This window comes from Eschrichtius robustus, chromosome 5, assembly GCF_028021215.1.
Source record: "Eschrichtius robustus isolate mEscRob2 chromosome 5, mEscRob2.pri, whole genome shotgun sequence".
NCBI classification, from domain to species: Eukaryota; Metazoa; Chordata; class Mammalia; order Artiodactyla; family Eschrichtiidae; genus Eschrichtius; species Eschrichtius robustus.
In genome coordinates, this window is record NC_090828.1 from 15406782 (window position 1) to 15528677 (window position 121896).

The 121896-nt window shown below is 39.4% G+C and overlaps 1 protein-coding gene across 2 annotated transcripts; it reads right to left on the minus strand.

The window, feature by feature from the left end:
• Nucleotides 1-40531: 40531 nt before the first annotated feature.
• ACSL3 (acyl-CoA synthetase long chain family member 3) lies at nt 40532-118458 on the minus strand. 2 transcript variants are annotated; one of them, XM_068544345.1, is made up of 16 exons: nt 118210-118458; nt 117513-117612; nt 69549-69965; nt 60611-60788; nt 59236-59345; nt 58240-58378; nt 55809-55959; nt 54440-54563; nt 54132-54203; nt 52699-52838; nt 50918-51090; nt 49171-49245; nt 47890-48081; nt 46488-46602; nt 44922-45079; nt 40532-40865 (listed from the first exon to the last, which is right to left on the minus strand). In XM_068544345.1, the coding sequence occupies exons 3-16, from the start codon at nt 69924-69926 to the stop codon at nt 40708-40710; spliced, it is 2163 nt and encodes a 720-aa protein (XP_068400446.1). In that variant the 5' UTR covers nt 69927-69965; nt 117513-117612; nt 118210-118458; the 3' UTR covers nt 40532-40707. The 2 variants fall into 2 exon arrangements, with proteins under 2 accessions (XP_068400446.1, XP_068400445.1); XM_068544344.1 differs by lacking the exon at nt 117513-117612.
• Nucleotides 118459-121896: the final 3438 nt, after the last annotated feature.

The window sequence follows — 121896 nt, forward strand, 5'->3', positions numbered from 1 at the left end:
ACCACGATAGGGATCCAGTTTGGGCCAAATGCTACAACCTAGATACAGGCTCTAAAATTTTTTTAATAACTATATGATACAACTAACAAAACCAAAGTACTTAGAGATACTTTCAAGACAGATCAATTCTAAGTGATAAAAGCAGAGATCCTCAGTTTACATTTAATTTGTAGTTATTAATCCATTCAAAAAACAAATATTATCGAATGTCTTTACTGTATAGGACACTTTACTAGGCAGAGCTGATATTCAGCAGCATACACTGGTACACTTGTATCAGTTGTCGAAATAGTGAAAACTCCCATGCTGGCTGGTGAATAGCCACTGTCCCGAGCCTTCAAGTGCCCCATCACCACCCCAGCCATCCCCATTCCTATGGCACCTCTCCAGGACCCCTACATTCCCACAATCCAGTGACTAAGAGTTAACCCCTGGCACATGACTCTGCTCCAGCCCTTAGGCCAGTGTCTGTTCTGATAAGCGACCTGTCATCCCTGTTGATAAATATTTTTAATATCACTTTGGTTCTAAGTACAGCAGTGGATACAAAAATGGGCAGGTCCTAAGGAGCTTATGTGTGGAGTACTACCAACAATAAAAAAGAACAAAGTGGATGAATCTCAAAAACATTGTGCTAAGTGAAAGAATCCAGACAAAAAAGAGTGCATACTGTATGATTCCATTTATATGAAGTTCTACATCAGAGAAAAACAAACTGTGATAATATAAATCATCCCTGGGATGAAATGGAGAAGAGGGTTATTGATTGGAAAGGGATCCAAAGAAACTTTCAGCAGTGATGGAAATGTTTTATAGAGGAGGGGTGTTTAAAGTCTGTTCACTTTATTGCATGTAAATTATATATTTTAAAAAAGCACTTACCGTCCAATAAGGAAGATAATACCTCCAAAAATTAGTTTAATACTGGTCAGAAAGCCTAAGTCCCACAAGAGAGGCATAGCTAGAGCCTGCATAGCCAAGTGTTATAACCACCCTCTCTTGGGTTGTACAGCACTGTCTGGACAGGAAGAGTTATTTTGCCTCCCTCAGTTTTCTCATCTGCAAAATGGTGACAATAATAGTAGATACCTAAGGGGTTGTTGTGAGGGTCAAATGAGTTATCCATCGAAAGCATTTAGAACATTTGGCACATAGTAGGTACATAATTAATGTTCACTATTAATAAAACAATTATTGGACTCCAGAGAAGGAGGGTCATGTTCAGCTGGGAGAGCACTGAGGAAGCAGCGTTTGAGCTGAGTTTTGAAGAACTGTTTCTACAACGTGGGCATGGGGAGATGGGAGGAAATTATATACATGTCACTCACCTGGCTACTCCATCCAAGAATTCTCTTCAGTGGCACTTCCTCATTATCCCTTTGGCTACGTTACCGCCCTCTCTACACGCTCTCAGAGCTCCCAATACTCTCTTGTACAGCACTTATTATACTTGCATTTAATCAATAAATTAATTGATTAATATTTAAGTATTTATTCCATATGTATCACACTTCTCCAGCAGACCAGAAGCTGCAGGTGGTCAAGATGCTTACTTTTATAGACCCAGGTCCTAGCACAGAAACTTGCAGAAATTATTATTATTCAATAAATTAATAAATACGTTATTTATCTTATATAAATCAAGTTATCATTTTACTCCATTCACCTCAATTCGGAGTATGTTTAGTTAACTGGTGGGCTGGGGTCCCTCCATGAGCTTAAGGGTTAGCTCTGCCACTTTCTCCAGGTGAACGCAGGGCAAGCTAGTTCTTTATATTCTAATCTCCTGATATGCAGACTAGGGTATAGTAAGAGTTCATCTGCATAAATTTCTTGTTACATATAAAGGAATGTTTGTAAAGCATTTTGCACATTTTGTGATGTGCCTATCACATAGTAAGTGCTTAAAAAATGGTAGCATCAAGATCATTCCCTTCACCCAACCTATAGAGTGGCATCACTCTACCCATGATGCTGTTATGCATCAAAATGTATCAAAACACTCCTGACTATACGACTCCTTCTTCTCAAACTCCTCCCCCCAATTCCCAACTGACAGACTGTGGGATAAGGCTCGGTATGATTTGTCTCCATTGTACGTATCTTGCCCAAGAAAGCATTGCAAAAAAATCTACTCCAATACCAACCATTTGGCTTCCCTTTCCTTTTCCAACCCCAAGATTGTATTTTCTTATTTTTCCAATAGTGAGTTAGTGAGTTTTGCAAAAGCGTTTTAGAATTTACAGAAATCTCACCCCTACTCTATCTCATTTTACATTTAAATCAACCTCATTATAACATTTTTCAATATGAGATTAGAAAATTAGAAATAGGTAATATAATCCATCCCAGGACACAAAGAGAGCAAGGAGTAGGGCCAGGATTTCAAATCCAAGTCTTCCAGCTCTGAACCTTACATTCTTTGGCTTCTGGCCTAGAAGTAAATTTCTAGAAATTTCTGCTGTAGGAGAAGAATGATATTTCTGAGTGTCTTTCAGTCTGGGTATGCTGAGGCCCAATACCTGATTCCTTCTGACCCCAGGTCTAAACTCCAGGGAAATCAGATGGTACTTGATAAGCACAGCCTGAGGCTTCAAGACTTTAGTCACTGTCCTCGTATGAATTTTCTGGAGCAAGAACTCAGCTGAGTCAAGTCCAAGCTCCAGCAAGTAAACATCATTGGAAAAATTCCCACCTTGAAGAGGTGGTGAAACAGACTGTCACATTAGTAGAGAAAAATAAAGAACTAGGTGTAACGGCCTCCAGAGTTGACCAGATAGGATCATCCAAACATTGCTGGACTCTGCTTCTATTTTTTTCTTCTGCATCAAATTTTATTCAGATCCAATGAGGTGGAGTTATTTCCTTTTTTTAACCCTTGTTAATTAACTCCTTGGGGATATATATATATATATATATATATATATACACACATACACCCACACACACACACACACATATATATATATATTCAAGGCTAATTGTAAGAGTTATTTTTACCTTAATAAGGATACTAAGTGAGGAGATAAATGTGAAAGTACCTAGGATTTTCAAGGCACATATGGGTACTGAATAAATGCTTATTAACCTGGAATCTGCTGAAGTTTCTTTCTGGGGCCTTTCAGCTTTTCACAGCAGACACCAAGGTCTGCTTTTGTCCTAACCCTACCATGGAACTAAATATACCCAGAATGCCGAGTTCTTTTGAAGCCTTAGTCCCTTGCCTAAGGATTTCTGACACATTAAAATACTATTAAGTAAAGTTTCAAAGTCAAAATAATCAGACTGCTTTTCACCACAAACCCTGCAGAAATAAAACTGCAAACAACTCATTAGAAAGGCTGAGAAAAAGCTATCTTGTGGGCTGGCCAAAATAGTGTATTGCTATTTAGAATTTTCTCTGGGATGCTTTCTCTCTAAATATTGCAAGAAAATAATTAGCTGTTTCACACATGGAGATGTCTAAAACCATTGGCTCAAATTTCACGCACAGAAACATTGACAAGCTCCTTCTCTCTGAAAAGAGAAAGGCAGACCAGACTGATGCTTCCCCATTTGCATTTCCCTCTCTGAGCTGCCTTTCTGAGTAAATGCCATGATTTTAAAATGAAGTCTGTTTTCTTCCCACATCCGAAATGTCTTTATTTGCACTCTGGAAATGCTGACGTCAATTGCCTTACTAATCCAGGGGGGAAAAAATACAAGTTAATTGTAGTTGAGAAGACTGTCGAATCTCTAATAATGGTAGGCACAGAGCTTGTCAGCACAGCATCCGTTGCCATAGTTACCTGTGAGGGATGACCACAACTGCATATCACTTAGCTAAATGATCCCACATGGCACCTTAGTGATTATTAGAGAGGAATCCGATATTCCTCCGGTGAATATGTGAACCAAGTGAAATGACCCCTGTGAGCAGGGTTTTCTCAGGGGTTTTTTTCCTTCCAGATACTAACAGAATGATCGATTGATAACTCTTAAAAGCAACTTTCAACCTTTGCTTTTGGAACAGTTTAGAAATGCAATGCCACAATAATTGACCCGTTGAATCACTTTGGACTATATAATACCAGCTGTGCCCACGGCTAAAGGGGGAAAAGCATGTTAACGTGCATTGTTCTATCTTACACGATAGCAGCAACCAACCAAATCGACCTTTTCCCTTAAATGGCTGGTTTCATTCCAAAACAGTGTGGAGAGAATGAATCCAAGTGTGTAATTTAGTAAGTGTATATTTTACTAACTTAAACGAATGAAACACACTGATGCATTTATTTAAACTGTTTATACATGTAGATGTGCCCACAATTTAAAGATCCTTGGCAGCATTTACTGAGCCCCATGCCCCTTCCATCGAAGGAGAGAGCTGAGAATCAGAAATAATCTGCTCAAGGTTGACCCCGCTTGTTCCAGAAGTTTCATGCAGAGTCATTCTCAGCTCCTTAGAGGCTCTTATAAGGGAAATAGGCACGAGAGTCCAATCTCTTTAAATAATGTTAAATTTATTATTTAGCAAGGAGAGAAGGATTTAAAGTCTTGATAAGAAAAATAATGCTCCCGGCATATAGGACTAGATTGTGTTGTTAAAGGAAATACACCCATACCTGCACACACTTTCTGTGGTGAAATATACTAGAAGGCAACAAAATACACTAGGAGCTTGAGGTATAGTGCCTCAACTAAAATGTTCAGCACTAGACACTCTACATTTTCCAAGAGGAAGGGTCCCCACAAGTAGCTAGAATATAGGAATAATTTTTTTAAAAGATGGAAAACCTAGATTCCCACAAAACCCTGCTCCAAAAATGTACAGAAGAGAAACTCTTTTTGGCCAAGAGCTGCATGGTGTTTTTTGCTTTTCAACCTGAAAAACAAAGATAGTGCAAAGGGGGTATTATTCTTTCCCATCTGATACAAATTTGGCGGGGGAGAAAAATGTGCATACACAAACATATCTGCAAATCTACAAAGGCATAATGTATTCATAAGCGTTAGTATACTACTGTGATTTGAGTCCTAGGATTTAGTGAGTCTAATAATTTTGTTCCTGTGACTATCTCTCAGCTGCCTGGGATAACCTGAAAGTTTCTAGCCTCCTTTCCTTAGTGGCTCCGTGTCAGAGAAAATAACGGAAAATGAAATCAAAAGCCCTTATTTCATCAGCTGACACAGGCGGGACAGCGGAGGGATCACAGGCTAAGGCTGGCAACCAGCCCTTTTTCTCTTAGAGGAAAATTACCAGAACTCTTCGCAGAGCGGACTCAGAGCAGCCAGCAGTGCTGCCTGGGGTCCTCCTCTCCTCGGAGACTGAGCAGGCGGAGCTTTACAAACAAGACAGCAGAGAGAAGCCAGGATTCCACGCCGAAGCAGAGCAGGCCACCTCCGACCAGGTGGTCCTCGCACCACGAATGTGGACATTGAACAGACAGCATGAAACACTAATGCAAAAGCACCGCCTAGGACAGCCAGCTGTTCCTAGCATAGCTGGGACACTGGAAGCCAGCAGAATGGCCCTTGTGGCAAGGGTGGGTACTGGATTTTTCATAATATGGTTGTGAAAATGGAAGCCCCCAAGAAACCCACTGGCTTATCCAGTCACCCAGCGGACATGAGTCAGTGTCGCGGTGCACTCCCCTGTCTCTGCCCTCCGTGCATCTGCTCTGGGATTGCAGAGGTGCTGGGGCCCACGGGACTCCCAGGACAGAGAACAGAGAGGAAGAAAGTCAACTGAATATTATATTGTATTGTAGAGATAATAGAGACATCAATCTACTGCCTGAGGTCATATTAGTTATGAGCCTTATAAGGGTGAAGACTTCTGACTATACCCTGCTATACTTCAGCTCCTAGTAGGAGAACTAGCTCAAAACAGTGCTCAGAGTATGACATGAATGAATGAATGAACAAATGAAAGAATGAAACATTACCTACTTTTCCTCCATAACCAACCCTAATCATAGAAAAAGCTACATGCATGTGTGTGGGGTGTGTGTGTGTGTGTGTGTGTGTGTGTATTTCCATTGATTTCCAGCTTCTGAAGCACAGTTGGCCTTCTGTATCCACAGTTCTGTATTTGCAGAGTCAACCAACTGGAGATCAAAAATATTCAGGAAAAAAAAATTCCAGAAAGTTCCAAAAAGCAAAACTTGAATTTGCTGCATGGCTGGCAACTATTTACATAGCACTTATAGTCACAACTATTTACATAGCATAACATTGTATTAAGTATTATAAGTAACCTAGAGATGATTTAAAGTATACAGGAAGATGGGCATAGGTTATATGCAAATACTATGCCATTTTATACAAAGGACTTGAGCATCATCGAATCTCGGTGCTCACAGGAATCCTGCAATCAATCCCCTATGGATACCGAAGCAACTGTACTAAAGCCCAGAGGAAAGATATTGTACTAAAGGAAGATACTATACTAAAGCCCAGAGGAAAATATGATCTTTGTCTATGCATATAGTTAGACTATGAAAGTAAAATATGGTTTGGTGAAAATGTCCTACTAGTTGGAGATTTTGAGTCTAGCAACCTCATGGATAAACCATATATCTGAATATTTCAGTATTCAATTCTTATCTTCCCTTTGTGTGTAGGAATCTGAGCCATCCCTAGTAAAGGGCATATGGGGAAAACTGTACCAAGATCAACACTCTGAGGAAAGGACTCTTAAGGCACCACTGGAAGGAGAAAAGCAGGCAGCTAGCTATCAGCTGGCAGCTGCAATAGAACTGCTATCTGTTGGTCCCTGAAATGCAACCACAGGTATCCTACCACTATCATCATCCACCGTCTCTTGGTAAACCCCTCAAGTTACTTGTAATCCCTCTCTGGTACCTCCTCTCAGAAACACTTCTTCCCACCAGCTACACTTCCTCATATGAATGCTCTCATTCCACAGGTCACATCTACTCTGGACATTCTCTTTAACTAGATTTTGCCCATATTCCAATTTCAGGTGAGGGATGCACCCCTTCCCCCACCTCTGGCACTTTGGAGCTACTACCCCAAAAGGAGAGCAATTGGACTGGAAGAAGAACCACTGTAATCCATTAGCCCATTTCCAAGCAGAATCTACTGAGTGAGGGAGGTTCTACTTTCAGAGCTACCATAACAGGACAATCTCCTGGGAAGATCATTGTCAATGACACTAGCAGCCAGGTTCCATGTGCTCTTGCCTCCACCATGAACTTCTCTTCTTTAGGCTAGAGCATACTTCAAGAGTACCTTTTCCAGGCTGTATTCACATAAAGGGTAAAAAGACACAGCACTAAAGATTCTTCACCTATACTTGCTTTCCCAGTTTAGGTAGGTCAACAGTGCTACTGCCCACTCACCCACAAGGAAAAGCCAGCATATTTCCATACGTCTACCAAGCACAGCCAAGTACTGTGCTTAGTTCTCAGGGAAAATCTAGCTTTTGGATTTTAATAATGGATGTCTGAATGGGTTCCAAAGGCCCTTTGGGGTTGCCAAGGTTATGTTTTCTTGCAATCTTCAGCTGAACAGGCTGAAAGGGAAGGTTCCTAGGAGCTGGGAGAGAGTATGAAAAGGAAAATAAACAGAATGGAGAGACAGCTGGACTGTGGATGCCCGAGTTCCCTCTGAACTTTGTACAGGGAGACCTCACATGTTCTCTTCTCTTCCTTCGGAAGCACGGACAGATGGACATGGCCCTACCTCATGGCCAGACGGGAACCCCAGCTTGCTTTTTGAAAATCCATAGGCATTTTTCTCTCTGGTCCTGAAACTGATACATTAATATCAAGAAGGATAGCCTTCTTTTCACTTCCTTTCTGTCTTGATTATCACTCTCTATGCTTTAATGTCTTCTAATTTCCTTCTTCTCTCTGTTTTTCATAGCTCTGTCCTTAGCCCTCCATCCCATTCTCACCAAAGTAAATGGGAAAAGAATTCTCAGGAGGGGAAAGAAAGTATAACTTTCTCATCACAAAAATAAACTTTTGGTGTTTATCCTTAGAGATTATGTTAAATAACATATGTGTTTTCACTCATTCAATAACTGTCAAACTCAGAGCAACAGTCAGCTCTACCCACCACCAGTCCCTCCTATCAGGAAGCTTACACAGCCCTCTTAGATAGCCTCATCCACCAGAGGGCAGACAACAGAAGCAAGAGGAACTACAATCCTGCAGCCTGTGGAACAAAAACCACATTCACAGAAAGATAGACAAGATGAAAAGGCAGAGGGCTATGTACCAGATGAAGGAACAATATAAAACCCCAGAAAAACAACTAAATGAAGTGGAGATAGGCAACCTTCCAGAAAAAGAATTCAGAGTAATGATAGTGAAGATGATCCAGGACCTCAGAAAAAGAATGGAGGCAAAGATCGAGAAGATGCAAGAAATGTTTAACAAAGACCTCAAAGAATTGAAGAACAAACAAACAGAGATGAACAATGCAATAACTGAAATGAAAACTACACTAGAAGGAACCAATAGCAGAATAACTGATGCAGAAGAACGGATAAGTGACCTGGAAGACAGAATGGTGGAATTCACTGCTGTGGAACAGAATAAAGAAAAAAGAATGAAAAGAAATGAAGACAGCCTAAGAGACCTCTGGGACAACATTAAACACAACAACATTTGCATTATGGGGTCCCAGAAGGAGAAGAGAGAGAGAAAGGACCAGAGAAAATATTTGAAGAGATTATAGTTGAACACTTCCCTAACATGGGAAAGGAAATAGCCACCCAAGTCCAGGAAGCACAGCAAGTCCCATACAGGATAAACCCAAGGAGAAACACGCCAAGACACATAGTAATCAAATTGGCAAAAATTAAAGACAGAGAAAAATTATTGAAAGCAGCAAGGGAAAAACAACAAATAACATACAAGGGAACTCCCACAAGGTTAACAGCTGATTTCTCAGCAGAAACTCTACAAGCCAGAAAGGAGTGGCATGATATATTTAAAGTGATGAAAGGGAAGAACCTACAACCAAGATTGCTCTACCCAGCAAGGATCTCATTTAGATTCGATGGAGAAATCAAAAGCTTTACAGACAAGCAAAAGCTAAGAGAATTCAGCACCACCAAACCAGCTCTACAACAAATGCTAAAGGAACTTCTCTAAGTGGGAAACACAGGACAAGAAAAGGACCTACAAAAACAAACTCAAACCAATTAAGAAAATGGTCATAGGAACATACATATTGATAATTACCTTAAACGTGAATGGATTAAATGCTCCAACCAAAAGACAAAGGCTTGCAGAATGGATACAAAAACAAGACCCATATATATGCTGTCTACAAGACACCCACTTCAGACCTAGGGACACATACAGACTGAAAGTGAGGGGATAGAAAAAGATATTCCATGCAAATGGAAATCAAAAGGAAGCTGGAGTAGCAATACTCATATCAGATAAACTAGACTTTAAAATAAAGAATGTTACAAGAGAAAAGGAAGGACACTACATAATGATCAAGGGATCAATCCAAGAAGAAGATATAACAATTATAAATATATATGCACCCAACATAGGAGCACCTCAATACATAAAGCAACTGCCAACAGCTATAAAAGAGAAAATCGACAGTAACACAGTAATAGTGGGGGACTTTAACACCTCACTTACACCAATGGACAGATCATCCAAAATGAAAATAAATAAGGAAACAGAAGCTTTAAATGACATAATAGACCAGATAGATTTAATTGATATTTATAGGACATTCCATCCAAAAACAGCAGATTACACTTTCTTCTCAAGTGCACATGGAACATTCTCCAGGATAGATCACATCTTGGGTCACAAATCAAGCCTCAGTAAATTTAAGAAAATTGAAATCATATCAAGCATCTTTTCTGACCACAATGCTATGAGATTAGAAATGAATTACAGGGGAAAGAATCGTAAAAAACACAAACACATGGAGGCTAAACAATACATTACTAAATAACCAAGAGATCACTGAAGAAATCAAAGAGGAAATCCAAAAATACCTAGAGACAAATGACAAGGAAAACATGATGATCCAAAACCTATGGGATGCAGCAAAAGCAGTTCTAAGAGGGAAGTTTATAGCTATACAAGCCTACCTCAAGAAACAAGAAAAATCTCAAATAAACAATCTAACCTTACACCTAAAGGAACTAGAGAAAGAAGAAGAAACAAAACCCAAAGTTAGCAGAAGGAAAGAAATCATAAAGATCAGAGCAGAAATAAATGAAATAGAAACAAAGAGAACAATAGCAAAGATCAATAAAACTAAAAGCTGGTTCTTTGAGAAGATAAACAAAATTGATAAACCATTAGCCAGACTCATCAAGAAAAAGAGGGAGAGGATTCAAATCAATAAAATTAGAAATGAAAAAGGAGAAGTTACAACAGACACCGCAGAAATACAAAGCATCCTAAGACACTACTACAGGCAACTCTATGCCAATAAAATGGACAACCTGGAAGAAATGGACAACTTCTTAGAAAGGTATAACCTTCCAAGACTGAACCAGGAAGAAATAGAAAATATGAACAGACCAATCACAAGTAATGAAATTGAAACTGTGATTAAAACTCTTCCAACAAACAAGTCCAGGACCAGATGGCTTCACAGGTGAATTCTATCAAACATTTAGAGAAGAGCTAACACCCATCCTTCTCAAACTCTTCCAAAAAATTGTGGAGGAAGGAACACTCCCAAACTCATTCTATGAGGCCACCATCACCCTGATACCAAAAGCAGACAAAGATACAACAAAAAAAGAAAATTACAGACCAATATCACTGATGAATATAGATGCAAAAATCCTCAACAAAATACTAGCAAACAGAATCCAACAACACATTAAAAGAATCATACACCATGATCAAGTGGGATTTATCCCAGGGATGCAAGGATTCTTCAATATACGCAAATCAGTCAATGTGGTAAACCATATTAACAAGTTGAAGAAGAAAAACCATATGATCATCTCAACAGATGCAGAAAAAGCTTTTGACAAAATTCAACACCCATTTATGATAAAAACTCTCCAGAAAGTGGGCATAGAGGGAACCTACCTCAACATAATAAAGGCCATATATGACAAACCCACAGCAAACATCATTCTCAATGGTGAAAAACGGAAAGCATTTCCTCTAAGATCAGGAACAAGACAAGGTTGTCCACTCTCACCACTATTATTCAACATAGTTTTGGAAGTCCTAGCCATGGCAATCAGAGAAGAAAAAGAAATAAAAGGAATACAAATTGAAAATGAAGAAGTAAAACTGTCACTGTTTGCAGATGACATGATACTATACATAGAGAATCCTAAAGATGCCACCAGAAAACTACTAGAGCTAATCAATGAATTTGGTAAAGTTGCAGGATACAAAATTAATGCACAGAAATCTCTAGCATTCCTATACACTAATGATGAAATATCTGAAAGAGAAATTAAGGAAACACTTCCATTTACCATTGCAACAAAAAGAATAAAATACCTAGGAATAAACCTACCTAGGGAGACAAAAGACCTGTATGCAGAAAACTATAAGACACTGATGAAAGAATTAAAGATGATACCAACAGATGGAGAGATACACCATGTTCTTGGATTGGAAGAATCAATGTTGTGAAAATGACTATGCTACCCAAAGCAATCTACAGATTCAATGCAATCCCTATCAAATTACCAATGGCATTTTTTACGGAACTAGAAGAAAAAATCTTAAAATTTGTATGGAGACACAAAAGACCCCGAATAGTCAAAGCAGTCTTGAGGGAAAAAAATGGAGCTGGAGGAATCAGACTCCCTGACTTCAGACTATACTACAAAGCTACAGTCATCAAGACAATATGGTACTGGCACAAAAACAGAAACATAGATCAATGGAACAAGATAGAAAACCCAGAGATAAATCCACGCACCTATGGTCAACTAATCTACAAAAAAGGAGGCAAGGATATACAATGGAGAAAAGACAGTCTCTTCAATAAGTGGTGCTGGGAAAACTGGACAGCTACATGTAAAAGAATGAAATTAGAACACTCTCTAACACCATACACAAAAATAAACTGAAAATGGATTTGAGACCTAAATGTAAGACCGGACACTAAAAAACTCTTAGAGGAAAACATAGGAAGAACACTCTTTGACATAAATCACAGCAAGATCTTTTTTGATCCACCTCCTAGAGTAATGGAAATAAAAACAAAAATAAACAAATGGGACCTAATGAAACTTAAAAGCTTTTGCACAGCAAAGGAAATCATAAACAAGATGAAAAGACAACCCTCAGAATAGGAGAAAATATTTGCAAACGAATCAACAGACAAAGGATTAATCTCCAAAATATATAAACAGCTCATGCACCTCAATATTAAAGAAACAAACAACCCAATCCAAAACTGGGCAGAAGACCTAAATAGACATTTCTCCAAAGAAGACATACAGATGGCCAAGAAGCACATGAAAAGCTGCTCAACATCACTAATTATTAGAGAAATGCAGATCAAAACTACAATGAGGTATCACCTCACACCACTTAGAATGGGCACCATCAGAAAATCTACAAGCAACAAATGCTGGAGAGGGTATGGAGATAAGGGAACCCTCTTGCACTGTTGGTGGGAATGTAAATTGATACAGCCACTATGGAGAACAGTATGGCGTTTCCTTTAAAAACTAAAAACAGAATTACCATATGATCCAGCAATCCCACTACTGGGCATATACCCAGAGAAAACCATAATTCAAAAAGACACATGCACCCCAATGTTCATTGCAGCACTATTTACAATAGCCAGGTTATGGAAGCAACCTAAATGCCCATTGACAGACAAATGGATAAAGAAGTTGTGGTACATATATACAATGGAATATTACTCAGCCATAAAAAGGAACTAAATTGAGTCATTTGTTGAGACGTGGATGGATCCAGAGACTGTCATACAGAGTGAAGTAAGTCAGAAAGAGAAAAACAAATATCTTATATTAACGCATGTATGTGGAACCTAGAAAAATGGTATGGATGAACCGGTTTTCAGGGCAGAAGTTGAGACACAGATGTAGAGAACAAACGTATGGACACATGTCGGGGGGCGGGGATGGTGGTGTGATGAATTGGGCGATTGGGATTGACATGTATACACTGATGTGTATAAAATTGATGACTAATAAGAACCTGCTGTATAAAAAATAAAATAAAATAAAATTCAAAAAAATAAAATAAAATAACTGTCAAACTCTCTACCAAGCCCTGTGCAGAGGACATCAAGGGTAACAGAATAAAAATCTTGCTATCCTAGGAATCCCAGTGTTAGAATAATTTTTTTGTGTGCCTTAAGGTTTTCATACCGATAGAAGCAAGGCATTGTGGGAATACAGTGCAGTAAACTCTTAATTGTCCCCAGAGATATAGAGGAAGCTTCTTAGAAGGTGTGACGTTTGAGTTTAAAGGATGAATAGTAATTCTCTATGCAGTCAGAAAAAGGAAATAGCTTATGAGACTAAAGGAAAATCATCTTAAAATATGAGAAGATGAAAAATAACTTGTGTTAAAGGAGCTGTTACAGTGGAGGATTACTGGACTGAATGTCAATATTATGACATAGTATGAGTGTGTTTCGTGTTTGGTAATTGCATCATTGTTGCTTGTGTTGTGGTCATCCATGTACAATGCTTGGTGTCAGTCTATTTATCTCTTGTAAAAATAAAATACAGTGTGTGTGTGTGAAAAAAAAATAATAACTTGTGTATTCAGGAGACTGCATTCAACAGCAATATTTAGAGATGAGACTATACAAGTAGGTAGTGGCCAGGGCAAGAGGGTCTTACGCTCTGCATTTAAAGGTTTAGACGTTGTCTCATGCAAGTAGGGAAAACTGAAGTGTTTAAGTCACAACGCATCATGATCAAGTTTGCATATTAAAAAAATCCCTCTGCTATGGTGCTGGAGATAATGTAGCCAGGACAAGACTGAAGGCAGGGAAACTAGTGAAGAGGTACTGAGAAGTCCAAGCCAGAGATGGTGAGGATCTGAAGTAAAGCAGTGGCATGGATTTTCACATTTTTTGTCATTCAGTTACCAAGGTAACAGTTTTTTCCTGCCTCGTATTGTGATGTGGAATCAGACAAGACAATATCTGCATTCTAAGGCAAGATCGTGTGTTTTTCTTTGCTTATATTTACTAAAAATTACCTTGGCCTAAGCTCTCCCAACATAAGTGAGTGGCAGTGGCGGTGGGCTGTCATTATTGGTGATGAAGATGTTGATAATGATGATGACAATCCACGTAGAATGTGAGATCAAGCTTCAAACTCCCCTGAATTAGAATTGAACACCAATTATTCCTTCAAAAGGTTTGAGGTTGGGGCTTCCCTGGTGGCGCAGTGGTTGAGAATCCGCCTGCTAATGCAGGGGACACGGGTTCAAGCCCTGGTCTGGGAAGATCCCACATGCCGCGCAGCAACTAGGCCCGTGAGCCACAACTACTGAGCCTGCGCGTCTGGAGCCTGTGCTCCGCAACAAGAGAGGCCGCGATAGTGAGAGGCCCACGCACCGCGATGAAGAGTGGCCCCCGCTTGCCGCACCTAAAGAAAGCCCTCGCACAGAAACGAAGACCCAACACAGCCAAAAAGAAATAAATTAATTAATTAATTTAAAAAAAAAACACAAAAAACTGATAGCTGTTGCATGTTGGAAAGATCTTTATTTTAAAAAAAAAAGGTTTGAGGTTGTTTCTTCAGAGACAAGAATACCATTATTGAAAGCCATTCTCGCCTTCAACTAGGTCACCCGCAGACACTGCTGAACATCCAAACCAAAGAACAGAAAGATCTGCTGATTTTATGATGCTGGAACTTAAATATAGAGCTAGAGGCTTCCTTATGTGCATTCTGGTTGATGTCTTCTCTTTACTGCTCCAACAACACCTCCAGGCTCATCTACTACCCTGCTCCTTCTTGTTGAACTTTCACCAAAATTTTCCACAGCTCTTGCCCTTGTACATGCTGTTCCATCTGACTAGGAGTCTTTCCCCCAATGCATTCTGCCTGGGAGACTTCAGTTCATCTCTCAGTCTTTAGTTCCAAGGACATCACTACCTCTTTGCAACCTTCTCTGATCCCAGAATGGAGTTGGTTGATCAATACTTAATGTGCCCATATCACTGTACTCAAAACTGTGTTATAGTACTTAGATATTGCACTGAAAGAAAGAAAACCTGATTGAATGAACAAATTAATGAGGAACTATAATCATAGGAAGACAACAATATAACAGTGAAGTACAGATTAGAAAGTTAATATAATCCAGTAGTGACCAGTGATTACGAACCAGGACAAAATGGCACGTGTACGTGTATTTTTCTGGAGAGAGAGTCAATAGTTTATCAGATTCTCAAGGGGGTTTACAAAACAAAGTATTTAGAAAAATATTTTTTCTAAAAAAGTGAGAAAAAGTTAACATAAAACATTCTACAAGAAAATGAAATATTCTAATGTATTTCTGTTGAGTCTTGTTATCCAATCACCTTTATGGAATTGATTCATTAAATGTATCAACCAGGAACAGAAATAGTAAATGTAAACACATCAATTAAAAACCAGGTTTTAACTCAAGCAGGAATAATAATAGAATGATCCAATGAGTTCTGCTCTCAATTCAGACAAAGCCACATAAACTATCCAAAATCCAATAGAATATAACTTTAGATATCTTTAGGTGTTGTATGGGCCTAAGAATATAAGAGGTTAAAAAGATTCTTGGGCTTCCCTGGTGACGCAGTGGTTGAGAATCTGCCTGCCAATGCAGGGGACACGGGTTCGAGTCCTGGTCTGGGAAGATCCCACATGCCGCGGAGCAACTAGGCCCATGAGCCACAATTACTGAGCCTGTGCGTCTGGAGCCTGTTCTTTGCAACAAGAGAGACCGTGATAGTGAGAGGCGCGCGCACCGCGATGAAGAGTGGCCCCCAATTGCCACAACTAGAGAAAGCCCTCGCACAGAAACGAAGACCCAACACAGCCATAAATAAATAAATAAAATGTAAAAAAAAAAGATTCTAAAGTATATAAACTTCCAGTTCTTAAAACCCCATCAAATTCAAAGATTTAGACAAAGAAGGGGGAAGATATGTACACATCATAAGAGCTTATCGGCTTAGTGGGAGCCGTGAGCTTCTCCCAGTACACAGAAAAATTAAAGTAAAATTATGTTAAAGTAAAATTAAAGTGCATAACTCGCATTCATGAAAGTGGGCTAAGTGATCATTCCCCTCATAAAGTCAAGGAATCTTTGACATTATAACATAAACAAACTTAGCACATACCCTTAAGATTACAAACAAGAATCCAGATATATTCCTGGCCTAAATCTCTGCTGGTAATAATATAAATTGCAACAAAAGGAGACTTTCAAAGTACCATGGACTCAAAGGGCCTTCTGGGCGGAAACAGCCCTGGACTATGTTTTAACCCCCAAGGATTCATTGTTACCAAAAGTGCGGGTCTGGCTGCTCTCCACTCAAAAGCCCTTAAAGAGGCAAGGTTGGTGGAAAGGAAAGTTTGCTTTATTTTGGATGCCAGCAACCCCAGAGTTGGGGTTGGAGGGCGGCCTCCTGTCCAAAGGCCAACTGCCCGCCCGCAGTGACAACCAGTGAGGAAGAGCTTTTACAGGCAGAGGGAGGGGGCTACATGCAGAAACAGCACGGTCAGCTCTGACCGTCATCTTGAAATTGGTCATCGGTGGTCTGACCAGCGTCATCTTGATTGTTTTAAGTACAATTCATCTTCACTTCCAGGGTTGGTTTGTTTCCATTTTCTTGAGGCCAATTCTTGGAATTGTGGCAGCTTATGTCATGGCTACAGTCTGGTCATCATGTAGTTAACTTCTTCCACCTGATGGGGGTTTCAGTATCTACAAGACAGCTCACAGGATACGGCTCAGAATATTATCTATAGCCCTTGAGAAGGAACTAAAGGTCCTTGACTATGCTTCATGACTAAACTATTATTATTTGGTCTCCTTTGACTGTTTTCCTTTGTCTCTGCATTTTCTCACTTCTCTGATTAAACTTATTCTTTGGTTAAAGTTTTTCCACAGACAAAAGGCAGGTGGAGGACAAGGTGGGGGGGCGGGGTTGGGGGAGAGGACCATAGGGTCCTGCTCCGTTTCATCATCACTGCCTCAGATAGTCTTAAAATCCCTCAAATACCGGAATTCCCAAGAACGCAGAAAAGGGGGAGGAAAACAATATAGGAAGGAGCATGGAAGCCAGCTGAGAGTAGATCTTAATGACTTAAAGAAGGACGGAGACAGGATGATGGGGGGAAAGACTCCCCAGCCTCATTACAGGACATAACCTACACAGAAGAGTCGTGTCTTCTTACCAGGTTTAGAAATCAGCTGGTGATTTAAAAACTTGCCGGAGAATCATCAAGCCTCCATTCAAGGTACGTGGGGGTCATATCCGGGCACCACCATCAGAATCCAGGGTGAGCTGGGGACCCATTCTTCTAGACCCTTCGGGAAAAGCCACTCAATAGCTTGTCCCCACCTGCTGAGGGCATGTTGCCACCCTGACTCAGACATGAGGGTGACCTTCAGGGGCACCAGGCCAAATGCAGAGAAGAAAGGAGCTGAATGAAGGGTAAGCAACACTGATAAACACCTATGGTCAAGTGAAACAGCTTTGGTTTTTCAACATATGATCACCGGTAGGAAAGAATTAGAATCAGGCTGAGTTGAGGGTAAGTAGTGTACTTAGCACCGTGCTAGAGAAAGCATGGATTCCTGCAATGCACCTGAAGAACCCAATGCGTGGGTCCTTCTATGAAAGGACCCTTTCCTCCTCTGGATTTCTATAGTACTTTGGTGAAAAGCCTTCTTAAGACATCCATTATATTCTTCCCTGTTTTGTGTTTATTTGTATACTTTTCTTTCCCTTTTCTTATTAGATTGTAAATTCCCTAAGTACAGAAACCAGCTCTCTTCATCTTGTTTGCACCCACTCTCCGGGGGGCTGCCTCCACCTGGACCTCTTTGACCGCGGATGCAGCCGGTGTGATGGCGGCCTGAGCACACCTCTGCTGTGAAAATAGACCCCTGGGGAGAGCCCACATTGCAGATGTCCCGTGACACTGAAATGCACCTTCTTGAGCCTGAGGCATTGCTGCTTCTCTGAGAGAAGTGAAAATACATTGTTTAAATTCAAGAAGACATTTCAGTGACACAGAGAGCAGGTGAAGACAGCCCTTGTGGCAACATAAATAGCAGACAACGAAGGATGGAGATGGCGTTTTGAAGGAGAAAGACAAGGTCACCGTGCCCTCAGGGCTCATTAGTGGAAATAACACTTCCAGGAAAATAACATCCTTTAAAGATGTTTAGAAGTTTCCTAGGTGATCATGAAATTTCTGGTAGCAGTATGAAGTTTCCAGAATATACAGAGCATGCCATCTGAGAGCAACTTGATTGGCAATTAGGACAACACAGAATCTTGGGGCTGGTCTCCCCTTCTTCAGCCGATAGTTTAAAAAATCAGTGACATGGTGGGGGCTTGATGTTACCTAATGGGCTAAAGCCCTTGATGGCGATAACTAATAATATTGGCGTATGCAGGATTTAATCTTTAACTTGATTTCCTGTGGTGACTAGATGATGAGCAGGGAGACTGATCATTTATTCTCTGATAGATCCTTTCTGCGGGTATATGAACAATGCAGTAAAGCAGGAGGAATCACAGATTCTACCCTCCTGTGTTCTCCCTCCACCACCACCCCAACAGCAGCCGTGGTGAGGCCAGCAGCCTTCACGTACAGGTGGTGCTCTTGGTAAGACATGCAGGGAACTGTGTTGGCCAACTGCCTCTTAACCTTTACTGTGCAGAGATTATGTCCAAAGCCCACAAAGCATGGCAAAGACATTCAAAAAACATGAAGTCAAGAGACAAGCAGACCTGGTTTGATGCCTAGCTCTTCCCCTTACCAGCCTCGTGCAAGTTTCTTAACCTTTCTGAGCCTCAGTCTTACTTCTCTGTAAAATGGCAACAATGCTAATAACTCCCTCATGATTGTTGTGAAAATTAAATGAGATTAGGCTTGGTGGAGTGTCTAGTCGCTGATGAGTACTGACAGAAACAATATTAACATTATGTTTATTAGTCTCTGAAAAGGCCTTGTAAGTGAACCATCTTTCTTCACAGAGAATGATTCACATTTTGCAGTCATCACTCCAGCCAGGGAAAAAAGAAGGGGCCCTTACTGATGGTGGAAAACCACAGATGAGCTGGGCACATGTACAGATTTCTACCTTTAAGCTTAGAAGACAGCTCTTTGATCAAGGCTAGTTAGCACTTTGCGGGGAGCCTTTAAGATCCTACAGAGGAGACACTCAAACATTTCACGTCATTGTATATTTATGGTTCCAGAGTAACCAAGATCTTTGAAGACTGGTCTTCCATCAGTCATGTTCTTTCCACTGCTCGTGGAGAAAGATCTCTTGGTCTGGTTCTGGGATGTGACCATAAAAATAGGGATGGCAGACACAAAGCAGTGAAGTAATACCCTGCAAGCTGAGTGGGATTTACAAACTTTGCATCATTATTAATGAAAAAGGGGTGGAGTGACAGTGGCCATTCATTAGGAAACTCTTGGCTTTTCCCATCCCTGATGAATGGAGTTATACAGCCAAGATTGCCAAGGATACTCTGAAGAGGACGACATGAGGGGTGGGCATTTTTTGAGGCTGATAGACCTCAAAAGAGAGAAGGCATGAAGTTAGTCACTTAGGTGATTGACAGATGCACATCAGCATGTATACACTAGCTTGGCCAGCAGAGTCTCAGTGCCTGGGCCTGAGGCACCAGCCTCATTTGACAGGGCGTCATGGACCAAAGTACAGTAGTGCTAGATGATAGGGTTCATGACCAAGAGGAAGGGGAAGAATTTTTTTTTAAAAGAGGAATGAAAAAGTTTGCCAGATGCTCAACAGGAATCTCCCTAAAACAAAAAGTCAAAAAATCATTTTTCTCAGCTATATATCTGCTATGATCTTACCATCTTCATTTAGATACCAATTGGTTGACTTTTTAAAAAATGGAGAAATCAGAGTCACAAAGTTATAGAACCCCTTCCTGTGTACGACCTGCCTTCATTTCTCTTAAAATTGGGCAAATAATTGCCAAATGCCAATGGGGAGTCCAGGGCTGGTCAGAATCACCTGGAGAACATTTATAAATTACAGATGCTGTGAGCTTACCCCACATAGACTGACCTAGGACTCCAGGGGTGGGCCCCCATTGTTTTACGCATCCCTGATGATTGTGATGGGTAACCAACTTTGGCAACCGCTGGAATAGGCCATTTCCTTGCCCAGCTTTACAGAGCCTGCACCGGAACGTCATGTCCTCATTATTGGTTGTCCTTGGAACTCGCCATCAGGAAGTTGTCCAGCAAGTTCCAAGAAGATAACGTGACGCCAGTAGCCCCTTCCTTCTACTTATCCAGGGGTTTTCCTGCTCCTCTGCTGCAAAAAGTCCCTCCTGCCAAAGCGCTAACGCTTTCCGCTTAAATTGGTCTTTACCTTGAGCTGTATCTGAACCTCCCTGCTCTCAAAGTGGAATCCAACTTACCCCTTCTCACGCTGAAGACTTTACCTGTTGAGAGTCTTGTAAATGCGACATGAGTTTGTCCTTGAAACATAGTGGCTAAAATATGACAGTCCAGCAAAAAAATCATGGAAAAATAATCACTCTGACAGGTGCCCAGTAAAAGTCCTAATGTACCCATGGATTTTTTGCTTAAAAAAATAAAAAAAGATTGTTTTATTTCAGTTCAGTGTGAGTGTGTGTGTGTTGCAGGGGCGGAGAGATTTTGAGTCAGATTTAAGCAAAGCAATAAATTAGTCATGTATTCCAAAGGGGAAAAACAATCTGACCCGGTACTTGGAAACTGGGGGAAAGACAAGTTTCTCTTTTATCACTTAGGAAAGATGCCAGGGGTGGGGAGGCAGCAGAGGTGAGGAGGGTGGGAGAGTAGTTTCTCTTTTTTAATCACGGTTTGTAAATGGTAAAACATGTATTGCCGTGATTAAACCTCCCTAAATCGTATTTTAGAGAAAAAAAATCCTTTAACCTCCAGTATTCCTTTGTGAGGAAGAAAGATGTCATGGAAACCATGCTTGTGCCGAAAGCAAGAGATGGTGAAAATGATAGGACTGTTTCCATGACTCCAAAAGGAGATGTTGATCTCCATACAGAGACGGTTATCAAGCCTCAGGAATGGTCCCTTGGCTGAGATGCCCTCGACCACTCTGTCCCAGTTACTGTCTGTCAATATTCTACCCAACCTTTAAAGTCAAATTCAAATTTGCCAGCTTTGGGACTTCCCTGGTGGCGCAGTGGATAAGACTCCACGCTCCCAAGGCAGGGGGCCCGGCTTCAATCCCTGCTCAGGGAACTAGATCCCACATGCATACCGCAACGAAGAGTTCGCATGCCGCAACTAAGGAGCCCGCCTGCCGCAACTAAGAGCCAGCACAACCAAATAAATAAAAATAAATATTTTTTAAAAATTAAAAAAAAAATTGCCAGCTTCCCCAGAAGCGTCCTCCTCCTTTGGTTAGAGGAGGTCTTCCTTCACCTAACGTTAGTTCTTCAGACCTTGAGTTGGAGCAATGGTTCTCAACGGGGGGGGCGGGGGGTGACTTTGTGTCTCAGGGGACTTGTGACAATGTCTGGATTCATTTTTTTAATTCAAGTATAGTTAATTTACAATGTTGTGTTAGTTTCTAGTGTACAGCCAAGTGATTCAGTTATACATATATGTAGTCTTTTTCATATTCTCTTCCATTATAGGTTATTACAAGATGGTGATAATAGTTCCCTGTGCTATACAGTAGGTCCTTGTTGGTTATCTAGTTTATATATAGTAGTGTGTATCTGTTAATCCCAAACTCCTAATTTATCCTTCCCCCCACCTTCCCCCTTTGGTAACCATAAGTTTGTTTTCTATGTCTGTGAGTCTGTTTCTGTTTTGTAAATAAGTTCATTTGTATCATGTTTTAGATTCCACATGTAAGTGATATCATACGATATTTGCCTTTCTCTGTCTGACTTACTTCATTTATTATGAAAATGTCTAGGTCCATCCATGTTGCTGCAAATGGCATTATTTCATTCTTCTTATGGCTGAGTAGTATTCCACTCTATATATGTACCACATCTTCTTTATCCATTCATCTGTCGATGGACACTTAGGTTGCTTTCATGTCATGGCTATTGTAAATAGTGCTTCTATGAGAAAACTCTGATTCAAAAAGACACATGCACCCCAACGGACATATTTTTGATGGTCACGGCCAGGAGGGAGGTGCTACTGGCAACCAGTGGGGAGAGGCCAGGGGGCTGCGAAACATCCTACAATGCACAGGACAGCCCCACAGCAAACGACTTTCAGCCCCAACCATCAGCAGTGCTGAGGCCGAGAAAGCCTCCCTGCTTGAGGGTGACTTGTGTGCTGGCCCAGCAGCGGCATCTGACACAGCTGAGCTCTCCTTCCTCTTGCCCTTTCTCCTACTTGGCTTCGAGGACATCACACTTTTTGGGTTTCCTCCAACCTCGCTGGTCTCTCCTTAACTCCCCAACTTCTAAACACTGGTGTGTGCAAGGCTCGGTCATTGGACTTCATCCCTCCACCATTCTCACTTCAGTCTATGCCTTTAAATATCTTCAGACCTACCGAGACCTGAACTTGCATCTCAGTCCAGACTCTGAATTCCAGGTTCGTGGATGTTAAACATCTCCACATGGACGTCTCCGGGGCATCTCAAACTCAGCACATCCAAAAGTGAGCTCCTGATCTTTCCCCCAAAACACCTGTTCCTCCAACTAACCTCAGTTCATGGAAATTTCGTCTGCTCAGTTGCTCAGGAAAATAACCTCACAGTCATCTCTGAGTCCTCTCTTTCTCTCAAACACTCCTTCAATCTACCATCAAATCCTACGGACTCAAAATATATCCAAAATCAATTATCACCCTGGCCCAAGCCACCATCATGTCTCGAACTAGAGCATCACACTCGTCTCCTAGCTGGTCTCCCTGCTCCTACGTCTGTCCCCTTCTCAATTCGGGAGCCAGGGTGATCCTTTTAAAATATGAATCAGATCGTGTCACTTCTATACTCAGAATCTTCAATGGCTCCTATCCATGCCAAGATAAAAGCCAAAGTTCATATAATTCTTACATGTTTTCACATGAACCATCTGCTACAAAATCCCCTCTCTACCCCCAGCAGCATCTCTCTGACTCATATCCTACTGCTCTTCCTCCTTCCCTCTGCAACCACACTGGCCAGCCAAACACATGTCCACTTCAGGACCTTTGCCTTTGCTGTGCCCTCTGCCTAGAATGCTCTTCCCCTAAAATCCCCACGGTTTGCCCCATCAATCTTTCAGGTCTTATCGAAATGTCACCGTCTCAGAGAGGTCACATGATTTAAAATTGTAGCCCTCCACCTCCCCTCGTCAGTTTTAATACTTTTCCCATAGTGCATATCATCATATTTTTCTTATCTAACTTGTCTAATCCTCCCAATAGGAAGTAAGCTCTCCACAGGCTGGGGATTTTTTTCATTGCTGTCTGCACAGCACCCAGAGTAGTGCTGTCTGCAGTAAATGCCCAGTGGGACAAAGGAATGAATCCCCAGTTAGACTTCAAGATTCTCTGGGAACGTGAGATGCTTTGCATCACCCCACCCAGCATCTTGCCCATGTCTCCTTTTGCTTCTCCCTGACATTGATCCTTCGTATAGGCAGGCACTGTACAAGGAGCTCTTGTACACATTCGTAATTTCATTTACTTTATTAGGAACTCGACCCATTTCTAATTGAATATTCAATCTGAATGCTTAAAACGTCGAAAGGTATCTTCGCCACAGTGAAGGCCTCATCGTGCCTTCTAACCATTTTATCAATCTACCAGGAGTCTGGCTGAGACTACAGATCATGCCTCAGAGGAGAGGCTGAGAGCGGAGTTCCTGCACCATCTTGTGGACAGACTCGGAACTGCACCTCCTGAACCGGTCCTCCTGTGTCCCAGCGTGTATGAAATGCTGCTTCTGTTTACTGCTCTCCTCTCCGCCCCCAAAGCAATAAAACTCCTCCTCTCCTCACCTTCCTGACGTCCCAAACTCCTCCATGACTGGGAGTGTTTTAGAATGGTGATCTCACTCTTTCAGGAAAAAAATCAATTTCCTCCTGGCCCAAAACGGAGAGAACTGAGGGTGCTTGAGGTTCTGACTTCTCCCAAACTGTTCTACTTAGCAGCTTCACCCAATTCTAGTCCTTAAGTCAGGAAACACTGCAGGTAATGTCAGTGTGTCATACCCAAAGCTGCTCTCCTACGAGGCATGCTTTCCTTGTCATCGTGGAAGGCCATCTCAGCCCCAGTTTCCAAAATTCAGCACCCACCAGCCTGTTGGGAGTTAATGTAATATGCTTTTATTTCACTATCAGAACTCAGGCTTTAGATGTAAATCACCCTGGGAGAAGTGCGGCTTGATTTCCAATCATACCAACTTAAATGTCTGATAGACAACCTACAGGCAGGTATTAAAGAGTGAGGACAGAGAAGGAAGGTCACTTGTCACCCAGAAGACAAAGTCTAAAGGTAGACACCAAGGGGCAGAGCCTGTGACAAAGAAAGGTCAACAGAGCCCCCAAATTCAACTTCACACACCCTACTCTTTGCTTCATGTTCAGTCTGCCTACACACAGAGTGATCTCACTACTTTCAACCTTTGTGTTTGCGACTAGGCAGGGGAAAAGGGGCAGATCAATCTTCATTTCTGAAAATCTGACATTAAAATAATTTATAAAGCAATTCTATTACTCTCAAGAGCCACAAACTACAAATTAACTACAGTCACCAAAGTCTGAGAAAAGGCTAGGGACACAGATGGGTGGTTTGTAATTAGCACATGAGTTGCTTGAAAGGAGCTGGCACTTCTGAAACATGAGAAGCTTCTCGAATCACTTTAGCCAAGCCGCAGGGGTTTGTTTCTGTGAGGTCTGTAAAGAAAACGAAAGAGTGTGGAGTCCTAAGTAAGTGTAAACTGTAAGGAGAAGGCAAGAGAATATACATTTATGGACAGCCTATTTATGGCAAGCTCTATACATATTACACACTTATTTATCTAAATTAATAACTCTCTTTAGAGGCCAGCTATGTGACCTTGGGCTAGTAAGGTAACCTCTCCAAGCCTCATTTTCCTCATCTGTAAAACGATGCTGATGCCGTGGAAAACTGTGATGATTCCTTAAAGCCTTAAGCATAGAATTACCCTATGGTCCCACAATGCTCCTTCTGGGGGTACACCCCAAAGAAATGAAAGCAGGAACTCAGATATTTCTACACCAATATTCAAAGCAGCATTAGTCACCATAAACAAAAGGTGGGAACAACCCAAATACCCATAAACAGATGAATGAATAAACAAAATGTGGTCTATACGGACAGTGGATCCAGCTTTTTAAAGGAATGAAATTCTGACACGTTACAACATGGATGAACCTTGAAAGCTGAACTACATTGAGTGAAAAAAGACAAACACAAAAGGACAAATATTGTACTATTACAATATTTGTAATTTCCTAATTTGTAAATTAGTCTATTTAAATGAGGTACCTAGACTAGGCAAATTCAATTCATAGAGACAAAAAGTTGAACAGTGTTTACTAGGAGGGGAGGAGGGAGAAATGGGGAATTAGTATTAACGGGCACAGTTTCAGTTTGGGATAATGAAAAACTTCTGTAAATGGAAGGTGGTAATAGTCGCACAACACTGTGAATGTGTGAATTGCACACTTAAAAATGGTTAAAATGGTAAATTTAATATATATTTTACCACAATAGTAAATAGATAGAAAGATAGAAAGCAAGAAGATGGTTCTGAGTTACTATTCAAAGTCATGTCTTTCTTAGTCCCCAAAAATCAATGTTCTTTCTTATATTGTCTAATTCCAAATGGGTTGGGTTATGGATTTGTTAAATTTTATTCTGTGCAAATAAAATTTTATTCTGTGTTGAATACATGCTGTGAATTAATTGGGGTGGTTTTATTAATTACTGAAGCACAAAAAGAAAAAACATCCCAATGAATTTTTCCAAGTACACAATACATGAATCTTCCAGCTTTCCTCCTGAGCTGGACCAGTCATCTCCCCTGGGAGGCCCCAGCAGGGCACCAATTTCTCTTCTATAGTTCGACGAGAAAAGTCTCCATGATGTATATATATATATATTTTTTTTTATTTGGCTGCCTTGGGTCTTCGTTGTAGTGCACGGGCTCCTCATTGCGATGGCTTCTCTTGCTGAAGAGCAGGGGCTCTAGGCGCGCGGGCTTCAGTAGTTGCAGCACACAGGCTCAGTAGTTGCGGTGCGTAGCTCAGTAGTTGTGGCTCGCGGGCTTAGTTGCTCCGCGGCATGTGGGATCTTCTCGGACCAGGGCTCGAACCTGTGTCCCCTGCATTGGCAGGTGGATTCTTAACCACTGCGCCACCAGGGAAGCCCCCATGATGTACTTTTTTTCATGTACAATGTAGAAGAATGACTTTTTTTCCTCCAATTTTAATTGAGATGGAGCATTCCAAGACCAAGAAAATGTCATGCATTCGATGATGAGTAAGCTGGACATTATGGGAATGACAGTTACGGGACACAGCTATTTACCAAAAATATGACCTATGGGATTTAAGGACCATGTCATGCTGCTCCGCTTGATGATTTTTACTTGGATAAGACGAAAGTACCAATTTGGTTTTCTTTTGAGGGGAAAAATGTCCAGTGTATACTAGGGTATGTTGGGGGGGGGGGCATGGAAGTGTGCATGCCCACGTGTTCAGAGCCATGGGGAAGGAGGGAAAGGCGCCCCCCAACTCAGAGAACTCTGGCACTTACAAGAGGAAATAACCTACTCTTCTTAGTGAGCCAAAACAAGCAAGAGATAAGGGATAAAATGCCCAGGTTATGCTTTCCCTGGAAGGAAAGTAAGCCAAGAGGACCATCACCTTGAAGACGAGTTATAGAATATGAATCTCTCCACCTAGGGTACTCACCATATTTTCTCGTCTCTTTCAAATCCTGCAGAAGTACATAGTCAAGACAAAAAATAGAAAAGGCCATAAAATGGAGATGCAAATGGCTCTCCAGATGTGAGTCCATCTTAGGAGAAATTGCAATTGTGAGGACAGATAAAAACGTGAAACAGGAAGTAAAGTGGTGGAGCTTAAATGTTAAAGCTCAGTTGAGAAACATCAACTGAGCACCCACATAGAAGAAACTGAGCTAGACTTCATGAAATAAAGAATAAACATGATCCCCAACAATCCAGTCTCATAAGCAGAAAATTATCTTGATTTGAATAGTTAATTAAATAAGTAGTATAGAAAGTTCTCGATGGAAAGTTGAATATGTTTAACTCCTTCCCACTCCCGAGTTCATATTAAAATGGTAGCCAGAAAATTTAAATGGACATAAACCCAACAACAGTAAAGAAAATTAAAGAGAGGAGGCAGTTAATGAAAATTCAACACATGTCTGGAAGATAGAGGATGGCTGAAGGCATGTTAAAATGAAAATAAGAGGAAATCACAGCCTGGAGTCTGTGTGGAAGGGAATACATTCCAGAAAAAAAGTTTGTCTATTCTGCCAAACCCTGGTGAGTTTCAGAACTCAGAAACAACAGGAATGATGAATACAGTGAAATGAAGTTGTGAACAAGAAGCAGCTGCATTGCCCCACTGCACTCACTTTAAACACCTGGAAGCCAGACAGCATCCACACCCACCCAATTCTCCAGTCTAACCATCAGAGAGTTCTCCTCAAAACAAATCAAATGGCCCCACTGGAAACATCTCTGCATTCTGGCATTCAGGATGCTCTCAAACTCCAAAGCCCTCCAGCTGACAGGTCCTGCCCACATACAGGACATTTTTATTGCCTCACACTTTAATTTGAATGAACGCAAATGACCAGCCATTCAGCATAGAGACCTTTATTTTTTTTAACGACTCCAACAAATTTAAAGAAAAATGAGTTATAGATGAGAACTCAAAAAAAGAAAACTCTAATCAGTAATTGCACCATAAAATAAAAATAGTATGCTAAGGAAAGTAAGGAAAATTGTGACAAAAATAAGAACTATTGAAAATTTTTAAATGACTACAAACAGAAAAATTCATCACAAGAACTGGAAAATAAAACCAAGATGACTTCCCAAAAATCAGGTCCAAAACACAAGCGATAAAAAAAGATGACAGAAAAGATAACAGACCTAGAAGACCAATCAATGGATCCAATATCAGACTAACAAGACTTCTAGAAAAAGAGAAACAGAGAACACAGGAGAAGAAGAAATTATCAAAGAAATGATACAAGACAGTGAGAAGTCAGAGGTGGGACTGATCACTAAGGGTTCAGCTAGTAAGGAAAGATGTCACAAAGGAGGGGAGTTGTCAGCTCAACCTGGAAGGATGTGAAGGCTTCTGACTAATGGGGAGAAGTAGAGATTGCCAGTTACAAAGCCCTGTAAGTTTAGACCAGGAAAGACCATGGTTTGTGCCCATGGAAAATGCACAGATTCAGATTCAACAACCATTTCTCTAGCATCAGCATCTCCAGGTACTGGTCTAAGCCCATTATACTGTAGCCAGTGGAATCATCACAACCAGTTCACAGCTTTCATTTATGGATCAGGACACTTAGCCTGGGAGAGAGAAGTGATGTACAGTCAGCCCTTCATATCCATGGGTCCCACATCCACAGATTCAACCAACTACCAACGGAAAATATTCGAAAAATAATTCCAGAAAGCTCCAAAGGTGAAAACTTGAATCTGCTATGTGCCAGCAACTGTATTAGGTATTATAAGTAATCGAGAGATGACGAAGTATACCGGAGGATATGTGTAGGTTATATGAAAATTCCATGCCATTTTATACAAGGGATTTGAACATCTGTGGATTTTGATATCTGAGGGGCTCTTGGAACCAATTCCCAAAGATACTGAGGGACAACTGTATCACACAGCTGGTTGGTGTTAGAGTAGAATTCACCCACGATATCCTCAGGCCCCAAGTCCATCATTCCTTCATTCAACTGGGGCTGACACATGCTACAACATGGATGAAACTTGAAAACATTATGCTAAGTAAAAGAAGCCAGTCCCAAAACACCACGTACTGTATGATTATATTTATAGAAAATGTCCAGAATAGGGAAATCCATACAGACAGAAAGTACAGTACTAGTGTTTGCCTAGGCCTGGGAATATACGGTAATGGAAGGTCACTGCTAATGGATATGTAGTTTCTTTTTGGGGTGATGGAAATATTCTTAAAATTAGATTGTGGCAATGTTTGCACTACTCTGTGAATATATTAAAAAGCATGAATTTTATACTTGAGATGGGTAAATTGTATGGTATGTGAACTATATCTCAATAAGACTTTCTTTTTAAGGCATGATTAGATTTATGTTTTGGAAAGATCAACCTGGTAGCAGCATGGGAAAAATCAGGAATATAGAAAATGAACACAGAAAGACCAGTGAGTAGGCTATTTTCACAATCAAGGCGGGTGTTGATGACAGACTGCACTACAGTGGTGGTGGTAGAGGTGGAGACACGGACCATTCAAGAGAGATTTAGAAGGCATGATACACAGGAGTTGGTGCCTGGTTGGCTACTGGAAATAAGTGCAAGGAAGGAGTCGCAAGATGGCACCCAGGTCGTAGCTAGATGGATAAGTGATTGCATTCACTAAGACAGAGCATGCTGAAAGGACCAAGCTTGCTTTTACGGACAGGATTATTATGCATTTAATTTAGAGGTGCTTTGGGACATCTAAGTAGAGATGTTTGGCAAACAGAGACACTGGATTGGCACTCAGAGAAGACAGAGCTGGAGACAGCAATGTGTGGGTTACCAGCGTGTTTTGGCTATGAAGCTTTGGGCTTGGACGAGATCACCTGGGGAGAGAAGAGGGCTTGGGGCTGAGCCTGATGAACCCTTTCTGTTTAAAGGGCTGGCTAGAGGAGGATACACCCACACAGGAGAAGCCAAAGAAAGACCTAGAAATGTAAGGGGAATGGTGCCAGAGGGGTGTTGTGCTTCACAGAGTCTGTATTTGTCAACAGTACTTTTTTTATTCATTCGTTTTATCCCCATTCTCCTTCTTGTTTGCTTGTGCTCTTATAATGTGCATCGCTTTGTGGAGTGAGCATGTTACACATCTCACGCTGGGCTTTTCACTCTGCATATTCACAAGCTCCATTTTGTCCATAGCTTCTATCTGCCTCCGTTGCTCAATTAAATATTTTTAAATAGAGGAATTTAAATAACTGCATAATAGTCCATCATAGGATTGTTCCTTCATTTTAATCTACGTCCCTGGTGTTGGGTACAAGATTTCTTCCTTGCGCCTTGTTACTCCTCAGTCTGCAGACAGACCTAGTTTGTGTGCATCTCTGCTGTGTGACCATGTCCAGTTTACTTAATGTCTCCGAGCCTCAATTTTTCTCAACCTAAGGATTGTATATTACATGGAACACTGGTGTGTCAAATACCCCAACAAAAGGTGAAGGGATTGCTGTGGACAAAGCTCCCAGTGGCAGCAAAGATTCTATATTCTACATAGCTCTGCACTTCCTGGTGTGAGGAGCTCAGTCCACAGTTCATATGAGGCACATCTCCTTGGCAACTTTTGCGAACAAACAAACACATAAAGTGGGACAGAGAGGAGAGGTCTAGGGTTGCATAGGAGCACAGCATACTGTCACTTGGTGAGGTGCGAGATGCACTTACATCTCACCAGCGCTCTGCTCAACAGCAGGACTGGCAAACCACTCCAGTGTTGCCGAAACCTGAGGAAGGGCCATGGGAAGATGACGTTGCAACCACATGAGTGTCAGGAGAAGCCACGGAAACAAACTCACCCACCACCACCACCATTTCCCCAAGCAGAGGTGGGTAGAGTGGGGAGGTCTGTGCTGACCATGGACCCAGAGAAGGCTGCCCTTAGTACCCAAGGACATGCCAGCTCTCTTTCGTCCCACAGAATCTCCCCATCAAGGTGAAAGAGCCCCACGGAAAGTCTGGGTGGAGGTGGGAGGGATCCTGCTGGGGCTACAGTAGGTGTCTGTGTCCCCATATCGAAAAGCTCTGGGTGAAGTCGCTAGGGGAGAGGCTGCAGATGTCTGAGGTCCCCCTGGGGGAGCCAGCATCTGAAGCCACCAGGGTTTAGAGGACCAACTAGACTTTCAGCACTGATGCCAGACACTACAGCTCGTGCTAACAGAGAATGAAATCCCAGAAGTCCACAGTGCAAGTCCTGACCCCCTCCTTGAGAAAGTATTTTAAAGTCCAGGATGGGGGCAGGAGGGAGCAAAAGAAGCCCCCAGAGTGGCTGTAAACAGGCATGAGGCATTTTTATGAGGTTAGGGAAATGCTCTATAACTGGATTGTGGTGATGGTTGCCCAACTCTATAAATTGACTAAATATCACTGAATTACACATTTAAAGTGGGTAAATTTTATAGTATATAAAGTATACCGCAATAAAGTTTTAAAAAAAGAAAAATGAAACCAATGGATGGAAAATTTAAATGGAAAATGTGGCTATAATTATCAAATTCAAACCAAAATAGAAATTACTAGAATGACTTGCGTGTCAGGAACAGGAATAACTAGGATGTCCGCTCTAAACCGAAGTTAACAAAACTCCATTTTAAGGATATAGCAGTCTTCCTGTTTTCATATAGTCAATGTGTTCATTTATACCTCGTCTACATAAAGCGTCTGGCGCAGTGCAGGGCACACAGTAAGCCATCAGCTGAGTGGTTGTCATTTCACTGACTGCTCAGGAAAGATGTCAGTGCCATTCCTGGACAGCGGGGCAGGCCTGGAGAAGCAAGGGTGGGAGACTACGTGGGCAGAATACGGTTAGCATCTTGGGTCAACAAGGCAGGGATGAGAGGTTTGGAGCTATTACAGCCAGTCAACGGGTCAGGACCAGCAGGATAGCTCGGAAAGGCCTGGCGGCATTAACCAAGAGAGTCTGGAGTCTAGGAGACTGGGGTCCACCAAACTAGTTTGCAATGTGTGTCAGACTGACCCAGTGCCTACCCAGCTCTGTCACTTACTCATTTAACTGCTGTTAAGTCTCAGCTTCCTCATCTGTAAAGCAAGATGAATAAGGACACCCATTTTTTGTGGCTCTGTCATGGGGATTAACACACATCAAATACCTGGCTAATTCTCAGTGTTAACTATAATAATAATAATTATCATTACATTATTATTATTATTCCAGAACCCACAAGCATGAGAATTGTTAGTGTCTCACAGAGCATGGCTGTTCAAGAGGTTTTTCCAATAAAACTGAAATTACTTTTCCTGTATCTTTAAAGCAAAAAAAAAAAAAAAAAAAAGACAGGACTTGGGGGGAAATAGAGAGACCGATCATAAAACTCAAAAAGCATTTCTTGTTACCAACACTGCAATCCCAGAACCATCCTTTTCTTCACGTATCCATAATCAGTTTCAACATCAAGGGCGTGGAGATGACCAGCGGTCGTGGGTGTCTTGCTATGGTGAGTCTGCATCCATCATCCTCTCTGCCTCTGGAAATAGCCTTTCCTGCTGCCCAGAGTGCCCTGAGTCTGAGAGAGAGAGGCTCTGTGTCTATGCCACTTTGGGAAGATGGGAAGTGGCAGCTGGCGAACATTCAGCATGCGTGTTGGACAGTGTCACGGGGCTGCTGATTCACGGGAGAACAGGTGGTAGACGGTGGCAGACAGCAACATCAGTTATCCCCACACAGCCCCTGCTGCTTCCCGTAAATGCTGCGGAGGAGGAAAGGCAAGATACACGACGGCAAGGCTGCCTAAGTTCTACAGAAAATACCTGCATGAGCCTCTGCTTCATTAATGGAACTGGATTGGGTTTTATGTTACTCATTACTAACGTGTTCCTGGGAAACGGCAGAACAAAACAATTCCACAAAGGACTCAAAAGGCATATGAAATTATGATTTGTAATCAGGGAAAAAAGAAGGGAGAGAGAGAGGGAGGGAGGAAATATATGACCAAAAACACCTAACCCGACACGGTGGCCATGGCGGCTCACAGGGATGGGCCTGCCAGGGTCACGTTGCTCATCATTTTTCCCCTTGTTCCCTGCATGTTAGCCTGAATTAAAGGCTAACTGATGAAAGCAAAACTGTAGCAAACACTTATCCAGAATCTTTTAGGAGAAAGTCATATTACACTAGACTAGGAGGATACAAAGAATCACTAAAGGACTCACATCCTCTGGAATTGAAATTTACCGGAGGAGTTAGGATATATATTCAAAACAAAATACCAATTGGATAGCTTGCAAAAATGATAAGGTTTGATCTAGCCAGTCCACTATCAGGGAGCTATCCTACAGATGAGCTTCCACTTAGGCACAAAAATGTTAGTAAGGGCTGTCTGTTGTCACACTGATCCTAGTAGTAAAACAACAACTTAGATTTGTTAGTTTTGCAACAACCTAAATGCCCAGCAATAAAAGAATGATTAAATACATTCTGCAATACATCCATGCTATGGAATACTATGAAGCCATTAAAAAGATCACATTATTAACTAATTAGGTAAACCTATGCATACTGACCTAGGAAGATGCCTAGTGTACCCTCAATGAAAAAAAGGCAAGTTCCAGAATATACACCACGGTCCATTTATGTTCTGTACTAGTTTGCTAGGGTTGCTAAAACAAACACCACAGACTGGGGGGGGGGGGGCTTAAACAACTAAAATCTACTTTCTTGCAATTCCAGAGGCTGGACATCTGAGGTCAAGGTGTTGGCAGGGTTGTTTCTTCTAAAGCCTCTCTCCTTGGCTTGTCTCAAGTTCTTCCCTCTGTGTCTGTGTCCTAATCTCTCCTTATAAGGACACCAACCATATTGGATTAAGGCCCACTCTAAAGGCCTCATTTTAATTTAATTACCTCATTAAAGGCCCAGTCTCCAGTCACATTCTGAGGTACTGGGCGTTAGGGCTTCAACACATGAACTGGGAGGAGGGATATAATTCAGCCTTTAATACGCTCTTTAAAAACTGTGTGTGTAGATGGAGAATTTTTATTTTCAGTTTATATTTCTGAATTGCTAGAAATTTTATAATGAGCATAAATTCATCTATTATGTTAAATCAGCAATTCTTTAAAAACTATTATGATATTTTTGCAATGTTTTATGTCTGGAATTACTTTCAAATGAAACTTTTTTTAAAAAGTGTACCACAGTAGGGATGGAGCCACAGGCATGGTCTTTAAAGGACTGGCAATAACCATCCCACAGGGGTGGCCACTGGCCTGGGGGCAGAGAGGAAACAAGCCAAGAATACACCAGTGCCATAAAACAGAATCAGAATATCAGGCAAAGACAAAACCAAAGAGCAGAGGAGAACTTTTGCCTTTCAGGAAAAACATAGGAGGAAAGTACCACCTCTCTGATCTTCCATTTCTTGTGGGAGCTGCTTTTAAAGATGAGCAAACTACCTACACTTATTTAAATGGATGATCTGAAAAACAATATACCACCTGAACTGATACTGCTAAAGTTCTACATTAGAGGGGAAGGAGAAGAATGTAACAAATCTATTGGATATACATGAAGGGTTTAGAAAAGGTCTGCTTGGAGGACAAAAGTTCCACAGTATTTGGTTATGGTAAAATTCAAAGTAATTAAACAGTAAATAAGAGGGAAAAAATCAAACTAAGTACATGAAAATAAAGATATTCAGAACAGGGAAGGAACTACCAAAGGAAAAAATGTTTAATGTAAGAGTAGAAGACTGGGGCAGGTACTCACATATCACATTATAAAGACAGAACAAACAGAACAAGACTGATAAGCAAGAGTAAAACTGAAGAAAGTTTTCAAAAAATCTACAAATTCAGCTATGGGCTGAATTGTGTCTCCACCACCCACCTCCCCCCAAAAAAAAGATACGTTGCAGTCCTAGCTCCTAAATCTCAGAATGGGACCTTATTTGGAGATACTCATTGATGATGGTCCGGTTAAAATGAGGTCATTAGGACGGGCCTTAACCCAATCATGACCAAGTCCTTATAAAAAGGGGAAATTTAGACACAGGGATATTTGCAAAGGGAAGATGAAGACATGGAGAGAATGCCATGTGAAGACAGAGAATTGGAGAGATGCATCTACCCACCAAGGAATACCAAAGATCATGCAAACCTCCAAAAAGCAAAGAGGAGGCAAGGAAGGATTCTCCTATAGGTCTCAGAGGGAGCCCGGCCCAGCCGATACCTCGGTTTCGGGTTTCTAGCCCCCAGAAACGTGAGAGAATAGATTCCTCTTGTTTAAATCACCCAATCTGTGGTACTATTTTATGACAGCCCTAGGAAACTAATATAAATAAGGTTAGAAAATATAAGGGTTTCTGGTTATTTCTTTACCAAAACATGAGACAACTTCAAGACTTTTTTTTTCTTAAAAATTATTAATTTTGCCAGAGTAAGAAAAATAAAAAAGCTTTAAACTAGTTGTTCTTAGAAGCTTGGATTTTTATGACAGCAGTAAGGAATGCCATTGTAAAAAGCTCTTAATAAAGTATGGAGAGAAAAAGAAGTCAGCCACACTTCCTAAACCAACACCATGTTAGCACATTTTCTTCCAGGTTCTTCTCTATGCTAAATACACAAACCACACACACACACACACACACACACATTTATACATGCATACAAACACACAGATTTATGACCGGAAGAGCCTGAATTTTTATTCCCACTTTCTTCCCCCCCAAATGATGCATAATACGAAATAATCTTCATGATAGTTGCAGCGACACTTTTCTTGCCTATATAACCAATCAAATGAATTAAATGAATGTTATATAATATCAGCTGTTTGGGTATTACTGTAAACAACGTCACAATGAAGGTCGTTGTGCAGGAACTCTCAATCCACACCTCGGGTATTTTCTTAGACTCCTAGAAGTGGAATTAATGGGCAAAAAACATAAGATTTTCAGCCTCTGCTGCATCTTGCTTTCCAAAGATGAGCTACTGATCAAGTGAACAGAGTTAAATCAGATTCCGGTGGAGACTTGTGACCGTGGCTGTAGAACAGCTGTCTTTCCTCCATTTGTGGGCACTTTTTTCTTTTTACTCCCTGAGGTTTTGCCACACTCCTCTTGAGGCAGAAATCTTTGGAACCCAGACAGGTAGGTAAGCGATACTGTTGTCAGCACTGCAGCTGAGCAGAGGGCTATTTTTTGCAGCGCAGGCCAAGCACGTAGCAGAGGAGGGGACCGTGCCCCGGGCTCGCCTGGGCGGGGGGGGACGGGGAGGGGTCGGGAGGCCCAAGCGGAGGCTGGGCGGCTTGGGACCAAGAGGCCCAGCTCTCAGCACCCACACAGGGGGCTTCCAGGGCACACACTGCTGGGCTGTTAGGGCTGGTATTCTGTACATCAGCACCTTCTCGCCCTTCTTCCTTTCCAGCCCAGCCTGAACCACCACCAAATGGGAGAAGTTGCCCCTGAATGAATCCCACCAAAGTGAACAGTATTCAAAGGCATCCGTAAAGAAGGGCACTGATGCGGAAGGGTTTGCTGAAGAGTGTTTTGAGAAGCCTGAACTGACTAGAAAGATGCACACATTAAATGTGGACACATATCCGTCGTTATAATTTTAACACTTTAATCCGCTCAGAAAAGTTAAGGAACACCGACTCGGTCCCATGTCAAGGCCCTGGGGTGAAAGGTGGTTTCTAAACAGACGTGCCCTTGTAGCCTGCGTGCCTGCACGTGGGCCGATGAGAAGGGAATCTGAGACAAGAGTGCTGGAGGGGAATCAGATTGAAGCTAACGTATTTTCATTACTTAACATCAGGCAATACAGGTACATAGCCTGCTGTTTTTACACGGCTATGTCCGAAGAATCTTTCCATGACAACAGAGACCTACCTACCTCATCCTAAAATTACAGGTGTATTTGATATGGCAGAAATATTAACCTACCTATGTTTAATAATCTGAGCAAAGTTAATGAGAGAAATTAGGCACAATCATCTTTTTAAACTGATTCAAACCAAACACTGAAGCTGCCATATGTTTTGTTACAGTTACAAGACTACCTACAAAGACCTACTTTTATAGAAGTTCACGTTAGCATAAAGGTACATACACCCGGTCTTGTCAGAAACCAACATGAACAGCAGCTGAAGGCAGGGAGGGGTCGGTTCCGGAGACAGGACGCTTCCCCCCATGACGCCAGGACTCCGTGCGGGCGTGAAACTTGGATGTTTCATTGCTGCCACCTTGCCTTTGCCCCAGATTTTAATGCCAAATTCCGATTTCATCTCTGTTCAAGACTTCAAGCTACGTGAATGTTCTACGCGCGGAAAACCTCTTAACACCGCTGACTTGGCAGACAGCACGGCTCTTGCCGTCAAAGCCCAAGGGAGCAGAGGGAGGGAGGGACGCAGGGCGCTCGGGGCAAGTGAGGACAGAATGCTAGCAAAGCAGGTACATCAAGAACAGAGCTTCTCCAGTCAAGTCTCCCTTCAAATGGACTGCTAGGCCGAGAAAGACAATTCTCCTAACTCCTTTTCCGATGAGTATTTCAGGAATGTCCAATTAAGTTTGACTTTTATGGAGAGAGCTTTTCTTTCTTTGGAAAAACAAATTATTGAGTTTTAATATCAGAAACTTTAGAGACCATGGATATCAAATCCATTACTTAAAAACAAAGTAGTGGGCTTCCCTAGTGGCGCACTGGTTGAGAATCTGCCTGCCAATGCAGGGTACACGGGTTCGAGCCCTGGTCTGGGAAGATCCCACATGCCGCGGAGCAACTGGGCCCGTGAGCCACAACTACTGAGCCTGAGCGACTGGAGCCTGCGCCCCGCAACAAGAGAGGCCGCGATAGTGAGAGGCCCGCGCACCGCGGTGAAGAGTGGCCCCCGCTTGCCACAACTGGAGAAGGCCCTCGCACAGAAACGAGGACCCAACGCAGCCAAAAATAAAGAAATAAATAATTCCTATTAAAACTGTGAGAAAATAATTAAAAAAAAAAAAACAAAGTAGTATTAAAAAGTAGCTAACGCTTACAGTTTTGTTCTGTTTTAAGAACTTTCTAATGAAGTTTAAGCTAAGAAATACCAGCAGGGGGAGTGGGGATTGGGGGAGGGTGGGGGGGGGGAGGGAGGGGAGGGAGGTGGCCACCAATCTACCTGATGTAAACTGCTAGACACTTAGAGATTCAAGAACTCTTCATGTAGCTTACTTCTGGAAAACAACAGTTCTCAGAAGACATCCTTTTAGAATCTATAGTCTCTTTTCAGATGTGTGTATTAATTAGATTTAGCCATTTACTGTGAAATTCCTTAAAGTTTCCCTCCAAGTATCTTCTGGTTAAACCAGTATTTTTCTTGTAATCAAATTACAGTTTTTCGGTGTTTTTTTTTTTTCCTCCAAATCAACCAACTTTTTCTTTTTTGAAAGGATAACGTTAAAACGTACTATTTTTCAAGTCACTGAAGATGGTTTGGATTAAAAAGTAATTGGAAAGGGGATTCTACTTATTTAATTTCATATTCTGCTGTGGCATCTGACACCTGGCATCTGGTATTTTAGGAATGAAAGGAACTATAAAAAAAAAAAAAGAAAAATGGGACTATGTACAGATTAAGCCAGTCTTATTAGATGTTTCTGAAAAGAAACAACTTTTATTCTGAATCAGTGATAAGCTACATATTCATCTGCCACTATTTCAAGTCACAGTTATACTGATAGCTCTCCTTTGAAGTGCTGAATGGCTTTTTCTAAATACTTTCTAAACGTCATTTGAAAGCAAGTAATTATTCTAAAGATAAAGCATCAGAAACAAATTCTGTCCACCCAAGCTGACTTTAATGTTTAGATCACAACATTTTAGAGAGGTTCCATTTAATTTTTCCCTATTTTTACTTCTTCTTGGCAGTTTTTCAAAACTCTGTGAAAATTTAAACTATGACAAGAAAAGCGTTCAAAACATAATACAAATATATACAAGAATACAAGAAAAGTTTAAAACAAAAACCACCATATTACAGTATCTCCAAACACGATGTGTTCATGATATGGCCAAAAACTACAGGGGTTCCAGGTCCTCAACACTCCCACTATCCTACGCAGATCTACATTCATACTTTTTCACATATGTGTATTTTTGCTTTGTTTTGCCTTTTTGGTGCCTAAAGTAACTGAGAATCAAGAAAATAACTAATATGACATGAAAAACATGGTACCTATGATTTTTTTACATCCTAGTCTAAACACATCTTAATTGGTGCAACATTACTCTTAATAATAGCCAAACAACAGACAAGCAATACATATGAAAAGACATACTATATATAATACAATATTTTTAGAATCACAAATAATTTCCACACTGACATTAAAAAACCTGAAAATTATATCTTAACTCATCTCATTATAAAGTTAAATTCTCATGTATCAATGCCATTACTAGAAGCATTCTAAATTATTTCATTTTCTAGTGTAGAAAGGTTATGGTAGAAAAGATAAGGTGCTTTCTTAATAAGCTGCCAACAGACACTGACAGTGGCTGACACACATACCCAGTGCAAACTATCCAAGAAAATAATCCTAATTTGGAAATGAGACGTATCATTAAACGGCTAGACTAAAAGTAGAGTGGGATAGAATAATTTTCCGTGACTAATAGGTCATAAACTCACAGACAACTCAATGTACACGCAGTCCATGAAATAAAGAATAACTTTCCATCCTTTTTTTTTTTTTTTTTTTAATTCTACCTTAACTTTTAAAATTGTTCCCAATTCTAAAAGTTTAGTCTCCTAGTTTCCACAGCTAACTAGAAGACTCTGGATATTCTGATGGTAAGCTACTAGACATTAATGATCCACTGGTGCTACCCTTGCTGTGTTTTCTTCTTTACTATGAAACCATAACCCTCTATTGCTATTTTGTTTCATGCAGGACCAACCAAACTTAATTTTTTTTCTAAGAAAAAATAAATATATAAAGAAGACACTGTCAGGCATATATTCACAAGGTCTCAATTTCTTAAAACATAAGTATGGGTATATTTATTTCTCTCAAATGCATACAAGACAATAATTACACAGCAACAAATCTTTTGTTCAACAATGATTTGATTCATAAGCATTTGAATGAAATTTACATAATTTCACATCCATACCCTTGCATGTTCAAATACTGTAAGTAAAAAAGCCCCCCAAATAACCAATTCTTGTATTTCCTATTTATCCCTCTATACATCCAAACTTTAAAAAGTTACAAACTGAACATTATACAGAACATACAAATCATGTTTAAAAACTTGAGGTTTTAAAATCACTGTTCCCCGAAGATGATTCAAAAACGTCCTCACGCTGACCAGTGCAGTCCTAGGTGGTAAAGTAACTTGGAGGAGGGGAAGAAAGAAGAGACAGACACAAGTTTGCTGTCTTAATATTTTACTAATCCTGTTAGTTAAAAATGGTGATGTCATGAGAAATAACAGTTTAGGTTTAATATGAGGAATGGAGTCTGCCTCACAGCTTGAGACATGCATTTCAAGTATTTTCCTATTTGATCTGAGCTCCCTGCAGCAAACTGATGCTGAAAGAGAATAATTATTTTCTTCCATACATTCGCTCAATGTCCGCCTGGTAATGTGTTTTAAGCTCTTTGCGTTTCAGCTTGAAGGCATCTGTCACCAGACCAGTTTCAGGGGTCCACGGTTCAGGGCTCAAACGAATTTTTACTGGAATTTCAAACTTTTCCAGACTTGCTGAGACGGTGGAAAAAAATGTAAATGCAAGGTCATGAAAAATATACAATTAAAATTCTTGGCAAATAATTTAACTTCCTCAGCCTTTGAGCACTCATCAAAATGCAAAGCCAACAGCTCATAAATCTCACTTCTAAACAATGTATCCCTCAGAAATACGAGAAGTAAGAAACAGATTAGGTATGAGAATTACAACAGCAAAAAACTGCTGAGAAAATCTACATGTCCATCAATAGAAGGAGTTGGATAAATTACGATACAGGCATAAAATGTACACAATTCAGTGACTAAAAATGAGTTAGACCTATCTGGTATGGGTATATAAAGATACCTGCAATATACTGTTAGGTTTAAAAGAAGTTTTGTTTTTTAACACTAGATAAACTTATATGCAACTAGATGTGTGCGACAAGGATACACACCAAAATAAACCGCATACCTCTAGGGGGCTAGGATCCAGGATTAAGGAAAAGGAAATGCCACTTTTTACCTTACACCTATTTGTTTTCTTTGAATTTATTTTAAAAAATCACTTTAGAAACTAAGAAATAACAAAGTTTCCACAGAATCTTGTCACTGAGCCACGATATTCGCCACGAGCTCTGAGGAAGGACGTCTGCTCACTACCGTGCTCCGCCAGCACTGCTTGATACCAAGCAGGTCCTCCACAGTGGAAAAATGAAGGGGGGCGGGGTGGGGGGAAGACAGGGAAAAGAGATGTAGTTTTGAAGAAACACCTTTCCTTAAAAAGACTGATTTACTTTTCCAGCATTCATTTAACAAATATTTACCAGGAAAAAAATACTGTATAAAGTGCTTTACTAAACATTCTTTTAAAATACAAAAATGAATAGTTTCTGCTCTCAACTGGTATACTATCGGGAAACAGGTAAACACCTAGCCATAATAATGTATATACCTTAAAAGAACTGAATTAAAAGGTATAAGTGCCTTGCGAACAAAAATGATGTATTAACTCTAACCTGTAAAAAGAAACAGAAATAACAAAGTTTTATTCTTCAAAGATGAAAAATATGTCAGGAGTGGTTTCTAAGAGGAAAAACCACTATGAGAAAAAGTAGTAAGGCGGGGACCACAGTTCTTAAGGGACAGGAGTCTGACACGACGGAGATGTGGGGAGACTCACAGGCAAGCACTGGAAGCCCACGTTCAGCTGTTAAGTGATCGGTCGGAACCGCACTCTACGACCTGACTCAACATGATGTTAGTTTAGGTACAGTGATATCATCTAGACCAGGTTTTAGAAAAATGAACACAGCTACAACCAAACGACCAGGTGAAGAAATGGGGACTCTAAGTATAATTATGAGTATTTCTTCCCTATTTTGTTGTGAATCTGCTTGTATATAAGTTAAGCAAATATTTTTGTTTTCTTCCCTCCTATTCTCTTATCATAATATATTAATAAGTTCACTTTATATCACAGTATTTAAGTTACACGATATCAAAGGAGAAGAGTAAAAAAAAATCAGTCAAGGGGTCTGCATCCACTTCTGGGGAAAAGGTTAAAGTATCTTCAGTTGCACGCAGAACAGGTGTATAATGTTAGGTGACAGTCTGACTTCGTTACTGTCTTTACTTGGAAATTAACTATGGTGTAAGGAAATGTATCTGGGTACCAAGCTGACACTGGGTGGGCTGTGATAGTTTTATGCATCATCTGGGCTAGGCTAGAGTTCCCAGTTATTCAATTAAACACTAATCTAGGTGTTGCTTTGCAAGTGGTTTTGTAGATATGACTAAGTCAGCTGAAAGGCCTTGAGAGCAGAGCCGAGGCACCCCCAAACAAGCAGCAGTTCTGCCTGTGGACAGGGACTTTGGCTCGTGCCCAGGAGTTCCACTCCACCTTTTTTTTTTTTTTTAAACAGTCTGCCCTACAGATTTCCAAGTTTGTCTAGCCAGCCCCCAATAATCATGTAAACCAATTCCCTACAATAAGTTTCTTAATATATTTAACTTACTGATTCTGTTTCTGGTGTAAACCTAATATAGATTTTGCTTAAAAATGAAGCTGGATCCCTTCTTCACATCATATATAAAAATTAACCCAAAATGGACTAAGGACCCAAATATAAGGGCTAAAGCTATAAAACTCTTAGAAGAAAACAAAGGGCTATTTCTTTGTAACCTGGATTAGGCAACGGTTTCTCAGATGTGACACCAAAAGCACAAGCAACAAAAGAAAAAAATAAACTGTATCTTATAAAAATTAAAACTGTTGTGCTTCAAAGGATACCATCAAGAAAAGTAAAAACACAGCCCACAGGATGGGAGAAAATATTTACAAACCACGTATCTGATAATGGATTTGCATCTAGAATATATAAAGACCCGTACAACTCAATAATAAAAAGACAACCTCACTTAAAAAACGGGCAAAGAATCTGAACAGCCATTTCTCCAGAGAAGACATACAATGGCCATAAGTACATGAAAATATGCTCAACATCATAAACCACCATCTGAAATACAAATCAGAGCCACAATGAGAGGCCACTTCACACCAACCAGGATGGCTAAAATTGAAAGGATGAACAATAATGAGTGCTGGGAAGGATGTGGGGAAACTGGAACCCTCATACAACATTCGTGGGAATGTAAAATGGTGCCACCATTTTTTAAAATAGTCTGGAAAATATTTAGAAAAATACGCTCTGGAAAATAGCCTGGTAGTTCCTCAAAAGGTTCAACATAAAGTTAGCAGAGGCCCAGCAATTCTCCTCCTAGTTATCTACACAACAGAAATAAATAAGTATATCCACACAAAAGCTTGCGTACAAATGTTCACAGCAACATTATTCATTAACAGCCAAATGTGGAAACAACCCAGGTGTCAACTGATGAATGGATAACCAAATATTATTTGGCAATAAAAGGGAATGAAGTGTTGATACACGCTACAAGAAAACTTGGATGAACACTACATGCTAAGTGAAAGAAACCAGTCACAAAACCCTATATATTATATGGTTCTACTTACACAAAATCTTCAGAACAGGCAAATCTATAGAGACAGGAAGATCAGTGGTTCCCAAGGACTAGGAGGTCTGAGGTATGGTGGGGAGTGACAGCTAATAGACATGCTCTTTCTTTCTGAGGTGATGACAATGTGCTAAAGCTGATTACGGTAATTGTACAACTCTGCGAATATACTAAAAAACTATGTAATTGTATATACTAAATGGGCAAGTTGTTTGGTATGTGAATTATAATATATCTCAGAGCTGTTAACATATACATAAAATTTAAAAATAAAGCAAGAAGGCATATAAATTTTAAATTATGCTTAATTATTGTTTCAGTAGTCTACCTTACTTAGAAATTATGTAGGTTTCTAATTTCATATCCATTAATTAACTCAATTTAGCATCAGACCAAGGATTTCAAGTTACCTAGAAAAGTTGGAAACTATTTTCAAGCTGACATACTACAAAACACAATTACTGTTGAAGGGTCAAAATGATTTTGTCTGATTAAATGCAATTTACATTTTTCATAATCTTGAATAACATATCTAAGGAGAATAAAAATGCATACTTGTATTACACATGACACTGATGACTCAGAAGGTACAGCTGTTTTTATGAAACCAACAACATTAAACGAAGTCTCTCTGCACTCACCCCTCAACACACACACACACGGGGTGGTAGTTCAACCAACCACCAGCACACTAACAGTGTAGCAAAGAGTCCTGGACAGTTCACTGTGGGCTGGGGTGTCCAGGAAGCTAAGCAGGGCCTTGGAAACAGCTGAGGAAGAGTGGAGAAAGGGCCAACCCAGAAAACAGAAGCTGCCGAGAAGAGGACATTCTGGGACATGCCCGTCAGTGGTGGGCGTGGATGATTTGTGTGTCCCTAAAGGGGCTTCAGTGGGGGACTGATAAGTGCGTTCTTCTCCCTACTAATGGTGGGAAAATATGACTGGTTTCTGAGCAGGAAATGTAACCTAAGCCCTTGTAGCAAAAACAGGATAAGCAAGCTTAAGTAGCCTCTTCCCACCTCAGCTCTCGGAATCAGCCCAACACTCTCTCACCTGAAACAGCAGCTTCTGAGAGCGCTTTGAGCACCTCATTCTCCATTTCGCAGCTGTTACACAGCTCCTCCCAGGTCCCTCGAAGTCCCCTCTTTCGTGCTAGTTCCGTTAGCTCCTTTTGATTCGGCACAACAAATCCAATGACATAAGAATGATAACTGAAATGAAGGGCAACTTGGTTAAGGCACCACACGGCGTACACCGCGTTAACTGCGGTTAACTGGCTACGCTGACATTCAGCGATCAGCTCTTCACCATCCCAAGCAACACGCACGAGGGCGTATCTGGTACCGCCACGCTTGCTGTCTGATTCATAACGCGCTGCGGTGCTCTGGCAGAATTCACTGCTAAATAAACCTGAACCTGACATTTCATGATAAATTTCAACTATGTATATGTATAACTGCTATGAATTATGCTTTTAAAAAAGAAAATTACAAAATCAGAAAATTCATCCTCAAAAAATCAGTAATTCACATCAACAGATTAAACAAAACTGAAAGCTAATGTAGATATGAAACTGTTTCTAAAAAAATTTGGCAACAAGTCAAAGTAATGTGATTATACATATCTTTTCCTTTGTTATCATGGGAATTTGTGTTCTAGAGGAACTCTGAGTGTATGCTCGCTGAAGGCAGCAACCTGAAGAAACGGCAGCAGCACCAGGAGAAGGTCAGTTCTGGTTAATATCACATATGAAAATCCAGAACTGTAGCGTCACTAAAGAAAACACTTCATGACTAACAAAGGGCAGAATCATTTATAAATCAATGTAGTAAATCTTTAAAGTGGGCTGTACCTCAAAGTCTATTTCTAAATTGGTTCTCTTAACACCAGATTTTATCTTTTCATAATAAGCATTATGTCAACTGCTGTAGTAAGGGTCCCAGGCTGGCCACAAAATATCCGATCATTAACCCTGGAGAATGATTGCCACATGCAATACTGGTATGAAAAAATGTAATCAGGGTGCCCATCTGAAATTCCAACACGTTTCCCAAGACTGCATTTCTGGGATTTTAACTTTAAACTCTCCTTCCCAGCTGCCTCTATATCATCATGGGCTCGAGATGCTATGTATTAAGCCACAGCTTAACATGGCTTAAGGGGGAACGGAAGCCCACACCTGGCTAGGGTCCCAAGCAGGCTCAAACTGACAGGGGGCAGTAAGAACTGAGCAGAGCACTGCTCTGACCCCACCCCCGACTTCCTTCTTCACTCGCCTCCCCTCTGGACTGGTTGTGGGACGCCTCCCTGTGCGGAGGGACAGGTGGCTAGGGGTACCAAGGCAGCAGGAAGGAGGGTTTTATTTCCTTCCCCTTCCTATCACACAGAACACTGCACTGAGATGGAAAACAGAAAACAGGGACAGAGGAAGAGAAGGAGAGCAGCAGCACAAGGAAAGAATCAGCTAGTGGCTGTAATGAGAACAGGCCGTTCCCAGAGACAGTGGATAAGAAGGAAGAGTTCTTGGTATAATTTTACACAGAAGGCCGGCATAGAAAGGAAATGCCAACAGCACACCAAACGTTTTAAGTAAAAGTAGCATAAATTCTACTTTCTTACCTGTTTGCATATGCACAAATGTTATCTATTAGTGAGAGATTCTTCAAAGCTGCCTCTACTTTCCCGAGAGAAACATATTCTCCTGCCTGTAGTTTTACAAGGTCCTTTTTACGATCTGCGCAAAAACAAGACCGGGAGGGGGGCACATTGGAGGACAATACTATTATACCTTTAATACATAGAAATATTGGCCATTCCCTAAGTAATCTGCTATCAATTAAGTTCACTATAGTAGTTATGCTAAAATTAAAAACACATATAAAATTAGGCCCTTATTTTTGTACTACTAAATATATTCTTTTAAAGAATTAGCTTCTGATTAAGGGACCCCATCATCAGGGCTTCAGGCATGTTCTGCTGAACAGATTATGTTCCTGGTATACATTAATACCAGAAAGGTCAAGAATATACTCAATGCCATCTGAAAGCTCACATTCTACCTGAAGAGAAGCAGGACGAAAAAACATCACTTTAATACGATACGGTAGTACTAGGTGTTAGGACTCTCCAACCTGCTGATTTTCAAAGAATTCCCGCAAGTGAGGCCTGAGCTGAGTCTTGAGGGAAGACTGAGCAGTAGCCAAGGGAAGAACACTGGCAAAGAAGAGAGACGTGCCAGCTTGAATTACTGCAGCATACAGGAGGAGGAAAGGTTTTCAGCAGGAAAGCAGCCAGTGACATGGGGGTTTAGTTATCACGTGGTGGCAGCGAGAGGGTGCATTCAGCAGGGGTGAGCATAGCAACAGAAAGGAACTTCTTGCAATAGGGTGACAGAAGGTGCAGGCCTGACCTACGATCACAGAAAGAGGGACAGACAGAAAAGAATGATCTTGAGGCATGTTTTTATAAGGTAAAGCAGTGGGATATGGATTAGATATGGGGAGCTGACTGAAGAGGTTCTCATCTCCTGCCAGTGTCTAGATGGCAAGACTGGGATAGAAGTGCCATTAACTGAGAGAAAGCACCTAAGAGGAGAAGCAAGGAAGGTATTTTCACCCACAGGTCCTAGTACTGAGCTGCCAGGCCTTTCTTAGCTCTCACAGGCAAGTGAAGGACATGGTTCTGACAGGAGAAGAGCCCTAATAACCTCTAGATAGCAAAGAATTCACAAAAATGAATATTCCCTATTAAGAACGGGACTCTTTAAGGATTATCTAGTAGTAATTAAAAATACCACTGCTGCTGAACAGACCTTGAGACCTCATAATATGTCAAGCCTTATAAATTCCACAGAGTCCCTATTGTACATTTTTATATTCCAGGGATAATGCAGAGACCATACCAACACTACATAAAGATGAATTCTTACACTATTAAACAGCTTCTCTAAATATATAGTCTCTCTTTTGAAAAGCTATTTTGGAAACATCCACTTAAAGAAAAAGAGCATTAGTTCGCTTACCAATAATCTTCAAACAACCATCAGGGTCAAACTCTCCAATATCTCCAGTACACAGCCACCTCTGTCCATTTTCATCTTCAAAAAAATCAGCTTTTGTTTTCGCTTCATTTTTGTAGTATCCCATTGTCACATTTTGGCCACCAATAATAATTTCACCCCTAGGATGTGGTTTATCAGTATTAAAGTATCCACCTAACAAACACAGAATAATTTAGAGTTAATTCAACATCGTTGAATGCATGCGTGCATGCCTGCGTGCATCGTGTGAATATTTGAAACTATTAGTTTCTAAATAGGGACATCTGATTTTGATCCAATCAGGGTTTCCCAAAGGAAACACGGCAGGCACTACGAACAAAATTCATCAACATAAAAATAGTTGCAAATTTTCAGCTGCTTAACCCTAAGCACTTCTGCTTTCAAACTACTATTCCAAGAAAAAAATTAAACTCGAAAATCCAACATCTATTGTATAAAATAATTACATATGGACAACACAGGTCAATTCCTTTAAGGATTCTGTAGAGATTCTTAAATATCATACTAATAACTGATAAAAGTGTTAAATCGTGCATTTTGAGAATAAATCTCTGTATAAAATCAAATTACTATATATTTAGAAGATTTATTCCTTACAGATAATTTCAGAATGGTTCCAAGTTTAAGCTTATTAAACATTTTCACTAGTTCTGCTAAAAGATAGCTGAAAAATGACACCCAAGCCTTAGAATCTCTTTGCATAAAAGGTGCACCCAAACAAATCATAGATAATATGTACATGTTAATAGGGTCACATAAAATTTTTTAAAAGTAACTAGTATTTAAATGGCATGAGCAATAGATTTTCATGTAATTACAGTAAAAAATTTCCTTCTGATAATTTTGGGTTGAAGCCCTCGGAGAAGAGAAAGAAAAAAGAAAAGACAGGTAAAAATCTTCAGTTTCACAGAATGAATGATATGATTTTGTTTCTACAAAATATGATCATTTGTAATTTATGGGCATTATTTATTTAGCACATTTCTCAAGTTTTTCCCATAATTCTTATTTGCATTTATGTAATAAAATAAGCAAATAAAAACAATTATAATTCTTCGAAATCATCTTTGAAATAAGCAAAATAAATGCATTCATATAGCTCTAGATAAAATATTTCTATTATAAAGGACAAAAGTGAGCACTTGTGGGTGATTTTACACTCTAAAGTAAGGAAGGAAATGAAGCACAATTCTAGTTTAATATTATACAAATTAATGCTCTGTGGTTAAAAGAGGTTATTACCTTCCTCCCAGTTCTTTAATTTGATTTCACAGCAAACTAACGGTGCTCCCACTCTGCCAGTATTGTAGTCCCACACTAAAATGCAAATAAAAAAAAGTATTTGATTACAGTAGTTAATAAATTGCTTCATTTTTTTAAACTACAAAAAACCAGTGATTTATCCCAAACCTTAGATATCCCCAGAGAACCCTTAAATGCAGAAGTAGCACGTTGGTGAAGCAAGCTGTGTAGCCCATACTCAAGTGTTTTGGTTTTTTTTTTTTTTTTATCCGAACTGGTTATAGACATTTAAAAATCAAGACATTTTACAAAAGAGTATGGAATCTCCAAGAACAATGGGCCCGCATTTCCAGCACAGCAACAACTGTAGCCCCTATCAGACGGTGCAGGCCTGCTCCAGTTTCCCCAGATCCCTTACCATCACATTTTCTTACACCAGGGCCCACTTCACTCATTTAAGTAGCTGCCTGGCTCATGAGTTTGTCTTCTCTATCTTAAAGGATAAAGGAACACAATGGTTTACACCTATTCCACTTTCTTACTAGACTTAACAGCTCTGCAGTACAAACAACCTCTCCCATCTTCTCCCATGTACCACTATTTCAAACTGAGATCTCTGAAGCTTCCCTCACATCAGCTTATACTATCACACCCTATTTTTTCATAAACTCATATAATAAGAGTTCAGAGATCACGCTGGAGATTAAGATTGTTAACTTTCAAGGATCTGGGAAAGAACCCACCACTATTACGAACTACTACTGCATTATGTTTCCTCTTCAAAGAGCATTCAAATATCAGAAATGAAACGTTGATATTTAATACTTCACAGACTTATTTACAACATGAACCGTAACTGATTAATCACACATCCAATGGAAACCTTAAAAATGGAAGAAATTAAGGCTCTTCAGGAACCGTATATGCATGTTTTTAAGATTGCTTGTCTATTTTGTGCAAAACAAGACTTAGAAGCAGCTTCCAAAAATACAGAAAATACAGAGAACGTTAACTGAAAACTGGAAAATACAGAAGTAATGCAGGATAAACCTGGCATAAGAATGGTGCACAAAAGAGCTCAAGGTAAATACGGGAAAATGAAAAGTGAAGAGGTTTAGTGTCTATCACTATCTAGAAAATACAAAGGAGAAGCATAGTTTTATCTAGGACTGGAGAACAAAGTAACTTTCTTCCACAAAAGGGCATATGAGGCACTAGGGGAGTCATCTGGGCACCACTCAGGTAATGGACTGCCCCCTCAACCTCGTCACCATGATAAACTCCGGAAATCAGATTCTCTAGACCGGAATCTAGTTCCTCGTTGCACTTAACACAGACCACCCACCCCAATAAATATTTCTCAATTTGAGCCTTAATAAACATACCTAAACAACCAGAAAATACACATTAATTTTTCTACATAAAAAGAAATTTAAAAACTGATATAAGATGATAAATGTACACAATACAGCCAATGCTTGTGACGAAAACTTCTTTTCTAGAAAGCTAAGGAGTTTTTAATACTACATATCATAGTTTTAACTCGAAAACTCCTCTAGATGAATTATTGACAATTAGATACACCTAATACATTCTAAAAACTGATATCAATAATCACACTACTTAGGATTTACACAAATATTTTAACTGCTCTTCTATATATCTGCAAAAAACAACCCATACTAAAAAGTGCCTGGAGTTGCACCCCAGCCTCTGTTGGACACACCACTTTGTAGATAACACTAACCTTCTGTAATTGTTCCAGCCCCACAAGATTCAGTGAGTCCATATCCCTGACCGACAGGACAGCAAAAACAGATGTTCATGAATCTCTGTGTGGTTGCAGAAAGTGGAGCACCTCCACACAAGAGAAGCCGAATATTTCCACCTAGCAAGCTTCGAACTTTCCGGAAAATAAAGCTTAAAAAAAAAAAAAAAAATCAATCAGGTAATCACAGAATTTTAAAGCTGAATGGGATTTTCCAAATCATTTAGACTAATCTTCCAATTCTGATACACAGGCACACCGTGAAGATATTTAGAGTTCAGTTCCAGAGCACCGCAATAGAGTGAATATTGCAATAAAGCAAGTCACATGACTTTTTTGGTCTCCAGGTGCATACAAAAATTATGTTTATACTATACTATAGTCTATTAAGTTTACAATAGCATTACGTCTAAAAAGCAATGTACGTACCTTAATTAAAAAATACTTTATGTTAACAAATGCTAACCATCTGACAATACAGGGTTGCCACAAACCTTCCACTTGTAAAAACACAGTAACTGTGAAACGCAATAAAGCAAAGTGCAATAAAACGAGGTACACCTATATGAGATGTTGAGATTAAGTATCCTATCCAAGGCCACAAAGTCAATTTAAGAGACTCTCTTGACCCACTACTTAAATCTAAATGTTTATTCAACCAAGTTTATTCAACCAAGAACATGTGATTTTCTCTTGAGAACTTCAAGTAATATTTGAATTCAAAATTGTCATGTTTAATTTTATATAGTAATGGAACACCCTTGCTTATGGCCAGAGCAATTAGTTTTATATCATTATATAATACATATTATATTAATACTGAATAATCCTATTGTATCTTCATAAAATTTGGTATGAAAAGTAAATTATTTTTTTGCTTTCCCTTACTTCATTAGAAATGTATACGTATTTGTATACAGCAATTTAAGTCTTTAAAATTTCACTAATTCAAGTTGAAGTATCTGGTAAACTGAAAACGGAAACAATTCAAACATCTAATTGAAATGTTTCTGAAAATACACTAACTAAAAAGATTGCCTACCACCTAGATGAAAAAGGGGGAAGGGTTTTGTTTTGTATTTTAATAACTTTGAAAAAAGACCAAGAGGCAATCATTAAAAAAAAAATAGATATATATATATATATATATATATATATATATATATATATATGTAAATAGGCTTTACAAAGCAATTCTGTATCTCACTGGAGATATAAGTAAAAGGCAGGAAAAAAAATTATAAAGTTTTAAATAATGTGAAATACATCTGAAAACTATATTAACATTCCCATAAAAAATAATTTGAATGTCATACTTTTATTTTCTAATTTCTAAACTATTTTATAGTTAAATCTACTTATTCTATTAGTGCCATGGCGGGGAGGGGGGGACAGGTGTGTGGTAAAACTCATTTAACACTTTAAACACAAAACATTTAATCATATTTGGTTGCCATTTTATATTCATACTGAAATAAATATAAAAGCAAAGAGAAACTACTTCTCAAAATAATTAAAATCATATAAGTGTCCACAGAAGACATAAGCACACATTTAACACAGTAAAATTTTTAGTGAAAATTTTTTTCAAATAACATTGCAATCTTTTTTAATTGCTCATATTCTTATGCAAGATGGATTTTTTTTAGAGTCCCTTTGACTTTTTAAGATAATTTTTTCTTATAACTATCTCAATTAATTGGGCTATTAATGTGAATAAAATGATCAAATTATCAAGGAGAGGGAGAGCCTTTACTTACCTATCACACAGCGGAGTACCATGCCCTTTTGAAATCTGTTCCATTTTGTAATTATAGGCGAGAATAAACAGAGTGCGTTGAAAATTACTCATTTCATTCACTTTATTCATGACATTTTTGTAGATCCGATCCATGATTTCCTAGATGTATAAAAATGAGTTAATACAGTCAATAATGCTATCAGCTACCTTATTTAAAATCTTAACATCAGATTACTATTTCCATCAATAGAGGCATTTTAAAAGATACATTCTGTCAAGAGTAAACTTTTAAAATAGAGCCACAATTTGTTTAAAAATGAGATTTCTGTAATTTTTAATAGATGCTCATGAGTAGTAAAAAAAAAAAAAAAGAAAAGGGGGGGCAGGGAGATATTAAAAACCTTAGGGCAGTAATATGCCATTATTGATTCTTTATACTGCTTTGCTCTTATTTATTCTGAACTAAAAACTAAACTCACTACATAAATGAACAACTATATAAAATTAAGAGAATTTTAAAAACCATTCTATCTTATAAAGATATAAAGTACTACATTCTTTGCTCACAAAAAGACCATGGGGTTATTTTGGTTGTTTGTTTGATTTTTAATGCTGCACCCATGAAAAATTTCCTTGTCTGCACTGTGTTTTGCTTGCTATGCCTATTCCTATGACATATACTTTAATGACTTGAAATAGTTTCTCTCTACAATTTTAAATTATATTTAATATTTATGTGAACCAAAAACTTAAAGAAATATAGTACTAAGGAAACTACATACCTAATGAAACTCCAAAATTACTGGTCATTTATATTTGACTTCGGAATAACTACGTAATTATGCTTGAATGTGAACACTCAGTATCCAATTATAATTCCCAACACTTTCAAACAAAATCAGAAAGCCTCGTAAAATTTACATTACGGGAGCAGAAAATCATTGCTATCCCATTTCTACTGCTCTTATTCCCAGGCCCCTCCCTATGCCTGGTATTAAATTAAGATGCACAGTGCTGCTAGGGTAATTCAAAGTTGCACCAACTTCTCTGTCCCTTTTTTTTTGGTGTCTAGGCCAGACTTTCCCCAAGGACTCGGGAGATATGATTTGCTTAGAAGGAGGTGCTATCAAACTTTTTCTCCTATCTCCTGCTGGGCTTCAGGTTTCTACCAATAGCAAACAGATATCACAAAAATGATTTGAGCAAGAAGCTATTTAGGGAAAGGCACTGATAATATCATATCGAAGCTGAAACTAAGTTGATTGTTTAATAAGTAAGAAAAAAAAAAGATAAACAAGATCAAATAAATACTGTAGAGCTCAAGGTAACATAGATAATGAATAAGGAATAAATCCTACATAAACTACCTTGTCAACAATATCTTTTCCACTAGCATTTACTTTCTGTAGATGCTTTTTTAGCAGGCAATATTGATTAATGGTCAATTCTTACCGGGACAGCTGCCATCAGTGTTGGTTTCAATATGGATGTATCTCCTTTGCTTCCTTTTTTTATTTTTGAAGACTACAGAGAGAAAAAGTTATCTATATAAAGTGATCCTTATTTTAAACATTCAATGAAACTCTTAAAAAAACACATTACAAATTCATCATTTTAATTCACTTATATTCTAAATAGCACTTAAAAGGCAAGTTCCTTTAGAATGATTAACTGTCAGCCTTACAATATACTGTCATACTGAATGAAAATTGTGTTAAATTATGATTTTTTAGTATCTCAAATCACAGAATTTAATTTACCTGATCTGCTAAAGTCTGTGGTGAAGAGTAGCCAATGCAGCATCCATGAGAAAGACAAACAAGCTCGGCACTTAATTCTAACACATGGGCCAGAGGCAGATATCCGATGTAAACATCTTTCTCCCTAAAAGCAAAGGGAGATACAGGAAGCAACAGTCAGGTGCTGTTTCTGTGAAAATGGGAGCGAGCTTTACCCTCAGGGCTCAATCTGGGTTCTCTGTGTGTGCACACGCGCATGCGTGTGTGTGTGTGTGTGTGTGTGTGAGAAGAGAGAGAGACAGAGAGACAGAGACAGACACTGGGGGTGTCAGGGAAAAGAACTATAGTACAGCTCAACCTAAAGCTGAGGAGGCAGACACTCCAAGGAAGTGGCTCCTGTTTCCGGGTCCTCCTGGAAGGCACTCACTAACTGTGAGTGCTGCAGAAGCAAAGTGCCAGGACAGAAGAAATATGGGCTTGGAGGGGGGAAAAAGAAAATGAGGGTTCTTTTGAAGGACAGAAGAAATTCCCCCAAGGAGGAAATGGTCTTTAAAGCTAATGGGCTATCAAACAGGAGAGTTCAAATAGGATCCACAACCGTCTGTCAGGAATCTCAGGATGAGATTCTTGTTCTGAGAGTTAAATTATACCTTACGTAATAAAATGTATACGTATACATATCCATATATTTCAAGAACTGCTCCCATTCCCAGAAGGAATTAGTTGCTCTTAGTTTTTTTTCTGAAAGTTATGCACACACAAGAAAAATTTCTCTCTCCATTCCTAAATTCAATTCCACAGTAACATGTGTGCGTATAATTCCTGTGCATAAAGGCAACAAAAATATCCAACCACTGCACTAGATCAGTCATCACAATATTGATTCCATCTCTGGGAATGCTAGCTTTACCACCCCTAAAATTCGCTCCCGTCTGGTTTCCTCCATTGGTCTCTTTCCCATCCCAGTATACCCACTCTCCCCCAATACTACTGGAATGTGTCTTAAAAAGAAAAATCAGAGACTGAATACAGAAGCTCAATAAGCATTTATTGGATATATTATTTGTTCACTTGAATTATAATATTTAGGTATAAAAATGACTATGAAGGTAACAACAGCAACTGATTAAAATAATTTAAGACATTTAAGTCAGTTAAAGTTTGCACTTTTAAAGTAACAAGTAAATATTAACAATGATGTCTATCAACTATACTTTAAAACCCCCAACTATAACTATTTTGTAATTTTAATGTCCTTTTCTTGAAGAAATACCTACTGTAAACAGACTCTGAAGGACTAATTTAACCGTATACTAATAAATGACACAAACATTAATGTAACAACAGACAGAAATACTGGACTACCCCAAATTTATTTACTATGACATACCCCAGTTCTGGAATCCTTTCCGCCATCCCAGTTATACCAGCAATAAGGTTACTATGGGAGATCATGACCCCCTTTGGAAGTCCTGTGGATCCACTTGTGTACATGATTACTGCAATATCTGAGGGCACTGGTTTGCTATGAGGTTTGTTTTCTGTATTGGAGAAGAAAAAACACACATACTTCTAAGAAATTTAGCTGTATCACCAACTTTTTCATAATCATCTATTTGTCTAACTGAGTTAACAACTATTAACTGGGTTCATACAAGCTCAACAAAACAGATCAAGTCCCCACACATAAGAGACATATGCTATTGGGACAGACATAAACAAATCTATGTTAGAAGAGCTATGAAGAAAAATAAAGCAGGGCAAGGTGAGAAGATGTTAGGAAAAGTGGCAGGAAATGAAGATGAAGTAGCCGCCAGCACCATATCATGCAGCCTCAGAGGCCATGCGAAGGACTTTGGATTTCACTCTGGGTGGAAAGCAATGTTACTTTGAACAGAGGCTTGTCATCACCTGTGACAAGGACCACCTTAGCTACTGTGTGGCTACCTAACTTAAAAAGGAAAGGAAGGAGGCATAGGGAGACAAAAGGCTATTCCAGCAACTCAACTAAGAAATAAGGGTGGTTAGACTAGGGTACCTAGACATTTGCTAAAAAATGTTCTCTGCTTCAGAGCGGTGAAGTTAACATGGCGATACTCGGAATCCTGGATTAAAAGACAATGTCCCGGGCTTCCCTGGTGGCGCAGTGGTTGAGAGTCTGCCTGCCAATGCAGGGGACACGGGTTCGAGCCCTGGTCTGGGAAGATCCCACATGCCGCGGAGCAACTAGGCCCGTGAGCCACAATTACTGAGCCTGCGCGTCTGGAGCCTGTGCTCCGCAACAAGAGAGGCCGTGATAGTGAGAGGCCCGCGCACCGTGATGAAGAGTGGCCCCCGCTTGCCGCAACTGGAGAAAGCCCTCGCACAGAAACGAAGACCCAACACAGCCATAAATAAATAAATAAATAAATAAATAAAAATTAAAAAAAAAAAAAAAAAGACAATGTCCCTCATTTGCACAAGCCTAAGAACAGCAGCCAACATCCTACAGAGGTGACACAGTAAGAAAGACTAAGAGAAGTAGGTCACGGATAGCACTGGTGATCTGCCGGAATTAATCTTGGAACTACCCTCAATGTGGTCTTCTTAAATAAATGAGGAAAACATCTTAAACACGTTCCCAAGTGAACTCTTTCTCTCCTACCTGTCAAGATATATTTCTTGACAATTGTTATTATTCAAGTTCTTGCTTCCTAATCCGCCATTCACTCCTTCATCCCATGGCACCGTTCTCCTCTGCCCACCAGCACTTAGAAGCTGCTCTCTCTGAAGCGACACTGGCTAAGAAGTCCAATGGTGCTTCTGCAATCCCTGCATCATCGGCCTCCTGCAGTGCACCTGGTCCTGCTGAAGACTCCTGCCTCACTGAGGGGCTCCTTTCACTCGGCTCCCACGAACCACACGCTGCGTGTCTTCTTCCTCCTTCTCTGACCAATTCTTGGTGGCCTTTGGAGGTACCATTCTCTGTGGGTGACCTCACCTACTCCCACAGCTTTAATTAAAATCTGTTTCTAGCTTCTAAATCCTTTAACTCCAAATTAAACTCCAGCGTACTAGACTTATACAGGCCACTCCCCACTACAAAGCTACATTTGAATGTCTCACCAGCACGTAAATTCAACATGTCCAAAATTAACCTCAGCATAACCCCATTCCCAAGCTGAGTGAATGTTTACATCTAATTCATCACTATGTTGCCAACCACAAAGGAAGTAGTACAGTCCCACCATCCTAACAGCTTTTGTGATATCCTTAAACATCAATATATTCTCTAACATTTTCTGACACTTATTTGAGAGTGGGAATTTCCAGTTACCATGCCTGGGTGTGCTAGTTGGAGGACAGAAAGATGTCCCCTTCTGGAAACAACACAGCTGGAGCAGAAAGTAAAAGGAGGGATGCAGGTTTAGACACTTTACGTATCTGTTAATACTTACAGATAATTCACATAGGGCAAGTTTAATGGCATTATTTGTTTAGACAAATAATGGCATTATTTGTTATTTGGTTTAAAGACTAACTTTAAACCAAAGAGAAAAAGGGAAACGGGAAAACTGTATAATGTAAAACGTATTTTAAATTAACTTCAAATAGATACTACTTTTAGAACATTTTAATAAATAAACGTTCATGTTCTTCCTTAAGCTTTTTGTTTTTAAAGGGTAGATGAGAGTATACCTAGGGTGACCTTTCTTCCCAAAGTGATGGCCTAGGAAACTAGTTTGTCACCTGATCTAACTTTAGAATCAACTATCTGGAGCACTTCTGGAGAGCACGGTCACTGCAGAACATACGTGAGGAACTGGGAAACTGCCACATACCCGCGCTGGCCTTGGCTCCCAGAGCCTGCACTGCTGCCATGGTGTGCACGATGACGCCCTTGGGGAACTCAGACCAGGCCGGCGGCTTACCGTCCACGGTGATGATGTGCCGCAGGCATGGGACGAGAGAAACTATATCCTGGGAAAACACAAGCATTCGTTGTATTCTTCATTACTCTTCATTGAATAGCTTGGCAAATAGTCCAGGACACAAGAAAAGCAGCTTACCACATTCAGCAAATTGTTAATTTCTTGCCTCAAAAAAGCAAGGGTGGGGTGTACTGGTATGAATACCCCTTTTTTCAGATGGAGAACTACTGGTCTGAAATATAAGTTACTGTTTTATTACATTATATTTACTGTGTGTACCCTTGTTCTTTGGTAAAATCTTAATCAATAAAGTCAGTTCCTGACAAAAATGGGCATGTAAACACACACTGCCTGAACTACAGGGTAGCCGAACATTCCTCATGCTTTTAAGAGGCAAATAAAGATACAGGGGGAGAGGAAGGGAATTCTCTTATAAACTTGGATTAAAAAAAAAAAAAAACAGATATTATTGTTTTCACAGAGTTGTCCAGAGACGAAAGAAACCCTTCTCCTGTAGTTTTGTAAAGTCTTTTTCTTCCCTTTAAAAAATTCTGAAACTTGTAATGACTCAAATGCTTCAGAACCAAGTGAATTACTAGTTTAAAAATAACCCTTAAAAATTACAAATTTATTGAAAACAGACTAGAAAATAGATGAGCACAATAAAGTTGTAATCCCTTCACCTTTGACATGGACACATTAACAATTAATCTGTAGCTCTCTATGCTACTTATACACAAATATATATGAAATCCACTTTTTCTTTTCTAAAGGAGAAGAATAAAGTATGATAGTCCCACAAAGTTTACAGAGATATTAAGGATTTTAAAGATCATAAAAGAATGATGAGCTCATGACACTGAAAATACTAAAGTATGGAAGAGTTATTAGAAAACTAGTTCTCACCTTCAACTTTGTTTGTAAGAGTTCTTTACTAGTAATGATGTTTGTCACCTCTGTTTCATTTAATCCATGAACAATCGCTGGACCCCCTAGAGTAGCATACAACGTAACAACTACAGGGAAAAGAAGGGCAAGTCAAACATTTGGACATTTCATGGAAATACTAAAAGGAATTAAATAAAGCCTCTGACCGTGGATGGAGCATACTAAACCCTAAATTGTTAGATCCACAGTCTGTGATCTAATCATGCTGTTTTTCTAAATTATTTTAATATATTAACTAACATTATGCCTACTCACCCTTCTGTAACTTCCCCCCAAAATTGCAATATTTTAAAATTTAAAAATTTTTTATTTTATTTTGTTTTACCTATAGATGCTATTCTGAGATTGTCATGTTGAAAGGAATTACATTTGACTTCTAAAATGTCACAGTCTTAGTTGTTAACTACTTGATACTAAAATAAGAAAAATATACCAATAAGATAACACACTGAATGTCATACTTAAGATATTACTTGTTAAGAATATAGCATGAACAAGTGGTAATACTGCTTATGCTAAAGTAGAAAAATCTAAAGAAAGACATTCTTAGAAATGTCGAAATTAAATAATGATGAGGAGGAAGAGAATTTTTATTTGCTTTCTCCTTAATTCAAAAAAGTTAGACTTAAAGTCACTTTAAGAGATAATTAAAGCTTCTTAAAAGAAACATACTGTAAACCCAAACCTGTGACAACAAAAAGGTATGCCAGTTTAAAAACAAACAAACAAAAAAAAAACAGCGGAGGCATTTACAGCAAGAAATCTGATAAAAGTATCTTTTCTGTTTCATCTGAAGGATAAGCAATGTCCATATTTTGCATCATATTTGGCACCAAGACCTCTGAACTAAGCCTCCAGGACTACCTCACAGACTGAAGCATCACAACTTCCACAGGTTGTGTTACAGTTACAACATAAAAATTATCATTTAACAGAGCAGCTAGGTTTGAGTATTGGAAGTGTTTTAGAGGCCAGCTGTTACTGACAGAAGTGGCATAACAAGATGACACTAACTTCAAAAGAAAATTCTGAGAGGGGGTAGCAGAGCAATGACCCACAGGTATAGATCTAGCTCCCCACACCCAGAAAGTCCCCTCTGAACAGGTTCAAGTCCCCTTACTACACTGTTTAATTTGTTCCACGACTGGTTCCTTTTCCAAAATAGATCAATAATTCTAAGTGATAACAAAGAGTTATCCACTGATTGGATACAAGGTAAAAATTAATATCAGAATTTTAATCTCTTGGGAGTAGATATTTATAATAAAAAGTGAGTATCATCTCTCCCACAACATCAGGTCCACGCTTTGAGCAGATAAGAAAGTCCACGTACGCTGAAAATTATACATGAAGCAGGCCTGTGCAGCAATCATCCATTCAGCCCTGGTTTCACAGAAGATGGCAATGTTGGTCTTTGGTTTCTGACCCAATATCTGTAAGCCATTTCCGAAATCAAAAGCTCTAACAAAGACATCTTCAAAGGACAGCCAATTATAGTTCCCAAGAATAACCTGATAAAACAGAAAGCATACAAATAGTTTTCAAATTAACCAAGATATTAATTTCTAGAAAGAAGCCAGGATGTGTTCCAAATTTTGACAAACCAGAAAGTTGTGTTTGTATATAAACTACTTTGTTCTAACGAAAAGCTGGAAAGTGAGTTTCAAGTGAAAAGTCTATTTTGAAAATTAGCTATTTTGTGATATCTTCTATGACAACTCAAATCTTTTGCTAAATCTTTAACTGTAATTTGGGGGTGGGGGGTTGTTTTTCTTTTAAAAAAATCATTCAAGGTTTGACAGGATCTTAAATGTCAACTTTCTGGCCAAAGGCACATATATTAATAATTCATTTATAGACTTCATTTATTTAAACAAGGTAGATGTTAGTTTATAATTTAGCCTAGTGTCAAGTACTACTGATACCAACATTTTACTTTCCCCCTCTACTTACGAATTCCTGGATTTCAGTATCAGACAGTATAACATGATTCACAAACAGAACCTGGCAGACCCAAGCTAACAGAAATGCTTATGGCCATTCAGTTGGAACTGCTGTAACTAACTCTGGATAAGCAAAGTAAACAAGTCTCTATTTATACGACCAGGTGGGGAGTTGTTATACTATTTTCCAGAGTCCCTCTGTTGAATGCCCGCTGGCGTGGCAGGGCTTTCGACTTTTATTTGTGCAGGTGACATCAAGGCTCACATTAGTAACAACCCCCTCTTAACTACCTTTAGGAATTTTCTCCAACTTATATCAGACCGTAAATCCCCAATTATATACAGATTAGACAGAAAGCTGTTCTTGCTGCAAAAATATACAGACAGTTCCAAACATGGCTGTGTCACTAACATACGTCTCTCATGCCTTAAAACCATCTAACCATATTCATTTTCAAAAATGCTTATAATATTTAAGAGATTTCTAGAAACAGAGGTTGGATGAAGATACAAGTGGAAAAAGTTAAATACTGCCCTCTAGTGCCCTATTCCAAACTGGACTTGAGAAGTAAATTTTAATTTTGTTGGATAAAGCAGCTGAAATTAAAATGCTCATTTAACTTTAGTGGGTCCCAAACCCTCACCCTGCTCTGCACCCCCATGAAATGCTCAGCACGCGGAGCTCCAACGGCTTCAAAAGGAGCTCTGTGGCGGTGAGAAGGCAGATGAGAATTTGGCCGAAACATGTAGGAACTGGATTTACCATTATTAAGAATTTCACACTCCAAAGATAGGCATGAGTTACCTCCTAGATTCTAGAATCTAAATGAGTTTTGTAAATTTCAGAGAATATATGTGTTCTGAAAAAGCATTAGCTATATAACCCAAATACATAAACCCAAATAAATGATGGTGCAAAGAAATCAAGTCACGAGTTTAATTCAAGTGTAACCAAAATCTGAATTTAATTCTTTAAACCACTGAATTTTCTAGGAGTGATCTTTCCCATAAAGATTACATTTAAGGGACCCTGCCTACCGCATAATTTTATCTGACTTGTGCTAGAAAAGGTTTCAAATCCTCACTTTGTCCCTATGGTTAGCCCAACCTGAGACTAAGCTCATGCATCTATCCCCTGCCTATACCGTAGAGCACTGCTGGAAAACACCAACCGGGTGTTTTAAATCCAGGATCACAGATCTCACCGCCCAGCCATCCCATTATGCTTCCCTGCTACATTCATTTTCTCACCCTCTGAAATGGCTGTCTGAAACCTTCTCTCTACTCAAATATCCTCTACCCTTTCTCTCCCTTCTCCACTTCCATGTGACGATACTATCTCACACTCCACTGAGAAACCAGAAATTACACAGAAACTCCCTTAGCTTCCTACCACCAAGTTTAATAACCTACATACACCTGTACCCATACCCTTTGCAGTCCCTCACGGTATCACAGTGGCTGGAGTGTCCCTGACAAAAGCTCGACTCACTAGGACTTTGCTTTGAAGAGCTTCCCAAGTTTCCACCTCTAGTCCTGACCACCCGTACTTGGACATCCAACCTACTTTTCCACCTGATTGTGCAACTAAGATGTCTAACAGATATTCCCCCAATGCAACCACTTCCCTCCACCTGCACCTGTCATGTAGTCCATCTCTCCCCTGAACTAATGAATGCTGACTGGCCAACTTTCATTCTTATTCCCCTTTAGCCCCTTCTCCCTACAGCAGTGAGTTTTTGAAAAACATAAATCAGCTTACTCCTCTGCAAGTGTTCTCCCTTTCCAGTAGGAATGGAGTTGGAAAACCTTACCTTGGCCTACAAAGCCTTAAGGGTCCTAGACTTTGCCAGAGTCTCTGTGCTCATCTCAAAACCTCTGTCCTGACTCACTTCCTATAAATACAACTTTGTCTTTTCTGTCCTTCAAACAGGCAGCGCAGGACCCAAGATGAGGCAAAACAGGTGCTCAGGGCACGAAATTTAAGGAGGCACTCAGTCTCAGGGTCTGAATGCCGTCATGAACTTTGCTCCCTAAGTGCCTCACCCAGCTGGGCTCATTCCTGTTTTAGAGCCACTGCACAATCCTGTCCCACTGCAAAGAAGGTTCGTTACCCAGATCTTCACAAAGCTGGCTCCTCCGTGTCCTTCAGGCCTCCACTTAGCCATAACTTACTCAGAGAGGCTATCACTGATCTCCAATCAGCTTTCTTTCTTCACAATAGTTATTAAATCTGTTACCTTATTATTTATTGTCTCTCTTCCTCCCATACAAATACAAGATCCAGAAAAGAGTAATCTGTGTGTCTTGTTCATTATTGTCTCCTAGTGCCTAGGACGGTACTAGCATATAGTAGGCACTCAGCGATTATTTGCTAAATGTGTGGAACGGACTGGTGTAACGAAACAACTTCAATTCACTCTGGGCCTCGGAGTCTTCAACCTCTCCTCCAGCAGCCTCATTTGTTTAAAAGATGGTTTTTTTTTAAAGGTCCATATCCACGTGATCATTTAACTCCCTTGGCTTCTTTTGTTGTCATCACCATTCAATCGCATACATCCTTTGCCACCGCCTCTTAAATATTCCTACCTGTGGCCCATGAGACATAGATATGTTTGACTGTCCTAAGAGTGAGGAAAACGCATGACTAGGGTGGCTACGTGAACGACGACCGTGGAGTCTGAGCCGTTTCCTCATCTGTAAACCTGGTTGGGGGCTAAACGATCCCTACAGTCACTTTCCTCTCTCACGTTCAATTGCCTGGATTTTCATTCTGTGACAGGTGTGACATACACATATGTAAATATCAATGCTGTCACTCAGACTATCACTGCCTGGGACACAGGAACTTAATAATTTACCTTTGTTCAGGAACCTATGAAATTAGATACCTTGATTACGCTGATGAGGAAGGCCTCTTATCTCAAAAGAAAACTATAAAAATAAAATGGAGATAAGATACAGAACATTCTATAAAACAAAATCACACAATACTTAACCAGTCAGGGCCCTGAAGAATGAGATATTCTATAAAGGTTAAGTTTTCAGGGTAGCTGAGTTTAACCTCTGTCAACACTAGAACTTTCACTTTAACCATTCAGAACAGAGATATCTCAAAAGTATATACTTTCCTACTGTCGACAAAGTACATCTGGCTTCATTTAACCTTTCCCTCTGCAAATGAAGATCTTTACAAACAAATTATTGTGAGGGAGCCAGAGAGAGTGAAAATATTCAAGAGATCTGGACAGTTGGTAATAACCATGACGACAATGAGGGAAGCTAACCTTTACTAGTGTTTACTACGTGCTAGGTATGCTGTAAGTAACTCTCACAATAACTCTAAGACAATTACTATTATTATCCCTATTTTACAGATGAGAATACTGAGGCACAGACAGAATAAACATAACTTGCTCAAATCCCACAGCTATTAAGTGACAGACTAGGATATGAACCCAGGCAGATTCATTCCAGAATCTAAGTACTAAATCACAACACTCCAACTGCACTATAGAAAGGAGTTGAGATGTCGCTGGGCAAGTGAGTAAGGTGGCCTGATTAACAGCTGTAAAATATCATTTCAACTGCTGTGTTTGAGTGGATTATAGTAGAAGCAAGAGTGGAAGCAGAAGACCTGATTTAAAAAAAAAAAAAAAAAAAAAGGGAGGGGGGTGGAGGGAGCTGTAAGGGGGAAATTAAAAAAAAATCAGACTCCTGGTTTTTGACTTGAGCCATCTGGTACACAGCGGTGCCTTTAACAAACAGGGGTATGACAGGGAGAGGAGCAAGTACGGAAAGGAAAACCAAGCGTTCTGGCTGGGGAGAGTATTAATATAATAACCAACCACAAATTCTGGCCAAGAGATGGGCCATTATTTTTTATATAAATTATGTAAATATCCTAGTAAGTCAAAAAATAAATGTCATACACATATGCAAATAGGATAAAAACATGACTCAAGAGAGAAATAACACAAAAGTAGGCAATGAGGAAGAGGAAAAGAAAGCTAAGTCAACTCCTAAGAACAGAAATGAGTATTTCTAGTATCTTTTTCCATCAATTTAGAAGGAATGTCAGTCATAGTGAAACTTCTCTTTCTAAGCACTATGACTGCATAATTCCTTCTAGCTTCTTCTCTCTAAGGTGTGTAAAATATATAAGAAAAAAACCTAAAGTATCTCTGGAAGTTAGATCACTAAATGTTTGAGCTGGTCTTGTGTCTTCTGTTTCACTGCAAAGTTATTTTTATTCTTTGCAACTTTGTTCTATTTCAGGTACATGTATTTTTAAAACGTTCTGGAAACTGATCATTTCATTGTTAATTCATTTCAAAAGACATCAGCACAAGCACTTGCTGCTGGGAAGGCTGGAATCAGGAGCTACTGACACACGTTCCACACGCTTCACTCTGCCACAGTTTTATAAAACCATATGAGACTTAAAATGACAGCAGGATACAGTCCTGGAAAAGCTGGCCAAGCCTCGAGAACACAGCCGCCTCTGTTTCTTCGCCGTTTGTTCTTCTGTTTGTGCCCCTCGGGAAGCTTGTCTTGGTGAAGCTGATGGCCGCACTATCCTGGGCATAATTACAGCGGAACCATCACATCTTCCACTTACCTTCCCTTGGACGCTCAAACCAGACTTTTAGGATAAGATGGAAACAAAGCTTCAGAGTTCATTCATTTGAAATAAGGCTTTGAGTATCTTTGTTTCAACCATGCCAGATACACTCTAGGGGTAATCCCCAAAGCTCAGTCCCCCAAAACAGGGAGAAAATTTTTAGATATTGCTAATCACTAGCTTTATTTTCCAATAGAAGATTATCTTCATTTATGGAAACTATTAAATGAAGATACACTCCATCAAGATTATGTATGTGTTCCACTCTTAGTAAGCACTCTGAGCAGAGGCCACACTGCCTAAGCAACTCCACTTCTACATCTAAGGGCAGGTTGTGAAAGGTCCCCTTTTCACCATCCTTCCATAGCAGCAGCTGCTGCTGCAATACAATGGGCGTTAAATAAGAAACCAAGGGCGGGGCAGCCTAGTTTAATACACAGTGGAGATACCCCCTATTCAGTCTACAGACCACTGCTACAGTTGCAATGCAGACCAACAGAAACTGAAGTCTTAGCTAACCAGTGGTATAGCACACTTTCTCCAGTAAGGCTAACAGAAAATATTTGCTTTGTTTGTGATACACAAAACGTACTTTCCCAATGAGTCTAATTTCAAACAGGAAAAAATATGTGTTTTCTACATCAGAGTTTATATTAAAGACTTCTGAAAAAAGTTTGATGAATCACAAATGCGAAGTTAATGGCAAATGTCAATGGTAGGCACACCCCCTGACAGTGATGTAGTATAGACAGAAAAGGGTGCTAACTGAAAATGGTTTCTCTCACCTTGGTCAAGACAGGGAGGAAAGAGCCACATACATACTCCCTCTCCCTCTCCCTCTCCCTCTCCCTCTCTCTCTCTCTCTCTCTCTCTCACACACACACACACACACACACACACACACACACACACACACACCATGCACGGGGCATAAGAACTTTGTGTTGGGATTTCCCTGGTCGTGCAGTGGTTAAGACTCTGTGCTCCCAATGCAGGGGGCCCACGTTTGATCCCTGGTCGGGGAACTAGATCCCACAGGCATGGCACAACTAAGAGTTCACATGCCACAACTAAGGAGCCAGTGAGCCAGAACTACGGAGCCCATGTGCCGCAACTAAGACCCAGCACAACCTAATTAATTAATTAAAAAAAAAAAAAAAGAAGAAGAACTTTGCTTGTGTCCACTGCATTATCTGGCCACATTTAAGGAACAACTATGATAGCTCTAGGATTTTATTTTGTCCTAATTATACTGATACCTGAATTAAGAAAGAATTTCATATTCACCCTATTTTTCTCCTTTCTATATACTTGGGAACCAGTCTGCTGCTGTGAGTACTGGATGAGTGAAAGTGCTAGCTCCATAAAATGCATGTGGTGTGTGTATCCTGCACACACTATCCTGCAGTGTGTGCAGGATACCAGAGAAAAAATAAGCTTCCTGCTAAAACAGGATTTCTGTTATATATGCTTACATTAGAAGTAAGAGAACCCAATCTTTGAATTCAAATAGCAGTAGGAATTGTCAAAGGACAAAAATGAATGTTTATTTTAGATACAAAAAGCACAGAAAAGAAGGCAGAGGAGTGGAAAGCTTTAGCACTTAAAAAATGTAGTGTTTTCAGTACCTTTTATAACTACCAGATCTCGCAAAGACAGAATCAAGGATGGTACACCATAAAAAATAGCAACTAAATATGACAAAAATCAGATACCATTATGATAAAGTGTTTTGCAAATTATAATCTATAGGCTAGAGAAGAGTAATCAAACATGCTTAACTACATGACTTCAATTGCTCGAAATGTGCTATTAACTAACCCCAGCTAGATCTTAATTTAGCAAAAAAAAAAAAAAAAAAAAAATCATTTAAGTGAGGCAAAACTAAGTCACCAAAAGAAACAGGGAAAACGCCTTAAAAGTAGAGTGACCATAGGATTTATCCAAATCACTCTGGCGACTGTAGGGGGCACTATTAATGCCAGAACAACAAGTATAAGTCAGGATGGTTCCAGGCACAACAAGATAAAACATCACTCCATTTGAACGTTAGGAACACATAACAGATTCTGTTGTCTAGAGTTAAAATAATGTTTTTTTAATTTCTAGGCGTTACTGATACTAACTTGCGTGCCATCTCCTTTACGTTTAGAAGATGAGGACTGGAATTTGTGTGGTAAGTGGCAAAATCAATGGACCATTAAGTTAAACAACATCATTCTCACTCCCCTCCCCACGTTCTGCAGTAACAGGAGGAAATCTGAGCCTTTCATTCCATAGCTGTGCTTATCTGGACTCTCCTCCAAGATCTGAGAGTTCCTTCATGATTAACAGAAAAAAGACAGCTGGAGTCAGGATGTAGTTGGAAAAAGAGGGTAAGGGAAAAACAACTTTGCCTACACAGGTATTAAACCTATAACCTAACCAAATTATCAACTAACTACAGATCATCTTACTGCCTCTAAAAAAACTTTATCTTCCATTTTCACCTACCAGAGCTTCAAGAACCGTTTATAAGAAACTCACATACCCAAGTTCATAAACAGCATTTTCATGACATTTCTATACTTACTACCCTTCACAGGGCTGCACTACTCCATGATATAAGTCTTCAGATTCATTCATACACTTTTGCCCAGTGAATTCCCAAGATGATAACAAAAGCTGGAGCATTTACACTAGATACCACAAACTGTTCCACACACACACTTGTAGAACGTACACACACACACACACACACACACACACACACATACACTCTCATTCTCTCTCACTCCCTTTCTCTATTAATCGTCTCAACAGCTCTGAGCTGGGGTTAGTTTAAGGAGTATGGAGCTAGACAGCCTGGGTGCCGGTCCCAGCCTCACCACCTGCTAGCTGTAATGCCCCTGGGTAAGTTCCCTAACCTATCTGTGCCTCAGCGCCGCCATCTGTAAAGGAGGATATCCCGATCACACTAACCCGTAGGGCTACTCTAAGTCTTAAATAAGTTGATATGTGTGAAGCTCTTAAAACAGCCTGGCTCATAAGAAATGCTAATAAATGTCAGCAATGATCATTACCTCCATGTTAAAGAAACTGAGGCAAATTTGTTACGTAGCTTTTCCGAAGTCACACACAGCTAGTAATTGGCAAAGCCGAGATTCGAACCCATAGTCTGTATCTGGAGTCCAGGCTCTTAACCACTGTTACACTGCCTCTAAGGAGGTCTTATCCTCTGTTTCAAATCAATAATGGCAATTTCTATATCTGTGAAAAGAAATTCTTAGAAAACCAAAGCACTTGCCACAAACCAAAGTACCAAATCATTAAGTATCCAATGGAACCTACATTGTAATCAGAAAAAGCAGGTCACACCCCAAAACCCAGAGCAATCTCGAGCTCACAGGTGCTTCTGGAAGTACCAGGGAATATAGTTTCAAACCCCAAACTGCCCTAGACATTCTATTCCAAGTCCTGATAGCCATTCAGGCTCAGAAGTGCCCCACACCAGTGAGTGATCTCAATGTCTTTGTGAAAATGCGGAACAAATCCATGCCGGGGGTGCAGAAGGAGAAAAAAGCGCAGTCTAGTCCCCTTCTACCCCGTTTCTCCTGCTACATGAGCAAATTCCAATAGAGGCAGGTCATGCTTGTCCCCTGCCACCATTTCTAAGCGTACATTTTATTCAGAGCGAATTCAAAGGCAACAGAAAACCACATTACCTTTTTAAAAATTTTTCCGTTTGGTTGCACTTCATCTTCCTCATTTAAAATTTCACGTGTTCCCAAGAGTCTTTTGTCCTTGAATTTGTTTTTTGCGTGCATAAAAACTTTATCTAGTGTATCACATCCCGGGTATAATACTGAGGCCAAACCATCCAAGCTGTTAACAGATCTGTATGCAGACTCAGGTTTTGAATTTACAGGCTTTGCTTTAATTTGGTTTGATTTTTCTTGTCTTGAATCAGACAAAAAATAATATGGAATGTATGTTAAAATAGTATAAAGTGATATTATAAAATGTATGAAATATAAAAGAATGGGGTTGATGGTATGTTTTAGCTTCATAGTAGATGGCTTTGAAGATACGTGGTTATTCATAGTGCTCAAAAAGTAGAATTAACAGATTTCCGTAAGAATCTAGAAGGAAAGGAAAGAAAGTTATTAGTCAAAAATCATTCTTAAATAACTTTAAAGAAAAAGTCTTCATATCAGATAGGCACACGATTTTTTTTCCAATAAGCAGCAGCTAAGTATACTGGCCGCCAGCAATGTCCTGTCCACTCCTGATATTTACAGGATACACATTTATGCCATATCTATTAACAATGGGATTTCTACAGAAAAGTTTCCACATCATTCTGTAAACAGGTGGCTTTTCCAACCTAACCCCAGGTAACCACAAATACTTCCCAGTGGCGAAGAGGAAGCAAGCCAGAAGACCTACAAGAGAGTGGAGACCAACAATGCACCCATTTCCTGTTCTTCAGTGTCTCATTACATTCGAGATGGCAAACACTTAGCACATATGCCACATTCTCCTCTCTCCTGACCCTTGCAGCCACTGCTAAATCATCACTGCTTTCTTTCCCAGGGAGCCCCCTTCTCCCACTCTAGGCAGCAACAAGCAATTGGAGTTAACAATATGAAATTCACTTCCCACAGTGATTCTAGATATTTTTCAATGTAGGCAGGTTAAATTGTGAAGCAAGAAGACAACAGACTTTGGACATTTTACATGTTGCATTTATCAGATTTATTGAGAATCTCCTATGCGTCAGACAGTGTTCTAAGTACAGAGACTACAATAGTGAAGGAAACAATCTAAGTCTCTCCTCCCATGGAACCTATACATTCCTTGGGAGAGGTAGACAAATATCACCAGATGGTGAGAAACCCTAAGAGGGAAAAATGAACCCAGTAAGGGAAATACTAGGTGACCAGGCAAGGCTAAAGAGGCGCTCTAGTATGTGGGTGGTCCACGAGAGCCTCCCTGGCCAGTGATATTTGAGCTGAGACTTAAAGGAAGAGGGAGAGTGGGGAAGAAGAACACGAGGCAGAGGACTCGGGCTTTGTTCGCTAGGTAGGTGATAATATCATTTTTGAAGAAACAAAACTGAAGCTAACTACTAACTGATTACTCCACCCAGCTCTAAATCCAGGATTACGATTTCTAGCATTCTTCATCTCCATGTTGTAGAAATTCTATTCTGGCCAAGAGATCTGAGGAATCCCTTCTTTCACCCAGTCTCCACTCAGGGCAGAAGATCTATGGCAGCCACAGCAGACCAAGACTACTGGGCACCGTGATTCGTAAGGTGGATGCAGAGAGAGACGCTCCAGAGACCAGTGGCTAGAGCCAAGCCCAGGACCCCACTCACAGAGCAGAGGACAAGCTGCTGCCCCTGGCCCTGGCTCTGGAGCAATGGCACAGAGGTTCTCCCCAGGCCAGAGAAGCAGGCTGTAAGAACACAGAACCACTCAGCAATCCCTAAGAGGACTGACCTTAGCTGGAAAAGAGAACAGAGAAGTTCAAGCCTAATGGCACTATGGAAAACAATGGAGACTTCAGTGGTGAGCAACTAAGATGAGGCTGGTAGTTCCACAACAGAAACAAGCAGAAGAACAGATCCAGAGAAGTTCAATGGAATCATGGAAAGAGACAGCTAGGAAGAGCCCTCCTAGAGTCAGTGCAGCTCAAAGACTGGCCTCAAACACAACCCCTACAAAAACCATCTAATTTAACTGGATCACACTGTGGGGCAACTTATAGCCCAGGGCACTGTGCAAAACAATAAAGCAATCTACTAGCTATCAGTGGAGAATATTTGCTGGGTGCGGTGCCAACACAGAGGCAGATCAGGGAGAGAGACCGTTAAAGGGAGCCCTACAAGAACCGTGCTGTCACCCCCTGAAGAAGGTACTTCAAAGTAACTGTGCGTGTTCCCAAGGCTGTGCCCTTGAAGGAGCCCCATCAGAGGAGGCACACTGCAGAAAAAGTAAACGTCACCAAAACCGGTCAGCCAAGCCAGCAAACAAGCAAGCAAACAACACAACAAGAAAGTGCGGAAACGGGGAAGGCGGAATCAGTATTCAGAACTGCTACAAAAATATCTAAAATGTCCAGTCTACAACAAAAAATTATGAGGCATGCAAACAAACAGGAAAGTATGACCCACACACAGGGAGAAAAGCAGGCAACAGAAATCCTCCTTGAGAGGACCCAAATGTCAGACTTAGCAGACAACGCATCAAAGCAGATATTATAAGTATGTTCAGAGAACTAAAGGAAACCATTCTTAAAAAATTAAAAGTCAAACTCTGCAACTTTACAAGAAAAGGGACACCTCCGAATTTGCTCATGCACAGCTGGTGAGAAGCCAGGACTCCCAACTGATCTCTGGGCTCTGTTCACCATTCCAAGCTCTTTTCTTCAACAACGTATTGTGTAGTACCCTGAAGAATGAGTCCAAAGAATCTAGATTTCTGCCAGAAAGGGCATGGGGAGCCACTGAAGGTTTCTGTACAGAGAAGTGGCACAACGAAAACAATGGCCCTAATACTTTCAGGACATCAGAACTGCAAAGAATAGAGATGTACCTTAATAACCCAGGAGAATGATGTTATCTCACTAAGTACTCTGAAATTTAATTCTGCATGTTTGTATTTTGAATTTAAAAATAACTGTGATTTAAAAAACTATCTGTATCCACCAATGCTATGACTGCAGTATAGAAAATCCAAAGGAATCCACTGAAAAACTAATGGAACAAACAAAGAGTTCAGCAAAGGTTGCAGGATATAAGATGAATATACAGAAATAAATTGTATTTCTATACACTAGCAATGAATAATGGGAAAATGAAGAAAACAATTATATTTACAACACTTTCAAAAATACTGAGGATTAGATATAACAAGAAGTGCAAACTTTGTACTATGAAAACCACAAAACATTGTTTAAAGATATTAAAGACCTAAATAGAAAACATCCTGTTTATGGATTTTAAAACTTAATATTGTTAAAATAGCAACATTCCCCAAACTGATGTACAGATTCAACACGATGCTTATCAAAATCTCTGCTGACTTTTACAGAGAGTTTTGTTAAGCTGATCCTAAAATTCACACGGAAATTCAAAGTAGCCAGAACAGCCAAAACTTTTGAAAAGGAACAAAGTTGAAGTGCTCACACATCTCAATTTCAAAGCTTAATACAAAGCAATATTAATCAAGACAGTGTGGTACTAGAAAAAGTACATATGTATAGATTAACAGAATAAAATTGAGAGTCCAGAAATAAACTTTTCTATTATGGACAACTGATTTTCAACAAGATGGCAAAAAAACTCAATAGGGAAAGAACAGTCTTTTCAACAAATGGTGCTGGAACATCTGGACATCTACACATAAAACAACGAAGATGAACCCCTTTCTTATACCATACAAAAAATTAACTTAAAATGGATCACAGGCCTAAATATAAGAACTAAAACTATGAAACTTTAATAAGTACTCACCATTGAGTATAAAGTGTTTCAAGAAGAGTACAGTAAAAGGTAGAGGCTAGTTCTGGCTTTTTCTGAGACATCCTCTTGAACCAAACAGCTATTTATTATGATCTTAAAAGTCTGGGGATAGGGAGGGCAGAGGAATGGAGATTTTGAATAGATGATACCACATAGCTTGAACAAGCACCAAAATCAGCAGGTGTTCAGGAAATAATCAGCCACCCAGAAGAGCAGGGTAGGGATGAGGAGATGAGAGATGAGGGCAGGGTATTAAAGGCCCCAAATTTTAAAGGTCAAATTGTTGTGGGCTTTGATGCTGAGGAAGAAACTTAGTTTGCATTCCAATGTACATGAACACACAGCATTAGAAAATAACTTTATGCAGAGGCTAACCTGAAGGCAGCAGAAACTGGAGGGAAGGAAATCACATAAGAGGTAACAAGTAATCATTTACTCCTAGGTCACAAGCTATGGTGGGTGTGACAAGGAGCGAGCAGCTAGGATTCCTGGCTCCTAACTGACCAGAGGCAGGATTGGGTGGCAAGGGTAGCAGCTGTTCCTCCAGCCTTTCCAACAACTGAAATCTTTCTGCTTAACATAGTGAGGGTGGTACTGTACCTGAATCGTGAACAGAATAAAGTTGCAAATTAGAGCAGAAGCAGTGAAAGGAGGGAAAACAGCTGGGGTGCCTTCAACTGAGACAGAAACACACACAGTGAAGAGGTTGCTCAGTGGCTGGATGATTGGTGGAAAGAAGATGAATACAAGTCTTGAAAATAATGGGTTTAAGATGTCTGTGTGTCATCCAAATACACAAACTGTGAAAGTTAAGAAGGGTCAGAGCTGCCCAAAAAGAACACACAGGAAACCTCCAAGATAAGTTCAAGGACAGAAAACTTTGGAGGGAAACTAATGCCAAGACTGAGAGGAGGAAAATCCCACGGAAAAGGCCAATAAAGTAGGAGAACTTGGAAAGGGCAGTGTCATGAAAGTCAAGGGAGGGGAGAGTCAATGGTGTCAAGAGTAGCCTAGATGTACCAGTCACATGCAATTAAGACATTTAACTTTTCTAAAATGTTTTAGATAAACTAGGTAAAGTAACAAAACTTTGGTCAATTGCATCTTATTTGCTCAATGGCTACAGAAAATGTAGACTAGTGTCAACTGAAAGAAAGCACATCCAAAAAGTCGAGTGTTATGTTTTATTCCACAGACATACTGAGAGCTTAAGCCCAGGAGACAGGCTCTCAGATAGCTCTGAAAGACTATTCCAAAGAGGTAAGGAAGGAGCCAGGATATATAGGAGTTCTGCAAAAACAAACCAGGTAGTTGAATATCAAAAGATTTCTGCTAATTAAAGAAAACAAACAAACATCAAGTTACTGAATTTAGTGCTTTTCTATGTATAGGAAGATGCAAGAGTCTGGGCTCACTGAAATCATTCCTTTGATATGCACCTTAACTGTGTAGGGCCAGAATTCTGTTTTTCTCTATCCTGAATGGGCTCATGGCTTGACCGCCACAACATCCTTTGTTTACTGATGCGGCAGGCAACACTCTTCATCCACACTAGGAAACCAGTCACAGCTACTTTATTATGTTGCCACAGCTTAGAATATGAGTATCACCTTTCAGAAAGTAAACTTGAACCATTAAATCTATTAACCTTTTCCTTCACAGCTTCTAGGTTTCCAATTTAGTTTAAGAAGGCATCATCCAACCCCAGGGTTAAACTAATGGTATCCTATATTTTTTTCTAGTATTTGCAAAATCTTTATATTTTGATCTTTAATCAACATGGAATTTATTTTTCTCCATTGTGTAAGGGAAAAAGCTAACTTTTCCTTTCAGGTGAACTGTCTGAACCATTTATGAAATAAGCCATCCTTTTCTCAATTAACCAGAATGTCATCTTCCACAATAAGTTATCATTCACACTTGGATTCGTTTCTGGACGCTGTTCTGTTTCTCGGATCCATCTGTCTACTGCTTTGCTAATACCACACTACACCAAAGACAGATCTACAACAATGCTTCTTCAGCTGTGATCCATGGACCAATCAGATCAGAGTTACCTTAGAGTATATTTTAAATAAAGATTCCTCAGACATACCTTTCCCTTCCTTTCCTTCCCGATACCTATAAGCTGAAAACTACTAGCAGACTCAGTTTTAAACAGCAACCATGTGATGTTAATGTGCACTTGTGTTTGAGAACTACTGCTTTAAATAGCTGGTAAGACCCTCACTAGCCATATTTTTCAAAATTTTCTCATCAATTCTTAGAAATTAATTCCACATAAATTTTAAAGATTTAACATTTCTTTACGGTGAAACACAATTTAAAAAATCAGAGACTTCCCTGGTGGCGCAGTGGTTAAGAATCCACCTGCCAAGGCAGGGGACATGGGTTCGATCCCTAGTCTGGGAAGATCCCACATGCCGAGGAGCAACTAAGCCCGTGCGCCACAACTCCTGAGCCCATGTGCTGCAACTACCGAAGCCCGCGCGCCTAGAGCCCATACTCTGCAACGAGAGGCCACCGCAATGAGAAGCCCACGCACAACAACAAAGAGCAGCCCCCGCTCGCCGCAACTAGAGAAAGCTCGCGTGCAGCAACGAAGACGCAACACAGCCAAAAAATAATAAAAATTAAATTAAAAAATCAAAATAAAAAAATCAAAGAGGAACAAATATCATATACATCACTTATATGTGGAATCTAAAAAAATGATACAAATGAACTTATTTACTAAACAAAAATAGACTCACAGACATAGAAAACAAACTATGGTTACCAAAGGGGAAAGGGCGGGAGAGGATAAATTAGGAATCTGGGACTAACAGATACATACTACTATTGATACGTATAAAATAGATAAACAACAAGGACCTACTGTATTGCACAAGGAACTATATTCAATATCTTGTAATAACCTATAATGGGAAAGAATCTGAAAAAGAATATATATGAATGAATCATTATGCTCTTCACCTGAAACACTGTAAATCAACTATATTTCAATTAAAAAAAGGAAAACAAGATATAGGAAAAAAAAAAATACCATGACAAAATATACAAAGAACTCCTATAAATTAAAAAAAAAAAAAAATTCAAGCAACAAAAAGGAGAACTGGGCAAAGAATATGTACAGAGAAGCCAAAAAAGAGGAAATGCAGATGGCTAATACATACAGATAATATATTCTCCGGAACTTGTAATCAAGATTAAAATGAAGCCATACTAATTTGCAACCAACAGTTTCACAAATATGTAAAAGACTACCATATCCAGAGTGCACTGAAGTATTCCAGCAGTACAGTATCAATATTTAAAACACACACACACACAAAACACACCCTTTGCAATCCCACATTCAGACTGTAGTCTACAGAAAAGCAAATGCTTATTAAACATATAAACAAAGATTCAATCATTCACTTGCCAAATAAATATTGAACACAGACTCCATACCCAGACCTCTTCCAGAGGATGAAGTCACAGTCATGAACAAAACATGGGAAGCAAGCAGACCATGCACAAGTAACTAAATATCGAGAGGTAACAGGAGCTACCGAGACAAATAAAGCAGGTTAAAGGGAATGAATTTGGGGGAGGAGAGGGCTGCTGCATTAGAAAGCAGTAAGAAAAGGCATCTCAGATGTTATGAGCGGACATCTGGGAGAAGCGCACCCTAGCTGAACCCAGGGAGGGAGGGGGACAGTGAAAGGAGACAAGGTCGGAGAGGATACTGTGAGAAAGGGGCCGGATCCTGAAGGGCCGGTCACTGTGAGAACAGTACTGACGCGGGAGAACGCAGCTGCTGCAGGAGCTCTGACAGGGATCAGATGGTGAGATGACACTGGCTTAGACCAGAGGAGGACGAAGGCAGCAGTGAGAAATGACCTGGCTCTGTTTTGAAGGTACAGCCTTGTATACAGTGAGAGAGCAGTCAAAAGTGACTCTAAGGTTTTTGGCCTGAGACATTGAGAAATATTGAGCTGTCATTTACTGAGACAGGGAAGACTGCAGGGGGAGCAGATTTTGAAAAAATATAGTTCCGTTTTGTGGAAGGTTAACTTTGGGAATTCTCAGCCTATTTATGGTATTTCAGGCATGAGACTGGCTGAGATGGCCTAGGGAGTGAGAAGAGGTACCGACAGCAGACCCTGGGGCATGTCAATGTTTAGAGGACTCGGGGACAAGAGGCGCCAGCAAACAGAGCATGAGAGGAGGGGTCAGTGCTGACAGAGGAAAAGCAGGAGGGTGGAGTCAAGGAGCACTGATGCGCTTTACACATGTTGTCAACAAAGGTAAATGTAAGCCAAGCCACCAATGAGATGAGACTTCACACCCATTAGGATGGCCATTACCAAAAAAGAAAAAAACAAAACAGAAAATAAAAAGCATTGGCTGGGGGATGGAGGTGGAGAAACTGCGACCATTATTCACTGCTGGTGGGAATGTAAAATGGTACAGCTGCTACTGAAAACAGACTGGCAGTCCCTTAAAAAAATTAAACACAGAATTACCATATGATCCAGCAATTCCACTTCTGGGTATATTTCCAAAAGAACTGAAAGCATGGACTCAAACAGATATCTGCACACCAAAGTTCACAGCAGCGTTACTCATAACAACCAAAAGACGGAAACAACCCAAATATCCATGACGCGTACATGTATAAACAACATGTGGCAGCCACACAATGGAGTATTATTCAACCTTGAAAAACGAAGTTCTGAGACATGCTACATGTATGAACCCTGAAAACATTACACTGTGAAATAAGGCAGACACAAAAAGACAAATATTTGATTCCACTTACAGGAGATACCTAAAATATGCAAATCCATAAGAGACAAAGTAGAATGGTGGTTGCCAGGTGCTGAGGGGGCAGGGGAATGGAAAATTATGTTTAATGGGTACAGAGTTTGGAACGATGGGAAAGTTCTGGGGAACGGCTGATAGTGATGGGTGCAGAACAATGTGAATATACTTAATACCCACTATACACTCAAAGATGATTACAATGAATAGTATATTTTGTTAGGTATATTTTACTAGAATTTTTTAAAAATAAAAAATAAAAAATAAAAGATGAGGACTGGGAATCAGACACTGGATTTAACAACATGAAGGTCACTACTGACCTTGAAAAGAACTGTGGTTAAAGATCAAAGCCCAACTGGAGAGAGTTTGAGAAAGAATAGGAAAACAGCTTCTAGGATAGGATTCTTATCCTATTCCTATAGGATGGGATTTTATCAGGCAAGTACCAGAACAAAACAGGGGTAAAGAAAGGAAAGATAAGTAAACTAAGTCTGTTTCCAAGGGAGTGAGTATAATGACTGATAAGGCAATTTTAACTTGAGAAAGGAAGGCCACGAGGAGGGAAAGCATTTATGAGGAGACAGATCAGTGGAATTAGTCACAGAATTGCTGGAGGTGAGGTGCTAAAAGGGTGTAAGTTGGAACCACAGGAGGTAATGGTCTGTGCAGAATGTTTTAAGTTGAGATTGCTGAGGGCGTATGGTTATCCATCACAAGGAGGTCTAGATTATAGTAACGGAGAAAGGGGAAGCAGAGGCAGACTGGAATATGAGATCATTTAAGGACAGGAGGTTAAGGAAATGAAAGGCTGTGGTATTGGAAAGATTGAAAACGCTAAGAATCATGATAGGATAGCAGTAGGGTCATAGGAAGCCTGAGGTTCTAATATTTAAGGAATAAGGGGATAGATGACTATAACAAAAAGGAATCATGTATGGTAAGTAGTACAGTCTGTAGGCAAAGCTTGGAGGATGCGGTAGTACTGTTTCAAAGGCAAAAAAACTGTTAATCAGATTAGGCCCAAGATGGAGTCGCTCATGCTAAGCCCCACGTCAGCAAAGCAAAACTTAGCTAAGTTTCTAAGCTCAGCTCTCCCAGAAAAGGCAGGCGTAGGTCAACCAATAAGTCTTGCCTGCTCAGCACAAGTTACCTGACCCAGCTCCAATACCACCCTTTGCACCATATAAAGGAAAATAAGCCTGCTTTAACCAATCAGCAAATGCCCAGTATAACTTCCTTTTTCCTGCTCATTGTGATCTACAAAAACTTCTTGCTTTGTACAGCTCTTTGGAGCTCCTTTCTGTCTGCTAGATTGGATGCTGCCTAATTCTTGAACTGCTGAATAAATCCTACTAGATCAGAAAATTGTGGAAAATTTTAACAACTAAAAACAGAAAACAATCTAAAATCAAAGAACGGCTAAAGAACTTACACATCCATTACAGCCGTTACAAACGATTATGGACGATTATGTGTGGACAATTATGCAGCCATTACAAACAAGTTATATGTACCTGCAATTAACCTAGAGGGACTTCCACATATCTTGTTAATTGTAAAAAAACTTAAATGCAGCTATAATTGGTCAAAGTACATTAATCTTTGAAGACCATAACTTCCACCTTTACAATGCTCTCAGAACTGCTAATTAAAATAACAAGATGAGTCAAGTTTAACATTAAAAGAAAATGACCCATCATTATTTACACAATGATAGATTAGCCAACACTAAATCTTTAAACGTGAAACTGTGTGATTACAACTAGCTAGGTTCAAACACCTGAAATATGTTTTTAAAACGTTTTATGTAAATGGTCAATTGTATTACATCAAAATAAGTTATTCAGATCTTATATAATTTTATTTAGCTTTTGTTTAAAATCATAATGATGAAGTTTAAGAAAAATCTCTCCAAGTGTGGCCTCTATTATTTGAGAAGAAGAACACAGGAGACTTGGAGAGAGTGGAGGAGGAGGAAGGAGGGCAGACAGGATTGTGCCTAACTGTCAGAACACTGAAGACAGAAGTTGGAGTCATGAAAATGACTGGGCATAAAGCAATGGAGATTAATGCCCACCTACAAAACCACCTTCAAATAATATGCTTCAGGAGTACATGAAATTCTGATGTTAAGATAAAATTTTACGTTTTAAATTGTTACCAAGGTGTATTAGTAATATCATAGTCATACAACCTATATTAAGTCCCCACTTTTCTTTAAATGCCAGCCCCCCCCCAAAAAAAAAAGCTACAAATTCTCATATGAACAGCTTCCAGAGACAACATGTTTTAGTAACAGGGAAAAAAATGTAAATGCCTGAATTTGTGGGGTGGGGTGTCGGGGCATAGACTGCCAAAGGGATCAAGTTCATACTATCATATTCCATGGTTCTACCTGCTTAGACCTGGTTCATCTACAAGAAGGTCATAGGCTCAGGAGAGATGCAACATAGCAGTATCTCGATCCATCAACCTCCACAAGTTGGAGGACTGAACAACGGAAATGGGAGTCACTCTGAATCTAAGACATCTGCAATATCTACAGGAGGGAAGAGGTCAATTAACACCATTATATTCCCTCTGCCAACAGAGTCTTTTACGCTTCCACACTCACCCCCACCAAGAAAAGGCACCTGAAGGTTCAACTTCCAGAGCAGGGGAAGAACCCCTAAACTTGGAAATTCTCCTACAAATTCACTGGGGGCAGAGGGAGTGACCCAAAAAGAGAGAGGAGGTGACAAAAAAATGCTCCAGAGGGGGCATCCTGATGCTCACAATTTATTTCTTGCTTAACCTTGCCCACCACCCAGTCCTATTTCCTCCTATTTTCCTTGTAGCCTACACACCTAAACATGCATCAATACTATATAACTACTCATATCTGGAAAAAAATACAGCTTAGCATTTTATCTCTAATGAGGTATAAGTGGATTGCACAGCAATGAATATCAAGAAATCTGTATTTGCTGGCATAAAGCGTAACTAGAATTTTTCACCAAGCTTGCAATAAATGGGAAGCAATTCTGAGTACCAAGCAAGCAAGTAATATGTAGGGAGCTTCATATAATCTCATTTAATTGTCACAAAAACCCAATTTCAAACAGATCGTGCCCAAAGACACATCTAACAGATGAGGTGAAATTTTAACCAACATGTTTGACTCCAAAGCCAACCCAAACTTTTTAATTCCCCATACCTCCTAAACTCTTTTTTAAAAAAGGGGTGGAAAAAAAAGATAAAAAGCCCTTCACTACTTATAGATTCTCCCTTCCACAATAGTCACAGTCACATACATTCTACAGAAACCAAGAGTCCTGATAAATTATCCAAATTACTTATTTTGAAATAAGAAACTGGGGTCAAGAAGGGCAGAAAGAAAGATTTCCTTCCCAAAACTAGGCTTTACTGAATTGTCATAGAAAATGCAGCCAGCAATTATGATTTGCTATCAGGAAAGAATTTTAGAGGCGGGACCCTGGCTCTGATGAACACGTTTGCTTCTCTGCCTCCCAATGCTAAGATCCTAATATGAAAAATACACATCTGCTTCAGGAGAATGATTTTAAAACATTCACTGACTCTATGCACTGCTGCAAAAAACACACAAAAAAACACCCAGACCCTAACTGTAGGAAAGTTTTTAATTCTTACAAATATCAACATATAAGCTAATTTACTATGTTGACTCAGTACTGCATTGGTTCTCACCTCTTCCTTTACTGAAAAAGATTTTTCCTTTATAAAACTTCAAATATTAATGCAATCTTTCACAAATTTAAAAATGCGAACTCTGATCTCACAGCTATTACTATTCTATGAATGAAATTAGACTGTACAGCTGAAAATTGAGCCCACTGATCCATGTAAGTACTTCCTTAATACAACAAATTAAAAAGCTCAAGAAATTCTGGACCAGAAAGTCTATTAAAGACATTTTTAGAGGGATGAGTCATATTACCATCTGGATTAAATGAACTTTCAATTCACAACTAGGAAATGTGATGAGGAAATAATAGTTTGGTCTTTTCAAGAAAACTATGAGGCTTATATTTATTCTAACCTCAGAAAATAAGATTTTGACCCTAAAGACATATATTGGAAGGGAGAAAGGAAGAAAAGGAAGGAAAGAAAGAGAAAAGGGGAGAAAGGGAGGAAGAAAGGAGGGAGGAAAATTAAAGTCTTTGCCATAAATATAAATTAAAAACTGAAAAGCAGTAAAAAAAAAAAAAAAAAAAAAATTCCTATTTAAAATTGTGTCAAAAAAAATACCTAGAAATAAATTAACCAGTCTCCCAAGGCAAATGAAAGAAAAGCAAAAATAAACAAATGGAATCTAGTTAAATGCTTTCACACAACAAAGGAAACCATAAATAAAAAGATAACCTACAGAATGGGAGAAGATATTTGCAACGATGAGACTGACAAGGCGTTAATATCCAAAATATACAAACAGCTCATAAAGCTCAATATCAAAAAACCCCAAACAACCCAATCAAAAAATGGGCAGAAGACATCTCTCCAAAGAAGACATACAGCTGGCCAACAGGCACATGAAAAGATGCTCAACACCACCAATTAGTAGAGAAATGCAAATCAAAACTGCAATGAGGTATCACCTCACACCTGTCATAATGGCTACCATCAAAGAGTCCACAAATAACAAATGCTGGAGAGGGTGTGATATATTCTTACACTGTCAGTGGGAATATATCAATAATTTGGTGCAGCCACTATGGAAAACAGTATGGAGGTTCCTTAAAAAACTAAAATTAGAGCTGCCATATGATCCAGCAATTCCACTCCTGGGCATATATCTGGAAAAGATGAAAACTCTAATTAAAAAAGATACATGCACCCCAATGTTCACAGCAGCACTATTTACAATAGCCAAAACACAGAAGCAACCTAAATGTCCACTGACAGAAAAATGGGTAAAGAATATGTCATATATATATACAATGGAATGCTACTCAGCCATAAAAAAGAATGAAGGGCTTCCCTGGTGGCGCAGTGGTTGGGAATCTGCCTGCTAATGCAGGGGACACGGGTTCGAGCCCTGGTCTGGGAGGATCCCACATGCCACGGAGCAACTGGGCCTGTGGGCCACAGCTACTGAGCCTGCGCGTCTGGAGCCTGTGCTCCGCAACAAGAGAGGCCACGATAGTGAGAGGCCCGCGCACCGCAATGAAGAGTGGCCCCCGCGTGCCGCAACTGGGGGAAGCCCTCGCGCAGAAATGAAGACCCAACACAGCCAAAAAATAAATAAATAAATAAATAATAATTAAAGGTGCTAATAATTTTTAAAAAAAAAAAGAATGAAATATTGCCATTTGCAGAAACATGGATGGATCTAGAGAATATCATACTAAGTGGAGTAAGTCAAACAGAGAAAGACAAATATCATAGGTGTCACTTATATGTGGAATCTTAAAAAAAAAGGACACAAATGAGCTTATTTACGAAACAGAAATAGACCTGCAAACACAGAAAACAAATTTATGGTTACCAAAGGGGAAAGGGGAGAAGGGATAAATTAGGCATTTGGGATTAACATATACACATTACCATATATAAAATAGATAAGCAACAAGGACCTACTGTATAGTACAGGAAACTATACTCAATATTTTGTAATAACCTATAAAGGGAAAGAATCTGGAAAAGTATATGTATATTCTTTACATGTATAACTGAGTATATATATTCTTTATACATATATAACTGAATTCTTATATATATTCTTTATATATACATAAAAACTGAATCACTGTGCTGTACACCTGAAACTAACACAACACTGTAAACCAACTATACTTCAAAAAAAAATGTTCAGCTTTCTCAAAGGGTAAAAATAATAATAATAATAATACAAATGGATCTATACAAAACAGAAACAGATTCACAGGTGTAGAAAACAAACTTATGGTTACCAAATGGGAAGTGGGGGAAGAAAAAATTAGCAGCGTGGGATTAAAAGCTACAAAGTACTATACATAAAATAGATAACCAACAAGGATTTACTGTATAGTACAAAGAACTACATTCAATATATTATAATAACCTATAATGGAAAGTAATCTGAAAATACAGATATACGTCTGAAAACTTTTATTCCATTTTCCTTTTCTAAATAAAGTCCAAGCCAGATGTTCTTTCAAAAAATAAAAAATGCTGGGTACCGGCATAAAATTAAACAAGAAACAAAGAAATCAGGCAAGGAAATTTATACCTTTTTCTGCTTGTTATAGAACAAGGATTTTAAACAAATTCATGCACAAGAATACACGAATACACACCTACACCAGTCTCAGCTCTGCAACCAATTACTATGAGTCTTTGTCCCAGTCACTAAATCCTAATTTGCTTACCATTAATGTTGATGGAATTCAACTACATCTATTTCAAGACTATATTCTATTGATGTAAAGGACTCCCAGATTGATTTAGAAGTACTGACAACCATCAAACACTGGAGATTTAAATGCCCTGAGGAACCCATTTCTGTCTTCTTTATAAGCTACATCCCCTCCCCTTTTGGGGGTGAAGGGAAAAGGGGTAGGGAAAGAGTTCCCTGCTTAAAAACACACACACACAAACACACATACACACACAAAGAAAAAACACTCAACGAGAAGACTTCTAAAAATCCATTTCAGAAATTCTAACATTTTCGGGACTTCCCTGGTGGTCCAGTGGTTGAGACTTTGTCTTCCAATGCAAAGGGTGCAGGTTCGATCCCTGGTCGGGGAGCTAGGATTGCACATGCCTCCCGGCCAAAAAACCAAAACATAAAAACAGAAGCAATATTATAACAAATTCAATGAAGACTTTAAAAATGGTTCACTTCAAAAAAAAATTCTAACATTTTCTAATCAGATTGCCTCCATGGTGAGAAAAAGAAGAGTTGCAAGAAAGGGGTAGGGAAAGTCTTTACTTGCTTTTCGTTTTGAATCACGTGAACGTACTATCTTAACAACAACAAAAGTACTTTTTAACGTATCTATAGTCTAAAGATGATATGGGTGATCTGTGAGATTGTGCTGGTGTTGGACAGACTGATCCAACAAAGAGGAGAGGGGCTCAGATCTGGGTTAAGTTTCCCACCATGTAAAGGAGAACTGCTCACACACACACACACACACACACGCACACACACACACACACACACACGTTTTAATGCATTGGCAAAATGTGGTTTCATATATCCATCCTGACCTCTCACATCTATGTCCACTTGGCTAAAAGAACGAGTCAAGTACCCCAGAAAAGGAAACTGCCAGATGATGCTCCCTTACATAGATAAATGTACAAACCTGAGGTCCACACAAAAAAAGCAGTCAAGTGGCCTTTTTACCCGTTAGAATGTCCCTTCACTCTTCCTTAGGGCTGCCAGATTTAACAAATAAAAATACAAGATGCCCAGTTAAAGCTGAATTTCAGTTAAACAACAAATTTCAGTGTACATATGTCCGTGCAATATCTGGGACATCCAGTAAACCATTATTCAACATTTATCTGAAATTCAGCTTTAACTAAGTGCCTGGTATTTTTATATGGCAACCCTACTCCCATCCCCAATCCACCACAAAGTGGGAAAATTAGGATGACCAACCACTCTGGTTTGCCTGGGACTTCAGGGTTTCCTGGGACACAGGACTTTTCAGTACTAAAACCAGGGAAGTTCCAGGCAAACCAGAATGAGCTAGTCACCCTAAAATTAATCATTTCACCAAGTAAGCAAACCAATTATAGCCTGGGCTCCACCACTAGTTAAGTCTGATCTTTTACCAATGAAATAACTTTTCTGTACCTTATTTCCCCATATGTACAAAATGTAAAGTGCAGTAGATATAAGGGACTCTGGAAAAATGCAAAGGCATGATAAATGCTAGTTATTAGCATAGCTGGTTTGGGTACAAAGTTCTTTTTCATGTGGAGCTTCAAAGCAGACAGGTACTTGTTTTACTTAAATACTTTTTACATGACCTACTGAAGGTCCTATTCCTTGCAACACTGGTTTGATTGCACACAGAAACTGTTCAACAGACCTGCTCCTTTCAGAACTAAGGCTACGCTCTGGGTTTGATGCTGGCCTCCCACGTTCTCACTGTTTAACATGGGACAAGTCAATTAACACCCCCAAGCTTCAGGTTCACTGTAAAACTGGGGTGATAACAAATACCTCACAAAACTCCCTTGAGGAAAAAACAAGAAAAGTAGGTGAAAGCATTCTACATAAATTACAAAATACAACGTATGTTTTAGTAGCAATTTAAGTTTGTTTATACAAAACTATGGATACCAATATCAATATTTTTATCTTGGTAATTTCTTTTACCCCTCTGATTCTGAAGGTACTGAAGTCAATTCAACTGTACTCTGGTTCCACAGCCTAAGCTCTCAGTAAAACAGACTAGGTGTTTTTTTTTTTTTTTTTTTGGCTGCGTTGGGTCTTCGTTGCTGCACGTGGGCTTTCTCTAGTTGCGGCGAGCAGGGGCTATTCTTTGTCGCGGTGCGCGGGCTTCTCATTGTGGTGGCTTCTCTTCATTGCGGAGCACGGGCTCTAGGCACGCAGGCTTCAGTAGTCGTGGCACACGGGCTCAGTAGTTGTGGCTCATGGGCTCTAGAGTGGAGGCTCAGTAGTTGTGGTGCACGGGCTTAGTTGCTTCTCGTCATGTGGGATCTTCCCGGACCAGGGCTCGAACCCGCGTCCCCTGCATTGGCAGGCGGATTCTTAACCACTGAGCCACCAGGAAAGTCCCAACACACTGGGTTTGACACTTTGCTCTACTACTTACCAAATGTCACCTTAAGTAAATTACCTTTCTAAGCTTTAGCTCCCTCATCTGTAAAATGTGGAGAATAATATCTGTATCACATAAACAGTTAATACATGTAAAGAATATAACAATTGCCTCATAATAAGCACTGAAATCTCAGCTGCTGCTATTATTATTGATTAAATAAAGATTCAAAGATAAGAAGAAGCTGAAACCATATATACATCCATGAAGTCCCTTATAAAATAGTAAGCAAAAATAATGATGCTTAACACATCTTGTATTTGGAATTGGTACTAGTCCATTGAGCCTCCTTAGCTAGCCAGTCAGTTTCGGGAATTTCTCTCCATGAGCTTTAGTTAGATGATTACAAATTTATGTTTAAGAAAATACATATACTAATATTTTTTTCTCATGTCTAGTACTCCATGCAAAAATTTAAATGTCCTTGGATTTTACAACACAGAACTATTGAATCCCACTCCCTGGATCCCACTCCAGTCCCAAAGGTAGAGAATACACGTGGAACACAACTCAGGACCAACTCTGTTTAACCAATTCAACTTACACAGCCCCCATACACCTAAAGAATATGATCCTCAACAAGCTTCCCTAACTCTCAGGGGTTTAGGTCCACCCTTAACAACCTCATACCTGGACCCAGCAACACACAGGGAAGTACTAAGAGGTGGCTCTGGAGTCCATTCATCTATCTCATTATCGTGTGGTCGATCACCAAACAGTTCCCGCCCAGACAACCACACATACACAAGCCCCAGGTTCAGGGTTCTGAATCATTTTGCCTCAACTTCCTCATCTATGGGAAAGCCTACCCCTACTCTGCTTTCTACTTACCTTCCCAAGACATATACCCTCCTCTTATTATATCCAAAAGAAGTGATAATGAAATTCTCTATACAAAAGTACAGCTTTTTACATTAGAATTTTGTTCAAGGTTGATTCATTATAGGGGAATGGGGAGAATGGCATGTTAGTCACTATTACATTACCCAAATGGTAGGGCAGAGAAACCAAACCTAGGAGCCCTACTTAGTAGCACTGTTCTGACATAACAATATTTACCAGTAAGTACTAACCAGCCAAGAATTGAATTCCTTGACTATATTAAAACATATATTAAATAGGACTGTTTTCCCCTTTAGGACTGACTATTCCTTATTTATTCCAGTGATCTCACACAAAATGGCTAATGAGGGCCAACTATATAAACATTTCAGGAGAACATGAACTATTAAATTATATAATGACATCAGCTTGGCTGGTTGGTACTTGAGGGTCTTTATAATTCCAACTCAATCCAGCTAAGTGCTATATATAGTATTACATGAACCCATACCTAGAATAGTAAACAGATGTCCTAATGTTTTTTGGGGGGAGGCCCACAACGTGCGGCTTGTGGGATCTTAGTTCCCCAACCAGGGATCGACCCTGGGCCCTCCGCAATGAAAGCGAAGAGTCCTAACCACTGGACCACCAAGGAATTCCCCAGATGGCCTAATTGTTAAGTGAAGGCTGATTTAGCTGTATTAACAATTTCCCTTTTGAACTTACCTATTTTCTTCCCTAGAGTAAAATTTAAAATAAAACTAAAGAAAATTCAAAGGCTTAATAGTTCCAAACATATGAAATACGTCAGCAAACTAAATGTGCTTATAATGAGCAAAGTATGCACGTTTGAGAAAAGAAAGCGCTTCAGGTGAGTTTAGCCTTTAGGAATATGAAGAGATTCAAGTGTCTAAATTAAGATTTTCAGGATAATTTAATCTAAGATAATTTTAAAATGCTTCTAGTAAAAAAGAAAAAAATAATAAAATGCTAGAATTTTGCAATGTAAAGTCTACTGAAAACTATCCAGTCTGACTCTATATAACCTGTTCTTTCAATTTCAAGGATTTACAAATTGTTCAGTAAGATTCTTTAGATATTTCCTTTTTCACCTCTTTACCCCAAAGGCCCTTCTTATCTAAATCTTGGCATACCAATTAAAAACAAACTTAAGAAAAAGCAAATAACATATATAATTAGACGTTATAAGTACACTGTGGAAATACACAGAACTGGATGAATGACCTGTATCACAACATTACATCAACTTCATTATTTATACTATCTGAATGATAGCTAAGGATAAGGTTTAAACATTTAACTACTTCCTTTAGTCAATAGTCTTCTATTGTATTTTATTCATGATTTTTTCCTTGTTTAATTTACATAAAATATTTTCTTCTTTCCATAAATCCTCAATTATTTTACCACTAATAAAGCTTTATCTAAACAGGTTTCAAAATCAAAGCTACTAAGATAAAGCGTTGTCTTCCCACTCCTCTCCTCCACTCTCTAATGTGCTCAGTCTTCTGGCCTCTGCAGCTTTTCCATCAATGTTCAAAAACTAGATTGTGTTTTAAAAACAGAAGGTGTTAAAAAAAAGGAATCCACCTTCAATAGCTATGAGCAGTATTTGGCCTGACTCTAAGAAACCTTTTCGTGTTATGCCAAGGGAGTGGCAAAACCGCTGCTGTCCCCATCTCCTTGCAAACTTATAATCTGTATCATTTTCACTGAAATACAAATGAAAATACTCTGAATAATTTCTCTCTATTGCACGACTATACGCACAAGTAACCCTTTCTGCTACCAGCTGGACGTGGACTACTGGATCAAGTGAGTGATGAAATCCTGAAGGTCATCAAAACTTGTCTACTCTATAAAATATGTAAGTATGAATCACTAGAATCATGGATAGAATTTCCCTTTTTTTAATCAGTATAACTGAACATCAAGAAAAAGAGTAATCAACTTGCTGTGAATCTGTAACATAGATTTAAAACACTACTGAATAGCAATGATAATGAATCTAAATTTATTCACATACAATTCTACTTTTTAATGTTCTCTCTTAAATTCTACATGTCATTTTTTGGGGGGACTACTAATAAATAGCATTAAAATAAAACCCAAATCAAAATCTGCTTCTCCAAATTTCTTACGGAGTTTTAAATGCTTCAATCTAACAACTACACAAAGGATATGCACACATGTGAATCAGGTCAATTTTTACATCATATCTTAAGTCACAAAACTTCTGAATATGAGTAGTTCCCAAACGTGAAGAGGTGGAGTTCTAAGTTTTATAATTCAAGACACTGGGTTTCTCAAATAGTCCATGAAATTCTATTTACTTCATAATATAGTTAACCTACATAAAATGACGAATTTCCTTTCCTCTTTTTGGATACCTGATCAAGTCTAGGCAAAATTATGAGAGACAAAGTTACCTTTGTCACTTTGCCACAGCACTTTTTTCTCCACGCACTGTTTCCCTCCCCCACCCTAAATAGATGGACTAAAATTCCAAAACCACTTCTTTCTCTACCCCAATATAGGTGACCCTCAATAAAAGCAACACAAATTGCAGTCATTTATATAAATGCTTTACTCTTTAATACCTGTTGTTCAGTACACAGTAAATTAACTTCACGATTTTAACTTCAATGTAAATCTAAACTATGTTGATCTATTCTTAGCTAGAAATTTAAAGTTTGGGGTTTCCAAAGAATTTCCCTTTTATGTTTGCTAAAAGAAATTTGTAGAGAAAATACAGTGTTCCAATATATTTAGTCACTTCAAAGCATTCTTCATTTAGCCAAGTATATCGCTCAAGAAGATGTAGGCAAAGAAACGTCTAACGTAAAATGAAGGCACACCAATGGGCAAGGTATTTGCCTTTCTCCATCATACCTGCTTCATTAAAAGACGATCATCTTGGATATGCACGTAAAAAATCTAGAAGGACACACTCCAAATCGGTAAGAGGTAACCTCTAGCAAAAGAAACAGGGGACAGGGAAGTTTCCCTTTTACTTACACATTCTTATACTGTTTACAGTTTTTAGTAATAAACATTATTCATGTAATTTCTTAAAATCAGTAGAAAATGTAAAATCAGTAAACTCAACAGTTGTGGGCAAAGATTCTGAAATGATCTTCTGAAATAGAAGATAAATGTCAACGATCATGATTCTAATAGATAAAACGCTTATTGCTCATATTTTCAAAAGCACTTGACCAACATGGACTCTTCCTTATAACGGTTCTAACCAATTTTACTTTCACTTCTCAGAATGCTAAAAACTTTCTGGACACCTGATCCTTAAATTCTTGCCCCAAAATTTCACAAACTCTAATTCACTTCAGAAGTCATAGTAAGTAAAGAACAAAACTATGCTGTATTTACCCCATGACAACTAATTAACAGGAAGATCTTGCTACAGTTTAACAAAAAGTCCACTGCTGGACACGTGCGGGTGCAGTGCGCGCAGGCACAGGCATACGACGTCTATAGTCCACGTGAAGCCAGGTCTTCCGGCACTTAAGGATCCACAGAAAGCCATTTGTTGAATGCCTACAATGCAATGGCATTCACTTCACTTTCTAAACCTGATAACCAGGTGGTAGAAGATATGCTTGCTCTTCAGGGCACAGTTCAGCCGGGTGGCTGACAGAGTCTTGGTGCTCCAGCCGGGTGCCAAGCCTGAGCTTCTAAGGTGGGAGAGCAGAGTTCAGGACACTGGTCCACCAGAGACCTCCCGGCCCCACATAATATCAAATGGCGAAAGCTCTCCCAGAGATCTCCGTCTCAACACTAAGACACAGCTCCACTCAATGACCAGCAAGCTACACTGCTGGACACCCCATGCCAAACAACTAGCAAGACAGAAACACAACACCACCCATTAGCGGAGAGGCTGCCTAAAATCATAATAAGTTCACAGACACCACAAAACACGCCACCGAACATGGTCCTGCCCACCAGAAAGACAAGACCCAGCCTCAGCCACCAGAACACAGGCACCAGTCCCCTCTACCAGGAAACCTACACAACCCACTGAACCAACCTTACCCAATGGGGACAGACACCAAAAACAACGGGAACTACGAACTTGCAGCCTGCAAAAAGGAGACCCCAAAGCAAGGTAAGTTAAGCAAAATGAGAAGACAGAAAAATACAGCAGATGAAGGAGCAAGGTAAAAACCCACCAGACCAAACAAATGAAGAGGAAATAGGCAGTCTACCTGAAAAAGAATTCAGAGTAATGAGAGTAAAGATGATCCAAAATCTTGGAAATAGAAAGGAGAAAATACAAAAAACGTTTAACAAGGACATAGATGAACTAAAGAACAAACAAACAATGATGAACAACACAATAAATGAAATTAAAAATTCTCTAGAAGGAATCAATAGCAGAACAACTGAGGCAGAAGAATGGATAAGTGACCTGGAAGATAAAATACTGGAAATAACTACTGCAGAGCAGAATAAAGAAAAAAGAATGAAAACAATTGAGGACAGTCTCAGAGACCTCTGGGACAACATTAAACGCACCAACATTCGAATTACAGGGGTCCCAGAAGAAGAAGAGAAAAAGAAAGGGACTGAGAAAATATTTGAAGAGCTTACAGTTGAAACCTTCCCTAATATGGGAAAGGAAATAGTCAATCAAGTCCAGGAAGCACAGAGAGTCCCATATACGATAAATCCAAGGAGAAATATGCCAAGACACATATTAATCAAACTATCAAAAGTTAAATACCAAGGAAAAATATTAAAAGCAGTAAGGGAAAAGCAACAAATAACATACAAGGGAATCCCCATAAGGTTAACAGCTGATCTTTCAGCAGAAACTCTGCAAGCCAGAAGGGAATGGCAGGACATATGTAAACTGATGAAAGAGAAAAACAAACAACCAAGATCACTCTACCACGCAAGAATCTCATTCAGATTCCAAGGAGAAATTAAAACCTTTACCAACAAGCAAAAGCTAAGAGAATTCAGCACCACCAAACCAGCTTTACAACAAATCCTAAAGGAACTTCTCTAGGCAGGAAACACAAGAGAAGGAAAAGATCTACAATAACAAACCCTAAACAATTAAGAAAAAGATAATAAAGGAACACACATATTGGTAACTACTTTAAATGTAAATGGATTAAATGCTCCAACCAAACGACATAGACTGGCTGAATGGATACAAAAACAAAACCCATTCATATGCTGTCTACAAGAGACCCACTTCAGACCTAGGGACACATACAGACTGAAAGTGAGGGGATGGAAAAAGATATTCCATGCAAATGGAAATCAAAAGAAAGCTGGAGTAGCAATTCTCATATCAGACAAAATAGACTTTAAAATAAAGACTATTACAAGAGACAAAGAAGGACACTACATAATGATCAAGGGATCAATCCAAGAAGATGATATAACAACTGTAAATATTTATGCACCCAACATAGGAGCACCTCAATACTTAAGGCAAATGCTAACAGCCATAAAAGGGGAAATCGACAGTAACCCAATCATATCAGGGGACTTTAACACCCCACTTTCACCAATGGACAGATTACCCAAAATGAAAATAAATAAGGAAACACAAGCTTTAAATGATACATTAAACACGATGGACTTAACTGATATTTACAGGACATCCTATCTAAAAACAACAGAATACACATTTTTCTCAAGTGCTCATAGAACAATCTCCAGGACAGATTATATCTTGGGTCACAAATCAAGCACTGGTAAATTTAAGAAAACTGAAATCGTATCAAGTATCTTTTCCAACCACAACGCTATGAAACTAGACATCAATTACAGGAAAAATCTGTAAAAAAAAAAAAAAAAACAACACATGGACGCTAAACAATACACTAAATAACCAAGAGATCACTGAAGAAATCAAAGAGGAAATCAAAAAATACCTAGAAACAAATGACAATGAAAACATGATGACCCAAAACCTATGGGATGCAGCAAAAGCAGTTCTAAGAAGGAAGTTTACGGCAATACCATCCTACCTCAAGAAACAAAAAAATCTCAGATAAACAACCTAAACTTACACCTAAAGCAATTAGAGAAAGAAGAACAAAAAAAAACCCAAAGTTAGCAGAAGGAAAGAAATCATAAAGATCAGATCAGAAATAAATGAAAAAGAAATGAAGAAAACGATAGCAAAGATCAATAAAACTAAAAGCTGGTTCTTTGAGAAGATAAACAAAATTGATAAATCATTAGCCAGACTCATCAAGAAAAAAAGGGAGAAGACTCAAATCAACAGAATTAGAAATGAAAAAGGAGAAGTAACAACGGACACTGCAGAAATACAAAGGATTGTGAGAGATTACTACAAGCAACTATATGCCAATAAAATGGACAACCTGGAAGAAATGGACAAATTCTTAGAAAAGCACAAACTTCTGAGACTGAACCAGGAAGAAATAGAAAATATAAACAGACCAATCACAAGCACTGAAATTGAGACTGTAATTAAAAATCTTCCAACAAACAAAAGCCCAGGACAAGATGGCTTCACAGGTGAATTCTATCAAACATTTAGAGAAGAGCTAACACCTATCTTTCTCAAACTCTTCCAAAATAGAGCAGAGGGAAGAACACTCCCCAACTCATTCTACGAGGCCACCATCACCCTGATACCCTAACCAGACAAAGATGTCACAAAAAAAGAAAACTACACACCAATATCACTGATGAACATAGATGCAAAAATCCTCAACAAAATACTAGCAAACAGAATCCAACAGCACAATAAAAGGATCATACACCATGAGCAAATGGGGTTTATCCCAGGAATGCAAGGATTCTTCAATATACTCAAATCAATCAGTGTGATAAACCATATTAAGAAATTGAAAGAGAAAACCCATATGATCATCTCAATAGATGCAGAAAAAGCTTTTGACAAAATTCAACACCCAATTATGATAAAAACTCTCCAGAGAGTAGGCAAAGAGGGAACTTACCTCAACATAATAAAGCCCATATATGACAAACCCACAGCCAACATCGTTCTCAATGGTGAAAAACTGAAACCATTTCCACTAAGATCAGGAACAAGACAAGGTTGCCCACTCTCACCACTATTATTCAACACAGTTTTGGAAGTTTTAGCCACAGCAATCAGAGAAGAAAAAGAAGTAAGAGGAATCCAAATCAGAAAAAAAGAAGTAAAGCTGTCACTGTTTGCAGATGACATGATACTATACATAGAGAATCCCAAAGATGCTACCAGAAAACTACTAGAGCTAATCAATGAATTTGGTAAAGTAGCAGGATACAAAATTAATGCACAGAAATCTCTTGCATTCCTATACACTAATGATCAAAAATCTGAAACAGAAATTAAGGAAACACTCCCATTTACCACTGCAACAAAAAGAATAAAATACCTAGGAATAAACCTACCTAAGGAGACAAAAGCTGTGTATGCAGAACACTATGTAAGACACTGATGAAAGAAATTAAAGATGATACAAACAGGTGGAGAGATATACCATGTTCTTGGATTGGAAGAATCAACATTGTGAAAATAATTATACTCCCCAAAACAATCTGCAGATTCAATGCAATCCTTATCAAACTACCAATGGCATTTTTCACAGAACTAGAACAAAAAACTTCACAATCTGTATGGAAACACAAAAGACCCCGAATAGCCAAAGCAATCTTGAGAAAGAAAAATGGAGCTGGAAGAATCAGACTCCCTGACTTCAGACTATACTACAAAGCTACAGTAATCAAGACAGTATGGTACTGGCACAAAAACAGAAATATAGATCAATGGAACAGGATAGAAAGCCCAGAGATAAACCCATGCACATGTGTCACATTATCTTTGATAAAGGAGGCAAGAATATACAATAGAGAAAAGACAACCACTTCAATAAGTAGTGCTGGGAAAACTGGACATCCACATGTAAAAGAATAAAATTAGAACACTCCCTAACACCATACATAAAAATAAACTCAAAATGATTAAAGACCTAAATGTAAGGCCAGACACTATAAAAGTCTTAGAGGAAAACATAGGCAGAACACTCTATGACATAAATCACAGCAAGATCCTTTCTGACCCACCTCCTAGAGAAATGGAAATAAAAACAAAAATAAACAAATGGGACCTAATGAAACTTAAAAGCTTTTGCACAGCAAAGGAAACCAGAAACAAGATGAAAAGACAACCCTCAGAATGGGAGAAAATATTTGCAAATGAAGCAGCTGACAAAGGATTCATCTCCAAAATTTACAAGCAGCTCATGCAGCTCAATAGCAAAACAACAAACAACTCAATCCAAAAATGGGCAGAAGACCTAAACAGACATTTCTCCAAAGAAGATATACAGATTGCCAACAAACACATGAAAGAATGTTCAACATCACTAATCATTAGAGAAATGCAAATCAAAACTACAACAAGGTATCATCTCACACCAGTCAGAATGGCCATCATCAAAAAATCTACAAACAATAAATGCTGGAGAGGGTGTGGAGAAAAGGGAACCCTCTTGCACTGTTGATGGGAATGTAAATTGATACAGCCACTATGGAGAACAGTATGGAGGTTCCTTAAAAAACTAAAAATAGAACTACCATACGACCCAGCAATCCCACTACTGGGCATATACCATGTAAAAACCATAATTCAAAAAGAGTCATGCACCACAATGTTCACTGCAGCTCTATATACAATAGCCAGGACATGGAAGCAACCTAAGTGTCCATCGACAGATGAATGGATAAAGAAGATGTGGCACATATATACAATGGAATATTACTCAGCCATGAAAAGAAACGAAATTGAGTTATTTGTAGTGAGGTGAATGGACCTAGAGGCTAGAGTGGCATGGACATATATACACCACCAAATGTAAAATAGATAGCTAGTGGGAAGCAGCCACATAGAACAGGGCGATCAGCTCGGTGCTTTGTGTCCACCTAGAGGGGTAGGATAGGGAGGGTGGGAGGGAGATGCAAGAGGGAGAAGATACAGGGATATTGTTTATGTACAGCTGATTCACTTTGTTATACAGCAAAAACTAACACACCATTGTAAAGCAGTTATACTCCAATAAAGATGTTAAAAAACAAACAAACAAACAAAAAACAACAAAAAATCCACTGCTGTTTTCCTGGCCTTCAACCTACAATTTCTGTTAAAATGTCCAGTTAGAAATTTTAAATAAAACACAAATTTCAAAGGACCATCACGTGTTGAAATGCTGCTACCAGCCTAATTAGTGCTAAACTTTGCAAAATAAAGAGGATACTGAGTTCAAACTTTTGCAGAGATGCTTAATGAAATTCAAATTGACGAAAGGAAGGTTAAATATCAATAATATTGCTGAATAACATGGGCTCAATATTCCAATGGGCTTATATGGAATTAAAATTAGTATAAAAGCTACTTTCTCATAACTTTCATAATTCTACAATCACAAAATGGAGAGAAAATAATTTTTTCTTTGACAGTTTTCCCACACTTGGTTTTAACTTAATACATTTTACACCTAATAATAGAAACTTTGTAGTTAAATAAAATTAAACATTTTACCAGTTGACAATGGTAGGAGGTACTAGTGCCTTCAAATATGTGCCTTTGTTTCAATACCTATCAAAACAAACACATGAAGGCAAGCATTACTACTCCTCATCTGGTTAATCACAGAGCCAAATATCAACCTTCTCCTGGAGATATCTCTATCTCCAAACCTCACAGGAAAATTTCTGTTGAGTTTTTCTGGAAATATCATCTATTATACTAGCAAATGACATTTTGTCATGTAAACTTTTACCAAAAAAGCATGTTATATATACACCACTCTACACACCTATTAGTATAACCAAAATCCAAAATACTAACATCACTAAATGCTACAAGAATGCAGAGCAACAGGAACTCTCATTCACTGCTGGTGAGAATGCAGAATGGTGCAGCCACTTTGGATGACAGTTTGGCAGTTTCTTACAAAACTAAACATACTCTTTACCATATGATCCAGCAACTGATCTCCTTGATATTTCCTCAAATGAGTTGAAAATGTATGTCTAGACAAAAGAGCTGCACACAACTGTTTATAGCAGTTTTATTTGTAAATGCCAAACTTTGGAAGTAAACAAGATGTCCTTCAGCACTTGAATGTGTAACTGCTACATCCAGGCAATGGAATGTTATTCAGCACTAAAAAGAAATGAGCCATTAAGCCATGAAAAGATGGAGGCAACTCAAATGCAGATTACTAAGTGAAAGAAGTCAATCTGAAAGGTTACACACTATGATTCCAACTATATGACATTCTGGATAAGGCAAAAGCTACGGAGACAGGATCGGGACTACTGAGACAGCAAAACGTTGCCTAGGGTTAAGGAGAAAGAAGGGATGAACAGGCAGAGCAGAGAGGATTTTCAGAGCAGTGCAACTACTCTGTAGGATACTATAATGGTAGATATACATTACATATTTGTCAAAATCCACGGAACGTGCAACACCAAGAGTGACCTCTAATGTAAACTGAGGACTGTGTGTGATAACGATGCATCAATGTAGGCTCATCGATGGTAATAAAAGTACCACTCTGGCGCAGGACGCTGCAACCGGGGGAGGCTGTGCATACGGGAGGACAGGGGACACGTGGGAAATCTCACTACCTTCTGCTCAATTTTGTTGTGAACTTGAAACTGCTCTTAAAAAATAAAGTCTATCTTTTTAAAAAAAGGTGTATCCAAAACTTTTATAAAGTATGTTGAGTTTTTTCACTCACTGTTATGATGGTCAAGGATAATTAGTAAGCTTTATAATAGTATTTCACTGTATATACCATACTTTTGTATATCATCTCAATGATTTTCTCAATCACTTTCAAAGCAGATAGGTTAGGAATCATTAGTTACTTAAAAAAATATATTAACATCAGCCCAAACTCACAGAGCTAGTAAGTATTGGTTAAGTATTTTGAGTCAAAATTCAGCACAGCACTGCCTCACTATTAATTTCCTCATTCCCTACAAGGCAGCCAGATGTACTTTAAAAGGGACAGGCCTTAAAACCAGATATATCTGGGTCCAAAATCCCTGCTCTGTTTTTTAATAGCTATGATTCTAGACACATTCATTTCTTCATTCATCTATCCATCTGTCCATGGGGAGTGAGGGGGGCATCTTATCAATTTACTTATTTCTTGTGCCAGTTTACTCATTACGTAAATGAGGACAGCAACAATATATATGAACAATACATATCCATATTTGTAGAATTTCTATAAATAGAAGGCAACACAATAGAAAAAATGGGCTATGTACGTTCAGAGAAAAAATCCAAACGTCTATTAACTTTGAAAAAAATGGTCAACATCACTAGTTATCAAGGAAATGCAAGTTAAAACGATATAATTTTCCCCTATCAGATTTCTTTTAATGAAAAAAAATCACAAGTATTGGCAAGGATATAGGAAACAAGATCGCGCTTGGCATTATTAGGGGAAGTGCAGCCACTTTGGAGAGCAATTTGGCAGCAAAAGCTAAAAATGTACATTCCTATGACTTAGTGAACCCCTTCTGAGAAATTTGCCGTGGAGAAGGTTTGACACAGGTGCATGTTTACTTTACCTTGTTTTGTTGTCTAATATGACAAGTCCTAGTATTCAACTGACCCTCAATAAATGTTGAATCTCCTCAACAAAGATTTAATGATCCGTTCATTTTTGGCCAAGGAGGCAAGAAGAGAAGAAACTGCAGGCAGTAACAGTATTTGGGAAAGCAGAGGTATTCAAGAAAAGGGCACTTCAAGAAAACTAAGTATGTTGTAGGCTGATTAACGACCTCAAAGGTATCAGGTCCTAATCCCTGGAATCTGTAAATGTTACCTTATTTGGAAAATGGGTCTTTGCAGGTGTTATTAAATTAAGGTTTTTGAGATGGGGAGACAATCGTCGATTATCCAGTGGGCCCTAAATGCCATCACAAGCGTCCCTGTAAGAGAGAAGCAGTAGATTTGACATACACAGTGAAGATGAAGCAAAGAGATTTGAAGACGCTGGCCTAGAAGCCTCGAGTGGAGCAACGGACTGCAGCAGTCCCAGAAGCTGAAGCAGTCCCAGAAGCTGAAGAGGCTAGAAGAGCTAGAAGAGGCGGGAACAGCTTCTTCTCTAGAAGGAGGGAGCTAGCCCTGGCAACACCTTGATTTCAGCCCAGTAATGCTGATTCAAACTTTTGGCTTCTATTAACTATGAGAATAAATTCCTGTTGTTTTAAGCCACCAAATCTGTGGCATGACAGCAGCTCTAGAAAACACTGTACCTCACTGCCACTGCCCTGTGTGCCACGTTAAGTGGTTTAGACATTATCCAGATCTCTGAAGAGCCATTCAGATTTTTATGCAAGAGAATGGAATAATCAGATCTGTTTCATAATGTTAAATCTAGTGCCAATGTTGAGAATTTATTGATGGAAAAAAACTAGAAACAGGAAGATATATCAGAACCAAAAATCCAGACAGAAGATAAAGCTCTAGATCACCAGATACTTGAGGGTGAAAAATCACAATGAGAGATGAAAACAAAAAGTGTGTGTGAGCGGGGTATGAAATGGAGATAGACAATGTAGGAAACACTTTAAATATGCATATGTAATTAATATTCTCAAAGGGATAAGAGAGACCATCTTGTTGATGAAACCAGAATAGGATGGTATACAGAAGGACTGAAAATAAGAAAAAGCTCTTGGAAGTTAATAACACCTGAAATTAAAAAGTCAATAGATGTATTAGAAAATGAGGTTGGGAATATTTTCCCAGAAAGGAAAGCAAGAGCAATGAAGTAGAGAACAGGTGGTTAAAAAGTTTTTGTTTTTCTAATTGGGTGTCAAATTAATCCCAAAGACCAAGTTCCACTAAAAGGAGTTTTAGAAAGAAAGAACAAAGAGAACGAAGAGGTAGAAATTACTGAAGCATTCTGCAATAAGATACCCCAGAGCTGATGAACACTAGTCTTCAAATTGAAAGGGCCTGCTGAGTACTGAGCGGATGAATGGGGGAAAAAAAGTTAACTGAACTCTAGACACAGCCTTGTGAATTCTCAGAGCACCAGATATAAGAATACCCTAAAAGCTTCCAAAATACAAAAACCAGGTCACTTACAAATAAGGTGATTCTATAATTAATCAACAAAGAAGGATATTTTTGAGAGTAAACGCATGTACTATTATAAAGTAAATTTGAAGGTGTTCCAGACAAACCAGTATGTATAGCCACCCTTCCTATAAAGGAATAAGACTCATACTGGCAGCAGATGTCTCCGCAGTACTGGACGCTAGAAGGCTATGAACAATGCCTTCAGACTTTTGAGGGAAATTTTAATCCAGAACGCCCATCTACATTCCTGTTCAACTGCAGGTAGAATAAAGACATTTTCAGACATGCACGGACTCAGAAAATTTAATTCCACAAACACACTCTGCCAAGAAATTACTTTAAAAAGTCTTCCACCGTGTGCGTACAGTCTTTTGATAAAAGTTAGAGATAATTTTTAAGCCAGAATTGGTCTAAGTTTTGTAATCTATTTCATAAGAGCTATATCCCACAGCTTAAGTAAGGGGTCAGTCCCACAAGACTGTTCCCCACTTGGTAGTTACAAGTCTCTGGCCGGCTATAAATAGGGATTCCCACAAACCCCTCCTCAGGCTCAATAATTTACTAGGATGGCTCAAAGAACTCAGGAACACTCTTTACTTATATTTTCCAGTTTATTATAAAGCATACAATTCAGAAACAGACAAACGGAAGAGATGCACAGGGCAAGGGATGGGGAGGAAGGTATGCAGCAGAGCTTCCAAACCCTCTCCAGGTGTGCCGCCTCCCCAGCACCTGGACAGAAATGCTCACCGTCCCGGACGCTTACTGAATATCCTCCTGTTCAAGAGTTTTTATAGAGCTCAGTCTCCAGTCCCCTCACTCCTTGCAGGAGGTCAGTGAGTAGGGCTGAAAGTTCAAACCTCTAATCACTTGGTCCTTCTGGTGACCAGTTCCATCCTGAGATGCTCTAGGGACCCCATCCTAAGTCACTTCATTAGCATAAACTAGGGTGTGAGCCAAAGGAGCTTTTATGAATAAAAGGTACTCCTAACAATCAGGAAATTCCAAGGGTCTCAGGAGCTCTGTGCCAAGAGTGGGGACGAAAACCTTATATACCTCTTGCATTATACCACAGAACTCTATTATTATCATTATTTATATTAACAGTTTAAGTGGGACAGAAAGGTGTAATCATGTCAGTATGTTTTTTTTAAGTATTTAAGAAAAATAAATATTATTAACTTTTGCCAAAACAGCTCACTAATTTCTCCCTCCCCCGACCCCTACCTCTGGCCAGCTACCAACCTGTTCTCTGTATCTATGAACTTAGCTTTTGTTTGTTTGTTTGTTTGAAGATTCCACATAAAAGAGAGATCACATGGTGTCTATCTTTGAGTTATTTGACTTGGTATAATGCCCTCAAGGTCCATCCATGTTGTCAAAAATGGCAGGATTTCATTCTTTTTAATGCCTAATATTCCACTGTGTATATATACATCTTCTTTATCCATTCATCCACTGATGGACACCTTAAGTTGTTTCCATATCTTGGCTATTATAAATAGTGCTGCAATGACCATGGGGATGCATATATCTTTTTGAATTAGTGTTTTCACTTTCTTCAGATAAATATCCAGGAGTGGAACTGCTGAATTATATGTTAGTTCTATTCTCAATGTTTTGAGGAACTTCCATACTGTTTTCCATACTGGATGCACTGATTTACATCCCCACCAATAGTGCACAAGGGTTCCCTTTTCTCCACATCCTTGTCAACACGGTTATTTCTTGTCTATTTGATAATAGTCATTCTAACAGGTATGAGGAGATCTCTCATTGTGGTTTTGATTTGCAATTCCCTGATGAATGACGATGTAGAGCATTTTTTCACACATCTGTTGGCCATCTGTATGTCTTTGGAAAAACATCTACTTGGATCTTCTGTCCATTTTTCAATCGGTTTTTGTGGTTGTGTTGTTTTTTGTTTTGTTTTGTTTTTGCTGTTCAGTTGTATCAGTTCTTTCTATATTCTGGATATAAGCCCCGTATCAGATAGATGATTTGCAAATATTTTCTCCCATTAAGTAGGCTGCCTTTTTTGTTGATGTTTCCCTTGCTGTGCAAAAGTTTTTCAGTTTAATGTAGTCCCATCTGTTTATTTTTGCTTTTGTTGCTTTTGCTTTTGGTGGCAGATTCAAAAAATTATCACCAAGACCTGTCAAGGAGTTTACCACCTATGTTTTCTTCTAGGAGCTTTATGCCTTCAGGTCTTACACTCAAGTCTTTAATCCATTTTGAGTTAATTTTTGTTTACGGTATAAGATAGTGGGTCCAGTTTTATTCTTTTGCATGTGGCTGCCCAATTTCCCCATCACTGTCAATTATTAAAAGAACTTCTTACTCAGAAACAAAAGAAAACTTCAACTTAATAAAAGCATATCAGAAACCAATAGCAAACATCATACTCAAATTTCCATTAAAGTCAGGAATTAAGACAAGGAGGCCAGTTATGACTATCATTATTTAACACTGTTAAAAAGGCTCTAGCCCTGTAGTCTTTAGCCACATGGAGCTACTAAACACTTGGAAGTGTGGCTTGTCCAAATTGAGATGTGCTCTAAATGTAAAATACACATGGACTTGCAAAGACTTAGTATGAAGAAAATGTAAAACCTCTCATTAATAATTTTTATATTGACTATATGTTGAATATACTGGATTAAATAAAATATATTAAAGTTACCTGTTTCTTCTTTACTTAAGATACCTACTAGAAATTTAGACTACTACAGATATGGTTCACCATTTGTGGCTCTAATTGCATTTCTTATGGACAGCACTGCAGTCTAGACAACGCAATGATGAAAAAAATGAGGAGTAGGAATACTAGAAAAGGAGAGACAGGATAATCACTGTTTGCAGATAATTAATGTCTGACAAGAAAATCCAAAAGAATCATCTGAAAATTATCCAACCAGAGAGAAAGTTCACTAAGATATTTGGATACTAGGTAGACAACAAAAACCAATCGTTTTCCTATACAGTAGTTAATAACCAGTCAGAAAATAAAAAGGGAAAAGATTTTATATATGCGTGTGTGTGTGTGTGTGTGTGTGTGTATATATATATATATATATATATATATATAAATTATACTACTGATAGACACTAAAAGACTTGCATACATGGAAAGACAGACTAGGTCCTGGGTAGAAAGGATAACTATAACTCCACCAAAATTAACCTATAAACCAAATACAATCCCAATCAAAATCCTACTAGGACTTTGTCAATTTTGGATGGTTAGTTGATATACTAGTTCCAAAGTTTATCTAGAAGAAAACATTTTAAGATTAGCTAAGAAAATCTGAGAAAAAGAATACTTAGTGCATACCAGCCTATTAGATGCCAAAACTAACACTAACTGTTCTGGTACAGAATTGTAAAAACCAGAAATAGTCATGGGACATTTACACTTAATGATGGTGGCGTTTCAGATCAATGAGTGAAGGATAGGTTATTCAATAAATTAAAGAGCATCAAAGTAAAACCAGAATTGAGCCAATGGGTGAATGTGAGTCCTAGAAAGATGAGGAACACATCCCTGAAACAATCAGCCTAGCAATACCTCTCTTCCACAGCTCCCATGTCCCAAAAAGGATTTGTTCCTAAGTCTTTTTTCTCATTATAAAACCATCTCCAGTGCTACCACGGTAGCCTACACAGCCCACACTGCCTGGCCTACAACTCTGTTGGGAAGAGAAGCACTGGTTTCGTTTGAACTATGCCACTTCACGCCCATCTCTACCCCCGGTGACTATGGCAAACACAGGCATCCACAGGGATCCAGGAGCCTATGACCAGTGAGGCCTGTAACGAAAGTACTGATGTGTTGGTTCAATAATATTCTCTCTAGAACCTGGAACTGGGATTGAATTAAAAGAATTTGATAGAATTAAAAGAAGCTAAAAGGACTGCCAAAGTAAACTCATTCTTTAAGATTCAGTTGAAGCCTCTGTGAAGTCCTCCTTGGTCCCACAGACAAGAGCTAAATCAATCCCTCTGCGCTCCAATTTCTCCCTCCACTCCTGCCTAACAAACAGAGGCATGAAGGGGCAGAGAATAAGGAATCACAAGTAGCTTGAGATAGTTGGAACATAAGAAATTGAGAGAAGTTAGAAATGAAAATGGAATAGAGAAATATGTTGCAGAGACAGGTTTTAATAAGCAAGGCACTTGACCAGATTTGTTTTTTCAGAATGACTACTTGGGTCAACAAAGAAAACAAACCACAAAAGATTCCCGGTATATAGTTATTACAATAGCCCAAGCAAAGGATGATGAGGTCCAGGGTTTAGGGCAGCAGATAGAGAAGTAGGAGGACCAACTGGAGAGACTTTCTGAGGTAAAACCAATAGGATGTGTTGAGATGTGAAGATTAATCTTTGAAGATCAAAGTCAACACTTCTAGAATATTGGATGACTTGCAATAGATATGAAGAATACAGGAAGAAGAACAGATACATATGAGTACATGAGCATAGGGTAGGATATTAAGTCTGTGGAAATGGCCAGAAAAGATATTCACAATAATATTGTCAGAAATACAAGACTGGGGCTCCAGATAGAACTGAAGATGCAGATTTTAGAATCATCACTGACTCTAACCATATTAGAGTTGAAACCATGGAATCCCTCAAAAATAGTATACTCAGTTATAAGATAAAAGGATTAAAGACAGTTATTATAAAAGCCAGCTAGAAGGGTAAGGAAACCAAGAGCATGTCCTAGAAGCCAAAGGCAGACATAAGGGTCAATGAGGGCATTGTCAGGAGTGCCAAAGGCTACAAGTGGTTATGATATTAAAGTACAACAAGCAGCTGGCCTGGCCCGAAGACCATCCAACACACTTTCTTGCTTTCTTTATCACATAACTTTTAAATTATATCTATACCTATTACTCAACCAGTGAGCTATTTAAATGCATATCAAAAGCAAGTCTACTCTTTCAGAATTCCTGAGCTCCCACTAATAAACGTATATGGTCATTTTGATGGCAGGTTTTTGGCCTTCCGAAACTTTTCTGGTATTATGTTCAAATCTTTCAACTCAATTTAATAAACATTTACTGAGTATCTCATGTTCATTGTTGTGCTAGGTGACAGGGATGCAAAGATTGATTCTATCAACAAATATGAGTATCTTCTATATGCTGGGCACTGGATGTGCATCAGTGAATAACAAGTATCCCCATCCTCAGAGATGCTTACTTTCTACGTTAAACAGCTACTCTCCCTTAAAGGAGCCCAAAAGAAACACATTATGTTTTAGACTTATCTAAAAAGAAAAGATAGCAAATACATTTATTTCATAAAGCAATTTGAAATTAATAACATGAAACACAAAACTGTAATTAGTCACCTATAGTTAACAAGCCTGTCCTCTGGCATCATACAATATAAACAAACATTAAGTTAGACATACATACAGCCAGCTCTCAGTTATCTGTGGGTAAACTACCCATGCATATCAAGAGCAATTCCCTAACACTGACTCACTTTTCTGGGTTATGTCCCATCCAAATTTCTACCATGTAATCTTCTAACACTGAGATAATGTAAGAATATACAGTTTAAAACTTTCACAAAGCAACTCAAATCGTTACCCATGCCAGATTTACTATGTCTACCATTTTTCAAATGAACTTGCAGAGACATGCTCCCTAAATCTGATACCCTTCATTTCCCAGAGCCAAATAATCCATGTTCTTCAACCCCATCCCCAACTCATCTATATATAATGCTGCCCCCAAACTAATAAGCCTCCAAGCATGGGCCTAGCTTTTATCTACTAGCTCATGGTCTCTAAACTTTAAGGATCACAACAAGCGCCTTTTGGTAAAACTGCTGGCATTCCAAACATGTACCTTTAACATTGTGCATATGTGTTATTGTTCTAGCATACTATAAACACCACAAATCATGCAGAAAATATGGACATTTTTTTAAAAATTCTAACGTTTTCTTCCAGCACTGCAGAGATGACTTGCATGCACACCCCGGAGCACACATACACTGCAAGACAGAGACCTTCCTTATCTTAAAGAAACTGACGCTTGGAGGTAATCTGCTGTGGTTGCAAAACTAGAATAAAGTGGAGTTAGATTTGGGAATTCAAGTGCCAATGTGGTCATAAAGCTCAAGCCCTGCATCACTCCCCTCTACCACGCCAATCTCACTCCTTATACTTGGGGTCCCATGAGCTCCCCTCTCTGACCTCACACCTCACTCCCAACCAGCTACTACCTCTCACAACCCCCCCACCTCAAGATGTTGGAGAAAACAGGTATTCTTTTTATGCCTCAGAAAGTGACTTACAAATAAACATTTTGAATTTCTAAGGAGAATACTATGCAGGAGAGTCTAAACAGGCATCAGGCTAGAAGTCAGGCCTAGTTTCAGAGTCAATGATGAATACAAATTCCTAGACTCTAACACACTAGCAATATGGAAAGTTTCAGTACAAAAGGAAAATGACTTACAGAAGTATTCACTGTGAATATGTAAAAAATAATAATTCCGTGTATTACGGTCCATGTGGTATAATTGCAATTAATGTCAAGTACAGTTCTAAGATTAATTCATTCTGGTTCATTCTGGTTTTCCATGGAACTAAAATAAACTCCTTACTTCATTTTAGAAAGAACTCGACTACCCCAAGCTTCCCCCAAACAAGAGGTAATAAGTTCAGAGATCAAGTCAGTTTCCAAAGAGAAGAGAAAGATTTCTGATTGTTTTAATGTTACGGTAAAAAAAAGCCAAAGTCAGGGTCCAGAATGAGGATCACTTCAATCCTGATGAAAGTAAAATAAGTAAAAATAAGAAACTTCTCTGGTTGAAGTAGGAACTTTTCATAATTCTGGCCAAAGCGATAACTGAGTATTTTATAACCCAGAAACAGCAATGCAGAAAAATGAACTGTTTTATGCCTACAATACCAATTTAGAAAATAATATTCAAAAGGTTACATCTATGCAGCAGTCAGTGTAGTTAGTATCTAATAAAACCCATGCAAATACCCCAGTGAATTACAAGTAGTAAACACATAAATAAACACGGAGGGGGAAACACACAAAGCTAACTGATAAAGTTTCAAAGAAGCCTAAGAAAGAAACGTGGCAGGAACAGAAGTCCTAAACCAAGAAAAAGGAAGAGGTGGAAAGGGAAGTAAAAGAAGAAGAGCACTGATGGAGAAGCAGCTCACAACAGTGCTGAGCAAGAAAGGTTTACAGACAAGGAAACTGAGCTCCACGAAGGCTAAATGGCATGGGCAGTGCCACGCTGACAGTCAAGTAGCAGGGTTAGAAACAACTCGGGCCAGACCCTAAATGCTCCTCCTGTAACAACTCAGAGCCCACATGGTTCCCTTCATTTTCTGGCTGCCCAGTGTCCCTTCCTATTCCTACTACCTTCCATTCATTCAACAATTACAGCTGACCCTTGAACACAGGGTTTAGGGGCGCCAACCTTCCATACAGTCAAAAATCCGGATATAATTTTATAGTCAGTCCTCTATACCCACAGTTCCACATCCAGGGATTCAACAAACTTTGGATTGTGTAGTGCTGTAGTACACATTTAGTGGGGGGGGGGGGGGATTCACAAGTAAGTGGACCCGCACAGTTCAAACCCATGTTGTTCAGGGGTCAACTGTACTTCCTGAGTTGAAGGAATCAATAAATAAATGAGTCTTAGGCAAGGTCTTTAATTGTCTTTGTCCTCTAAGTCTCTGGTGTTTTTGCTTCTCCACAGGGATGTGACTTATCCTCACAGCTTCTCTAGTCCCCCAGAACAGGTGATGCCTCAATTTTATTTGTCAATCTTGCTCTTCCCCAACTGCCCTGGACATCCCCATTTGAGTTCGTCTACCTCAAACTCAATTATTTTTTCAAATCCAATCTATGTCTCGCTTGCTCAGCTGACCTTTCCCTTGGCTACCCTGGCCAGTATGACCTCTCTGCCCTCTGTACGGCTCACTCAACATTAACCACATCCTTTATGTATCTTCAGACAGTTTGCACACTCTCTTCCTTCAGGAATTAGTATTCCTTAGTCCCCTTTAAGTGATGTATGCTTTTTACTTATATGATGGGTTTGCTCACATGCTGGACTCAGAATACCTTGTTACTTCTTACCAGAAAACTGCTTCTGAAGGACAGAAAAAATCAAAATGCAACAAAAACGAGAAACAAAGAGGCACAAGGAAACTTTTGGAGGTGATCAATATGTCTATTACCTTGATTGTGGTGATGGCTACACAGGTGTATGCATGTCCAAACTCAAACTGTATACATTAAATATGTGCAGATTTTTATATATCAATGAAAGGACAGAGAAAGGAGGGAAGAGGAAAAAAGGAAGAATAGAGAAGAAAGAAAACAGGAAAAAAAGAGAAGACAGAGAGAGGCAGAGAAATAACTAACAACTAACATACGGGTCAACCGTGTACCCTAAACTACTATCTGTTATCTCCCTCAATCCTCGTGATAACCCTGCAAAGTAAGAACATCTTTATGTTACAGAAATTGAAATGGAAGGCTGAGAAAGGTTAAGGAATCAGGTCAAATTTACACAGCAAGTTTTACACACATATATGGCAATGAATCCTTCCCCACTCAACACAAAGTTGATGACCTAAGACAGTATTTTTAGAAATGCTACCTGAACCATTATCAAGGTCATATTCAAAAGATGTTTAAAACTAATAAGGAGATTCTTAAGTTATCTGACTGAGAAGTACACCATGTCAACCTACTTTCAAGGTGCTTTATATATCCAGAAAACTAAAGCACAAGGTAAATCCTAAATTATTGACGTTAAAATATAACAAAATCTACTTAATGTCCCTCAGTTTACAGTTTAGTACTTACAATATCTCTTCCCAATCTCCATTAACCAGAGGTTACAATACATTAGACATTTCCTTGAAGTGTATTTGTCTATGTAAGGATGGTAACGCTGCTTCAAAAGGTAAGGCAATAACAAAGAGTGAGTGGACGAACTTAGAAAATACTGTATATTCTAAAAATAAATAAATTTAAAATAGTTAATATTTACTGAGTGCTGACTATGTGCCAGGAACTTATCTCATATAAATCCTAACAATATATAGCAGATTTTCTTATTATCTGTTTTTTATGGAAGAAATTGAGGCACAGAGAGGTTAAATAAGCTGCCCAAGATCACACAATAAGCCAGAATTCAATTCCAAGAAAACTTAACTCCAAGTCCATGTCCCTACCCACCAAAATTACAATGGAAAAAGGCACATTTTAGAGGAAAATTCTTAAACAAGCATTCAAATACAGAATTGGCTAAATCAAAAGTAGATTTATAAAAATTTCCCAAAAGGAAGGACACATGTGAATTATCCCTACAGTCATTTATGGAATTTAAAATGAAACAATATTAGGTATATATCTGCAAAATTATCTACTAAGAACAAAAAAAGAAATAAAAATGAAAGTAAAACAAGTTTAAAGTAAATTAGCTAAATTGGGATGTACCCACAGTGATGAAACTCAACTGATGAAACCACATAGATTAAGTGATATTGACTGAAAAAAAAAGGATTCTGCATAAGAATACATACAATGCCACCTATATCAAGTTTAAAAATACATAAAACAATACCGTACACTGTTTAGGGATACATCCATGTGTAGTAAAATTGCAGAGCAATGGATATGAATAATGAACACCAAATTCAGATCAGTGGTTAACTGGAGGATTTGGGGGAAGGAAGTGGGTTTCTTTAAATGGATCAAATATTACGAAATATTTCTCAGACATACAGAAAGCAAGTCTCCTTTCTTTTTTTTTTAAAGAAAGAAAAGGAAAAAAATGGAATTAGCAGATTACAGAACCCAAAATTGCTTTATATTCCTGATCCGAAAAATGCTAAAAGGGCAATGTTAATGATTCCTACGTAAGAATGTTAAAGGAGAATGTATCCTGATGTATTTAGGTTCAAGTACAAGAAAAAAATTTTAGTTAAATTCTCTCAATTTAGTTTGTTACTCCTCACATTCTCCTCTGTAAAAACAGGGCTTTTTTTTTGCGGGGGGGGGCGGGGAGAGGTAAGTTATGTGTAATAAAAATAGATAAACTGGCATCACAGCTCCCTTCCAGGTATAATCATGCCTTCAGAGGTATATATGAACTTCAAACCAAGCTGTCACTCCACAGAGGAGGTGCTGTCACCCCACAGAGGAGGTGCAGCGCCTGGGCCTTGGACCCTGGAACCTAACTACCTGGGATGAGGTACAGCACACACTTGGGTAAGTCATTTAAGCTCCCTGTGCCTCAATTTCCTCATGTGTGAAATAAGAATGATAAAAAACCTATCTCATAAAATTGAGAAGAAAATCATAACAGCACCTGGCCAGAGGAAATATTGTAAAGGTATTGGCTATCATCTATATTCCAAAGACCATTAGTACAGAAAAAGAAAAACCAGGCTTTGTATCAGAAAAATATTATCTAAGTGTGATTACTTTCCAAATTAAACAAGGGATAGAAAAGCTGACCGTGACATGACGGACAAATGGGAAGCTTTTTATAGCAAGATAAGGTTTTTATTTTCTAACAACATTCTTTAGTATTGTTATACCATCTCCAATGTGTACATACCTGTGTACACACACACCTGGTACAGATTCAAGGTGCAACATTCTATTCCGTCTCCCTTGCTCACTTGGCAAAAAGTCCAGTTTGTCGTAGAAAACTGGGCTACCACCTCCACCGTAAAGTCTCCCCTTTTTCCTGCCCTGTTCTGTCTGAGCTATACCAGACAGGAGCTATGGTATAGCTCCTGCCCTGAGCTATACCACACAGTAATGCATCTATTCTTATACCTTCTTCCTTTACACCATATAATGTTCATACTTTCCTTTCATGAATCCTGAGTTCTTTGAGAGCAGGGACGATCTCTTTTTTTTTTTCTTTTTTAAATTATTTATTTATTTATAAATAAATTTTTTAATTTATTCTTCATTGCTGCACGCGGGCTTTCTCTAGTTGCAGCGAGCGGGGGCTACTCTTCATTGCGGTGCGTGGACTTCTCATTGCGGTGGCTCTCTTTGTTGTGGAGCACGGGTTCTAGGTGCACGGGCTCAGTTGTTGTGGCTCGTGGGCTCTACAGCACAGGCTCAGTAGTTGTGGCGCACGGGCTTAGTTGCTCCGCGGCATGTGGGATCTTCCCGGACCAGGGCTCGAACCCGTGTCCCCTGCACTGGCAGGCGGATTCTTAACCACTGCGCCGCCAGAGAAGCCCAGGGATGATCTCTTAATCATTTTCAAATTCCCAGTGTCTTGCAAGATACATACTAAAGAAATATTTAAGTGAATAAATCATTGCCCCTATATATCCTCGTAATACCTTCACAAACAAATAGGGAACTATAGTTGGAGGCGATTTATCCAAAACATTGGTTACTCTTAGGTATCTTCAGTTCAAAATAAAAATTAGCAGATCCATTAAGCTCACTGAATCATCCAATAATTCTTTATTCCTCCAAATGAGAAACATGAGAAGTAAACATATTTCAGTAAAAACAGAAGTTAAAATTTTAAATAGAAAGAATTTAGTCATTTAAAATGTCAGGAAAACAGAAGCAGTGTGAAAACTATTATGAAACTAAAAATAGCACGTAGGGAAGAAATCACAAGATTTAATGTTTATATTGTCCCCTTCTTCAGAAAAGAAACAAACTATAATCAAAAGTCAGATGAAAGTATATACCATATTAAGGTGGATAAAAATCAAGATTAAGTCACATGTCAAATCAATTTCACACAATGCTTTGTAGTGAGGTTTTCTAAAAAGACTACGTCATGAGTCAGCAAAAATTGGGCTGATTTTTAGGAATTCAACAGTTCTTGGCAATTTTCTGGAAATTGCTCAGGGCTCCATAATATGGTACTGACTCCTCCTGTCAGGTGGTTACAGGCCCATCTTCTGTTACTATAGAAGAGGTGTCCCTCCTCCCAGCTAAGGCACAGGACTCACTTGCTTTGGATCCCACGCCCTCCCATCTTCTCACGAACTTTGCACAAACAAGTAACACTTTTCTCATCTATATTCGACCTCCCCCTCTCAACACACACCCTCCCATCAGCATTTAAATATGCTAAAAATCAAAACTCGTGGAAGCAGTTTCCTATTCTTGCTGTCTCCATTTTCCCCACCTTCTACTTATTTCTGCTCCCCATCCCATCCCTACCACCACATCAGTATCTCCTGCCAAGGTCACCCATGACCTCCGAGTTGCTAAATACAACAGATGGTGCTCAATTTTCCTCACAGGGGCATTCCACAGTATTGACAGCTTTCCGCTTGGCAGCAGGGACACATGCTTCTGGCTGTCCTCTCACCTCCCTGGCCACTACTCCTGTGTCCTTTGCAAGCTCAGCCTCCTATACCCAGCTCCATCCCTGGCCTCTTCCTGTTCTCTTTCTAGTCTCTCCACTGGCAATCTCTACACTGGTAGCGTCAAAATGGTAAATGAGTAATCACTCAACATCTCCTCCTCCCAACCCATATACTACTATTAATCACCAGGTCTGGCAATTTTGCTTCTAAATCTCCATTTTCTCAATATTTCTGCTAATGATATAAGGCTCTTAAGAGGATCAAATAAGCTAAAATGATAGTACTTCAAAAAGGAAAAAGACTTTAATCTGAGTATTAGTATTCATTAAATTGAAATCTCCTTGAAAGCAAGGACTTTACAAGTTCATCTTTTTATTTATTCCACATTGTACACCTAGCACAGTACTTTGCATGCACACGGCATTCAGTAAATGTACTGCAATGAGCTATTTGTATTGGCTTAATACATGTTCAACTGAAATAGTCACATATTTAATGGTTTATATTTCCCAAATCATGTCATCATTTGTCTCCTAAGAGGTGAGAATTTTAAGTTAAGTCACTCTGTAAAGTGTAAGCTACACCGGATACTTTTGATAATTATAATACTACTTATCTAAAGTTAGAAAAAACTGTCAACTTTTTTTGGCCTAGCTTTCCTGAAAACATCCAAATCCCATCCTCAAGTCCAAATCTCACATAAGTTTCTTGCTTCCCAACTGTTCATCTGAAAGGGGAAAGTATTACAGGAATATTTAAGCTTTAAGTACCCTAAAGGCAGGGAGAATGACTTCCTGAAAAAATGCCCTCTCTCATTTTCATATCTTGCAATGTGAGCTGGAGTGACATTCTGGGTAGAAACAGACATAGAAATTAAAAGAATATTGTTGCTCAAAAGTTCTCAAACTCTTGCTTTATGTACATTTAATTACAGCCTCAGAATGCAAGATCGTCATCTAGTAGTATCTCACCATATCAATTCAAAAATCTCCCCAGAAGAAAATACAGTCTCTTCAAAAAGTGGTGTTGGGAAAGCTGGACAGCTACATGTAAAACAACAAAATCTGAACATTCCCTCAAACCATATACAAAAACAAACTCCAAATGCTTTAAAGACCTGAATATAAAACATGACACCATAAAACTCCTAGAAAAGAACATAGGCAAAACATTCTTCGATGTAAATCATAGCAATATTTTCTTAAATCAGGCTCCCAAGGGAAATGAAATAAAAGCAAAAATAAACAAATCAGACCTAATCAAACTTAAAAGTTTTACACAGCAAAAGAAACCATAAACAAAATGAAAAGACAACCTATGAAATATTTGCAAATGATGCAATTGACAAAGGGTTAATATTCAAACTATACAAACAGCTCATACAACTCAATATCAAAAAAAACTCAAACCACCCAATCAGAAAGTGGGCAGAAGACCTAAACAGACATTTCTCCAAAGACATACAGATAGCTAACAGGCACATGAAAAGATCCTCAGCATCACTAATTATTAGAGAAATACAAATCCAAACAAACCACAGTGAGGTATCACCTCACACCTGTCAGAATGGCTACCATCAAAAGTCTACATATAATAAATGCTGAAGGAGAAAAGGGAACCCTCCTACACTGTTGGTGGGAATGTAATTTGGTGTAGCCACTATGGGAAACAGTATTCAGGTACTTTAAAAGACTAAAAATAGAATCACCATATGATCCAGCAATTCCACTCCAGAAAGGATGAAAAGTCTAATTCAAAATGAACATTTGGGTACATGTATATTAGCAGCATATTTACAATGGCCAAGACGTGGAAGCAACACAAGTGCCCATCAACAGACGATTGGCTTAAGAAGATGTGATGTGTATATGCGTGTGTATGTTTATAATATTACTCAGCCATAAAAAAGAATGAAATATTGCCATTTGCAGCAACATGGATGGACCTAGAGAATATTAAGCTTAGTGAAACAAGTCAGACAGAAAAAGACAAATACTATATGATATCACTTGTATGTGGAATCTAAAAAATAATACAAATGAGTATGTATACAAAACAGAAACAGACTCACAGACACAGAAAACAAACATGGTCACCAAAGGGGAGAGGGAGGAGGGGAGGGACAAATTAGTAGTACGGGATTAACAGATACAAACTACTATACGTAAAATAGATAAGCAACAAGGATGTACTGTATAACACAGGGAATTATACCCAATATCTTGTAATAATCTACAATGGAATATAATCTGTCAAAAAAAAAAGAAAGAGAAATAAGTAAAATTAAATAAAAGGAATTTCAGAGATAAAGAGATGCCAGTGAAAATGTTCCCTTTCCAGATCCTGAATTTTAAGTCTGATCATTTTTCTTTCTACCGTACTAATACTGGGCAATCTTAATTTAAACAAAACTGGAATCGCTGGAAAATGACATATATTTACTTTACATATTCGTATATTTATTTTCTTAGTGTTCCATACCACTCTTACAAATTATTAGAAGTAAACTCATAAAAGGTACATTTTAAAATTAGTATTTAATATTAGAGAAGACTAAAATAACATGAATCCAAAATGCCAGCTGGTATCATGGACTCAATCCTGGAACAGAAAAAAGGGCATTAGTGGAAAAATTGGTGATATCTGAATAAAGTCTACAGTTTAGTTAAGAGGATAATATCAATTTCTTGTTTTGACAAATGCACCAAGGTTATGTGACGTGTTAATATAAGAGCAGCGGAGCTGGGTTACGGTATACAGGAATATTCCATATTTGCAACTTTTCTGTAACTCTCAAATCATCCCAAAATAAAAAGTTTAAAAATATATATATAGTACCCAGTCTACTCAACAAGCACTATTGGTCACCCACCATCTAAAGGGAAAAACAAAAAAATCTCCCTAGACCAGATTTCCATCTAAATCACAATCCTCTATATAATATTCGTTCACACACTACTTGTCCTTCATTACACATTACACATATCATAATTTGTAATTATATATTATTTGTATGAGATTTGCTTCATGTTTGTTTCTTCCATAAAGGCAAAGCTCACACCAATTCTGTTCACTGCTGCATTCCCAGCACTTTACATGGTGCCTGACATAGAATAGGAATTAAAGGCTCTAAGTGAGCAATTAATTGAAAGAGGAGTGGTTAATTTAGCAGAACCACACAGCAGAGGAGCACATAAGCAATGAGAAAAATGTTGGGGCTTTAAGATCTGACTTCCCAAACCAGACAGGGATTGATTCTCCCCATCCCTCCTTCCTTCCTTCTTTCCTTCAAGGACATGACTCAGAATATTTCAGCTTTAAATCAACCAGCGCAAACATCTTACAAACCCAGTAACTGAGACCCAAAGACACTAGGTGACCCATACATCCAGTGGATCTCTGCTCTACACCCAACACTGCCATCCTACAGAACCAACTCTTTCTATAGAAAAAGAGAGAAACCAGGAAAAGTCTAAAGGGAAAATGCCAGAGTGACTAAAGAAGCCTTACTCATCCCCAAGAGTGAGAAGTGCATGGGAAGACGCCAGAACACAAAAGAATAAAGTCTGTGCGGCACACTCCCGGGTGACACCTCCTCCTCCCTGTAATAACCTACTAATACACTTTCTGGAGCAACTCAGCAGCACCCTTCAACTCTCGGAACTAATCTGGGGAAACAAAAAAGGTTATCATCAAACTACAGCTCTCCTGGCCACTCAAACAAAAATCCACGGTGACAACTATTCAGCCAGCCACCAAGGAGTGGCAGCATACTATAGCGCTTAGATGTGAAAGCTCTGTATTTTCAGAAAGGCGGATCTGAATCCCAGCTTCTCCTCTTACTTGCTGTGATCTGGGGGCAAGTTAATATATCCAAACAGCAGTTTCTCCAGCTGTAAAATGGGAATAACCGCCCCCCTAGCGGGTTGTTAACAGTTTCAGAGATACTATACAGAAAGCTCTTAGCACAACGCCTGCAAAGTTATAAAGACTCAATAAGTGTCAGCTGTTTGTCATCTTCTTCGACTATAATCACTTTCACGAGGCCTATTCTCTCTCTAACGTCCATATAATTTCAAAGACATTGTTCTACCCTTTTTTTGAAGAGCCATATACACAATAGCTTCGAGCACATTTTCTAAATCCAGCCTGGACAAACCAGTTCTATGTCTCTGGGCCTCGGGTTCCTCACCTGTGAAACGGGCCGGATCATGCCTACCCCACTGGGCTGCTGGTAGTGAGTACTCTCTCGGTATTACACGTTCCACTGCCGCTGTATAATTAAAACGCACCTAGGGAAAATAAACCTTCAACTCCCAACCCCAAAACAACAGTACTCATCCCCGCCCCATCACCACCGATCGTGGCCAGAACAAATACCAAGGTCGACCCATCTCACACCCCCAATTTCTCCTCACACCCCGCAGCAACCCACCCCCCCAGTGTGGGTTTCCGAAACCGCAGGGCTCAGTTTCCTCCCAGCGACGGCGTCAGAGCCGGGCTAGTGAAAGTGGCCAATCCCCCAGCCCACCCCGCCCCCAAAGCGCCGGGAGAGACCCCGCGCATCCTTCCTCCCCCGGACAGCGCGGCCGCTCAGGCTGCGGTTCCCCCAGCTCACGTGGGCCCTTTCGGCCCGGGCCCCACCTCAGCCCGCTTCCCGGACCCCACGGCCGCGCCTCCCACACACGCCGCGGGCCGGCCCCAGAGCCCGCACCGCCAGCGCGCACACCCTCGGCGCCGGGCTCGGCGGCCACGTCGAGGAGCCGGGGCCTCCAGGCCGGCCGCGTCCCTCCCCCAGGCCCGGGCCGCCCTCGGGCCCAGCCCGGCCGCACGCGGAGGCCCCGCCGCCAACACGGCCCCGCCGCTCCCACCACGGGCGCCGCACTCACCGCGACGCCGGAGCTCCGGTTCCTCCGGCCCATGCAGGCCTGGCTGCGCCGCCAGAGCATTCACGCCCCGGTCCGCCTCCTGGGGACCCTGACGCAGCCGCCGCGGTCTCACTGCGAGAGGGCGGCGGTCGGCTGCCCGGTCAGCTGCCGCGCCGCCTGGTCTCAGCCCCAGCACTCGCAACAAGCGCAGCGTAGCGGCCCAGCGCCGGCAGACCAGCGTCTGTTGAGCCGAACCGCCCGGGACGCGCGCCCCCGGCCGGCGCTCGTTGCATATGCAGAGAGGCAGCCGCCCATTGGCCCGCGGGCGGTGGCGCGTGCGGGGCTGGGCCTATCGAATTCCGGCCGGGAGCGCGGCGCGGGCGGCCGGGGGCGGGGCGGGGTTACTATGGGTCATTCGCCCGAGCCGGGGCGGACGCGACCCAGCCGCAGCCGGCGCGGGGCGGGGACAGGTCGGCGGGGAGGGACTGGACCACTGCGGCCGGGGGAGGAGAGCCAGTCTGTGCGGCCGCAACATGGGCGGAGATGGGGCGGGGCCGGCCGGGTCTGCAGGAGGGCAGTTCCGGAGAAAAAAGACCCCCGCCTTGTTCCCCGAAAAAAGAACTACAAAACGCAGATACTGCTGTAATGCATAAATCTTAATATAGATCAGGGGAAAAAATGCGCGTTATTATTTTCATTCTTAACTGGATTACTTGTTTCGTTCTTGCACAAATTTGTCAAATTTTGTAAAATAAAATGATTTTTGGAAATGTCTGAAGCGAGAGGGTCTCAAAAATTCAAAGCATGTTTCTTTATTGTCTCTTGTTTTGGCCTCACCGAACCCAGCAAATAACCCATCTCCCCTCAGTGCACTCACTAATTATACCAGATTGATATTTGTTTTCAAATGATAAAGTTGACCCCAAATTATTGTCTTTGGACGTTCTTTTTATGAAGCTAAAAGTGTTTCTGTATTTTAAAGTTTGCCATTATATTTCACTTTAGACACTACAAAAAGGAAAAAAAACATAGAGTGCAGGTAGACTGCCTTACTGCAAACAAACGAACCAAAACACAAATGACTAAAACAGCAAGTACAATACACTGTAAGAAAGATGGCTTTCATTACCCAAGTAGCAGTGGGGTTGAGCTTTTTTTTTTTTTCTTTAATCCAACATATTATTTAGTTGGTCTGTGGACAAAATTACATTAAGTCAGATTTGATACCACAGGAAATAAAACATTTGGAGGGTTTTATTTTGTTTTGAAGTAATGAAGGAGCTAGAAATAGCTACTTGAATAGTAAACCTCGATGCTATGCAAAACTTGTCTTTAAGTAGGTGAAAGGTGACGTTCATGAGCCAGCCTCAGGCTAAAGCAGGGGCTCGCTTCCCAAGAGAATCTCAAAATCCGTGAAGCCGCCTGAACTTGAGCTGGGTGTAGTGATGAGGCTGAGAGCAAAGAAATCCCACTCACCTTGGGCCCCAGGCCAGTTTAACTACCTAAAGGAAAGGATACCTGATTCAGGCAACCTGCTCTTCTGCTAGAAAAATAGGTTCATTTGCTCGCTAGTCTGTCAAAGCTCTGTCAAAGGTTAACACCCTGAAGATAAATGGAATGCAGAATTTCTTACCTGAAAAGACCGCCACCATTCTGCATGCTGAGGGAAGTATACCTTAAAAGTGGTAGTTCCAGAACCAGGAAAAGCCTCTAGCAAAATAAGTAATTTACAAGGGAGGAATCTTTTTTTCCATCAATAAGCATAAAGCAGACTAGTAGAATTCCAGCAACATCTTAACATCTTCATTATCTCTTTCTGTATTACAAGTGTGTGTGTGTGTGTGTGTGTGTGTGTGTGTGTGTGTGTATGATATATATTTTTAAAGGAAAATACTCCTTGGACTCAAAACTCTAAATTCCCATCTTGTTTGCTTAGGGTAAACAGAAATGTAATATTTCCAGTCTCTAAGATGTTCTGTTTTTAAAATAAAATAATATATGCACAGTTGCTTTTCTTTTATTCAGGATTTCAGTATATTTTTACTTAGAGCTTTTGAGGGAATTATGGAATTTGGCTGCATTTTCCTTCTTTTTAGAAAAACTCAATTCAGAAACTATAATGGCCAACTGAATGAAAACATCCAACACTTCCTTTTACAGTTTTGTTATTTCTCCTAATTACAGGTCTATTGAGAGGAGATATCTTTGTAATTTTCATGAATACCTAATGATCTGTCTCATGTGAAGGGTCATAGAAATAGTTTGTGCTTCTATAGCAAACTATGTACTACTAGCATTTTCCATAATCATTATAAGGTAAAACCAGGACCAGCTGATGTTTGAAAGTTTAACAGAAACTTTTTGTTCTTTCATTTCTGGTGGATTGGGAAGGGAAGACCGTGACTGAAGTAGCATACTATACTATATTTTTGAGTTAAGATGGCGCTGGCCTCAAGGAGCAGAACATCCAACAAAAACCAACGTAAATTATGACATTTATTTACCTCACTTAAAGATAACTCAAGAGGCAGGACAAGTCCAAGATTGGTCCAGGGACTCTGCTAGGTCACTGAGGACCTCAGCTTTTACATCTTTCACTCTGGCTTTATCCTTAGACCATCATATTCACGGATGGCCGCCACAGTTTCAAGTGTCACATGAAGACACAACAGCATCTGGCCAAAGAATAGGGGCATGTTTCCTAAATGCCACTTCTTATCAAGGAGGAAACCCTTTCTCAGAAAGCTAACAACTGACTGCTCCTCAAGTCCTATTGGCCAGAATTGGGTCACGTCATTTCCTAGCTGCAAGAGAAACCAGGAAATGTCAGCATTTTTGGCCTTTCTAGTGGAAGGTGGACACCACCATCAACACAGAAGAAGCCATGGGAAGGAATAAATGTGGGAAGCCCAATTCAGAAGTGTCTACCGTGGGTATCACTGGAAATTACCCACCTCTGACTAGAAGTGGCTTAAACAATAAAACCATCTGTTATCTCATGTAAAATGTCCAGAGGAAGGCAATTCTAGGGTTTCTTCAAAGGGCTCACTGGTGTCATCAGAACCCAGCTCCTTCTATCTCTTTGCCATTCTCAGTCTTCATGTTCTCTCTCTTCCTGGTTACAGAGTGGCTGCAACTGCTCCAAACGTTATCTTTACACAATACTACATCCAAAGCCAGAAGGGAAAATTGGCTTCTCCGACATGTCAGTATGTGTTTATTACGGAACTGCATCTTCCCAAGATGTATTCAGCCCACTTCCCCTAAACCAATCACTAGCAAATGAAAATACCCTGATAAGCTTAGCTCAACCATAGATCATCCACTACGGCTGGGAGAGGATGTTCTAGCAACTGGGGACAGAGCATCATTTGACCTTTGGTTCAAAGCCTATACCATATTTTGAAGTACAGGGCCCCACCCCAAAAGAGCATCATCTACAAGCTGACTCCTTAGCTGGGCCTTTAAGAGACCTTTAAGAGTTCTATCAGGCGGCATGTATATGGTAATACCCATGGATCCTATAGTCACATGCTCATTGCTGCTGCTCTGCAGGAAAATGAGTTTCTTGGCTGCAGATCAGTGTTACGCAAGATTCCATGAAGGCAAAGCCGATACTCTGTGGGGCCTCAGGTTGTAGTGCTAGCAAGACTTAGTAGGCAGGATTGGCAGAACTGTGCCTGGGTTATGTATCGGCCCCAATAGGGA

Excerpts from the sequence above, each read along its gene's own strand:
- ACSL3 (XM_068544344.1), bottom strand. The coding sequence starts at position 69,926 with ATGAATAACCACGTATCTTCAAAGCCATCTACTATGAAGCTAAAACAT. Across the intron at positions 59,346-60,610 it reads CTTCATGTATAATTTTCAGC|TTGTTACGTTGTATGCTACT; the intron begins GTACGTGGACTT and ends TTTTCCCTGTAG. Across the intron at positions 54,204-54,439 it reads CACAGACTTTAGCAGATCAG|TCTTCAAAAATAAAAAAAGG; the intron begins GTAAATTAAATT and ends TTCTCTCTGTAG.